Raw genomic sequence first — 144,179 nt, forward strand, 5'->3', positions numbered from 1 at the left:
TCTGGGAATACAAAAGATTCGCTGACGAGGAGAAACAACTGATAATGAAAAAGGATAAGAATGAATATTGGAATTTCTCTTCGTGTTACATTTTGCAGTCTGAGTTGCTGCACAAACAGATTCTTCAAGGTCCACATGATTTATGATGTCACTGGCACCATCCTGTAGTCACTACGCTGGGTCATCATTTTTTTTGGCTTGAAGCAGAGTGGCAGAGGGTTTTGGGAGAGCGTTACAAAGTATGGTGTCTGGATATAATTTGAAGCCAACTGTGACATAAGGGCTCAAAGAGAGCAATGTTGTAAGAAACGCAGCCAAAAACATTTTCATGGGGGATTTTTAATTATGCTTAATTGGGTGAAACTGAGTGTGGCAGAATTTTCAGCAGACATTTCACAATACAGCAACTCTGGACTCTGGTCTGGACATATATATATTTTTATATATTTTATATATATTTTATTCTCATAGTTATAATACTTATACTTACAACAAGATCAGTATCAGAAAAGAAAATCTTGTGATATTGTTAAATTGTTTATGGACGGTAAATGTTTCTTTTACACAGACTACAACTCATTAATTAACTAGTTAATTAGTTAGTTAAATTAAAAAATAATTATGACTGAGTTGCAAATCCAACAACTTCTTAAAAGAGATTGATGTGATTCATTTGTTGAAACTGATTTCTATATTTTATGTATGTAATTAGTAAAACAATTAAACATGTATGCTTCCACAACAATCAACTACTATGTGTTTTACTTGATATAGGAATAGATTGTCCTTTAAAGCTATAGTGCGTAGTTTCTGTCTCCTCCATGAGGAATTCTTTTATTTTTTTTTTTTTGGAGCATTTTAGGCCTTTAATTGACAGGACAGCTGAAGAAATGAAAGGGGAGAGAGAGCCGAACCTGGGCCCGCTGCGTCGAGGAGCAAACCCCTGCACATGGGCACCTGCTCCACCAAATGAGCCACCCGGGCGCCCATCCATGAGGAATTCTAAGTAATGACTGCAATTGTCGTTGTCGTACCGAGTCGACCGTTCTCTGGGACATGTTTTCATGCTAATCGAATGTGTGAAAAACCGCTGATTAGCTTATAAAGCTATTCATCGGGGCACGGGTAGAGTAAAAAGAAATCGTTATTTCTATACCACTAACAAGGCTCAAAATAGCACCACACTTCAACGGTAGCATAATGAGGATCCCTACATGTTAACCGAAGCATTGAGAACTTTGTAAGTGTACAGACAGTTTATTAAAAAGATAGATTATAAAGACAGCGTTCACGTATACAAGCGGGCGTCATGACCAGTCGAACGACGAAAAAAAAAACATCCCAGAGAACGGTTGACTCGGCACAGATGTGTTATTAACCCCTAGGTTCATGTTGCGCCGGAATTGTCCTTTAAGACAAATATAAGTAGCCTATTTTATTTTGTCCTCGTTGCTTTGGGCTCAACTTTTGTGATCCAGGCTTAGGTCCCTGATGTGAAAGCCCCCTTACTGCTTTATATTCCATTATATTTTTGATATATTTTAAATGTCATCTGTGATTTCCTTCTCATAGGATAAATAAAGGTATTCCCACCATAAATTGGTGCAGGATATTAGTCTTTGATACTCAAAATAACCCTGGGGGAGGACACCCAGACCCCACACTTTGATTGACATTTTTATAAAAGAAGCAATAACACAAGGGTGTAACAAAAGACCCCCCCCCCCCAAACCATGTTAACAAAAAGGAGTAAGCCTGCATTGCTCAGGAAAGGAAATAAAGACAGAGTAGTAATTGCTGTTATAACTCAACACCCAACACCCAAACAAATGGTAATAATTATAAGTGGTGACAGTATTATTACTAGTAACATGTATAACAATGAAAAACAAAACAAAACAAAAAAACAGTGTTCAGTCAAGAGTTCCAGTCAAGCTCAGCAAAGTCAGTCAGTTAAGGCACCGGTAGTGGCAGGGTGAAGTGAATTACTTCCGTGCCTATTGTTAACACCAATGGAAGAGGTTGCCCAGCAGGCTGAAGCGTATTTTTAAGGTACCGCCTAAAGTCCTTCCAGCAATTTACAAATAGATGAGATTTTTTTTTGAGATTGAACATAATTTTTTCTGAGGCCATATATGAGGTAACCTCCTTCAACCATAAGGAGACAGGAGGGGGAAGTTCACTTTTCCACAGGATAGCAATGCACTTGTTTCCAGCGATCAAGGCTAGTTTGATAAAGCGTGTATTTTTCCTCCTATCAGCTGCCAGAGCCCCCTAACAAAGTCTTGGCAAATGAGGGATTTCGACTCCTATGACCTTTTCAAGCCCCAATAGTGTGTTAATTTTGTACAGCTCCAAAACATATGCATCAGGTTACCTGTGTCTGTCTTGCATCTAGGGCAGGTTTCTGAGATAGCACTGTTCATTCTATGAAGTCTTTCTGGTGTGTAATAAATTCGATGGATAAGATTAAGCTGTAAGAGTTTGTGGCAGCTGTTGTAGGAGAAGTTTTGGGCTTCTGCGCATATTGCCTCCCAGTCACTATCCCTGAAGGTGTGATCCAAACATTGGTATTTATGACAGGACCATTGTATCAGACTGGATTACACTGCACAAATGTGAACACAAATTGTGTTCACTCCCTATAGGTGTCACAGCGACAACTCCATCATATAATAACCAGCCCTGTCATTTCCCGCCTGAACAATAATCGTCGGTTGATTCCCACCACTCCCTAGTCATCAGGTCATCACCTGCCAGCAGCACACCTGTCCCTCATTCCCTATAATCAGGCACTTAAGTATATGCCCACAAAGACTAGCCCCAGTGTAGCATTAAGCCATTGTGTTTCAGCCATCTATTCCATGTTCTGCTTGTTTGTAAGTTTAGATGGCTGCCTTTTTTTTAATCTTTTATCTGCTCCTGTGTGGACTTGTTTGCCCTTGCTGACAGTCAACTTCTGTTCTGAAGTAAACTTTTCGCCTTCTGCTTTTTGACACACAACACCTACTGTACCAGAACAGTAACAATAAGTGGATCCATTAATAATCATGTTATCATAAATATATGAACAACAAGGTTTCCAATAACGTAACACAGTTCAGTGAAGAAGTCAATCTCAGCTGGTCCCAAAAATGCAAAATAAACCCTTTTCTGCAATCACAGGAAACTCTTTGAGCCAGATTTCTGAATCACTTTGAGTCAAGCTCAGTTTAGGAAGTAGAGGTTTGCCAAACTGGGATCTAATCCCAGCTTGCCCAATTAAGCTCAAAGTTGGAGGCACTTTATCACAAATTAGTTGTTAAATGTTGCTATGTATTGTTAAATTCCAATTTCATCCAATATCCAGACTGAGGAGAACAAAACAGATGCTTCAGCAGCTCACACTGCAGAGAACTGGTCGAGAAAAAACAATAACTGGATTGTGTTTTTGCGTTTTAGCTTTAATGCAAAAAAAGAGGGAGGTCACCAACAACTCCCTTTTTTATGACAATGTCCTATGTGAGTAGGTAGAGTTCTTCTCCTCTTCAAAATGATTTTATGTAAATGTTAGCATGCCACAAAAGACTTCAAATCAAAGCAAGAGGGACACACCCTAAACCCATAACATGACTTCATTTTCCATTTTCCTTTTCGTCTGACACATTGAAATTCCTGCTGCAGAATAATGTCACAGGGGAGCCACTGTTATGCTTCTCCAGGCTACCACTCTGGTCTCTGACAGCATACTGTATGCCCTGTTTTTAGTGGGGCTGGCACTGCAGGTTTCTAATAAAGGCGGAGTTGCAAACATGCTAACACATCGTATTACTGCTGAAGCAGCGGATAAAATGTGTAATTTTAAAATCTTCAGAAACGTGGGAGCAACAGTGACACTGTGACAAGGACTTAGTGACAGACAATGTCAAATTATGTTTTTTCAATTATTATTATTGAGGTTAGATACAGGCATGATGAATAGTTCTCCACATCATAAATCAGACGGATGCACATGACCCTGGTTTATGTAACTTATGTAACACAGTCATTCACTCTGTTTTTGTATTATAATACGATATTTTATCAGAATCAGAAAGTTTCATTATTTAGGTTTGCTCACACAAGAAATTCATTTTTAACAATGAGTTTAGCACTTAAAACTCGTTCGGCTCTGCTCAAGCTTTAATTTATGCAGGTCACAACACTGAGTGATCACTCGTGCAGTGGAAAAATGAGAGACTCCTCAGAGGTAGGTGATGGTGTAATGTCTGCTGTTTCCACTGGAAAGATTAGGCACACATTGAGCAGAGGTGGCGCCAGGGAGGGGCTAATGGCGCTTTTCCATTACATGGTACCTGCTCGACTCGCCTCGACTCTACTCGCCTTTTTTGGTTTTCCATTACGAAAAAAAGTACCTGGTACCTGCTAACAGGTACTTTTTTTAGTACCTCCAGTCGAGGTTCCAAGCGAGCTGAGGCGAGCCGAAAAGGTGACGTGAAAGCGACAGACGGGAGTGTCCTGAACAAACCCGCTATTTTTAAACAGTTTAGCCAGCTGTTTTTTTTTGCTGCCTCCAGCTTAATTTGAAACAAAATGTGTCTTCTGGCAACACACATCTTCGACGTTCTGTGTGTGTGTCGCGTTAGGTCACAGTAGTTTACTGCGGCGCCGCTTGTTTACAGTTCTGCGGAGGCTCCGGCAGAGCTTTCGCCGTAGCCTAACTACACACACACATGGCCGGCTCACGCACACACCAGCGCACAAGTATAAACATCAGGCCACTTTTACATAGGCTACACAGGCTACGGCGAAAGCTCTGCATGGAGCCTCCACAGAACTGTAAAACAAACTCAAGCGGCCTGATGTTTATACTTGTGCGCTGGTGTGTGCATCGATACGGCATAACGACCAGCCACGCTGAGGCGGTACTAAAATCTGCAATGGAAAACGGACGCACAGTGTGTCGAGTCGAGTCGAGGCGAGTCGAGGCGAGTCGAGCAGGTACCATGTAATGAAAAAACGCCATAAGGGGTGCTGTAGCTACCCCTAGGATTGCCATAGCACCCCCTTAGCACCCCCAAGAAATTGCTGTGGTTGATTTATAAAGAAATAAAAAATCGTTAATGTGTAAATAGTATAATTTATATTTGAAAAATGAATAAATACATTAATAAAACAAACCGATTATTTTTAGGCTAAAACACACAGGTGATCGTATTCGGCCAAAGGGTGCAGCACACATTGAACTTTTGACCTTATTTCCGCAGTAACGTATTCACAAAGAAGAAGAAGAGCTCAATATTTGGAGCCGTTAGGATTAGAGAAGTGAGTCTAACGCTAGCAATGGATAGTTTTTTACTACCTAAACGTCAAGGTGTGGAGACTTTATCAAAATCTGTAAATGAGACTGAGAGATATGAGTAGTATTATACTGCACTTAACATGGCGGCGGTGGGCGTGGCCGGAAATCGGAAGCGTAAACCAAAATTTGCGTCGGCAAAACCAAAATTCCCTGCCCTCCCTACTATGATGTAATCCACAGGGTGTTGGGGTTAAACCAGTCTAGTGGGGTGGTATCTTGATTTGAATGGTATAAAAACTAGTTAAACTAGGTGTTTTCAAGACAGTGGGTGGGTCACCCCTCAGACAAAAGCTTGGGAGAATGTCCCCGACCTATCTAAATTATGTTATGCGGGCCACAGACATGTAATACTTGCTCCAATATAGTCTGATAATAGTTTGATGTAACTTTAGACCAAATACATAAAAAAGGTCTGTCCACACACTCAACAATTGTGCTATTATAGCCTAATAATCATGTTGTTTGATGTAACTTTAGACCAAATACATAAAAAAGGTCTGTCCTCAGACATTTTTTAGTTTCTGACTCTGGGAAAAATGGGGTGAAACAGTACTGTAGGAGTCAAAAAGTAGTTTTTGTTTATATTTTAAGAACAATAGTTATTATTTTAAGACTTACTTTAAGACTTTGTTTTTAGTTCTGATCCACTGATTTTGATTGACAGCTAGGCCACTGATTGACAAATAGGCTGCACCATAGTAATTATGAATGTGGTATAATTAATGTAATAAAGGGAAGTTGGAAACATGAGTGCATAGTTTTGGGGGTCCTAGCTTTAGTTGAGACCAAACAGTTTTTGTTTTTTTTAACCATCTAGTCATCCTGTTCATCTTATCTGATTTTTACCAAAAAATACTGTAATCTCCGATCTATCTGTTCATACATTTTAGGCTATTCAATAAGATCTTTTTCACTTCCATTCACTGGGCCTCCCCTGAAACAGTTTCAGTTTCCCTGGGGAGCCCCGCCTGTGTCTTGATTTGAAGAGTGTAAAAAACTAAACGTGTTAAACCATCCTACAGGGGGTGTCTTGATTTGAAGGGAATAAGGGTCCGTGTTCTAAGGACAGTCTTTGTGACTGCTTTGTTTCAAGGGACAACTTTTATTTCTTTTCTTCATTTCTTTTTTGTTTTAACTTTTTAAAGTACATAAGTACTACATGTATACAATATGTAGCAATGAGGTAGAAATGATTATAAAGAATACCAGATATAAAACTACATAAGGATGGAATCAAAATCTTAAGCAGTTCTCAACTAAATGTAATTACAGAAACAGTGACAGTCTTTGATTAAAAGTGATTCAAGTGGCTAAGTTGGCATCCCTGTGAGACTCGATGTGCTTATCATAGGTTCAGCTCATGGGTTGGTTGTGACTGTGACCTTTCATCACATCTCTCAATAACGAATAACTTTTTTAATTATAACATCTAAAGCATGTGAAATATACACCCTATCTGAATATCTGTCATTTATTTTCCTTATATCAGGTCTGTCTGTATGGCGTTTTACTCTCTAGCTGTAATGCAAATTAAAAAAGACACAAATATAACTTCTTATCCAAATATAACTTCTTATCCATATGCCAGTTACACTGTGCTCTATTGCATCTTTAGGGAGACAAAAAAATAAATAAATAAATAAATAAAAAAAGAAGCAAATACATGACAAGATCTGTTGTTGTCGGAGTTATTACAAATACTATTTAATTTGAGTGGAACATTTCCCCTTTTTAACATACATTTCTCATGAATAATTCGTAATAACGTTATTTGTGTCAAGGGAAACTCAAAATTTCAGAGCACCCTCACTGAAACGTCCAGCAACCCCAAAGCACAAGCAAAAGAACATCTCTGGCGCCGCCACTGACATTGAGTGGAATTGTGGGTTTATCTAATTAGATCGCTCTTAACATGTTAGTTCTTGAGATATGAGATTACATTTATTCTTCCCCTGGGGCTTTGCTTTTGTGACTCTAGCGGCTTTAAGCACACTGGAAAAGTACTACACATCTTAAAATGTGTCTTCTGGCAAATTTCACAGCTTTGCTGTCACAAGTACAGTTATACCCAGTGTAGTGAAATATCTAGACAAAGTAATAGGGCTAAACTGAAACAAAGCTTTTGCTCAACAGGTGACCATCACATGCACTTCTATTTCCTTTCAACTAAACTAGACTTGTAATTTGATGCCAGCAGGCGACTAAAGAGCAGGTGGTCACTAACAGAAGCTCAGCAAACATGTTTTTAGGCCTCCTGGATTCAACTTGGAGTCTATGTGCTGCCAACTACACAGGCCAGACATATGCTTTACAACATTATTTCTTGTGTTAGATAATTACACTTAGTTATATTGTTGAGTACATAATGATCAATTGCAGATTTAAAAAAGCCTTATTAAATTGAATTGTTTTATTCTTGGATATGTTTCAACTGTTGTGGAGAGTGAAGAATATTTATTTACAGTATATCAGTAAATAATAATATAATATAGTAAATAACTGATGTAGCCTACTTTTATAGTAGGCTATATTATAGGCAGTGGAGTGAGAAGTAAAAATGGCAATACCATAATGTAAAAACACTCAGAAATGAGTATATTGAATTATTGAATATTGAAAAAAAAGTGATAATAAAAAAATCCCATTCACGGCAGCTATGCACTATTTTTCGAGCCATTTGATAAGAGAATGCCTACAAATCTGTACATGATTTGGGAAAAACAGACAGTTACCAAGGAAAAAAGCATTCTGTAGAACCTACATGCTATTTTGTATCTAATTGTTCTCCAACTGTCTTAATCATTCTGAAACCAGAACACAACAAATGTTAAGGGTGACTCATTTTTACTCCTACGGAACCCCTGAAGGGTCATGGCGAAAATTTTTGAGGGGACTACTTTCAATATGTTTCGCGTTCTCTCGCAATTGTATATTGCGTTTCCTCGCAATAACTTTTGCATTCCCTCGCAATATATATTAATAATAATTTCTTCTTCCATTCCTTCTGAGCCATGTGTCTGTGTTCCATTCAGCTGCCCAGCGCAACGCCACATTATGGATCAGCTTGTTGAATTTTACTTTGAAATGGGAATGCTAATATACTGCTTAATGGGCACATTCATATCTGTTCTATAATCAATATTTCTTGAATGTATGAAAAGATCATTTCCGATGTCAGAGGTGTCGCATGTGGCGATGAACCAGCACTGAATTATCAGAGAATCTGCAGATCTCCTCTGCCGTATATATATATATATATACACAAGATATACTATATATATATATATATATATATATATATATATATATATATATATATATATTATAGAGAGGTAACGCAAAACAGGGAACGCAATATATTGCGAGAGAACGCAAAACAGATTGCTGTGACCCTTCTGGGGCTCCGTACACTCCTGCCACCTAAAGAGAGGCAAAAAATAAAGTATGCATAACACAGGTAGGTTAGGAATTTGATGTAAACAGCATTATTAATCTTGAAACCTATTTTTGTTACACTATGCCGGAGTAGAGTTCACAGAATGAATGTTTAGCTGACAAATCTGTTACATTTGAATCCATCCCAACATAATCTGGGCTGCTTTAACTGCAATACACTTAGGAAAGCCATACATCCTCTGAATGCCCTAGGTTTCTAGTTTGTGGTCGTGAAGTTTCATGAGGCTGTGATTATCCTAGAGGTCACAACAGGTCATTTTAAACTGTGTCGTCAAGTTGAAAAAAAAAATGGTCTCATTACAATGAAATGGCTACTATGGGGAGTAACGTCATCACACATGAATACAATTGGGCTCATTGAATCCACAAGAGTCTCTGCTTTCCAGTGAGACTCAATTTATGCAATTCCAAAACTGTTTAGGGGCCCCAGTATGCACAAATATTCAAATACACCATTTTAGAATAGGTGAATATATCAAATCTATACTGTATGGTTTTACCCAAAACTGCACAGGATTAGCATAAAGTGGGCATGTCTGTAAAGGGGAGACTCGTTGGTACCCATATAATACATTTTCAGGATTAAAATGGACCGCTAAAGCCTCTGAAAGAGAGTAAAGTCGGCCCAAAAGATTTGGGGGTTTTCAGAAAACATTTGTGCTGTAGCCCCAGAAGCCATCCCGCCCCAGACAGTGCATCATATTTTGTGATCTTATGTTTTGTATGTAAAAAGTACTACTACAGTAAGTGACAGTATAAAGTGAAAGAAAATGTAAATAGTGAAGTATAAGTAGGCTACAGTAGACTACATTATATTAAGAATCGTTTCTAGTATTTTGTCTTTTCTGTTTTTGCAAACATTCTGTCTTTGTAACAGTGTAAAAAGACAACACAACACAAAAACACTATACATAATATTGACCACTGTTTCTGATATTTTGTCCACCACATCTCAGCAAAACTAAAATCCTGCATAATTCAACAATGAATGTAAAAATGATTGTCAAAAGTCTAAAGAATTAGCCTACTACATAAGTTAAATCTACATTTCTGCCACATGTCATCTGGTAGCCTATTTAAAATTATACGTTTTACTGGTCTTTAATTACAGGACTGTTGTGTTGGATTACGTTTCAACTTTTATAAATGTGGTCATTTTTCAATACTCCCTTAACTTTTCTAACCATCTACGCCAACTTGTCACAGTTATGTGAATTAACACTGGTTTCTGTGGGGCTTTAACAGCTTGGCTGCTGCTCCAGACTGAATGCAGCCTTTTAAAGTGACGGAGAGGCTGTAATTTGAGAGTAGCAGAGAGGTATTATTAGCCAAAAACCGAAGCGCGGCACTTGAGACATCCAGATGTTGCGTTTGAGGCACCAAGTGAAGTCGGGAGTACAACTGTTTCCACGCTGAAACAAACTTTAACACATTGCTTTTCCTGTTCACCAGCAGTAATGGAAACTGACAGGCTCGATTAAAAGGAAGAGAAGTGAGGCTGTTATAACATTTCCACGCCATTTTTACCTGTTTGGACAAAAGGACAACAACAAAGCCTGAATTTAACTGCGCAGCTTGGACGTTTAAACCTGATTGAAATGTTTGTGTTTCTACGCCGGGTTGGAGTTAAATAGTCCACCAAGCTGACACTGTCGCTAAAATAACGTTTCAAACTTTAACATTTAATATCTGTCAGCGTGTTTGGGACAAGTGGGCATCATGGTTTTTCTTCACTTGCTCCTGTGTGCCGGGGTGTTATCACTGCCTATGTGTGGAGCCTTTTTCACCGGACCGTTACAACCGGAGATGTCTAACGGCACTTTTCATCATTATTTCGTGCCGGACGGAGACTACGAGGACAACGACGACCCGGAGAAATGTCAGATGCTTTTCAAAATGACCGACGAGCGAAAGTGCGGTCTCGACGAGGACCAGGACGCCGTCATACGGGATGATTTCACTATCATCAAGAGGCAGATTGAGGACTCGGCCAGGGTGCTGGAGGGGATCGGCAAAAGCATCACGTACGACCTGGACGGAGAGGACAGCTACGGGAAATACCTGCGGAGGGAGACGGCTCAGATAAGCGAGGCGTTTACAAACTCGGAGAAATCTCTGCTGGAGCTGGAGGTGAAATTCAAGCAGAGCCAGGAGAGTGAGCTAAAGGAGGAGCACCGGCTCAACGAAGACTTTCTGAACATGATTGTGCACACACGGGACGTCCTGAAGGACACGGTGGACATTTCTCTGGGACTGAAGGACAAGCACGAGCTCCTGTCTCTGATCATCCGCAGCCACGGCACGAGGCTGAGCAGACTGAAGAACGAATACATGAAGTTCTGAGAGAAAGTAGTTCCTACACGTCTCATTATAGTACTATTTTTTATTTTCGTTATGGTGGAGTGTGTGACCATGAGGCAGAGGCAGGAATTAAGCAATTTGAGCAGTCATATCAGGGATACAAACTAAACTTAACGGGCCAGTTCAACTAAATAAAAAATAAAAAAAATACATTTTCTTGTTTAACTCTAGAGCAGTGTTTCCCAACTTGGGTTTTCTTCCAAAGGGTCAAAACGAAACCGTATGTCTGAGGTCACAAGATGGTTAATGGGATAGGTAATTATTATTTGAAATTTATTTCTGACTTTTCTCTCATCTTTGCCGTTTCTTTTTGTAAAATACTCAACAGTTCCCCTTTTGATTGATGCTCAAAAGTATTCAAACTAAATGATCTCATCAGTTTTGTAAGGGAAGTTGTTCACTGCTCACAGCTCATCAGTCATACGTGATCCGTGATGAGGTTGCAGGTAGCCTACACTTTGTTTCACTTTAAAGGGTCAGAATCAGTTTAAGACCGTAATTATTTTTAGCTCATGTGGTCCATATTCCTAAATTTAAATTGTGCTCCAAAAAATTAAAATGTAATATTGTGAGAGAAACAAACAGTGGTCCATTCATTGCAGAAATCTCCGTGAGGGATGACATAAAAACCACGGCATATAAAACCAAAACTATCTCCGTTGCTAGGAACTGCTGCTGGTAAAGTAAGAAAACGTGTTGTTTTGAACTTTAAAAAAAAAAAAAGAGTCTGTTGGACTGTATCTGACAACAACAATTTTAATATTTATAAGGCAATGAGGAGTGGGTAATGTGGATAATATCCTCTTTCACAGTAAATGCAATTTTATATGACGATATTGTCAAGCCAATTAAGACATTGTTAAGGAATAAAATAACGTGTTGTGTAATGTTTAATGTTTTTGGCAGACCCAGCAAACTAAATACCAAACAAATCAAAGTACTTTATCATATTGATGCAAATAAAAATCCAATATTGCCATACAGTGGTCCTGCTCAGTGATTTGCGATGCACCCAGAGATATTAAAGATTTACCGAGCTATAAACAGTATGGCATAATCTTTACACAAATATCACCTGACTGTGTGAATTGTCATATTGACCACTCCTAGAGACCCATGGTAATGGTCATTGCACACCATACAAACACACAATAGTACAATTACTTCATTCTAAAATGTCTGAATACAAATTACAGTTATATTTTCCAATAAATGATGTATGGCAATAATGTTACTTAACATTATTGGTCCGCCAATCAATGTGCCTCTTATGGCCATTTTTGGTAAGTGCATTGAATTTGACTGTACACAGTCACAGGTTTGTGTGTGTGTTAGTGTGGGTGTGCGTATGTGTAAAAACAACGGCTTCAAACATGAGTCAGCCAATTGAAAAAGTGAGAACAGGAACTATCAGTTTTCAAAACACTAGTACTGTAGTCAGTTTAAGGGTTTTCCAAAAACCGATTCTGTCCTCTGTGACCAAAACAAACGGAGTGAGTATTGGAGAGAAAGAATTAAGTAGAATTTTGGACACATTGGACAGCTTATGTTTTAGTATCCATATTCACTATAGTGAATGCTATGTGTTTGGTTTGATTTTTGACCCAAAAGTTGGATAAATGAGTTTTGGATAACTCTTCACATAGGGTTAGGGTTGGGGGTGGACCTTGTGTTGTAGCCGGGTTAAGAGCTCCTAACACGAGCAGCCATTATTGTTGCTCTTCTCTCACTCCAGATGAATGTTTCTAAGAATATCAAAAAAATGTTTACATGACACCTATGTTGTAATTTTTGCTTTATGGGCTTTGCACACTTCTTTACTGTTCTGGTGCTAAACGTTGTACCATGGTTTAAAAAGCAAGGCCTTTACTGTGCTGTTATGCACAGGCAGTATAATCTTGGAAAATGTACAGTGTATTGTAGAAGTAAGTAAATACTGTGAGTGCCAATATCTTTATTACAAAACACCTTAATATGTATTCATTGTTTATATAAAGTTTTGAACTAGAGCTGCATATATCTATTCTTGTTTACCTTTTTAAGATATGTGGTGAGATGTAATACATTGACAGATAAGACTGCAGGCAGCACTCATGGACTTCAGTGTCAAAGACTAATCTGTGTGACAATATTCTTAACAGATTGTGTTGTGTCTTAAATAAAGCGTTTGTGTTTAAAGTAAAATGTTGCAAGAGATTGTTTTTTATGGCAGGAATTATCCATTTTTATGAGACGTTCCTTAGAAAAAAACGCTATGATTTGGTCTTGGGTCGAAACATATTTACTTTCCACTATTATTGGTCTGTTGTAGTAGCTAATGACGTAAAAGCATGCATAAAAGTGAGATTAGACCATTCCTTTTTTTGCTAAAAATTCCTATGGAGGTCCCCATTTTTTGTATTTAGTAGACCCAACAATGTGGCAGTAGCACGATGACCACTGGGACTGCATACTGTATTGCCACGTGCTTCATAATTACAAAGTTCCCCTCCATGTTTGCTTTACAAGCTTTTAAGGTCTGCTGTAAATTATACACACAGCCCTCCTATGAGTGCTTTGAAGGAACAGGAAGAAGCTGGTTGTTGGTATTTATGAGGAACAGAGATGTAAGGAAGTTGTGTTGATGGTGTTGTTTTGAGTGGTGCGGTGGGCCTTACAAACAACGTGTTTTCCTGTATTCGTCACCAGTTTGCTGAAAACAACATTTTTTCTTGTCATACTTCAGCTTTTTTAAAGTCAGGAATAAGATTAAGTAAACAGTTTGAGGCTTTGAGTCAAAGGAATTAAAATGTTATGAGTATGCACAACTCCATGCTGTATTGAAAAGTGCCAACTGAATAGTATGCCATTTTCACTTGTGGTTACACACAGTCAATGGATACTTTAAGCTCACTGATTACGCTTATGATGAGGCAACATAAAGGACACATAAAATACAGCTACAAAAACCTTTAGCCTACATGTTTCCAGTAGAGGGGAAAGCCCCCTGGTTTTCTCATTTAGATAAACTGATTATTGGCGTCATCTAGAGGGGCAAAACATTTATGTAATATAGATTTCAAACAGTCGAGCTATCATGAGACTTGTGCTTAAACTATCAGCCTAAACTATCAAACACATGGTTCTATGTTGTATCCTGCATGTTATTGTATGGTATCAATTCCAGTGTTGAATAATGTTAGCGTCCTTCACCTAGGCTAACCTTTGGTGAAGGTTTACAAGGTGCAGTCAGTTTCCCAGATGTCATACATGAATCTTACAAAATTCTGCTGTTTCTTTGTCAATATCAGTGTTTAAATTATTGTTGGTAATTAACACATGTGCACTGGCGTCAGTTGCAAAGGTGACTGAGTTGTAATCATTGCTTACCCTTTGTAACTCAGGTCTGCCATGTCATCAATTGGTTGAACTTGTGTGATTTTAGCAGGCGTCACTTGGATTGAAGACCGTACTGCACATCCACTGGGTACTGGACTGGTCATCTTGCCTTAAGGTATTTAACTAAAAGAGGTATGACCGAACACGGAACAAACATTTTTATTTCTTACATTATTTTCATTATTGATCAATGTGTTGATTAGTTTCTCAAATTCATTAATGTTGATGATGATGATGATTTTCTGACACTTAAATTTTGTTCTCGTCAACATCCTAGTCATAACGACTGTGGAAGTCTGACTTTTCTGAAAGCTCAGAGATATCTGACTTAGCGCATAACCAACAAACCTGGACACTTCATGTCAGCCAGTCTTTTGTTTAATGATAATTCTACCAAATTTAATGGATATATTGTCATATTGTTAATGCTAATTATTTTTAACCCTCACACAACCAACTCTGTAATCATACAGCCGATAAAGGCACTGTTGCAAGTCCTTAAGATGGGAATTTTTAGCTGGGAATGCTGCATTTATTACATATATTCAAGGTCACTAGAAGATAAATGATTTCCTTTGGTGATCATTTTTCATTTAGAGCCACAAGCAGGTCAGTTTTTACCTATTCAGTGCTATTTAGCGAATGCTAGAATTAACATGATAAATATGAAATGCTGAACATCTGCATGTCAGTGTGTTAGCATGATGCTGACGTTTGTATTTAGCTCAAACCACCACGTGCTGTCTCAGAGTTTTGGCATGTGGACTCTCTACTCTTACTGTTGTTAAATATATAGATATATATTGTGTCTGTTAGAGGGCCCCAAGATCCAATAAACCTGCCGCACCCCACCCCCTCAGAAACAATTGCACATGGTTGAGATTCTGACTCACAAATAGCAATTGCAAGGAGACATGCTCTCTCCTATATTTGCCATTTTGTATGTAGGGTGACACTTGTACTTTATCTATATTGTTTATTAAACACATCCGTGTTGGCTCAGGATTCCATTATTCGTTGGGACTGAAAAGTAGAGCAACGTTCATGCACTTACTCTACAGTGATTATGTCATCCCGTACAGCCTCCCAGTCAACCTTTCACCCACTTTCTCTCTCACACACTGACAACAGCACCCGCATTTGTGTTGACGGCGCTCGTGGGGAAGAGGAACCCTAGACAAAATATTAAAGGTAACGTAACGTTAACGTCTGTTACTGGAAAACATTTTAGCTAGTTATTACTGCACTTTAATACATACACTTGAAAGCAAACCAGTAAAGAAACCCAGCAGTGGAAGAAGGTTAGCCTCTCTGTTAGCTTTAAAACTGAACGTGTGAAATGGATTAAAGGTTATATAGAAAGAGCCCGGGTGTTTGCGTTAACGTTAACGAGCTATCCATCTAGCTAACAACTAGCTTAGGCACTTCTTCAAAGCGAAATATCTTCTCCTGCTCTTCTTCCTCTCCTCTTGTTTTTATGGCTTTCAGACAGACAAACGAAAGATACACATGTACTTATCAGTTAAGCTGTTGTCACCTGTTTGTATAGCTAAGTGAACTAGCTATACGACGGGTAGCTATGGTCATCAAACTCTTCTTTGGTTTGTTTAATCGATAACGTTAACGTTAACCTTTATGTCGGTCACGTGGTAATCAAACTCAAATCCACCCGAAATCTGAACCAAGCACGTTTTTTTTAGTTAGTTAAGTTAGTGGAGGCTGCTATATTTACTCTAAACATATGCAAACAAGTTACAGTAAGCAAGCAGAAGGACCCACACTTAAATAAAGAGGAAAATAGATCATGAATTGGATTGAAAAGGCTAAGTTACACAAAAGCTTTGTCCTAAGAAGAGCAATACAAACAGATGGTCACAACTGACTGAATCAAATGAACAACATAACGAATCAACTGCTATTGCTGGAATTCATGAAAACTGCAATGATTCATATACTTGCTTAATTGGCAACTTCTTAAATGGGACAATTAGCTGCTTTCCTTGTCTTAATATTATAGTAAATTAAATATTTTTGGGGTTTTGACTTTTGTCAGAAAAAACAAGACATTTGATGATCAATTTGGGCTTGAGGAAATTTTTAAGTTTCCTGATTTTGTTATTTTTTGATAGACCAAACGATCAAGAACATTATCAGCTGATTAATCAACTATAAACATAATTGTCAGTTGCAGCCCTAGTTTTAGTTTACATCATTTTGAGGCTACTAATGTGTCTGTCATAGGGTAGTATCACATTGCCAGACCCTCCTCAACAGCGCTGCAGAGGAGGGTCTGGCTAGTGCACACAAAATTCCGGGATGGGATAAAAAAACGTGATCTGGTGTATTGGCATTTCTTTAAACCAATCACAATCGTCTTGGGTGGTGCTAAGCGCCAGGCGCAATAACGGTGCCTCTGCAAAATAGCCTCAGGAAGGAAACTTGTTTTGGTGGAACGTGTACGTTCAAAGGTTGTTTTAGTCGTGCAACAGAAAACTCCGATTGGACAGATAAGTCTAGCTAGCTGTCTGGATTTACCCTGCAGAGATCTGAGGAGCAGTTAACCATAGTCCTCAGAAATTGACCGGAGTTTTGAATGCCAACACAAAGAAAGCAGAAACTGACATCCGCTGAAAATGAGGGACATCCGGCACATCTTCCGGCGGCACCGGAGCAATCCCGTAAATTAATCGTCGTTGATATAGAGACAGGGAAACAACTGACATGAACCAGAAGAGAGAGTTTCTCAGAAATGACAGAATGTGGGCAATGAGACTATACATGCACCTTTTGACCAGTGCTTCTTTAGTTATTTTCTCTGCAGAGATAAGCTCAGGACTTTGTGTACACAGTATTATTTTGTGTGCAAGAAAGTACTTTTAATTGAAGAGCCCCTTCTCTGGGTGATCATTCCCATTAATTTAAGTCACAACAACATTGTTGTTGATGCTTTTTATTGCATCAGTGCATTATTTTTACCTTTCTCACATTGGCTCGTGATCGCAATTTATTCACCTAATGTTGGTAATTTGATAAATTTGGTTTGTTATACAGCCATTTGTTTCATTGTATTGATTCCCTTTCTCATATAAACTTACAAACATAGAGTTGGTGGCCCTTTCTGATCTGGAAACATAGCCTAGTTGCCTGGAGGGGACCATTCAGAAATGTGGATGAGTACAATTGCACGTCTCGCCCTGCCTGCCCTGCAGAGAAGTACCTCTTCTATGGCCTGCCAGGCATTGAGGGCTTGTCGTAGACCGGGGCGGGCTGCAGATCCACTACCCTCTCGTCTGACTTCAATGCAGCTTCGTGGGCAGCAGACACTAGGGTCTGCCTCCCTCCCTCTGGCTTGCCACTCAGTGAGGCATGTCCGGGCTCTGGATGAAGAGAGGATGATGGAGGTGGAGTGGGAGGATGGAGGCCAAAGTCTGTACCCATTCACCTGGCTGAGAGACAACTGCCAGTGTCCACTGTGTACCCTGGAGTCTGCTCAGGCCCGGAAACTGTTGATGTCTGATCTTGATATCCACACAGGAGTCGACGTTGTGGAGGTCACCAATGATTACAAGGTAGGCTGCTGCCATTATCTTTACACACTCGGTATTATAGTCTATATTAAGAGCAAAATATGAATGTTTAAATGACCCAAACTGGCTGTGTAATAGCCTCCACACAGTTTTACAGTTCCACTGGATGGTACAAATTGACATTTTGGTTGCATTAGCTTTCGTTATTCCCTCATATTGATGTACAAGTTTGATAATACGGTTAATCTTTTAATAATTAAAACCGGTTTGGCCCTCTGACTTTATGTTTTGGGGTTGACATCCCGTTCTTGTGAATATGATATCTCAGGACCCCCCTGGAGGGAATTTTTTTGAAATTTGACACAAATGTCCACTTGGACTCAAGCATGAACTCATTCGATTTTGGGTTCAAAGGTACACACATTTTTGGCCTAACTGATTTAATTTCATGTCTAATAGGACAAAGTGATGACATTTTATATCCAAAAGGTCAAAGGTCAACTTCACTGTGACATCTCAATCTCAGAACAATCAGTTGACGGCCTAAGAAAATAAAACATTAAGAGGTGAAAACACGAAGAAGAAAAAAAGAAGAGCTAAAACATTTTGGCCAATTGCGATCAATACGTTTTCTGTCTCTCCACAGGTGTCCATTGTGTGGCCCGACCAGCACACCAGTGTGTTTGACGCAGAGTGGCTGAAGAAACGTTGCTTCTCTGCTGCTGCCAGACAAGCAGTGCAAGAAGAGCTTTTCCTTAACGGTGAGTCTAGCTTTCATAGTTTTCATTTCAATTTTACAGTAAAAGTCTGTATTTTAGAATGTCATCTAATTGGGATTGGGTTGGTTTTGAGGACCACCAACTTTATGCATGTACAGCTGCTGTAAGTGCTCTACAGGGATTTGTCCTACAGAAATACACTCAGTCGCCACTTTATTAGGTACACCAAGCTTAAACTAACGCAGTCTAATACAACAGTTCGGCAATAAATCCTACTGTCGTGGAAGTTATAATGTTCCGTTTTTGTTGAAGCTGTTTAAGAGAGGTGTTGATTCAAATGTATGGTCATTTTGAAGGATGTAGTCAGTGGTGCTGTTGTATTGTGTTATACTGACAAGTGGTTCTATTATTTTATCCACCTCATTTATATTAATGAGGGTGGCCCAAATAACAAACATATCTATAATGCAATGCAGTTCAGTTTAGCTAGATAAACTTAATAAATTGGTTACTGAGTGCATGTGTATCAGGGGCCTTTTATGTAGAACTTTCATTCAATTTGTGATGTACTTGAAAACTACAATGTGCTTATCTCTCCCCAAATTAATTTACCATGTGTATGGGCACATGAAGTTGGTAGTGTTGTACTTAAGATTAAAAAAAAAAAAAAATACACATAATACACTTAAACTGCTGACAAAGAAGGTCTGTACTGATTGGATTGCACCGGTCTGAAACTAATGATTACTTTCTAATTGATTACCCTGTTGTTGATCAAAGAGATGATTTTTTTTTTAATATGAGGCCATAAATCACAATGCAGCTGTCTTAGAATTAACAGGATGAACAAACGCTGTCATGAATTCCTGCATTTTCAAAGCGGTATCTGAGAACAGCCATTTGTCTGCTTGGCAGGCAGCGAGTGTTACCTGCTTGTATGAATAGTAAACAAGCTGGCCCGATGAGGCTCGTCACGAACGACACCTTCCATACTGTGACCACCAGTGCCATTATGAACGTCGTAGTTCGAAGAGGTCCAAACAAATCCGTGTTAAATCCAAGCAGCCCATTTATATTCTCAATGACCTGACAGATTTAATGCTTTATTTTTCAATACAGAAATGTGATTAAATAGTCAGTGTCATCAATGTTGACTCCTTAACACAAACATCAATACAGTAACACATTCACTGTAATTTATTGCAAAATACAAGCAGAGCTCATTTTCACATTTTCCTTCCAGTGTCACCACATTGCAAAGTTGTTTGTGAAATTGAGTATTTTCCTCCATTTAGGGCCCGCAGCGCGTATGGCGTATTGCTATCTTGAGGCAGCGGGAAGTGATCGCGCCAGTGACCAACAGAAATCTGGTCTAAAGTCAATAGCGCAGCATTTCATTGTTATTTTAACAGCAAATTAGTCAAATGCGCCTAGGCTTTTGCACAGCGCGCGCACACTATGCTTGTTACACACACACAGGGAAGCGCAGCAGCACACAAACCTGCAAAAGATTACAAATAAAAATATGAAAAAAGATGGCAAATCCGCCATCATAATAGCAATGCACCAAGGTACAGACGCGCCTGGCTTTTAAAGGGAATGGGAGATGACACTCTCAATGGTTTATTGCATGTTACGCCCAAAACACACCTATGAATTAATGAAGACACTAAGTAGAGGTGCAACGATGAATCGATTAATCGATTAGTTGTCAACTATTAAATTAATTGCCAACTATTTTGATAACCGATTAATCGTTTGAGTCATTTTTTTATTAAAAAAAGTAAGATTTCTCTGATTCCAGCTTGTTAAATGTGAATATCTTCTAGTTTCTTCTCTCTTTTGTGACGGTAAACTGAATATCTTTGAGTTTTGGACAAAACAAGACATTTGAGGACGTCCTCTTAGGCTTTGGGAAACACTGATCCACATTTTTCACCATGTTTTGATATTTTTATAGATCAAACAACTAATCGATTAATCGAGAAAAAAATCGACAGATTAAAGTGCCCATATTATGAAAAAAATCACTTTTTCTGGGATTTGGGGTGTTATTTTGTGTCTCTGGTGCTTCCACACACATACAAACTTTGAAAAAAATCCATCCATGCTGTTTAGAGTGAGATACGGTTTCTGAATGTGTCCTGCCTTCAGTCTCTGGGTGAGCTGTTCAAAATCGGCACGGCTTGTGACGTCACAAGCCGAAACAAGCAGGCTAACCGCAACCATTAGCTCATAGCGTTAGCATGCTAACGCTAGCATGCTACCTCGTTCTCAATAGCAAAGCACTGCTACAACACACACAAGTTCACCATAATCTACAAAAGAACTACTTACATGTGCGCCCTCATTTAGAAGTCTCCCAGCTAATCCTGCCTTGTAACTGACCGAAGTTGTAGAAACAGCCTTTCTTTTACTGTCTATGGAGCTAGCTAGCTGACATGATCTACATCTGAGCTACTGGGCATGTGCAGTGCAATCAAAGATAGTACAGAAGAAGAAGAAGAAAAGAGGTCTCACTCTGTAGCTAAAACAGAGACCAGGTGAAAAGAGGATCTGCAGCAGTGAGAGAGAGCGGTGCAGTACAACAAAAATATGGTGTTTTTTGAAAATTAAACCATGTAAACCTATTCTGGTACAACCTTAAAATACAATTATGAACCTGAAAATGAGCATAATATGGCTGCTTTAATCGACTATGAAAATAATCGTTAGTTGCAGCCCTAACACTAAGTACAACCCTGCATGTGCCCGGCGCACGGACCCTTTTTTCCGCCGTCAAACTAGCAAAAGTGGATTTGGACACGCTCTAAACGCACCTGCGCCATGCGCTTCACGCTGTGCGCTTAGATCGTTAAAATAGGGCCCTGTATGTCTATTTTTAAAGTCAGTATAAAAATAGAAGTGCAAGAGTTTCGGCTTTAGCAGTAAACACAGTAATTGCAGTATTCCATTGTATCACCTTTTATGTTTTGATGTCTAATTCTTTGCTGTTCAATCCTTATTGTTGTATTATAAAATGGTATGTGAAGGGTAGTCAACTGAAAATAATTTCAGCCTAACATTAGTGTAAAATGACAAAAAAGTGTAGTCTGTGAGTTTGTTCTGGTTTAGTTTGACAAATGCTGCCATATTCAAGTAGACTTTGCTGACAATATTAAGACTTACTTGTACTGAACCACGTCAAAATTGTCTTAATTTTTTAATAAACGCTTAATTTATAAAAAAAAAAGGGACAACTTAAAGGAGAACTATACTTTGAATTTAGATGTAATGGTAAACACTTGGCATGTAGCAACAGTAGAAATTGAGTGGTTTTGAATAAAATGCTTGTTAACATCTATTATGTAATTAAGCAGCAGCTCTCTGTGTGTGTGTGTGTGTGTGTGTGTGTGTGTGTGTGTGTGTGTGTGTGTGTGTGTGTGTGTGTAGCTGTTTTAATGAAAATGAGTGGACTTTCTCTCTAACCTTTTCCTGGGAAAAAAAGATGCCTCTCATTTAAACTCTTCTTTCACCGTTTTTTCTTCTTCTCAGTAACATAACAGGGTTGTTAAGGAAGGAGTTTATTTTAAGACTGGAAATAGAACCAATTTTACAGTACATTTACAATGGCCCAATATGTTTTATAGTCTGCCAGACAGCAGAGGAGAAAGTTCAGCTGTGGAACAAGGTAGCAGCATTTCAGTGGAGCGGGGGATGGACTGTAGTCGGGTTTGTGTACACACACGTGGTCCTGAAGGACCCACAGGGCTGAGTGGCTCCTGCTCTGTTCCAGGCTGATTAGATGAGACTGTGTGTGTGTGAGTGGGTGTTGTAGAACTCCTCCATTCATGTTGAAGTGTAAACAGATCCCCCCCATAACAATTTACAGACAGATAGTCATTATGTAGAGTAGATTTTTTTTTCTCAGCTCAGAGCCAGGAGCGCTCCTGCACCAAAACACAATACAAGATGAAGTGCGCACACACACACACACACACACACACACACACACATTCTCTCTCTCTCTCTCTCTCTCTCTCTCTCTCTCTCTCTCTCTCTCTCTCTCTCTCTCTCTCTCTTTTTCTTTCTCTGGGTTTAATTATTTCCTCCTGAGTGTCAGCATGAAATTCCTTGCACCGAAAAGGTCTACATTCTCACAAGATGGATGATGAACAGCGTTAACCTCCGAGGATTTTGGCTCCTATTCCCTCTCCTTACTTCTCCATGACGTTAACTCACTGAAGCGTAGTCCACAGTTTGAATTTCTGTTTCCTTTTTCATGCAGTGCACCTAGATTTTACAGGCCCAAGTATGCCTGTTAAAGTGTTCTCAACAGTGAAAGTTAAGCACACACGGGACACTGTGAGGTCAATATGAAAATTGGAGCTCTGGGGATATTATTCAGCCTTTACTATACCTCCCGCTTTTATGTCTGAAGTAATGTTTTTTTCTTCTGCTTTTACCGTTTCTATGGAGTTGTGCAACTCAAACCGCAATGTGTGGTTCAGCAGCAGTTATTATTGGAGTGAAACGTGGAACTAGTACTATTGCTAGTACTAAAAGGCAGATATTACATTATAACGAAAACGTTTTAATCTTGTATTATACAGTCCTAAATATAGAGATCAACAAGAATGTTGAATTTGGGCTTCTCATCGCTAAATTGCAATCATTCTCAGACAGATTTTACTCAGAAATGACTTAGTTCTTCAGGTAGGCCTTGATTTTAAAATGTCTACTGTAGCGTATTGGATGCACATGTGATTTGTCAGCATCTCTAGTTTATTGTCCTTGCACATCTACTCTACAGTAGTCATAACTGAACTGAGGAACAGTATGTTTGCATGTGAAACAGTGTAAAGCAGTGGACCTTCTGAAAGGCTGACGTCTGTATAAATGAGTCTCATTCAGACCCCCTTTCTGCCTCTGCCATATGGAAAACTGATTTAGAGTGAGGGTCAAATACAGATCTACATGTTCTTACCAAACACAAGCTCACTGTTGTCAGTATTTCCTTCCTTGGGAACGAACAAATCCCTGAGCCTGTAGGTATGTCTAACCAGGAATTTAACCTCAAACTGGCTGCTGTCCGAGACTAAGGAGTTCCTACAGATATTTCCTCACTCAATGTATAATATCCCAATATACAGTTGTTACTGTTTGGGCACTATTTTTTATTTTTTTTTAATGTTTTTATTCCAGTGCCTGGATTTTGGTTGTCAAGGTAGTGGCGTGGCTCAAGGGCTGGCAATGTCTTTCGGTCAGAAATGTCCAGCTACTACTACCATTAAATTTGTCTCGTTTATTTATTTCTATTTCATTGGACAAACTTCTTCATGGGCCACTCAGCAGGTGGCGTCTTTAGTCAAATATTGAATTGGCTATTATACTGCTATGTGACAACCGTGCTGTCATATGTATTTGTTTTTAAAAAAAACGCCTTCATTTCTGTAATCGTCAACAAAAGTATTGCATCTCATCTCATTCATTCGACCTTTGGAAATCACACATGCTGTTTTCTGGCTGGCATGTGCACTTTGAACCGTTCATGTCATTGTGATGATTGTCAATGAGTGATGATGATGAATGGCTCTCGGGAACACAAAAAGCGTACGTCACTCACAACCTTATCTGCAATGACTCTTCCTTTTACCAATACATCTGTCAGTGATTTACTCTTAACACCTGCCAGATGCTTTTAATATTTGATCCATGTCATCGTCTCGGGCCTCCCATTTTGCGCCTGTCATGTTTATTTAGTTGGGGAGGGAATCATGACTAATTTCATGTCACTGTTATTTAAAAGAGGGATGTGAAACAGGTTAAATGGATTTTTCGAAAAAGTAAAAAATATGCCCAGACACATAGCTCACAGCCTTTTCTCACACACTTATCCACCAGCATACATCGGTAGTTTGTAAAAGGAGTTTGTGTTCTTGGCTTTACAACATTTCTCTTATTGAGAAAACTGTTTGAATTGTTCGCCCTCAAGAAGGCATAATGGCATGTCATTTCTAGGGGTGGGAATCTCTTGGCACCTCACGATTGATTTTTAAAAATATACATATAAATCTGAGTTTGCTACTCAGAGTTTGCTAATCACTTCCTAGACAAAGCAGCTAGACAAAGCTTAGATTTTGACATATACAGTATTTGTCACACACAAGTTTTAATGAAATGTTTTGTCTACTGAGGTTTTTTATTTTGTAGTCATTCCATGCTTAAAGGACAATTCCGGCGCAAAACGAACCTAGGGGTTAATAACAGTATGTGTTACATGTGTCTGTCGTTCTCTGGGACATGTTTTCATGCTAATTGAATGTGTTTGTAGCTTGAAAGAAGCTAGCGCCGGACCGCTGAGGAAAAAAATAGATTATAAAGACAGTCGCGTTCTCGTATACAGGCGGCCGCCGTCTTGGGAGCTACTGTCTTTCTAAACTGTCTGTACACTTACAAAGTTTTCAATGCTTCGGTTAACATTTAGGGACCCTCATTATGCTACCGTTGAAGTGTGGTGATATTTTGAGCCTTTTTAGTGGTATAAATAGCGATTAGGTTTTACTTTCCCTGTGCCCCGAATACTAGCGTTGTAAGCTAGTCAGCGGTCTGCGCTAGCTTCTTTCAAGCTACAAACACATTCGATTAGCATGAAATCATGTCCCAGAGAACGACAGAGTGGGTACACATCTGTTAACCCCTAGGTTCGTTTTGCGCCGGAATTGTCCTTTAAGCCTTAAACATGCTTGTGAAAGTCACCTTCTCTCACAGTAATCTTCCATGTCAGAGACTCAGTCATTTAATGTTTAAAGTTGGATAATTGGCTTCTTAGAACATGAAACATGAGGTGGTCAGATGTAATGTGATAAAGTAGATGAACAGCCTAAATGTGTTTTGCCTAATTATTTTATGTATGTCTTATTAGATCATGTGTATATATACAAAATGTAATTTCTTTTTCCTTTTGGCCATTTTTTCTTTTTTCTGCACTCTTGCCTAAACTCTAAGTTGTTGTCCATTATCCCATCCTCTTTCAGTCACTCTGTTTTCTGATTTGTACTTGTCTGGAGACAGTAACTTTTAAATAAAAATCAACACATTAAAAAAAACAATTATCGATAATTAACTTAACAGAATCGAGAATTGAATCGTTCTAGAGAGAATCGCGATGCATCTAAGAATCGATTATTTTTCCCACCCCTAGTCATTTCTGTGACACATTGAGTCATTTGCTGTCATCACTCAGAGTAACTGCATCAAGTTGTACTAATGGAAGTAAGTACCACTGCCTGGCCTTTCGGGCCTGACATTTCTTTCTGCTCCGCATTTTAAGTTTGGTGAAGTTTTACACAGCAAGCAACAATGGTTGAATGACAAAAGAGCTTAAAGATTTACGCCTGTTTACTATAATCATTTGCAGATTGTTTTTGTTCCTCGTGTTCCTTGCAGTAGATTGCTCATTTCATATTTTAGTAGCAGAACAAAAGCTCCATTTGAGCTCCATGTTTCTGATTAGACTGATGCGTCGGTCTTAATAAAGTTGATTTTATTCTTCTTATTCCGTCTCACACTTAGTTAAAATTGGGATTTTGTTAATTAATTTAGTTTCCTTGTATTTTATGCCTTAACACTTGTATTGATCAATACTGCTGCTATTATATAAAGCCCTCTGTAAAAAGTTAACAATACAATATTAACAGATTCAATAATAATAGATTTTCTTTTATTCTAGAAAGTTCATTCTTGACCATGGACCATGGTATCTTACAGTGTAGTTTAGTCCAATGCTTTCAAAATATGATGCAAGTATGTAAAAGCCTAGGGAAAGGAGTATGCTGGACAGATTTTGTAAAAAATTTATGGTACATTTCTCAAGAGTGAGATTGACTAAAAACAATGAGTCACTAAAGGTGCGATGAGATTTCTCTCACTGTAACAGCTGTCTTCCTCTGACCTGCCAAAAAAACATTCCTAGTTACTAGTCGCAGCCAAATGTTGGCCTTACTCTAGCGGCTTGTTTTTGTACAGATTTCACAAAAAAAATTACAAACAATAGTACTTTTGAGTGCAGGATGAAAACATTTTGTGCAGCAGCTTTTAGCTCTTTTGCTCAAAAGCCTTAAAATGAAGTTATAATTTCCATATCCACATAACTTTGAAGGTCATGTGTAAATTTCATCTGCCCATGTACATGAGGATTTTTGCTTTACTCTTTGTGGGTGTCTATGTGCAGACGAAAATGTATGACCACAAGCAGTTTGCACATGTCGACACATCGGCCTATGCAGACACCCAATGTCGTGTAAACTGAACAGTTTGCACGCCCTCTTTCAGTGTTTGCATTATTTTGAAGTATATTCAGCTATTTAGAGGAGTCTGCCCAAGAACCAAAGGGGAGCTGAAAATAGTGGTATCTTTAAATATACATGGGACCCATTTTACGCCTGGTTTTTAGTCAGTTTAAAGACTTTTTTTTAGTTTTTAGTTTTTACTATTTTTAATACATTATTCTTTTTTTAACTTTTGAAGGGGATATACTCAAATACTGAAAAAAGGTGTGCTGGTATTGTCTCCACACGGCTCTCACAAATTCTCCAATTAATGAGAGCCGTGTGAAACAAAATCAAGTTTGACCAATTTTCTTTGTAGTTTGCAGTCTCGCTTGTGACAATATTGATTTTTTTTTTTTATTGCTCTTATTTCCTGTTTTAAATACCTTCAATATACGTCAATTATTGTATGCCATTTAGATTGGACAGTTACGGTAAACTTCTGGACTAAACAGACTCAGTTGAGTTTGGACTTTTCTCTATTAATTCTACTGACTGATTCTATAACTCAGCCAAGTAGCAGCTGATTTGTCAACTCCCTGTCTGGCTGGTGGTTCCCCTTTGCCATCTGGTCTGAATTTAGCCTTCTATGTCATCACTCGTCAGTTGATAGAGAAGGCTCCTGGAAACATAGCTGCGGAGGTCCTTCCATGGAAAAACAGTTTTCCCCGAACCGGACAGTCACTTCACACACCATTTACCGCTTCAGCAGAACAGTCTGCTACGTGCTTACATACACGTATACATATGGTGCGTTATCAACCAGCAAGGAATTTGAGGAATCTAAACTGTAAACTATGAGTGTTTTTCATTTGTCAAAATTAGCTTTTATCATTGTGTGCTATTATGGACTATTGACGATAGTCATAAATAATGAGGGTTAGCCAGAGCTTCCACATATCGGATGTCTTTTTCAAGAGAAATTAGGCCTCATTTCAACAAATTTCACTATTTTTCACCCACACAGTTTATTTTTCAAAGCGTATTCCTGTAATTCCTTTACGGATCAACTATATTTCGGTTAAATCCGTTCCCTTTGTCATCTCTTTTGAAATTTCAACACCTTTACATCAGACTGCACGTAAAGCTTGGTAAATATAATGATTGGATTTTTAATTTCTCTGGCAAATCAGACCTCCTGCTTGGCGCTTTAAACAATACTGAAAGCATTGAGAATACGTTGACATCATTTGACAAACTACTGCAAGGCTCTGTAGAATTTTGGGAAGCTAAACTTGCTGATGGAGAAAGAGTTGTGTTTGGATTAGTGTGTGTGTGTGTGTGTGTGTGTGTGTGTGTGTGTGTGTGTGTGTGTGTGTGTGGAGGGCCTGCAGCTCTCCAGTGAGAAAACACTGCTCACTCTGTCTCCTCCAACCTGGGAGTGCAGCGGTTGGCTGCTCTGTCATCCAGGTATGTTTCACAGATAAAGGTGTGTTTGTCGAATTAGTGGAGGGTGGAATGAGTTTCTTGCAGCACCGTTGACATATACGTCACACACAAACGCACATTACGCACACTGTGAAAACACAAACACACATGCTAATTGTTGACTGGAATATAACTAAGAACACAGTTTATTTTTTATTTTTCAAATGTCTGGTGAAAATAGGATTATGTTAAAACGTTATGCCTGCTTTTCACAAGTAAACAGTTTACCAAATATATTGCTAAACCCTCTTTAAAACAAGTAATTTAGTTGCTCTTAAGTTTGGCAGGCTAATTTAGTTTAGCAAATTGCATAAAATGAACACTAATGAATGCGCAACATGTTGCCACTATGGTAATGTAATGGGTGCTATGTCTTCTCAAGAACACTAATCATTACTCATTAAGCAGATTTAGTTCTTGCAGCTGTGAACAAGCTGTGTTGGGGGTGAAGAAGCCTGCTTATATAATCTGTATTCACCTACACATGTACACAACAGTGTTAATGATTTATTACTTGCTGTCATTAATAGGGAAGTCAAAAGTTGCTTTATTCAGTGGTGAGGGGAAGTATTTAAAACTCTTTAGTAAAAGTAACAACACTTAAAATATAAGAATATGTTTCAGGTAAGATTCATGTGTTGAAAATGTCACTTAAGTAAAAGTACATGTGTATTATGAGTAAAATGTGTTTTAAAGTACCAAAAGTAAAAATATTTATAATGCAGAACAATGGCTCTAAGTGGGTGTTATACTATTGGATATTATATTATTGGATTATTATTAATGATGCATTAATGTGTAAGTGGCATTTTACTGTCATAGTTGGCCAAGGCACTCATTTATATATGTATGCCTTATGTAGCTACTTTTAGGTAGTTTAATTTGTAAAAATGCATCATATTTTATAAGATCATAGTATGTTTTGTGTATGAAATCTTAATTTGTTAAGTAACTAGTGACGGCAGCTGTCAAATAAATACATAGAACAAAAAGTATAATATTTCTAACTTAATTGTAATGAAGTACAAGCATAAAATGGCATGAGATGGAAACACTTGGGTAAAGAACAAATACCTCACTCTGTAATAAAGTAAAGTACTTACATTCCACCACTTTATTGATACTAAAACATCACTAAAATCAAGTAAGTATCCAAGAATGGCATATTTAGAGATCAGATTGCAGCTGAAATAAGGCAATCTTATTCTATTTTATTTCCGTATAATCTCTAAAATGTGCTTCTAGTATATACAGCAGCTTGAATCTAATTTATAAAGCCCATTCTTTCTTAAAAAAAGGTTGTTTCTGCCCATCTGGCTTTGAGCCTTCCATTGTGCATTCCACACACGGCCCATTGAAGGGAGCTGATCCGAGCTCTGTGATAAAACGTAACCAAGTCAAAACAAATGCTCTCTGGATAACTGCAGTGACTGAAACAGAGCTTTGAAGGCTCTCACAGCTGCAGAGGAGAGCGACGCAGCCCTCTGAGCTTAAACAGAGCACAGTGAGGACAGAGCCAAACTGCCATGAGCTGCCTGACAGCCACAGGAGCCACGGCTTCAGGTTTCCTCATCTGGAAAAGCCACTGTAGCAGACCACGGCCAAGGGGGAAACAGGAGAGGGGATTATGCCCATATACTATCTTGTCAGACTGTCAGCGGGGTTCCTTCAAGCACACACCAGTACAGCCCTTCCTGTGAAAACCACAGTGTTATTTACACAGATGAGCAAATTTACTTAAACCTGCTTTAACAAGCTGTGAACACAACATTGACATACAGTTTGAGAATTTAGCAACATTATCATTCATTAGGAGCTGTGTTTTTGGCCACTTGGTGAATAATAATAACTAATAACTTAATGAATTGGTCTCCACCATCTCCTGAAGGAAGTGTCCGGCTCTTTAGCTGCCGAATGCTCCACTATGTTCACCAGCCAGTCTCTAACTGTGTCCGTCTGTCGCGCTGAGCGGGTAGTGTACAGTGTTTTTTTTTTTTTAATTTTTTTTTTTAAAGAGCTTGTTTGTTTAAAAAAACTGCTGTTTGCTGCGGCTGAAAAACAACGCTATGAGAGCTGTGATTCTAAATCTGTTATAAACACGGAAATATCAGTCCTATGATTTATCCTTTTATTAGTTATTGCAATATTGCCTGGGCTAGCACGCACCAAACTAAGCTGCAACCGATTTTTCGTTTACAAAAGCAAGCGGGCCAGAATCATCGGCTCCTTCGCTCCAAAGAGTCACACATCAACCTCTGTTTCACAAATTTGGCATTCTTAACATTTATCAAATCAACGATCTTCAAGTCGCCCAATTTGTTCATGGATCATTAAACAAAACACTACCTTTGAGTTTTTTGCCATCATTTTTACCCCTAATGATCAATTTCATAATTATCCCACTCAAAAAGCAGCCCAGTTTCGCCTCAAACCCTTGAGGATTTTCTGGGTCATTTTTTTACTTATTTTGTTTTTCTACATGTGCTAAATGAATCAAATCAAAACAAAATCAGTAAAATGTCAAAAAGTAAAAGTTAATATCAGAATGGCCCCTTTCAGAGTGTGTATTAATATACATTACATCCCTGGATTATTACTACTAATGCATTAATATAGAAGTATTATAATATATGTAAGACATACAAAAAACAGACAAAACAACATCAAATCCCATGTAAGATGATGTGGCATAAATGAAAGGAAACATACTAGAAACCATGACCGAATAGACACATACAAGTACAACAGAACCTTGCAACAACCAACAAGACTTACAAGCCAAACACCAAGGATTCATTACATATGTTTGCAGTAAATGGATCATACGTTTTAAATTCAAATTTGAATGTGAAAAGTAAACAGTAACTGTAGCTGTCGCATAATTGCAGTGGAGAAGAGTATTCCCTTCTGACATATGTTGGAGTCAAAAGTACAGGAAATAAGTTGTAAGTACATTACGCTCGATGGTGTTTTAAGCCCCCACCGTCGACTTCTAGGCACCTAACCCTAACCCTTGCCTAACCCTAGTGCCTTCCATGCAGCGATAAGATTTGCGATTAGCCTTCCCAGTTAAAAAAAGTACATGTGAGGAGCTGTTTATATGATTAGAAGGCAGATATTCATGCAAAGTTCTCATCTTTTTTTGTTTGACCCGGCCGCCACAGTGTGAACTCACTTGACAGCAACGAGCGTGTTCCAAATGAGATGTGTGCTAAACTGCAGCCAGGACTGCACAGCTGATGTAAATGCACACAGCGTCCAGCGCTGTAGCCTCTTTGTCACGGGTGACACCCTGAAATGCGGAGTCCAAACACCGCCGCGCCTGTACAAGATATCCAGGTCCAGTTTCACAAGAGCAATTGTAACATCCCGGCTTGACCTTTGCCCCACTTTTTCGGATTCTCAGCCTTTGTTTCCCTCCGTCCTCTTGACAAGTTTTAACAAGCGGGGGAGTTCCTGACCCTTTGAACTGTGCAGCCAGAAGCTGATCATTTGTGACAACGGCTTGGAGGGCAGTCTGCGAGTCATGATGACCACTGTGTTTCTGACTCATTTTCATCAGTTTCTCAGTCTCATCTCGCGTGCTTTGTGCCTCCCTGTAACGAGGCACTAGAATTCCTAAAACAGTAAATCTTTTTGGCCTTCAGAGCAAAACAGTCCCATTGTCTTCTAACGTTTTTTTTAGACACTTGAGGATGATAAATTATGCATAAAGGTTCAGTGAGCTCGCCTTGCTGTGTGTCCGTCTCCTGCTGACTCTAGCCTTGTAATGTGTTTGTGATGCAGCAATTTGGAAAGCTGTTTTGAAGGTTGGCGGGTACTGAAAAGCGACACGAGGACGAGACACAAACATCAGACAAACAGGTACACAATCTCCTCAGCTAAACCCCCGTCCTCCTGCAAATGTACTTAGCAGCTGTTTCTGTGCAAGTCACTGGAGAGAGGCTGCATGGAAAAAGGAGTCGAGCCAGCTGGGTGGAGAGCAGTGGGAGGATTTTTTCCACTTCTGTCTGTCTGTCTGATGGAGACGGGCAGATTTTTCTCAGCGTGCTATTCATCTTGGAAGTGCGTTGACTATTGCATGCAGTGGCAAGCTGCAATGTTTTTTTTTTTAAATGAAAGACACAGGAGACCAAAAATAAAGTTACACACACTGTCACACTGCTAGCCACTTCTAATGTTTTCTTCTTCAGTATTTAGTTCCATTTTTAAGCCTGGCAAAAAAAAAATGCAACTACACATTGATAATTAGTTTCGTTCAATATACTTGACTTGATTTCCTTTGCCTGTAGCACACCAGACAGCGCTTCAGGCACATTATTCAACTTTCTTTCCGCCATCTCGGTAAAAGAACGTGTCCTAAACGTAGCGATAAATGTTGACGGAATGTATAAGGGAATGGGCATGCTGTATACTGTAGCTCATTCCTGCTGCACACCAGGATGGTTCTGGTCTTCTTTTTCTTTTTTTGTTGAACCAAACAACGGGATAAAGTTGAGGCAGGTGTCTTAAGTGAAAACATTAAGTATCTCCGTGCATTCAAACTTGTTGTATCTGTGAATTCTGAATGTGGCTATAATTCATGTCCATGCAAAAACCTAACCTAAGAAGAAGAAAAAAGAATGTGATATCTGATAAAGTTGCTATGATACAGATCAGTTCTGTTTTTGTTGTGCAGTGTTTGTTTAACAGAGCAGCTACAGGCCAGGTCAAAGACAGACTGTTCGGTGGAAAAGCTTCATGTCGGTGCATTGCAGACACACGGCTTATTTCTTGTCAGACAAACAAAAAAACCTGACTGTATTTATGTAAATCCCCACTATGATGAAGTGACATTTCTTCCATATCCTCTTTCTCAATTCAGAGCGTTATTATTGGGACTCCAAACTGCGTATTCCCACGGCCGACTACCAGGAAGTCCTTCGTGACGATAAGGCGGCGCTGGCCTGGCTCTTGGCCCTGCGACGTGTTGGCATCGTCTACCTGAAGGGGGCTCCGGGAGAGCAAGGCCAAGTGGCCAGACTAGCTGAGCGGATTGGTTATCTCAGGCTAACATTCTATGGGTAAGACTCTGTGACGTTCAACCATTTTTTTCTCTTGTCATCCCCAGCCAAGCCACTGTTTAATAATCTGACTCCCCACTAAATCCCGAACTGCAGAAATTTCCACTGATCATATTTTAAGCTGGAGCAGAGCCCAGGAAGTGTCATTAGTCAAAGTTAAACACAACTTGTATTTACATCCCTTTTCCAGGGAATCGGGGGGGGAAAACAGCTAGATATTGTTTGATGAAAGAAGTTCTTAGATTCTCACTTTACAACATTAATGTTTAGGAAAACGTGTCCACCAGTCAATTATCTGTAGCTGTTGCTGTTGAGGACAGAGACGGCGGGGAAAACAACCTAAGAGCATTCCAGCTTTTTTAAGCTAGAGGAATTACCTGGTGCACTCAGTCAGAACAGAGGTTTGGAGCGTAAAGCTTTTCCACTGCCAGCGGATGAGCTCATACTGCTGGAAGTGAAGACACTGCAGACTAAATCTGAAGGCCCGCCATCAGAGAAACTAGAGAAACCAGAGCGTCTTATGAGTCGGGCGTCCAAACGAGGCATGCAAACAGAACATAGAAGATAACTTTACCTCATTAGCGCTCGACTCCTACTGCATCTCAATGAAGCGTCTACTTCAGAGACTACAGTCTTATGCATTCCTGTGAAGCTGCCCACTTTCCCCTCAGGGATCCCTGCAAAGTTCATGTCATCCCATCCTTTTCTCCACACACCCAAATCATCGCTGCTTATCTTCAAAGTGAAATAATTAACAGGGAGGTTATTAATAAATGTTATCTTTGTCTTTAGGCACACGTGGCAGGTCCAGGACAAATACAATGCAAACAATGTAGCCTACACTTCAGGAAGGCTCAGTCTCCATTCCGACTACCCCGCATTGCACTTCGCACCTGGAGTGAGTAAAATTGGACTCATATGGTATATTTAGAGGATTAAACTGCACTAAACATGTATGGTATCACTTATGCATTCATGCGCTGCTTTTATATGTTTGTTTCGGTCTGCTGGCATTCGTCTTTTATTTCGTTAAGAGTTGTAAAAACGAGCATTTGCGCGGCATGTGTGTGTTGTTGCTGTTGTAGGTGCAGTTTCTGCACTGCATCACCCAGGCCGAGGAAGGAGGGGAGAGCGAGGTGGTGGACGGCTTCCACATGGCCGAGCAGCTGCAGCGAGAAGACCCAGAGGCCTTCAGGACGCTCAGCTCGCTCCTCGTGGACTACACCGACACGGGGACGGACTACTGCGACTTCATGCTGCAGTCCAAGAAACGCATCATCGAGTAAGTGGCGATGGGCTTTCAGATCACTGGATGGTTTTTTTTTGTTTTTTTTTATTCCCCCACTCATTTGCTATCTCTATATGAAGCAGAAACAAACCTCACACATTTCTTTGAAGACTTTGTGTGTGGCATTTGAAATGGGACACTGCCATCTGCTGTTCAGAGGTATTTATGTCCACATATACTTGAAATGGCCTCCAAAACCATGTGGAGCAGAAGATTGGTCAAGTCACATGTAAGCACAATAAATAAAGCACTTTTAAAGAGAGCAGTGCGTTATAGCAGCACAATAATATCGATTGTCGTAACAACCACATTTGGGTCTGATGTTCATGTGATTTCTGAGGACTATGGTTAACTGCTCCTCAGATCTCTGCAGGGTAAATCCAGACAGCTAGCTAGACTATCTGTCCAATCGGAGTTTTCTGTTGCACAACTAAAACAATCTTTGAACGTACACACGTCCCTTCCCGAGGCTATTTAGCAGCGGCACCGTGTCTCAGTCCGGCGCTTAGTGAACCCATGACGATTGTGATTGGTTTAAAGAAATGCCAATAAACCAGAGCCCGTCTTTTTCCCATTCCGGAACGCTGTGTGGACTAGCCAGACCCTCCTCCGCAGCGCTGCGGAGGAGGGTCTGGCAATGCGAGACTACCGTTTTGTTGATTAATCGACCAATAGTTTCACCTCTAAAAGTCAAGAGTCGTCTTTGTTTGTCATCGAACTTTTCTCTCCTTCTCTGTCTCCTCCGAGCAGCGTCACTGCCGACGGCCGAGTCGAGAGGATAAACTTCAACAACGCCACCAGAGATTCGGTGCTGGACCTCCCCGTGCATCAGGTGCAGCCCTTCTACAGAGCGCTGAAGGCCTACGTGGATATCATGAACCGACCGGAGAACGTAGTCACCTACAGAATGATGCCAGGTCAGTGTGCACCTCTGTAAACTCTACCGATAGAACAGTAACTAGCACAGGGAAATGTATCTGTAAAGCTTAAAATCACAGTCAGTCTCGTCAAATAAGAAAGGACATGAAAAAACGTCAGTGAGGCTCTGAGAGAGAAGGATCCACTCTGCAGGATACTCAGGCTTGTAGTAAACAGGACACGGCACAGTGGCCTACAACGTCTTTGTCATCATCGCGGTCACTACAACATCAGTCAGTTTCGTCTCGGTCACTGTAGACCAAATCAAATTACCTCGAGGGTGGGGGCAACCCTCTCTAAATAATCACTGCTCAGCAAAGTCTGCAGCATCAAGTGACAGAAGTAGTAAGGGCTCCTGCACACTGCCTGCGTGGCGTGTCCGTTTTTATTTCGGCTCCCACGTTGACAGGTCAGAGCTTTCACACTGCCTGCGTGACACGCTCGAGCCGCGCCGAAAACACGTGCATGCTAGATATAGGGCCGACGCCTATTTTTCACGCGACACGCAAGCGTGTTGGAAGAGTTTCCAGGCAAAATAGAATAGGAAAAGATGTTTATATGTCATTTTGACACAAATACATTTCATAAATGACATTTTGTTGTTTGAAAGTCTCTAGGTTTTGACATAAATGCAGATATAAATGTAATAACAAAAAAAAAAGTATCGATTTTCAAATATTGAACCTGTCAACACAGAATGAAATATTCTGTAGCCTATTTTGCCGTCAATACTGCCAATTATCAACTCCCATTTATCAATGGGAAACATACATGTGTACAGACAAGGCTAGCAGCAGCAGCGCCGCGTCAGACACATTTCTGGTGTGCAAAGACATAGAAAACGCCACGCAGCCGCCACGCAACTGAAGCGCCACACTCACGCCACGCAGGCAGTGTGCAGGAGCCCTAATGACATTGTACCAGACATTAAGGACATCAAAGCGTAGCAGCATGGTGCAATAAGTAGGGAGACAGTGTTTCTGTGTTTGGACAGCAGCAGCCAGGGCTCACGCCTCCATCCTGATGACGCGTCCTTTGAGGTTGCTTAAAGGGTTCAGCGTGCTTCAAACACGCCTTTTTGTAGGTGTCGTCTAACCACGTCAAAGTGTTGAACTCGTTTTCCAAATAGCCCCGCTCAAGGGTGGAGTGAAAAGCCCGCCGTCTTGGAGAGGAGCGAGACGCGATCAAACGGCCATTCTCTAAACCCCTAGTCTCGCATTGCCAGACCTTCCTCCACAGCGCTGCGGAGGAGGGTCTGGCTAGTCCACGCAACATTCTGGCACGGGAGAAAAACGTGCTCCGGTTTATTGGCATTTCATTAAACCAACCACAGTCGTCTCGGGCCGCGCTAAGCGCCGGACGCAGGTACGGTGCCTCTGCAAAATAGCCCCGGGAAGGAAACTTGTTTTGGTGGAATACATGCACGTAGGGAGGCGAGCGTTGGAATTTAAACGGCTGTCGAGTGTTTGATGAGAATTTTACTCAAAAAAAAGAAGAAGATTAATATAATTTGATTGTTGGTTCTAGCTCGGATGATGTTTTCCAAATTGACCGGAGTTTAGAATGCCGACACAAAGAAAGCGGAAGGTGAGGGACATCCGGTCGACGTCGTCGACATAAGACTACTAAACCCATTACCTGGACGGTCCAATCATAAATTAGCAATTGTAACTAGGCACGGCAGGACAGTTTGTCCAAAGTGTGAAGTGGTGCGCTAAAAGGTCGTAAAAACCTTTCAAAAACCCAAAAGCAAAAGTGTAAGAAATTGATTAAACAGCGTGTTTAACATTAGCATGTCTGGTTTAACTACTTTCCTACCTACAGTTGTAACCGATTGTTGCTTCCAAGACCGAGAAGCATTTAGCTCCTTACTGAAATAAGGATCAAATGATAATTACCTCATACCTTCGTAACTGATGTTTGGTGTTGTTGTATTTCAGGCGACATAGTGACCTTTGATAACTGGCGTCTGCTGCACGGGCGAAAGAACTACATCAGCCGGCCCGACAGGTTGCGACACCTTGAGGGCGCCTACCTGGACTGGGATGAGGTCATGTCTCGCCTGCGGATACTCCGCACCTCAGTCCACGGGAACATTTGAGCTCCGATTTAGAGGTAAACGAGTGGCTTTAATCCGCCAGTTAAGCTCAGCGTTGCTCTCAAACGCCGAGGGCAAAGTGCAAAGACATTCAAGTATCTGACAACAAGTCGACAGCTAAATCTCTGAATTCTCTCAAGTCATCAAGCATCCAATCTGAAATGAAATTTGAGGAATTACACAATGATTCGGAGTGAGGATGCTTTCCGAAGTCAGCTACATTTAAATGATAGCAACTTTCTAAACATGTAACATAGTGCAACACTTCAATGCAAAGATTATGAAAAACACCTTGCTTTCAAATGTTTAAGGTGCTTTTGGATTCAGTCATAGGGACTAGTGACTAATAAGTTTGATAAGCTTAAATTTCCCTGAGTACGGCACATGATTATTTTTAAGATAATTCATCACGCCCAGTTCTCTGGTTAAATATTTAGCAACCTGGCTGCCTCAAAATACCTCTCTATTATCTATGTAACACACTCTAATCACAGACTTATGTTTTTCATGACAATAATACATTTCAACGTATTGCTCACCAGTCTATAGTAAACTGTTGGATATATTACTGTATATAGGGAGTAGTGAACGTGGGAGTGAGTTCAGACAGAGCCTTTATGTAAAGTTTTTTTTTCTTACCGCCTGCAACACTATCTTGCTACCTCTCCTGTTCAATCCTGTGCCTAAACATTCATTCTGTAGAGTTGCAGTCTGAAGTAAAATTGCCTTAAGTACAGTAGCTGCAATGCACTGCAGTGTGAAGTTTCTGCAGTTCAACCAAAATTACAAAGACATGTGTACTGTCTACTTAACCCTAGTGGCATCTGGCCAAACAGAAAAGTTTGGGTTCCATTTTCCCTCGCCACTGTTGCACTAAATGCTTGCTCTTGGGGGAATTGTTGGGTCTTTGTAAATTATAGTGTGGTCTAGACCTACTCTATCTGTAAAGTGTCTGGAGCTTGTTATGATTTGATACTATAAATAAAATTGAATTGAATTGAATCGGCTGAGGTTTTGAGATACAGTGTGCCGTGTATGTCCAGTGATGCATTTCTAGATTTAGGATTGATCAATATCGCCACAAAGCTGAATACCAGCCTGTTAATTTTTGCTAAAAAAAATTTCAGAGGACAGAAAAGATACTTTTGAAACTCCTGCTAATGCCTTAATGTGCCTCTATACAGGATGATTGAAAAATCACGTTGCAAAAACTTGACAGCAAGTTATCTTTCCAGAAATGATGCCCTGATTATCTGTATAATCCACAGATGTCACCGTGGAACTCTTTATCAAAGGGAAACTATTAACTGGGAGTTCTGTGCATTATCCAGACGTTTAGAAAGTTAAACTGAATGTTTTAAGTGGCACACATTACCTTTTTTTGACCCCCAGGAGTTTCAGACAAAGCTATCCTGAGCATCCAAAATCCATAACTATCCACATGGCTACCATGGTTAAGTGATAAAATAATTTTTTTTGTAATACAAGTAAACTGATCCTTCAAATAACCATAAACTGTTTTGATGATGTTCTTAAACGGCACAATGTGCTCATGTTTCAATACGGTCAGTTGGGGATGGATGTATTCTGTATTCTTGCTCACTCACTGCTGTTACTGAAAGAAAATATTTCGTCTTCATCTTCTTCGCTAGAAAACCCTACCACTTTATTTCATTTGTATGTAACCTAAAAAAAGACAATGTGGATGTAATTTTCCAAAGCCAAAGTCAGTGTGATCAGGCGTGCACAGACATACTTTACCAGTGATGAGTATGATTGATGGTTTATCCTCTGTGGATGCTTAAAAAACTTAACTTTAATCAACAACTGCATTTCGCACACTCAATACTAAAGACAAACCTCCGGTCTTAATACTTTTAATGGTTGTGCTAGTGTTCAGTATGGACTCAAACTATTAAACAAACTTGCATTTTGTAGAATAAGTTTGTCATTATTCTTTCATAAAAGGACGATGAACTAGGCTGAGCGTTATTTGCGATAACTTTTATTATATTGCCAAAGCTGTACATATTCTATAAATACTTTTTTTTTCAAATGCTGGAATACTTACTCCTGGCATCTCTTTTCATTTATTCCCTCCCATTACAGCAGCCAGCTAGTACAATGACAGAGATGAGTTGTAATACTCACAGTTTAAAAAAACAATGTCCTTTTTAACTTAGGCATAAAGAGCTGTGCCCCAGTCCCAAACCAATGTTAGAGATCCTTCAGATCGAGTTCAGTCTCATTTATATATTATTTATATATAATATATTCATTAATGAAACAGCATCTTCTGAATATCCTACCGATTATTTTTCGTTGCACAGTTAAATCACTAAAAATACAAGCATGTCAGAATCAAAAAAAAAAAAAAAAAAAAAACATTTTCCAGTGATATAGCTATACCCATATATTGCTGATCTGGAGAAACTATTCACCACATGGACGCACAAGCACACACAAACCCCCCCCCCCCCCCCCACACACACACACACACACACACACAGTGAAAGTAAACGGGCCAGCATTAGGACCAGATTCAACTGTTCTTTACTAATACGGAACAGAAACAACATTAAGACTTAATCTCCTCTGGAAGCAGGTGACCACAGCTGTTAGGCTTTAAAACGTCTAAAGGATCAATCACAGGACGGAAAACTGCTGCTGGTCGGTTTGGAGATTTTTGTACTTTCGGCACAAAACCCAGTCTGTGATGTGAAAACAGGCGTTTGTTTTTTTTCCTTGGCTGCTTATGAGGTTCAGGGCCAAACCTGACCAAACAGTGCCGGTGGTACACCATATTCTGTGACCAAAAGCTAATCCTTTGAAGTCTTTTTCGAGTGAAAGTACACGGTTTCCTATGATAGTTAATTAAATAACTTTGGATTTTGTACTGTTGGTTAGACACAAGTTTTAATAGGTCAACTTACATTTTGGGAAATGAGCATTTTGTCTATTTTATGACATTTTTTTGACCAAACGATTTATTAATAATTAAAATAATGACTAGTTGCGGCCCCAGTGTGACCGCAGGTGGCATGGTTGGATGGAAGTCGTCATCATTTCTACAAGTATTTTCTTTTAATATTTTTCAGTTTCTGATTTTCTCATGATCAGTGTCAGAAATTGTGACTTTCCATTCTTCTGCTTCTCTTGACCCTTCTGGTGTCATTCAGTCTTTATAACTGGTAAGAGAAAGGCCAATGAGATGACAATATTCAGTTCCAGACAGGTCACTATTTCTAACAACAAGGGCCATCAGAAAAAGTGACCGTGTACCTGAAAATTGGGGGCTGAATAACAAACCTAACATATTGCGTATGCTGCGTTCACGCAATGTCGCCTGAATGGGAAGAAAAGGGAAAACCTCAAGACAAGTCACTACTGTTTCAATGTAAAATGTGATCGTTTAACATGGACATTTTAAAAGATTGCTCACCTGTTTTAAAAACTGAATTACAGTAATAACAACCACTTGTATGGTATGAAAACATCCATGCAACAGCGCCCCCTGCAGTGACACATTACACACTGGTGTAACACCGGTTTGATAGCCTGGTTGACACCAGACCCTTCTCAGTTGTAACTGAGAGTGGGTCTGGGGAAGGTTCATTCACAGCTCATTTCCAAAGGGGCGTCACCAACAGACGCCGCTCAAATGCCTCTGGGCGCAATTGGATAGTCCTTCAACCAATCAGAGCAACGATCCGGGTGACGTAGCAGCGACTAGCGGCATCAACGGGTTTCTGCACTTCGGTGGCCGTCGTGTTGAATGTAAACAAAAAGCTGCTCGCTGCGCTATCGTCATCGTATAAAGCCCGCCTCAACGGTTGTGATTGGTGCCTCGATTTGGAAAAATTGGAAATGGGCTTGAATGGGCTCTTGGCCAGACTGACTTGCAGAGCAAATCTCAAATTTGCCAGAAGTTCATCATGGTTTTCCCAGGCTACCGGTTTGAGCCAGGTGGGTTTGGTTTCCTCTTCATTTCAATTCGGCGCACAGAAACGGCACATATTATTTATTAAAAAAACAACCCGTTCCCACAGCATCGCAAACGGTTTAGACAAATCAAAGACGCATATCACATCATCGCTTTGTAGGCTGAATTCAAATGCAAGGTACTACACCATCTCTGATGTTTACTACAGCATCTCCACCGCCTGTTGCTTTTTAAAAACACCTGCTGTGACATCACTAATTGGGGGGGTGTGGCCTGAGTGCAAAACACTCCAAAGTTTGCACCATACAGAGCAACACAGCGGCCATTTTATTTATTTTTTTTTACCGTATGTGATTCGGAGTTGATTTTACCTTTAAAAGACAAACTTTAAACAGTCAAACTGAAGTCATCAGATTCACTCCAATCAATATGTACTATAGAAAAACAAAAAAAAGTTCTTTCTTACATTCTTCACCCTGTGAAAGCCAGTTAACTCAAGAAAACATGGCTCTGGCAATGGCTAACTACTTATTAAGTATTGCACATCTAGCAAACCAACAATTTGTAACATTTTTTTTTCCAGAGAAATGTACAGTCAATATATGTATATATTAAATAAATACTATATATAGAAATATATATATATAATATTTATTTTTCATCCTCATAGTAACATGCAATTAATAACAGCAGACCACAGACGAGACATTTTACAGTAGAACTAGAACAGTAATTCAGCCTGGCGGACTGATCTAGGGCAAGAGCACACATCTGAGAACACTCACATTATTTTGGGCTTCAAACACTTTTAAGAAGCGTTTACATGCGGTACGGTAGCATTTTCAGTATGGGACGTCCTGCACTATAAGAGGGTCTCTGGATGTTTCACCAGTTTAAACTTGGACAGACTGGAAGTTTACAGTAACCACGTATCACGGAATAACTCACACAGTCAAATCGAGATGGGTGTTGGGGGGGGGGGGGAGAGAGAGCTACTCTGTAGTGAATGTCAAGGCTGTGCACGGGACCTGCGTGCACTCTGCGCCTCGGGGTGATCGCTCACATCTCCTATCGGCAAAAACAGTTAGGAAGAACAGGAGACTTTCACACTGAGGAGGTTAGCTCGAGGGGAGTCGCTTCTGCCGAGTTAAGGAGCAGGCAAACATTTAGCTAGTTGGTATGATCTATCAGGACGACAGCGGTGAGGGGTTGGAAGTATTTACACGACATCACAGACTAAATACGTCTACACAACAGAGTCGAGAAAGGGTCTTAGGCTTGTATATACAAGAGGGAGAAGGAATTATGTGCTTAGAATAAAGTTGGGGGGATTGTCAGAAGTCTGTGGTTTTAGAGCGTAGATGCCATTTCAAGTAGAGAGGCACTGCAAGTACGGGGCAGGCACGGGGCGTAGACTAGCTAGGAAGGGGTCTCGGTGACAGAATCTTGGGTTTTCCTTCCGCCTCCTTCCCCTTCACTGCCGCCATGTAGGAGAAAAGGCAGAGGACCGAGTAACAGATCTGATGTGCCTGCAGAAGGAAAAAATAACCATGAGGAGGATAATGGCCCAGATGTGAGGTTACATTTGTGTATAGTTAAAAATAACACAAGGAACAAAGATAGACAAGAGGCTCCCTTCAGTCTAAATACTGTAGGAATATTGACTGTTGCATGCTTTAGGGTTAGGGTTAGTATTTAAAAACTCCGCAGGGCCCCTTTTCCTTCATGCCGTGTTGTTAGGGGTGCCAAAATCCTAATTTGCCTGAACTCAACTGATGAATACTACTGGTTCACCAGTGCATTGTAGTTTCTTTGTGATGTAACCAGTTGGTGCCCACGACAGGATATTGTCTTTATCACACACAAAAATCCATCTCGTCAGGCTTCAAGTAATCCGTTTGTGTCCGAAAACAGCAGCGGACCGAACCAATCAGCGTCTGGTGAGGAGCTTCTGGCAGTTACGGGCGTGGTTTAGGCATGTGTGGCGCATGGATGTATACTGTTCCCGTTCGCTCAAAACAACAATGGTGTACATAATAGCATACCTGCAAACTCAGAAGGGCTGAAAAAGGTGACACATCTCTTCTCTTTTCACTGAAAAGCAACTAGTTTGCAGGTATGTAATAGACAGACGGTTCATCCAATCACCTGCCAGGTATGTTTTTTGAAAGAGTTTCCAATGACGGCTTCTTGGATGTTTCTGTGTTAACAAACCATCTGGCATGCCAGATTAACTTTCGGTGTGAACATGCCCAAACATACTGTAAAATACACTGCTCAGCTCATGCTAAAGTTGACTAAAAAGAGAAATAAAAAAATCATATTTTGGAAATTGATCTTAATGCCTTAATTAAAAAAAAAATAATAATCAGGAAAAATCCAATCTTTAAGGACACCAATTTTCTTTGTGAATGAATAATGTATCGTAAATAAATAAATGTTCTTCCTTAAAATACAGGGGGCATAAGTAAGTACACCCCTATGTTAAATTCCCATAGAGGCAGGCAGATTTTTATTTTTAAAGGCCAGTTATTTCATAGATCCAGGATACTATGCATCCTGATAAAGTTCCCTTGGCCTTTGGAATTAAAATACCCCCACATCGTCACATAACCTTCACCATACCTAGAGATCGGCATGGTTTTATTTCAGTTAACCTAATAGCTGGTTTGATTTGCATTGAGAGATGATTTCATGGAAAGTACCCCATGTCAGGTTGGATTTTTCCTAATGTTTTTAATCAAGGCATTAAGATCAATTTCCAAAAGATGATTTTTTTTATTCCTCTTTTTAGTCAATTTTAGCATGGGTGTAATCTGTGCTGAGCACTGTAAAGTGGAGACATAACTTTGGTGCCACCCGCTGGTTACACCGAGTAAGGTGACTACAGGGCCAAACTCTCAAACGGTGCTGTAATCCTTTAATGACCAGAGGGGGTCAAATTGCTGCACTCTTAGTGATTAAGTTCACACGTTATAAAGTATGTGTTAAATGCTTCCACTGAGATTATAGCTCCAGTTTTCAGACTTAGGTTCATGTTAGTTCTCCCGGGGGAACGGAATCAGAGTGTACCTCTACAGCAGTCATGTTTACAGATACAAATGTCAAATTTTGCGAGGCACATTTCTACTGGGCACACCTTGCGACGGGTACTCTACATGCACTGGTAAAGAGCATCGACTCGGACAGAAGACCTGAGGACTCACCATGGGGGTCTTGTACTTGTGGATCACCACTTCTTTAGTTTCAGGAACTATGCCGGTGCAAAAGACAAAACAAAGAATTCAAAGGCAGCAGGAACCTTAATGAGTTCATGCTTGAGAGCTTTTGAGAGGGGGGGGGGGGGGGGGCACAGGGTTGGACATTCAACAAGGTGTAAAATGGGATGTGGGCCAAAAAAGAGTCTGCCACAACAGTCAGGAGTACATCGAACTTAAGACAGAGAGGGTGACGAGGGTAAGAGTGGCTCGTCTAGTTTTGATAAATACTGGTCATGTTGAAATATATTGATATTCTGACTAATTCAATGATCAGATCTGGTCTTTCAACTGATTTTGGATCCATCAAAGGCCTTTGTCTTTAAACTGTTTATATGGGAAGGCATGGGATTCAATTCAAACTTGTGACTGTTGGTGAGACGTTCATGGCCCACAAAATGGACAAATAAAAAACACATATGTCTTATAACAGACTGCAAAAAAGTGTAAAGGTTAAAATGTGGAAAAAAAACAAGAAAAAGGACAACCTTCCTTCCCTTCCTTCCCCCCCCCCCCAGTGAACTGAAAGTTAAAAGACAACACAGAAAAGCAGCTCCAAGAGGCCAAAATCCTTTGACCCCGGACCATGTCACTGCCCACAGGACAGATTGACTTTTCATTAGTAACTGTGAACCCATAGCAGAGATGAGGAGGCTGAGATCGGGACAGATTGAAAAAAGAAAAAAGGGGCTGGGAAATGTTAAATCCTAAACAAACAGTCCCACCAAAGATCTCCACTTGCTGAGATTCAGAGGCAGACTGCCAGAGGACATGAGAGATGGAGTTTGGGGTGATCTCCGAAAATGAAAAGCAAGTGATGAAGGAAGCAGAGGGAAACTCATAATATGGAAAAAGAAGAAAAAAATACAAATCCATGAAAAGGATTGAGTGAGGAAATATTCAGCACAGAGTTTAGTGTGAGTAAGAAAGGAGAAAGGTGACGACACTTTACCTGCTGGAGAATGAAGGTTTTCATAGTGGCAAAGATGAGGGCAACATTACAAAAGCAGCACAGAGACACGACAGTAACCCAGCCTGGCACTCAACTTCAACCCCTGACGATCCTAGTACTGCACTGTCATACTGGAAGTCCTCTTTTTTTTTGACTTGTACCTAGAAATGTAAATAATGAGCTAACGATTTAAACTCCTGCTCACTACAGTCCAAAACATAAAAGCAGTCTGAACTACAAAACTAATCCTCAAAGGACTAAGATCGATTTGTTTATATATGTTCATGGGATTGTAGACGACATATAAAATTCAGAATATCAGCAAACTAAACCTTTAACGTTTAGCTTTCTCTTTTAGCTGCCATGACATTTGCTTCCATTAGAAGCTCTTTGTTTTCTCTAAAATGGGAACTTGGTAGACGATGAAATCCTTTTTACGCAATTTCACAGGGTTGCTGTAAATGACTTTCATTCATTTATGTATATGTATATATATATATATATATATATATATATATATATATATATATATATATATATATATACACACGTTGAGTTATGCATCCGTCCATCTCCAAGAACGGACATCACTTCTTACGATAGAACATTTTAGTTTTAGCTTCTACTTGTGCCCGTTTGTTGTCAGGTAGAACAATATTGGGGAAAAGGCAGCTAGACTTTCTGGGTATACGTGCAGTTTAGTGTCCCAAATTATTTTCCAAAAACTGAGTGTCCTAAATGATGAGGGTCTTATTTGAGACAGGTTGCCCTAATCATAACCATAACCATAACCCAAACACCTGTTAAACAGGTGGTTTAGCAGGTTCATAATTAAGGACATTGTATAGGGAATTTGGGACACTAAACTGCACGTAAAACCTTCCATAGGCAATTTGGGACACTGAATTGCACGTATACCGACTTTCTGTCCTCACACTTCTTTTTAACGCTGCATTCGTTTCTCTCAACAACTCCATCCCTCTCCCACCTTATCAACTAAATGATACGTTTCTAGCTCTAAACTTTAGCGCTACCCATGTGATTGAAAGAAAACCCACGTCCTCTGAAGAATCCCTCACTCACTTAATCACCCCCAGATACCGGTGTCTCTCTGTTTTCCTCGAGGTGAGCGAGTATCCAATTTAGCGAAACCCTCATTAGCTCTCGCCAAATACGTTTGCCGTGGAGCTGAGTTACTGCCGTGCCGAGTACAGGCCTAGAATCAATAGATGGTGTAATTACCAAATTCCTCCAGGACAAAGACTCCCTTCACTGTATTGCACTTTTTAATGTGACTCAGCTCTATGAAAACCTAAAAACAAACAAAACAAACAAACAAAACAAGACAGAACATTATTAACTCAACAACACTGGATGAAAAGTAAACACTTCATATTTAAAAAAAAAAATAATTAGCCATGTTAAACTTGTTTTATTCGGTATGAAAGGTCAAAAATAAAACAACTACACATGGAGTGCAAGCTTTTAACAGCTAACGAAAGAAAAGAAAAGCACACTATGAGAAGTTTCCATGATCTAACGCATACATGGGCGACGGTTAAATGAGGAGAAATGCATTTAGGTCTGCTCAAAGCTCTGAACTAATTCAACGTTACTTGTTTCATCAATGAAGTGTATCAGAACTGGAAGATTTAGAGTTAGATATATATATTTGGATGTAAAACAGCAAAGGTAGTCAAAAATAACAAAGACATTTCTTATAATGCTCAAAGATGCAGTATGGCCCATATGATGCATACATGGAAGTTTCATATAAAAATGTAGACAAGGACACAAAATTAGATTTGCCATACAGCTACAACAGTACAAAAAAGAAGGAAAAGATAGAAGAAAAACAAAAAAGGAACCCAATAAGATGTAACTGCTAATAAGCAAACACAGCAGAGGTTGTGTACCTTCCGCTCCTTGCAGGGGGAGAGAGCATGGGAGAGAAATGGTTTGGATTATTATCGGACAGAAGAGCACAAACACTCGACGGCACTCCGAGAGGGCGCTAACCACGGGAGCCTCGTACGGATTCAAATCAATTCAAGAATCTAGCAAAAAAAAATAAGTTACCAGAGCCAATATGAAAGAAAAAAAAGAAAAAAAAGAAAAATAACCTGTCACAAGAGGAATCAGCCCCCAAAAACTAGGAAATAGAAGAGAAAATAAGAGGACTAGAGGTGTGACTAGGGTATTGAGAGCTGGATTCACCTTTCTTTTCCTGGACTTTATAACATCTCAGTCCCCCAGAGCCCTCCATGCCTCCTCCTCCAGCAACAAGGGCCGGCACCAACACCACGTGCTCACACAGCAGCGCAGATATACTGCATGATGGACAGTAAATCCCTCTACCATGTAGGACGTCACCTCTGACACCATCCCACTGCAGAGCTACTCGGGACTAGACCCAGTGCTATACCCACTATAATGCTCAATTTAGTCATTTCAATTAACCCTCCTGTTGTCCTCGGGTCAAATGTGACCCATATTCAAAACCAACCAAATGGTCAAAAAAAATAACGTGGATGGTTCCATACAACCATTACTCTTCACGAGCAACATAAAAGATCAGTTCAGTACTTTCATTGAATGTGGGTGTTTTATTCAATTTTATAGCATTTGAGAGAAAAAAAATGATAAAGAATGATGAAAAGCGTAACAAAAATGTCGGAAATAGCTTCAAAAACGTGGGGGGAAAACAACAACAAAACGTCAAAAAAAGCGCAACATCGGTAAGAAGTGAAAAAAAAAACCCGTTATAAAAAACTTTGGGGGAAAGCAACAGAAGTGTCGAAAAAGACGACCACAATGTTGAAAAAAAAAAAAAAAAAAAAAAAGAGTAAATTTTGACCCAGAAAAATAAAACGTTGCACGGTCGACAGGAAGACAACTCAAGGGTTAAAAAAAAAAAAAAGAGAAGGAAAACAAGTCTTCCAAATTGCATCCAGTGCTGAATAAAGCTCCTGCAGAGGATTGGTGAAACTGTTTTACTCAAAAACCATGAAAACTATCTATGAGGACTCGCAATCTCACAACTCTAGGCCTCGTCGCTGATGAAAATCATTTCTTCTAGAAATGAGGTGCTCTACATTGAGCACCTTTGAGAAACTCATGTCTTAGGTTTATTGTATGAGCTTGTGTGATAATGAAAAAATCGTTTCCAAGCGTGGCACTCTACCCCTTGCAATATGAAGAGCAAAAAATCTACTTGAGCCAAAAAAACGAGAAAAAAAAAATACCTGAGGTAGAAAAAGCAGAAGCAGCGGGGAAAAAGCAGGCAGTAATCACAACAGAGTGTAGCAACATCCAAGCTAAAGGGTTGGTTCACCCAAAGTATAGAAATACATTGTGTCTGGCCATGCAATACGTTTAGGTTTTACAATAGAGATTATGGGATTTTATTTGTGATGCTCACAGCAATTAAAAAGTATATTAAAACCTGCATTGACTGACTTTTTTTGGGGGGAGGAGCAGAATCAAGCTACAGTATAAACGCAACACTGACATAATCATTCAACATTATCATTCATTTGGAGTCATGTTTCTGGCCACCAGGTGGATGTAAGTTAGAGGATGGATACCCAAACGGAGCCCGTCGGGACCCGTAGGGTACCGCCGGGGCCCGGGTTCGGACAGATATTTAAAAATGATGTTTGGGTTCGGGTCGGGCTCGGTCACATCAACGTTATAAAGGCATTGAACATTTTAAATTAAAAAAAGCTTATTATGTAGGTGCGCGCCTGTGTTAACGTGCGCTTGTTGCCCCGTGTGCGCTGATGCGCTCATCTGTTGACATTTCCGAATGCCTTCCTACAAAAGTACATGTGTCATTAGTATGAGAAAAAAAATGAGATTTTAACTGTATCGAGCTCGGGTCGGGCTCGGACATAAATATCTTAATGCCTGTCAGGCTCGGGCCGGGCTCGGTTACTGCTCTATTTTTTAGCTGTGAGCACAACAAATGAAATTCCATTCACCTCTATTGTATTCGGTTGGAGGCTTAAATTCAACCAAAACTGATAGATACCACTAGAACTGACACTTAAAATGACTTTTGTTGTTGAGAATTCAGTTAAAAAGATGTAGGATCTTGTTTGCTACTTGGCACTACCTCAGTCTTTTGTTTTTGTTGTTTTTAAAGATGCTAAATATGTATGAAGTGTGCGTTGGCTGCAGTGGGTCCCTGATCTTTCAACACGGTCTGTTCTTCAGACTATTCAACAAGAGTACATCACTCAATCACAGCTACACTCTAACAAACCGGAAGAAATATACCAACCCCGACTACCTGCGCAGGCATGAAGACAACACATGACGATGTTCGAGGGTCCAAACTTAAATGTGAAAGTTGCTATTAAATAGCCAATTATTAATGAAAAGTCTTTGCTCAGGGTCATCCGTCTTACTGCTGATGCACAACACACACACATTACCCTTCATCTCCTCCCACACGGTCAACGAACAATGAGGTTGGAGCACCACGGATGTCAAAAAAGAAACTCGTGTGGAAGGATGTGTTAATATTGTTTTGGGAAGCGCATGCATACAAACATGCACGCACAAACAAACAAATTGAAAAAAAGCAAATCCAAAAAAGCAAAAGCACAAACAGGAATTCTTCCTCTAAGGAAAAACATCAGGTACAAGCAAATGCCAATGCCAAAATGTTGTTGATCATCGCTAACATTTTGACTAGGATTTGTTTTTAATGACAATAGAGGAAGATGTCACGAGATGAAAGGAAATGAGGCAAACAGGAGTAGAAGAGCAGAAAGGTGGACAGAAGGACGGGATGAACTTTTAACCATCAGGAGTGATCATGTTATTGTCATGCCTTTGTGTGAGATGAGAAGCCGTTTCTCTTACCTGGCTGTGCATGAATTTAAGGTTGATCCCTTCCAGTGTGACCTGCAGCAGTCCACCTTCACCAGTTTTCATGTCCTGGACGGGAAACTCTCCGCCCAGCTCCGGACCTGAGGGAAACAACACCAGAGTTTAGAGCAGATAAGTACAGATAATACATTCCCCAAAGAAACCTCAAATCCCAGCAGGCTGACAGGAAGAAGAAAAGAAAAGCTTGCCCTAAGCCTTATTCGCAGACTAGTATTACCTGGGGACCTCTAGTAATTTAAACATTAGTGCTGCACAATTAATCGCAATTTTATCGAAATCGCAATATGAACTAGTGCAATATCCAAATCGCAGGGGGGCGCAATATTTGTTAAAGGCAAAATATGTCAAACCATTCTGAAATAAAGTATTGAGGTGCTGCAGAGATGTCCCGGCCTACAAATTGTATCCTACAGAGTAAAGAAAAAAATCTTTGTTTGGTACAGATCCTCACAAAAAAAATAAAATAAATCACACTGAAAATGAGAATAATGATACAAAAATGATCATTCCCTCCAATATCATGAATCATATCGCAACCGCAATATCAGTCAAAATAATCGCAATTAGATATTTTCCTAATATCGTGCAGCCCTATTAAAAATAATTGCGGAGGTCGGCTGTGATCTTAATCTTGTGTGAATCTGCCACGTCCGCAAATTTGTCAGGTAGAAATTCCACCGCAAATGACCTCCCATATTTTGCCAAACACAGAGGTCGTAATAAAATTGATAATTGTGATAAAAATGTCTCGTGGGAATCGGCATCTCTGTGATTTGGGGTTGTAGTTTCTTTTTTGCAACGTTTTTTTGTTTTCTTTGCAGCTTTTTTCTGCCTTTTCCCCAGTTGAGAATTAAGTTAAATTTAGTTGGCAATTATAAATCAAAATTTTCACAGCAATTTTGGGTGCAAATTCAGGAGGCTCATCTCGCTACACAGCATAGAGACCGATTTGCAGAAAGAGCAAGTCTCCAAAACATCAGAAGAGCGAAAATCTCAAAAGGTGATGAAATGGATGACATGCATGGCAGCATGCGGTAAAGAACATTGTTCTGTCTTTCAACAGGCTACACAGATAACGTCAGCAAATTCAAGTCAAATACTGACTATGCTTATCCCGGGAAAATGCGCAAAACAATTTTCAAAAGGACATCACAACTCTGCAGCCACACAGGTGTGATGGTGCTTGTCTTCTTCCCAAACCGTTTATTACACCACGTTCCGGTCGGTATGCAACTTTTTGGGGTTTGTTAAATCCTGTGAATTACATTTACATTATATTTAAGAATATGTGGGTTAGTCTTTTGTAATAACGTTGCATTACTGACCTATTGATTATTTCATGTTTCTATTTTGTTTTTAAATAAATGACAATATTTTCTGCCTTTTTACCTGCTGCTCAAAAATATATTTAACTGTGACCATGAAAACAAGACATGTGTAGCCTTACACCCCTACTCAATAAACAGTAAATAAATGATGCCCAGTTATCCCTGAGAAAAGACTAGTAACTGATGACGGCTGTTTTTGAGATAGACCGAAAGAAGAAAAAAAAGGTCACTCCATACCTGGTTTAATGCTTTGCTGTCTTGCTGCAGCTCTTTCCATACTGTCTTTAACACAGTAGTAGAGTTCACGACACTAGAATGCAAAGAGGAAAGTTGTTTTAATTTCTAACCGTTGAAGTGAAGAAAAGTACAGGATGCAGAGAGAGCGAGAGAGATGCAGTTTTGGACCTTTTTTGTAAAGAACTTGTTGAGCTGTGTCTCTTGGCCGTTGCGTCTCCAGAGGCACAGCACCTTGGTCTTGGGGCAGTAAGTCATGTTGATGAGCTTCTCGTACCACCAGCGCTCGTAAACTGTGCCGATGTTGCTGCGCAGGACTATACAGTCATCGCAAACCTGAAACAATGACGGGGCAAGTTTAATATTAGTAAAACATGCTATAACATGCTCTATACGCAGTATTAGGGAACGCTACAGATAGTTTGAAATAACTTGGTATTTTTTTTAGATTCAACTTTATTGTCATTGTGCAGTGTACAAGTACAAAGACAGCGAAATGCAGTTTGCGTCCAACCAGAAGTGCAAAAAAAAGCAGAAAGTGCAATGTGATATTCAAGTATAGACAGGTGGTGCATAGGCAGGACAAGAAATGTACTGCAGTGTTATAAGAGCAGAATAAATATGGCTATGTAATATGAACAAATGTATGAACATGTACAGATATGTGCAATGTAGTAGCAGTGACATTATACTAGTAGTAAGGATAATATAGATAAAGATATATGCATTGTATTACCAGAATAGTTTGAAATAACTTGGTATTTCACAAAAACTAATAAAAAATAAAAAAAAGCCAGTTGTAATATTAGGAATTACAGACTTGTCCTACCTCCATGAAAAAGATGTCTCCTGTGGTATCAGTGCCAGCATGTACAACAAATGTTTGCTTCTTGATGTGACGGCTTCCACTGGGCCTGATGGCCAGCTCACGGCCGTTCTAAAAAAAATAAGATATAGATTAATACAAATAATTACAAAGGGCGAATAGAAGTTGAAGTCAACTAAATAAAACAAAAAGGACAGATAGTCACCATGTTGGCGAGTTTGTCCAGTATCTCATTGATCTCTTGGCTGTATGTGAGGCCAATGTGGGACTTTCCCATCAAACGCCTCACTTTCTTCTTGATGTCATTTTTGTTCAACTAAACAAACGAGAGCATCAAAAAGTTGAGATATCTGGAGGAAAAAAAAAAAAAAAAAAAAGGAAACTTGGCACGGATCGACACGATTAAAATAACAAACTAGGCCTCCGTACTTTCAGCATTAGCATGAACGCAATCATGTTGTGCAGCAGGGTGGCCAGGAGTCGGTCTTCATCATCCTCCAGACGCTTGCGGTCATGATCCCCTAGTGACAAGTATCTGTGTTGACACACAAAACACAAAAAAAGCCAAGTATTACTAGTCCAGGTGTCCAGGTTTCATACATTATAAGTACAAAGTTACCTAGTTAACCGTGAATAAAGTATGTAGACGGATCGTATAAAACGTCAGCCATGTTGAACCTTTCGATCATCTCCTGAGGTCCCTGGTCCATACCCATGCCCTCACGCTCCAACATCACAGCATCTAAGTAGGCGTCCTCCCAGAACTGCATCTGGTCCCACAGAGTGGAGCGCTCCTTACCTGGACACATCAACACAGTACACATGTAGCTGCGAAAATGTGCACAGCTTGACAAATTCATCAACAAATGTACAGCTGATCTATTCAAACAGCACACATGCAGCCACAAGACCACAATATCAGCAAATTTCAATTTAAATGCATTTCCATTTAAAAAAATAAATAAATAAATACAAGTTCATGGCCCTGATCTCTCTGATACACACATTATGACCAAAATGACTTCTGTGAGTTATTTTTAAAATATTCATTGCTATACAAATTAGATTTCTACTATTATACTGTTTGCATTTTTCATGTTGCTTTCTACAGCTTGTTTGTAAGTTACTACAAGCTTTCAGTAAGTAACAAAGTACAGCTTTTGTAAAAATGTTCCTGTAGCTCTCCATTTCGCCAAAATCTACTTTCAGAAAATTAACAAGCATTTCGTAGGTCTTTGTCATGCATGAAAACAACAGTAAGACCAATTAGACTAATTCAATTACACATGTTGTAGTATAACTCTGTACAGCAGGAACTAACATAACAGGTCTAATAAAACCTTTGCTTGAATGGGTTTGATAGCAGCAATTCAAAATTGCATGTACAGAGGTGTTGAGCTGATGCCTTTAAGTGCTGCTCTTTGTAATGTTTCTGATATCACAAGTTAATATGGACTGCGGAAATGACATTTTTTATTTTGCAGTCTGTTTTAAAGATGTGGTAGGCACTTTATTTTTGGCGTCATTGGGCAAAACGTCCATAATAACCTTTCAGCATATTGTAATTCAAGTGGTCTGAGAGGAAACTATAGACTTCTGCACCTCCTCCTGGCTCTGTTTTCAGGCTTTAGTAAATCTAGCCCGTGACGGATCAGATCTACGTACACGTCACTTTGGTGAAAGTTCAGGGCTGACAGAGCTGCAGGAGGAGGTCTCACTCTACTTCTAATAAAATCCTACCCCAGCTTTAATTCAGAAATAAAGTTGAAAATAGCCACAAAATTATTGAAAACCTAAAAACAAAAATGTTGACGATTTTAAGGATAAAATAAATAACACCAATCATTGAAATAAAATATTTCACTTATAATATGTTGCTCAGCCAGTTTCATTTCACCTAGTTTTCCCGGTAACACACTGGAAAACTTGACATTTCCCAATCCTAATTTACCAGCTGGTAGCTCCTTTGATGTGCTCAACTCATAATTACATTTCTGAGAGCACTTGAAGGCAACGTGCCCTTAAATAAGCAACCAAGCAAGTCATTTTTTTTCAAGTCAACATGAAAGTTAGTCTGAAATCTGGATGAAAATATAGGTAAGCAGAAATTAAAATGTTAAAAATGAGCGTAAAAGCGTATGGAAGTCTGTCTTTGATCTCCCTCTGAGGGGAAATTGCGACCAAATTCTGCCAGAATGCTTATATTTTCCACTTCTATCTCATGCTAAGAAACACACAGATGCAGCTCACCAAAGGACAGGAAAAACCCCACATCACATCACAGATCAAACACAGCGCTAGTCCGGGTGAACAATGGATTCACTCACTCACCCCACCCCCCACGCACATATATATATACACACACACACACACACACACGTAGAAAAAAAGGGCAAAGGAGAGAGATTAGCCCTACTTAGAGAAAAGGTTTCCATGGCAGCATCCTCTAGTTGATCCCAAACGGAGCTCTTATCGCGGCCTGGAAGAATTTCCCAGGAGGAGCAGCAGGAGGGAAGAGAAGCAGCGAGAGCAGGAAGGGGGTTAGGCGAAGAGGTGAGTCGGTTTAATGGCAAAAACAAGAGCAGAGCGAGCAGAGAACCACATCCGAGAAACTAAGACATACCACGCTCATTTACTCACTAATGTAGTTTATAGCTTAACGCAGGACGTCGATGAGCAATAATTTTGTTACAGTGTGGTGATGAGGCTGACGGTAAGTCATTATTGTATTTACATATTTAAAAAAAAAAAAAAAAAACTGTAACAAGTTTAACTTGGGTCAAATTAATTTAATTTGGTTTTGCTAAAAATACTTATTTGCAGCAGATGCAGTCATGACTTACCATAATGCTTTTTCCATTTCATTTTCAGTCACTTTAATTGAGTTTCACACACACATGCAATTTCATTACATATTTTGAAATCAAGTTTGCCAAACATCTGAGACAGCGATGAATACCACTTCCCTCTTCACTTTGTAAAACTGAACCCTCGCATTACTTAACATCAGGGTATAACCTTTCACCTTTATTGATGTTCAGTCACTGTTTCATAATAAAAAATTGAACATTACACCACTTCCATCTAATCACATGTATGATTTCTGCTTTTTTCTCTCAGTCATGGGTTAGTGAAAGTTCAGTGGTTGCATTAATAGGCAAACCAATGCGAGAGCTTGCACCAGTCATAGTGAGGGAAAGATTAACAACATCTAGCAACACTTCTGTTACATTAGTGGAGGTAGCATTGAATATTCAAGGTTGTTTGGTTCAAAAGATTTTCTTTGACGAAGAAATATGATGTTTGTAAAGCAATGCAGTGCTCTAAAGAACACAGGAAGGACACGTTTTCTTGAAACGTCAGAAACAAATGTCAGCTGCTTGACCTAACTATAAGACGAGTGTCTAAACTCGAGAGCAGAACATACCCAGCAGGCCTTCGCAAAGGTAAATCCTCATACTGACGTCCTCCATGGGCTGCGCAGGTGGCCCCTTTGCCATAGTAGGTACTTGATCTTTTGCAGTTTGTTTCAGGGTGTGGGTCTTTCCCTGTGGAAACAGGACAATTGAAAACAAAATGAAAGGTTCACGTTTGTAAGCCAACATCTGCAGTACGTAGTTTGAGTATTGATGCATCTGTTTTTGCACTATTTTGATCATAGCACCACTGTTATCCCAATCTGTCTGAGAAGTAGTACCAGACGGTTGTCCACATAGAAGGACTGTTTAAGTGGTGTTAAGACTTCTTCCTGTCCAACTTGATGCTCTTAGGTCATGTAGAGGAAAGTTGGAGTGGTACTCTCACCCGTTAACCACCGTTTAAGCTTTAATACACCACAAACCTTCAACTGCTGACAGTTGCAGGATTGCTTCATTCTTGGCAAAAGAAAAACACAGAAACTCATTTTCCAGGACATTAAACTATTTCTCTCATTTTCAGGTGTTTTGAAGGAGTGGAAAACTAGTCTGCAATCTTCCAGCTTTTCTAGTACGCATGGGGAACCCTGAAATTCCAACAATTACAGGCACCTTCTGTGCAGCTTTTATAAGTTCAAATGGAGTACATTCACAATTGAATTGTCTATCATCTAATACAAGAACTGTATCATCTACTCATAGTGAGTTTTATACTTACAAACACAGTGCTGGTGGCTGGATTGGTTTCAATCTCACTGTCAGAAAGAGTTCCTCTGGACTGAGCTAAATGAGCAGCAGTTCTGCCACCGAAGCTGTCTGCTGTGCTGCTCAGGTCACTGTCAGCTCCCAGAGTCTCTCCAGAGCTGTTGCTTATCTAAATAATAAAGATCCAGGTGTAAGAACAATACATAAGCAATGTTTTAGGTGCAGAAGGTTTGGTATAAAAGCAGCTAAAGTGGCATTCATAGTTAATCACGTAACATTTATATTTATATTTATATTTATATATATATATATATATATATATATATAGATCTTGCCTTTCATTGAAGTTGTAGGATTTTTACAATACTTTCTAACACAAAACTCCATGTTTCAATGGTTGTACTATTCCATCATGTCTTGTGCATCACTTTATTACCAAGTCTGTTTGTCTAAATGAACTTTACCTGATGAAGGTCTGAAAACATCATCAAAAAAACGAGCGCAAGTGATGGACAGTGTGTGGGATTCTTTGTTTTCTTACACAATTCCTCAAAATAATAAATTAAAATTAAAATAAAATGATATGGTTTAAACAATGTTTGGCTGCACACATCTGAGTTTGTAATGACTGCCACTGTCTGGTCAGTAAACTTAAGGGGTTAAAGGATTACATAATGCTAATATGTGCAATAATCCATAACCTACTAGCAATCAACTGATTCTCAGTTTTTGAAGGGAAATGACACAAGAAAAGAAAAAAAAGGTTTAAACCAAAAATATCATCCTGAAATCTACAGTTCATATTTGCGGTGATGTGTAGCTGGAATAGATGGGAATAAAATGCATAATATGTGAGTTGGTCGTGCCCTACCACTGTGCTGGCCTCAGAGTCCTGGCTGGTGCTTCTTGTCAGGATCGGTGGCTCTGAACTCCTTCCAGACTCTGTGTCGCTCTTCTGTAAACCCAAGGGGGGGGGGGGAATTCATTGGTACACTTAATTAGTAGACGTTAAAAATGTACTTCACACCATTAGCAGTTCAAAAAACAACACCACAGACTGAAAGATCCCTGTTGGAAGGCTGAAAGGCAAAGTAAAAGTGTAGCCATGTAAACCAAACACTGACACTGAAGATCAGTCTCAAACATGTCTTTTTCTGTGTGCAGCCTGCAGCCAGGGGTCAAAATAAGCAATATCCAGCAGCCAAATGCTGGTAAAATATGCAAGTGGCAAGTTGCTTCACTCACATGACCATGAGTCTAATAATAAAGGCTATCTATCTATCTATCTATCTATCTATCGAGTGGCTGGTCCAATTTTGAACCCTGCTTGCAGCCCTGAGAGTATTTGACTGTAATATTATGTTTATGTTTGTTTAGCATCTCAAAAAATAGTTATAAATTAATCTAATTCTCTACTTGACAACACAGCAATACTGCATGAACACACCTGAGATCCAGATGTGACACTGAGGCCACTATCAGCACTGATCTGGGATTTCTTCTCCTCTGCATCCGTCACTTGGGGGCGCTGCTGCTTTGCTCCATCAGACCCTGAAGGACAGACCACGATTATCAGCATGTTTTCACGATTAGGTCTGCATTATCTTCTTGCCTTACTCTCGCCTCGCTCAAAGCCACCACAGCACAGAAACACTGACGCTACGCCCATCTTAAGTGCCAAAGCCTTCATTTAAACACTGCATTACACTCGTGACAGAGCAAAGCAAACAGTGTAACACTACCTTATTCATGTTTGTGAAATTATTTTGAGAGCAAATACTTTAAGCTGCCTCTAGCTAAAAATACAGGGTGACTATAATACATCAAATCTAAAAGAGGTAAGAAACCTTTCATTAAAATGTTTTCACAACTTTCTGTACACAATACTGGTGCTTAACTGAGCAGTAACAGATGACGTTTTTTAAAGAGCAGACAGAGGAGTTACAAGCAGAGAGTGCCATAAAGCTGGGAAAAAAAGTTACAACTGAAATCAAAACTGCAAGAGTGCGACATTAATTTCTCAAGTCTATGCTGCAAATGTGCTCCAAGTTACAACAAAAACAACCAACAGACACAGGCAGTTAGGCATGCAGACATACTGGTGGACGGTAAAGGAGACATTTTCTGTTTCAAGTGCGATTTAGTACTTTATTATTTGTCACCTCGGTAGATGCAGACAGTGACAAGTAGATCCTGCCGCTTCCTTGTTTTTCAGTTGTTGTTTTTTTGTGACACTAAACTTTTTGCAAACCATTTAATAAAGCCTTAAAATGTGGAATATTGGCTGCTAATACACAATTTACAGCAAGTCACTTGAAACTGGAAAAAAATAATACAGTTCAAAAAGTGTAGGAAAGGGCAGCAGGTATTCATTTCTTCTCATCTTGAAGCATGGCGTCAAGGGGGAAAAAAAACACACTGGAAAACAAAATGACATTATGTTTGAGCTTAAGCCAGTGATTATAACATAGAATCTCCATATTTCTTTATGTCAAGGACCCCAAAAAATAAAATATTTTATTTTAAATGTTGTATAGAATTAAATAATTTACCTTCCTAAACTGTAGACAGGTAAAAGGGAAAAATATACTTTTATCCAGTACGCACGTGTTGGCTTTTACAGTATGTTCTGCATCCCACCTTGTGAGCTACAGCTATGATGTTAACAAAGCTGAGGTCATACTGTATTATAGTAAAAGTAGCACATCTTGTACTAACGACTGCTGGAAGATTTGTCATGTGCAAGGGAGAAAACTTACCAAGACTGGCTGCCATCTTAAGTCTTGATTAAACAAAACGTAAAATATATATTTTGGAACTAAAACAAGGGTGTAATTTCTCACAGCGCTATATCTGTGAGGAATTCCGTGACCCTTGTTTTTATATAGCAAATTTAACTCCACTAGGATACCAACTATGCTGCATATAAGAAATCCAGTGGCATGCGAGTAGTAGAACTCGAACATCAGAGTATCTCCACTCCATCTCCAAAAATAATTCTAATTCTCAGCTGAAATTACCGATCCACATCGGATTTGTAGTACCTAATAAATCCAATCTTGATCTTATAATTTCACATCGAGACTCTTGTGCCTATGTTGTTTCCGTTATCCGTTCAGACAGTCTTATTAGGAGCACTCCTTCCCCTTTTATTTATTCATGTATAAAGACACTGGTGAGTTTGGAAAGGTGGAAACAAGGGGGTGGGAAAAGGTCAACGGGTGAACACCCCAATCTTTTTTCTTTTATTTTTTTGGTGTGTGAAAAGTCTCTTACTCTGTGGTTTTTCCATAGCTTTTTGCTTATCCTGGTGCTTGCTCCACAATTCTACCCAAGATGCATTGCAAGCAAGGAGAGAAAGACAGAGAGAGAGTCAGAGAGCTGGTTGAAAAGGCATGTATGGTGGATGAGCATTAAAATCAAAAACAAAACAAAAAACAAAATAAGCATTTGAGAATCTGTCATTGTTGAATGGAGGTGTTTTGTAATGTTTGCATGTAGCTGTGCTTTAATCCGGACAAAATGAAAAAGGAGTTATTTCGTTGTCAAGTTGGAACCACCGTGTGAAACAGCTACTAAGGTAACATTACAACACACCCAGAGCTCCCGGCCCAAAGTCCTGGAGAGCCACACAGTGACGTCAGAATGAGCTTTGGCTCTGATCACAGGCCACAGATTTCATCGACTGCATTTGTCTGGCTCTCCAGAGCAAAGGTGAGAAAGCGAGGGATGATTGATTTCGGAAGAGAGCATGGGATGAGGGTTGAGAGGCCGACTAGCCAGCAGGTGAAATGGAGCTGTTGCAGAAGCCGGGATGCAAGTCTCACAGCATACTGTAGAATTGAAGGTGCAACTTCTAACAGGAAGAGAAGGGGTGCGGGCAGGAGAGGCGTCAGGGTGGTTGACTGAAAGTGTCCCCCGTATACAGACCCAGAGTAATTCTCGGAAATTTAAGTGCTTAAGAAATTATCGAGTCTTCTAAGTCAGTTGGTTCTTTGGCGACCAATAGATAATTTGCATCTTTTCTGGGACTGTTTACAGGGGAGTGTTGCTTCCACCCTCCATGCTGAGAGCAAAGGGAGCTGCCATTTTCTACAGCACGCCTCGCAGAAACCTGCAGTAAAGGCACAGACGAGCACCGATTTTGACTATCGATGCGCATACCTCTGGTTTCCCTCGTCCACTACTGCAGATTTAGGTATTGGAAGACCAAAACAAAGACATGCATTCAAGGTGCTAAAAGGCTGACCACAGGAGTCCAGAGGGGAGGCAAACAGGGGCACAGATGTTTCAGGAAGGGGAGACAAACACACGCAGTCCAGGCTGGCACACAGGGGAATATTCCAGACACTTGTCTTCGTATAATTTAACCAGGGCCAAATTCTGAATTTAGATTTCCATTTTAAATATTTTTTTTATTTTGTAAAATCATTGCAAGAGACAGGAGTTGTTGTTGTTTTTTTTTTTTTTTTTTTTTTTTTTACAGTGCCTGTTTCAGTGATTATCACCAGTGTTTCAGGTCAAAGTGTATGGAATATTTAACACCTGTAAGAATCTGTCAGGGACAAGTGAAGGGATCTTTCTTTTAAAGGGTTGGAGGAGGGGGTGGGAGACTGATATTCAGGTTGATGAGCTTGTAGGAGACAGGGGTAGGGGATCTCACAATGCACATGCAACCGGGGCTGGGGTGGTGTACACACCAATCGAGGCAATAAAGTTTTCCTCGTTCAGACTTCGGGTATCAAAATGGCGGGCTCCTTTGCCCGTTGTGTGGTGCGGCAGCTGCAGGTGAGGAACGTTCAGGAGGCCCTGAGGTCTGGCAGTCTCCATACGACCAGAAGGACTCTCTTTACTCCCGGGGCTGCCAGCACTGTCTGTGGGGCTTCGCTTGCGTTTTTCTGGGTCTACCAAGTTACCAAAATGAAGGGGCCAAAGACAGAGTTCATCAACATTACAGAAAAAGAAAATATGGGGAGGTTTAAACTGGGAGAGGATTCATTCCTTATTAGACAAAGAAGAAAATACATTGATGAGATCTAAACTACCGTTAATGTTTTAATGAATCAACGTCTAGCGTGCAGCTTAAAGCTTAATATAAACACAAGGCAAAGTGTTAGTAGCACAGGCCAGCTGCTGTTACACATTCCTCAGCACAACAGGTTTTCAGAAGTTTAAAAAAAAAAAAAAAAAAAAATCTAATATCACACAATCCAGCATTAAATTGATGCATTGTGCTAACCTGCGTATGGAACGTACCTTTGGTTTGATAATGTGTGCGTGCTATTTCCAATAAGCTGAAGACACTGGCCATTCCTCCGAGGCCTGCGTTAGTGTAAGAATGCTCCAGACTGGAAACTGTGCACTTCAAGATGTCCAGCATGCCTTTGTATACCTTTCTGCTCACCTCCTGGAAACCAAACACAGCAACAAGGTATATAATGATTTGAACAACATTTGTGATGTTGGGCCATATGAGGGAAAAAAAAAAAAAAAAAAAAAAAAAAAAAGTTGGCATGACATTTTCTTGAATTAAAGGACAATTCCAGCGCAAAACAAACCTAGGGGTTATTAACAGATGTGTACCCACTCTGTCGCTCTCTGGGACATGTTTTCATGCTAATCGAATGTGTTTGTAGCTTGAAACAAGCTAGCGCGGACCGCTGTTGGCTTACAACGCTAGTATTCGCGGCACAGGGAAAGTAAAAACAAATCGCTATTTTATACCACTAAAAAGGCTCAAAATATCACCAAACTTCAACAGTAGCATAATGAGGGTCCCTAAATGTTAACCGAAGCATTGAGAACATTGTAAGTGTACAGACAGTTTATTAAAAAGATAGTTTAGAAAGACAGTAGCTCCCAAGACGGCGACCGCCTGTATACGAGAACGCGTCTTTATAATCTCCCCTCATTATGCTACGGTTAAAGTGTGGTGATATTTTGAGCTATTATACGTTATATACGGTATAACGCTATTATATATATATATTCCACACTGCCGATATGTTTGCTAATATTATATATTTTGAAGATGTCTGTTATATAGGTTTGTGGTTCTTATAATCCCATATGGGATGGACAAAGTGTTTGGCATGAGGCAAAAATAAAATAAAACTAACTAACGAACTACAGCCCTAATATGATTAATTCAAATTTGCTGAAAGGGGAGAAAAACTAATATCTGCAAATAAGCACTGTTTTACTAAAGAAATAAAAATGCCTAAAATAATTACAGCAGACTTCAGAGGTCCAAATGTATTATTCTGGCTTTTATTCCTCTGGCTTTGTTGTTAATATCATGCATTGTGCCAACAGCGGGAAGGGCAAAAACAAGAGTCTCACCACATCGCGTATGATCTCCTGTCTGGCGTCTTCCTCCGACTGGATGGCTCGGTTCAGCTTACTCAGCACAAACACGCGAAGCTGCTCGTTCTCCAACAGGCGGCGCACTTTTTTCATGTTGAGCCAGCCGACTCCCTGACCATCCAGAACACTCTGCACCACTTCCTTCAAGAACTGCTGGTTCTCGCTGAATCAAAACACAGTTTCAGTCATATTCAACAGATTTAGCATAATAAAATGTATGTGTTATGACAATATGCTTTTATCTTTCATGTTGCAAGGCAGAAGTTGTGCATTTGAAAGAATGAATTACCTCGTGTTGTTGACTCGGCCCTGAGGAGAGGGCGATTCTCTCTTCACTGTTGGACTGTGCTTGATTACTGAAGACTTCTGGTCCACCAGTGCTCGAGGTGCGCGAGCGCCTGGAATAAGTACCGACAACAATGAGGTTTCTGAACACCACAGAGCAAGATAACCAAAATAACAAAACAAAAACTGCAAACTACTAGGTCACCAGACAGAAAAGCACTCAGTAGAAGTAGGCTGGACACACACAAAGGCACTTGCTCACGAGGAACTGTGAGCCAGGACAGGAAACGACTTTCAAACTATATATTTTTTTTTTAGGCTACCACATCAAATAGAAAAGAAAGTCGTTTACATCACTGTGTGGGGAGGACAACCACACCTGGAATCTACTGAAGGTTATCTACTGCTGATGAGACAAATTACTAGAGCTGCTAGAGTCTATTATTACAACAAGAGAGGTGAAGGACAAATCAAACACACACACACACACACACACACACACACAGTTAAATGATTGTCTTGGTGGTGGCATCACACATTAGCAGCATAAAGATGTGAGGTCAGATGGAGGATCGTGTGTAAAACAACTACATCACGATGATCATGCATGAAAGAAAATAAAGAGAAGAGTGGATGGCAAGGAAAATGAGCTACACTACAACGGCACAAGGTGACTCATTTTAATACACTGCTGCAACGCTGTGGGATGCTCGGCATCTGCGTGTGCCCCATTTGTCGGGGTTGGGTCAATCATTTTAGCATTATATGATAGTATATTCATTGAAGAGGCTCAAAACATTTAGGCAAGTCTATCTCATTCAATTGACTAATACAAATGCATCTGAGACTTCAGACCCAGACTTGAGTCCAAACCACTGCAGCATTTAATGAAGCTGCTCATTAATGAGCGTTACATCTTGTTGTAGAGGTCTCTGTTTTGGTTTTTTTATACCTTAGAGACAGATGTAAAATGTTCACACTGCTATTAATAACCTCAAAGATGTTGCACATTGCGGCATCTCACGACAAAATTAATTTCCTTGATGACAATTGTTTTCATTCTATTTAAAGCTGGGCAGACAATGTGCGTTTGTATTAATCATGCAGAGGTTATGTTAACTCACACGACACATTTTAATTAGGGATGCACCGAAATGACATAATGAATATAATGAAAAAGGCCAAATAACCAAACACGTTTCTTTTGCCACGTTTTTCACTATTGCATACATTAAATAGTCAAAATGTGCTTTTTACTATTTTTTCTTGCTTTTCAAAGAAAAAAACAACTACAATTTCAAAATATTTATTTAACACTGAATATTTTTTTTAACATTCCAGCAGACATACCAACAAAGCACAATATTAAATACAATAAAAATATTTTTATTTGGCCGCCTTTGAGCCCCTCGTCTTGAACAGCCTATATTAGGTCTATAACTGACTGCCAAAAGAATGTCTCTCGCTGTCGGTGCTTATGCATGGAGCAGACAAGTGCCTAGGATCGGAATCGGTAAATATTGCCGTTTATTTTACAGTTTTGACAGTGCTTCCACACTGCCGATATGTTTGCTGCATTTATAAAGCGGGTGCGCTTCTCACTCTACGCTGGTTGCTATTTGAAAGTGCTTTTTTTTTTTGCTATTTTCGGCTGAATAATTTCGGTTGCCGAACATTCAGCGCATCCATAGTTTTAATCAGCCTTTCTGCACAGCCAGCACCTAAAGTTTATTCAAACAAGACAACCACGTCTTCAACAATGTTGACAAAAAAAGGGAGAAAGGCAGCATTACTTTGTGCAAGTCTACTATGAACGGATAGTTAGAAGAAAAAAGAGACATGTAGCCGCAGGTAGCTGGAAGATGCAGACAATATAGTGAATGTTCTGCAGTGACATTATTATATTGCAGATAGATCACACATCACGTGAGAAATACTACACCAGTAATATTAAAAACAAGCTCACTACAGTTTGTAACAGTTTGGCAGCCACGTGGGACCGTGGAACTGCTCAAACTGCAAGGCAGCCAACCAAAATCTCTTGACATGCTAGGAATCCAACCTATCGTCTGACAGCCAGATTGTTGATGTTTAAAACAATAAATCAGGCCTTGTGAGCCACTTCAGACTGAACGTCAATGGACAAGCAATCTGGCAGAAATGTATCCGTACAGTGTCTGCCCTACCCTTTGCACTTGTTGACACAGCGCATTGGTTCACATGTTCACGACCTATGTAGATTTGTATGATAGATATGTACGAGCATTCTACGATAACAATTCTTAGTTTCAGGTGATTATACACTAATAACAAACAAATATATTCCATTTCTGCCAATAGATCCACCTAAATCTTACACACTGCTCCTTTAAGGTTGAGTCGATCCAGGTTATCGGAGTACAGTGATCCACAGCTCTACTGCCCTACACTGTGATGAGTGCATTTAGTGAGTGCGTTCTGAGCTAAACAAAGACCACAAATATAAAGACAAACATAAGAGTAAGATGAGCTCACAATTTCGCCATTTTGTTACTTGCTGATTGTGTTTCTAAAGGCAAGAAAGGATGGGGGAGGAGCAGAGGACAGAAAGCTTTCTGATCTGACATCTGTCATTACACGCTGGTTTATTGTCAGTTTTATGTGACAGCAGGGATCTATTGTTTATTATTGTTGCTGTACTTCGATTGCACAAGCAGACTTTTTCAGCATCTGCGTTTTGTTTGAAAACCAATGAAGCATAGCTGTTTGAGAATAAATCATGAAGTGATTACAATAGCACTTTAAAATCCAAAGGCATTTTAGGAGTAAGATAAACATCACTGTAGGAAGAGGGTTATGGTTTTGTTTGTAACCAACAGTAGTAGCTCCACTGGAGCCTCTGCTGAAGGCTTTCAGCAAAATCTTTTTACGGAGGCTAGAAGAGCCCAGCGGTTTATTAATGGAGGATACTTTGAGGCTGCAGCTTAGGGGTCAAATTGTTTGTTGACCTGAGTAACAATGGAGAGATCGCAATGAAGCCGTCCTGAATTCCAAGTCTGGGCCAGCAAACACTTAAATGCAACCACACAAGTCTGCTTGCAAACAAAGTTATCCCACCAGCATACAAAGCGCCCAAGTGTCTGACTACACATTCACAGTCAGAAATATGATTGATGATAAAATACTTTAAAAAGAAATATCACTTATCATCAATCATCTAGGGGGATTTGGGGAACATTACTGCACATGTAGCAGAATTTTTTGATCCCATCCCCTTCATCTAGTATTGTCTGTGACACCAAATACCTGTTTGGATGGTCCACCCATATTTAAGGTCTCTTCTGGGGTAAAACCTACACATTTCTGTTATTGAGTATCGTCACCTCTGCACACATTCTGTAGAGCATGCTGACACAACTGAAACATTTTTGGTCAACTTGATGGATAGGAAACCATTTACACTGAAACACAAACCTAATTGGCCTGCACGTACAAAGAAAGAAAAACCTGAAAAGCCTTTAGGGAGACAGCCTCAGTAAATGAAGTGTTATAATGTGAGCTACAGGTAGTTTTTCTACCGACGATGGCCTTCTTTATGAATTGATTTTATGATGGGATTGTCAGCATTCATTATAAGACAATGGCATCGCTGCAGATGGCCCGATTTAAAAAAAAAAAATTAACAAACTGGTGTGCTGCCATAACAGACGAGGACTGGAGAACTCAATGTTTAGTTTGTTTGTACAGAAGGGTGTTTGATATGAATAGCCACAGAGTGACTAGTTTAGGATGCCAAGATGCGCCATTGGACGATTTAGCCCACGGCTCTGAAACTTTTGAAAGGTTTTATTACTTCCAACAAGGAGATCCTGTTTTGGGGGGTCAATTGATTGATTGCATTAATATTCTGTTCTTAAATTTAGTGGCTAGGCGAGCTCCTGAGCTACAGTAATGTCATCTTGGAATATGTGACTGTGTTCGGTGCTCTTGAGCAAGGCACCGAACCCCGAGCAGTTGGGGCGCCTGTCCATCAACAGCTGCAGCCCCCTCACTCTGACATCTCTCTATTAGTGCACGTATAGGTATTGAGCATGCGTGTGTATTTCAGGCCTGAAATGTGTGTGTTAATGTGTATTCTAACAACATAGTGAAAACATTTGTAATTTGTAATTAATAAAGTATCAAACAAAAAAAATTTAATTATTAGGGCCCGAGGGCCGACAGCGGCGAAGGCCCTATTGAAACTGAAGGAATCACGGCAAATGAATTGCCTTTTTGAGGGGCTTACCATACTCAAAAACTCACCAAAATAGGCGGTTGCATCAATCCTGGTGAAAATTTACGTATTTTAAGTGTTTCGGGAATAGGCGCACAAAAATGGCTCGCCAGCACCCCCTACAAAGTTAAAAAAATTTAGCCCCTGCAACGAAAATTGGTAGACATATGTAGAATGTCAAGACATACAAAAAAGCTCATTGGAGCCATACCCTAAACCCAACAGGAAGTCGGACATTTTGAATTGAATGTTCGAAATTAGTGCGATTTTGTCCATTTCCACATGTTGTACTTTAACGAACTCCTCCTAGAAATTTCATCCGATTAACTTCAAATTTGGTCTGTGCCATCTTAAGATGTTGAAGATGAAAAGTTGTTAAAAGAAAAACTTTTTGTCATAGGGCATGGCCGTGGCGGGGCGGCCATTTTGTGCGTTTCGCCATCGAAACAGGAAGTGGGTGTAACTCAAGTCTACATTGTCCAATTGGCTCGAAACTTTTCAGGATTCATAAGAGTCCAACCATGACGACATCTACAGGCCGATATTGGCTCAAAGTCATAGCGCAACAGGAAGTAGGCCTTAAAGTTAAGGTGCTAGACAACAAACAAACTCCTCCTAGAGATTTCATCCGATGGACTTCAAATTTGGTCTGTACCATCCTAACACATTAAAGATGAAAAGTTATTAAAAGAAAAACTTTTCGTCAAACGGTGTGGGCGTGGCGTGGCGGCCATTTTCAGTGTTTAACGATGAACGAGAAAGTGGCTGTAACTACAGTGTACATTGTCATATCAGCTTGAAATTTCAAGGACATCTACAGGTCAATATTGACTTTTGGTCATAGCGCCCCCCGCTGGCAACAGGAAATCAGCCTTATTTGTCAAACATCATCCGATTTACATGAAACTTAGAATGTATGACCAACTTATGATACTGAGCTGGCCCCTATTATTTAACCACGCCCATGTATGCAGGCCACACCCATTTATGGATTTTGACCCGTTTAAGGTAGAGTCTTGTGTGAGGTATCGTTGAACTCAGCAGAGAGTTCCTTTTTGATTGGTGATGGTTTGACCTGCCCCCTATGCGTTAGCCTAATGAACTGTATGACGTAGAGTCTTGTGTGAGGTATTGTTGATCTCAGCAGGGAGTTGCCTTTTCATTGGTGACGATTTGCAGTGACTGAGTGCAAATGCACGGTCGCAAGGAGCAGCGTCCGCCAGTGCAGCTTTAATTGTTATTGTTGTTGCATTATGTCTTTCATTGCTGTCTGTGTTGTGAGCCATCTGACTTGTTTCCCCTCTGTGGGTTAATAAAGTAAGCCATCCATCCATCCATCCATCCATCCATCCATCCATCCAACTAACAGTAGTATGTAAAAAATGTACAACTACCTCATGAATATGGCACCACCAGGGACAAAATTTAGTTCCAGGGACAAATCCCACAGTATAAATGAAGGGACATTTCTTTACATTTAAAATGTTTTACTAAACAGAAATAACACTTGAAATTGAAAATATGTAATTTACTTTAATCAAGAACACTGTTCAATCCATTTTTTAAATATTATACCGTTCATTGCTTTTAAAAAAAAGAAGAAATGGTTCCAGTATTGTTGTAATTATACCAACAACTATCTAAAGCCTCTTGAGATCTGATAAACAGTGACAGCCTGTTCCCCCCAACCCCACCTGGAAACTCCTAGGAGATGCACAAAATGCTCTGAAACATTGTGCCTTATCTATGAAGTCTGGAGTGTTCAATCTAAACAACTGTAAAATTGGCACAACCATAACGTATCTATCAGGTTATAGTTTTCATGACAAACATCTAGACAACCAATGTCTTGCCTGAAATAGCCTGAATATAGCTCAAGTGATTTTGAAATAAGATTTTCACCAGTTAGGTTTAACATTTGCATAGTTTTACTGTAGTCACTGTTCATTGTGAAAAGCACAATTACAGCATGATTGGCCCCAACCCCACTTGTACTCTGTGGGAGCGTATAAAGGACAAGAAAAACAACGAGAAACAATGGATGCTGGTAGATTAGCTTCTATTCTATTCTTATACTGTATCTGCAGCAGCCTGATCTCTGCTTCATTTGCTTCCCTGTGGTTATTTGTTGCATAATGTATTGTTTAACGTTTCCCTGTGATTTCTGATGTTAGATCTAGGTATATTTAAGTAAGTCCTTTGAAACTTTCTTGTGATAAGGCTAGTTCAATAAATAAAGTTAAACATAGTGTGGAGTGAAACAACAGTTAGTCTGAGGAAGGGGAACAGTCACTATGGATGGCGGCGTGAAAAAACAACAGACTCAATGCTCCACTGGATCTTTGATGACACACACGGTGACTGAAATGAGCATAGACAGAGGGATGCCGGGAGATGTGGTTGACTGGCTTGGAGAAGCATGCAGCTCACTTGATTAAAGGGCATAACCCACCTTCTCCGCTCCCCGGGCCGGCCTCTGTAATTATCTCCATTAGAGAATTTAGCCCAAATACTGCACACAAAACCCAGAATTAGTGCCGCGAAAAAAATTGGACAGAGAGAGGGACACCGGCCCAGACACAACCAGTCTGAACATCAACCCATAACACAACAGACATGCACACTCAACGTGGCGCCAAAACAAAGAAAATAAAAAACGTAAAAGAGAAAAGGGCAGACAGAACAGAGAAAAAGACTATGCACTGATGATGGTGTCAACCCAAGTGTTCGATAAGATGATAAGTAGCCAAGTAGGAGCTGTGTACAGTATAGCTCATACTTTGTTGTATATACACATCAGTGGCCTGAACCATGTGAATAATAATGAACAGTCCAGTTCAACAATGAAAATGTAAATCTAGAGCAATGGACGGAGTCGTTTCTTTAGAATGTGATCATGATTTAAGGCGGGAATCTTCTTTTGAGCACAAAAACACAAAGACAATCATGATACACAGTAAAATATTTCATAAGAAAACCTGAGATCGTCAAAGCTTCATCAATGTTTGTTTTTAAATAGTGAGTGACCTCAAAAAGGGAAGGAAAGATTCAACAATGGGAGCCACCACACAAGCAAGCAAGGATTAAACATATGAGAGTCGGGAGGCAGGGTGGGACATAAACTCCATTCACTGGGGACAGATCTTTCTGTGAACGTCATTCAAAGACACTGAAACATTAATAAGGTAAATGCAGTGTAAAAAGGACTGAACATCCTTCATGTAGTAGTACGGATGCGCAGATGCCACTAACAGCTTGCAGTGACAGAAGAAATCGTTTGACTAGAGCCGCAAAGATTAATCGATTAGTTGTCAACTATTAAATTAATCGGCAACTATTTTGATAATCGATTAATCCGTTTGAGTCATTTTTTATGAAAAAAAGAAAGTAAAATTCTCTAATTCCAGCTTCTTAATTGTAAATATTTTCTAGTTTCTTCATTCTTCTATGGCAGTAAACTGAATCTTTGAGTTGTGGACAAAACAGGACATTTGAGAACGTCATCTTGGACTTTGGAAAACACTGATCGACATGTTTCACCATTTTCTGACATTTTTTAGACCAAACAACTAATCGATTAATCAAGAAAATAATCATCCGACTAATCGACAATGAAAATAATCAGTAGTTGCAGCCCTACTTTTGACTATTAATGTGTGCATCACAGCGCATCAAAAGGACTCCCACCAGTCACACAGCAGAATGGCAAAGGAACAGAGGGAAAGGCATAGATATACATGGACATTAAAGGTGTATCTTCTATCTTAGTCCAATGCTGAGAAGCGGGTGTAAGATAGGTATATGTCACTTCAAGAATAGAGAAATGCCTAGTCAGGGGGCTAATACAAACTATCACACCAGACATAACATACCCGGGCTGTCGGGGTCATCTGAACGACAAAGACAAAACACATTATAATCAAAAAGGAACAGAACATTTTCTATGGCAGCTATTCCACATGGAGTGGAGCTATTGAGTTAGATTCCCATGCTTCTACCATGCTGTTTTTTTCTCTCAGTCAAAGTGAAAATCCAGCCTGAACAGAATTTATATTAGCCTCTTACACTAAAAAATACTATATATATATATATTTTAGCCAGTTTAATAACTCTATTTCAAAGGGCAATTTTAGTCCCTGAAACAGTTAAGACTTTCATTAATAGCTGAATTTGAGCATCAGCTGGGACAGCGATTGGATTCATTTTGTTATGTTTAGGTTTTCATTAATGCGTTAACTGCAGTCAATCTGACATCTGTACAGTTGTTTTGGATTGCTTCCTCTTTCTCTGTTTGCGTGGAAAAAACACTGAGACCTGCCTTGCCATGTGTATCTACTTCCAAATGCTACTACTCGAAAAAATGCTTAATCTGAACACATTCTACACTATCAGATAACGGTATAGTAGAAAAGGTTTAAAATAATTAAAAAAATTTAAATAAAAAAGGCTAATCAATGAGAAAAAACACCCACAAGAAAACAAGAACAAACTGTCCAAGAACATGGCAACAACAAGTCTGTTTTTGAGTGGATTTTCCTGTTAAGAGAGAAAAACTTTCTTTGATACATCCTCAATATTCTCCTATAAAATAGTGCCATATCCGTTGGGAAGAAAGTCAGGCTATAAAAACAGATCTGCAAACCTGCTTGCTCCATTTCGTCCTCAATATCAAAATTGAAATATTCTTTTACCCAAAAAAGTAATTTAGAAACAAAAATGGAAACAAAAAAGACAGAGGACAGACAATATATTAATTAAATAAGAATACTAAAATAAAAAAAAATACTTATCAAATGCTTTTCTGTGTGTACATTAGTTATGGTTTACTTTTTTAGTAGGTAAGCAATGCTGGCCATGTATGTATCTAGGATTTGTTTATTATTTGAATTGTATAGAAGTATATTAAATGAGAGGATTCAAATCATAGTATTTGAGTGCAATCTAAATTAGTCTGATAAAATAGCAATAAGAAATATCTTAATACACAGGTACCTGACTGCTAACATAAAGCCAGTGATGAAAAAAAATATTAAACGAGTGGGTCAGAAAAACACATACAGTATGTTGACGATAATGACAATAAATCCTTTGTTATTGACTTTTATCCTTTAACTTTGTCAACTCTCCCTAGTGTACCTGTATGCCCTGGACAAAACATTTTATCATATCATGTTTTTTTATTAGCCTTGAGACCACACTGAATAACTAGAACAGACAATATGATGACATAAACATCAATTTCATGAGAACTTTGAAGTGGTCAAGTTCGCTGTGTTTCCCTACCTTTTAGACTGGGGAAAGGCGTTTTCTCCCTCGCTGCCTTGTTGGGAAGAGCAAGATTTGACAGACTAAAACTGGTGCCGTGGTTCTTGTAAAGATTGCCTGTAACCACAAAACAGGAATAGAATTTAAATGATCTTGCAAAACCAAGGGTATTATAATTAACATGATTCACGCTCCACATAAATATTGAAGAAGCAGATGTTTACTCTCAGCTAAACGGTGATTAATCAGCCTTTGTTAACAAGAGCCAACTGACCTAGCTGTAGAAAAATAAATCGTTAAATTAACCAATAGTGAATATGTAAATGGCCACTCGTCGTCATACTAGAAGACTTGATGTAAAACAAAACCTACTAATGTAACCCATCTCTTAAACCTGACACAGCTTATTTTTTTGTTCATTTGGGGGCGGTGGAAACAAGCTCTGAACACTAACATACCACCTTCTAAGAACCACTTTAGCATTCATTTGAATTCATGTTCTGGTCACTTAAAGGAACACACCAACTTGTTGGGACTTTAGCTTATTCACCGTATCCCCCAGAGTTAGATAAGTCCATACATACCCTTCTCATCTCCATGCGTGTCGTAACTCTGTCTGGCGCACCCACCGCTAGACTAGCTTAGCACAGATCCTGGAGGTAACCGACTCCATCTAGCCTACTGCTCCCAATAAGTGACAAAATAACGTAAACATTTTCCTATTTACATGATGTGATTTGTATAGTCACAGCATGTACAAATAACAAGGTCACATGAGACACAGCCATCTTCTAACCGTATACATACTGGGAACTATATTATCAGAAGGCAAAGCACTGCTACTTGGGCGGAGTGATTAGCGCAACACCTGAAAAGCACCGTTGTTACTCTCTGATCCTCACCACGGGGCTTCTTATGTGCTGCGAGCAAATCACTCCGCCCAAGTAGCAGAAGTTGCAGTGCTTTGCCTTCTGAGAATATAGTTCCCAGTATGTATACGGTTAGAAGATGGCTGTGTCTCATGTGACCTTGTTATTTGTATTTGTTGACTATACAAATCACAACACGTAAATAGGAAAATGTTGGCGTTATTTTGTCACTTATTGGGAGCAGTAGGCTAGATGGAGCCGGTTACCTCCAGGATCTGTGCTAAGCTAGTCTAGCGGTGGGGGCGTCAGACAGAGTTACGACACGCACGGAAATGAGAAGGGTATGTATGGACTTATCTAACTCTGGGGGATACGGTGAACAAGCTAAAGTCCCAATAAGTCGGCGTGTTCCTTTAATGAACTTAAGTGCAGCTCTTTTTGGGGCCTCCACCAACCCGAGGGAAATATCTGGCTCTTTAGCTGCTAAATGCTCCAGTATGTTCACTAGCTAGATGCTAACTTTGTTTTCAGCCGTTTGGTGCTGAGCATGTAGCATACACTGGTTATTTTTTAGAGCTTTTTTTTGGTGAAAAAACAGCAGCCAGCAACGGCCGTAAACAGGTCATAAACAAAGCTATAAGAGCGGGGAGCGTGTTGTCAGAAGCAGAGAGAAAATTGCATGACAAGGCAACATCATGTTCACTTTCATGTAGGCAACTACACCCACTGTGCACTCTGGATTTGAATGCATTTGTGAATTTGTGAGGGGGCGTGTTCAAGCTTAAGCTGGGTGTTAAGTCGTCAAGAATGGGTGAACTGGGTTTGACAAGTGCTACTGGTTTTGGTGCTTCAATTCATCATCGCCAACAGAAATCAGCCCACGTTCCATGTTTTACAAGCTTGACTTACTGTAGCTGAAAGGAAACCAAATGAAATTCAAATGTTCTTACTGGCAAAGGACATGAGTCCTCCAAATCCATCATTGCTGCTGTTGGAAATGGTGGAGTTTGGCGAGCTGTTGCGGGAGTCTCCCTCCCCATCAGACTCTCCTGGGAGCCTCAGGCTACTGGGACGTAAAGGACGCTGTGCCCTAAATAAAATGACCAAAAGATATTACAGTGCGTCATAGACACAGAGACATATACATACAATATGGGAAACTCTCGAACATTCACACCATATCACAACATCACACCACCACAGATTCAAGACCACCATGAATGGAGAGAGTAATTTGACATGCTGGGTTTTGATAGAGAACATTGCATGGTTGGTCAGAGAGCCCATTTGAATGATGATAATGCATTCATTCAAGTGATGAACAAGTTGAACACACTTGTTGCCATTGAGGTTCTGGTTGAATCGAGGGGTGTATGACTCCACGTGCTCTTCTGCATCAGGGTCATCCTCTGAGGGAAAGCCATACTGAGGCTCAAAGTATGGGTTGTCATACTCTTGCTTTTTGTTGGCTTGGTCGGCCAGGCCAGCATCAGCTGGAGGTCTGAGGAATGGCTGACTGCCCAACGCGGAGACAGGGTTCTGTAAAGCGGCCCCTGCCGATGCACTGAGGTCAGGTGCTTCCCCCTGCTCCTGGAAAAATGAGCAGACAGATTAATGAATTATGGACTATTAAATATCCTTTATTTTAATACAGATAAGATGAATTCTGCATTACACTAGTTTGGCCATATTCACTCTTGAAAAATGTACAGCTCATGTTGAAAGCTGTATCTACAAAAACTAAAAACTAATAATAACTAAATAAATAAAGTCCTATCCAAACTAGTCATGAAAACCAACACCTACAGTTTGACTCGGTGAGATTCGGTGGTGAATTTGCAACATTGTTGCATTTTTCATTTAGTTTGGTTAGCTTTCACACTGCAGTTTTTCAGAAGCACCAATCACTGTAAACAAATGTCATACAGACAAAACGGCCATTTGTCTAATGGACAGAATGTCCGAGTGAAACTCGCCGACACTTCTGGTCTCAGAAATAATGGAGCAACACCAAATGTATAACTGTATAAATGTTCTGTTTTAGTGTTTTTAATATTTCAGAAGAAGGCGAACAACATGAGCAGCTGACTGACAGCGAGTGAAGGAGAGGGCAGCCCTGATGAGAGGGAGATTATGATGTGTTGTCACACAGACGACGAGCGAGGTAAAGCCATATTAGGTTATGGATTTGAAGGTTTTCATCCCTTAAATATAAGTCCGTAAATTGTGTGCCAGGTTGAATTGCAGTCTAGTAAATGCACTGTTTGTGGTGCACTTCCTGTATTTGGGACGGATCACGTTCTCACCTAAACTAACTGAACTCTGGTGCACTTGAAAGCGAACCGATAACCCACGTTTTCAAGCGGACCAGAGTTTGGTGGTTTGGGCCGCACCAGAGTTCGAATGAGCTTTTATAACACCCCCCAAACGAACCGGACTATCTGACAAAACGCTCCGGGGTTCGGTTAAAACAGACCAAACGGCTCAGGTGTGAAAGCAACCTTAGTCTCTACAAAAGGAAAGAAGAGGAAAAATACAGTTTCCTAAAGTGAATTTAAGCTTTGCACTAATTGGACAGATCACACACTTGGTTGACTCCCTGGATGACTGTGCTGGGACTTGAGCTTGCAGTTGTGCTGGAGCTTGAGCGAAGCGGTTGTCCATCAGCGGGTTCGGCAGGTCCGTCCCCATTCGGTGGACCCTGGGAGCCACGACTTTCCCTGAAGTCATGGAACTCTTGAAACTCAACCTCACTAGCGTCTCCCAGCGCAGCATGGGTAGGCGGGTCCAAGCCTAAGAAAACCAGATCAAATATTAAAACGGAGGAAATGGTATGAATATGGTCAGTGCGTAACTTTGTATGTATGTATCAAACAAAAACGTACTTGGTGTGTCTCCCTGGATGTCACCTTGGATCATCTCACTCACAAGATCTCCAAGCGAAGAATAGGACGAGCTGGAGTCATCGTACGCCTCGCTGTCACTGCCACTGCAACAGATAAAACGCATTGCTATGAGCTGCCTGAAACTAGCTATGAAGTGGTAAAATAAACTCAACTAAACAGATTTAATTGTTATGCTGAAAAGGATCTTGCGCTTTTACCTGTCTGTGGGGTCAGACTCATTGCCCTCATCCTCCAAGGGACCAGCCATAGCTTCTACCAGCTGGGAGCTTCCATCATACACTCGGTAGACCACTGGCTGTAGCTGGTGAGCATACCACTTGGGCTTGTCTCCGATTAAGGAGGGGTCAAACACATCTGAAACAGAGGTGTGCAGTGTAAACCGTTTATAAAACTCACTTGAATGCATATTGAACAAGATACAGACTACCGTCATCTCAAATGAGCCTTACTGTTATGTATCCTCTGAAAGGCGAGGTTGGTAGGATTGAGAGCCCATTCTCCATAGAACTCCACTGCCTGGGTGTGAGAAAGTTTATCTGCAAAGCAAGAGCGTCGTGGCCGAGATGCCAGAAAAGAAGTACACTGAAAAGCCACCACAGGCCGGGGGAAGAGGCGCAAGGTGCGAGTGTGCATCTGGAACCCCTGGAGAACATTTGGGGAGTTGAAGAACCGTACCATGGCGACCCTGTAAAAGAAAAGTTAGTTTAGCTTAATATTTCAGTCCGAGCTATTTATAAAACACCTGTTGAAAAGCTTGAACATAGCCTCGCAGAACATAAACTTGCAGAAATGCAGCGTCTTCTCCCGCAATGCAAGTTCATGCACCAGACCGGTGTGTTTTACACAGCCATACAGAGAGTTTGTTATGCTAATAGCAAGTTGTTATGAACAATCTAAACACCAACGCTAATTGTATGCAACAGTATAGCCTAATTAGTTATGCATCTTAAAATGTGTTGAATTCTTGTAGATGTTGAGGCTGAGACCAATTAAACTTAGCACAAAAAGTAAGGAAATTTGTGTTTGGTAGATCATTTCTCTGTGGTAACAATGTTTTTTGGCAATAAATCTTATACCGTTGGAAAGCCTGTTTAGTTCCCTTTCAAATGGTGTCCCATTTGTAAGAACATGCATTTGTGGGATGAACAGCAGCGCTGAGTATGTGGGTTGCGCCCATGAAAAATTTGCCAAATCTTCTCAGCCAATGCCAAATAGCTTATTCTGCCATTGACTCGTTTGGTGTTTGGTGGATTGGATGATTGAAGTTTGAAGAAACAAGACATATTGGCAATTTAACAATGTATTCATTTCACAAACAGGAGCCTCAGTGGCACGTGGAAGAACCATACACAGCCACAACAGCCTGGCACCTCCTCCTCATGCTGGTCACCAGCCTGGTCACACACTGCTGTGGGATGGCATCCCATTCTTCAACCAACAGTCCTGACCTCAACCCCATTGAACACTTGTGGGATCAGCTTGGGCGTGCTGCTTGTGCCAGAGTGACCAACACAACCACGTTGGCTGACTTGCGACAAATGCTGGTTGAAGAATGGGATACCATCCCACAGCAGTGTGTGACCAGGCTGGTGACCAGCATGAGGAGGAGGTGCCAGGCTGTTGTGGCTGTGTATGGTTCTTCCACACGCTACTGAGGCTCCTGTTTGTGAAATGAATAAATTGTTCAATTGCCAATATGTCTTGTTTCTTCAAACTTCATCCAATCCACCAAACGAGTCAATGGCAGAATAAGCTGTTTGGCATTGGCAGAGAAGATTTGGCAAATTTTTCATGGGCGCAACCCACATACTCAGCACTGCTGCTCATCCCACAAATGCATGTTCCTTACAAATGGGGCACCATTTGAAAGGGAACTAAACAGGCTTTAGATTTAATGCCAAAAAGCATTGTTACCACAGAAAAAAAATCTACCAAACACAAATGTCCATACTTTTTGTGCTAAGTTTAGCTTCTCCTCTCCTCCAGCAGCACCTGTCCAGCATTGTGTCTCTTCACATCAGCAGCAGAGGGAGCAGCAGAAGATGAATGACACCACAGGACTGTTAGCCAGCTTATTGTAAAAGGCTTGCTGCTTTTCTAAACAGTGAAGTCCAAGGTCTTAAACATTAATTTGTTCTAGAGTTTGCAGTTATTCTAATGGTTTTTGTAGCCTATACATGCTTGACAATAGACCTTTTTCACAGCAGACATGTTGACATGTCATAGTAGGAAAAGCACAGGTGTATTCAAAACCATTAATGATGGCTGCATTCCACTTAGGAGAGGCCCTGGTATTGGGCATGCTGACTCACTGAAGCCCTGTTTACACAATGGGAAGACGCAGATATTTTCCTGCGGTTTAGCCTCTCATTTACACGAAAACCCCGTTTTTAATCACAGAAAACGATTATTTCTAAAAACTCCGGCCAAAGTGGAGATTTTGGAAAACTTCGTTTGCATGTAAACTGAGACAAAGGGAGGTTTAGGCAGCCGAGAGAGAGAAAGAGGAAGTGAGTCGTTGCTGTTGTTGCTATTTTCGGGATTCTGATTGGCTAACGTGGGCTTGAGCTTCTTGTTACACTGCCACCTACAGGTGTGGCATGCTCTTGACAGCATTGACAGCATACACGGGTACATGTAAACAAACACTTTTCTGAAAACATAGAGGTTCTAAATGTCCGTTGTAGCCGGCCACGTGTAATCGTAGTCTGAAATAACTTACTGGGACACTTGATGGAATTGAGCCATCGTTAAGGTTATCAATTTCAGCTGTGCTTTTCCTACTATGACAAGATCAAAATGTCTGCTGTGAAAAAGGTCCATAAGGGGCGAGGTCTGGCGGTAATTAGTCTACAAATTAAAAAAATGATCTATAGTGTTACAAACAAGTATACAATACCTTCATGTATTTTTTTTTTCTAAAGATGGTGAAGGGCCTCTAAATATTGGCCTTTTTCGAAAAAATAAACTTGTCATTTTTAAAAATACATATTTATTATGCTCTTTGCATTAATGGTTATCAGCCCTGAAATTCCATATAATTGTATCTCTAAATATAATTCTTCAGTCATTTTTTTTTCCCTTTTCAGAGTTCCTCACACCTCAAATAGACAGAGAGAAACATGGCAAATAGACCATGGAAAGAGACATTCATATGGCTTGCCTGGTGGCTACATCCACAGAATCAACGTCATTGCCGTAAATTAGAGGGTTGAACTCTGTGGAGGACGGCGAGGCTTTATCTCGTCCAGGAGGGAGCAGGGGCATCTCGTGACCTTCCTGGAACTTCTCCAGGTTCAGGATGGGTTGGGTGTTCAAACTCATGCTGGCCAAGGCCTAGAACAGGTGACAGTGACACAAGTTAGAAACAAGGCAGTGGATCTGAAGACAAAAAAACAGCGCTGTGATGGACCACTCCCAGGACTGGCATCAACATTTAGTTAATAAAATAACTTTTTTTCTACTCAATGGGACATTTTTGCCCTCTCTATGGATGGAAAACAATTAGGGTAAAGGGGCTGACTGCTAGAATGGGGACTTAAACATGGGAAATAAAATGACCCAATAGAATTAATTGAAATAGTAATCCCTCTTACTACCAAGCATTTCTGCTGCCCAGCAGAGTGCTTAAGTGAGGTAAGAGATGATCAACTATAGGGCCACAACCCCTGTTTTCCCCATTTTTACTGCTGTCACAATTTGGCTTTACTCTTATTATATACAGCAGCTGAGGGATCAGTTTTGTGAATGTTGATGCCTGTGGTGGGCGTGTCATTTTGGAGAGGAAGGGCACGAGGGAAGTAAGTCACTATGCATGGTTTGCTTTAAGGGAACTGCTGCAGACTCAAGTGTCAATGTTTAGCTTAGCATAATGGAACATTTAGTTGCTGGGTCTGGATGAATGTTAACTTTGTGATTAGCTTCATCATATCTTGTTTTGGTTACGAGAACACTCACTGATGCCAAGATAGATGCACGCACATTCAGTCATGCTCAAGCCAGAGCTAAGCAGTGTATCAAAAAACTGGTCCACAACATTCTGTGACACTGTTATGCATTTTATTCAAGTCTTGGAAGAGTAGGAGACAAGTAGTAGTGACAAGCAAAATAATGTGAGAGAGAGAAGATATCCGTGCAGGGGCATTACACATTCCACAGGAGGAGAAATGAGTAACCTTATTTTCAGAGGAGAAGATCTGCTTTTGGGTGATCACGGTCAACCTAACCAGACACTAGGAAGGGGATAAGAGAGATGCGAGGAGAATCACATGAAGGCCTGGGATGATCACTTAGTGACTGACACTGGAACAGCACATGACGGAAGGGTCACAACCATGGCCCTTTCCCTTTTATTTTTTTCTTTGTCTCCTTTCAACAGTACTTCCCTCTTTATCTGCTTTTTGCTGACAGCGATTAAGTATATTTTGGTGCCAACCAAATGAGTCAAATAAATCTAGCTTAATGAAAAAAAATGCTAATGTTATTTTTGATTTGTCTGTGCAAAGAAAGAGATGTCTTGCTGCTTTATCATTTCCAAGTTTACAATTTACTATAGAAAGGAGAAAAGAAAAAGACACATTTGTGTTTGTTTGGAGAAAGTGATGGACGGCCAGTAGAGCAAGAGAGTGAGTGAGAGTGAAGAGAGAGACATTTTGAGAAAGAGGAATATGAGGAAAGAATAGATGTTGTTTTATGCTCAACATGAAAGACCGTGAGAGACACAGACAAGCACAAACGTGACCAGACTTCTTCTATAGAATCCAGCCACTAAAAGACACATGAAGGCCATCCATGGTGACCAACTGGGACAAACCAGTGGTTACGATGGAGTGGTGATGACAGATACAAAAACAGCAGATCTTTTCAGGAGCATAGATAAAAACACTTGCACAATAAAGCACCTGTAGCAAAATAAAAGCCTCAATAGTAACGTCTAACTGCTCAGATAAAAAATGTCGGGTGAGCTGAAATAATACAGCCACCATTTTTGTAAAAGAAAAAAAAATGTGTCGCTAGTTAGGACCAATTTATTTTTGTTATCCAGTGTTAAGTGCAAGTATTTTCAGTGACTCTCACATTAACAGCATTCTGCTTTGGCATCACATTCTTCAGATAATCAGTTAAACTAGCTTCAGTGACATTTTCTCCATTCACAGATATCAATACTGCTTGTTTCCAAATATACAACTGCTAAACTAAGGCTTTGCACACTCTTAACACCAGCCTCTCAGTCACACATCCGCACACATGGGAGAGAGCTGCTAACAACACACAGCTAACGAACCGGCTCTGATTCAAGGCATACAAAACAAAAGAGGTGTATGCAAGGATTTTAACCAAAACACAGTTTGAACATTATATATGAGTAATATATGAGGAAACTTCTTTGATGGTTTTATTCACTGAAGCTAGAAAATGAAAAGTTATTATACTGCATAAAACAGCTTCAGAGTATGGATTGACTTTGTAGCTTTTTTTATTAAAGGTCCCATGGCATGAACATTTTTAACATTAATATGAGTTCCCCCAGCCTGCCTATGGTCCCCCAGTGGCTAGAAATGGTGATAGGTGTAAACCGAGCTCTGGGTATCCTGCTCTGCCTTTGAGAAAATGAAAGCTCAGATGGGCCGATCTGGAATCTCCTCTTTATGACATCATAAGGAGGAAGGTTACCTCTCCTTTCTCTGCTTTGCCCGCCCAGAGAATTTGGCCCGCCCATGAGAAAGAGAGAGAGAGAGACATCATGGCTTGAAAACAAGCAAAGCACGACAGTTGGTCAAGGCCACCCCCCCACCCTCCACCTTGCCCCCCCTCTCTCCTCCTCAACAGCATTTAAAGCTACAGACACAGAAATGGTACATCCTAAGGAAAGCTCATTGTGGGACTGGCTCTAGTGGCTGTAATTCTGCACCAAGGCTGAATTTCGGGAAAGAGACTTCAGATACAGTATTAGGTGACCATTGAGGCCTATATAAAAGCATCCAAAAAGCAGCATGTCATAGGACCTTTAAGAGTGTTGGACTAGTCCATGTGTCGGTTAAATGTATGAATAAAAACTAAATGTTTGACGATTTTAGTATGTTGGTCTCGTTCATAGAAAAATGGGGAAAATCATCAAGGATTTCATACATTGTTGCCATTTGTGAGCGTTACTATGGTGGAAACATTTGTCCCTTTAGTCGCTCAAATAAAGATAACTGGAAAACTTAACATGACGGCAATTAACTCCTTACCCATTTTGCAGAAGACTTCACTGTGGAAAAACAACGATGCATGGCAATGTGATCAACAGCCAATGATGGCTAAAATCTTACACATGGCTAACTTCTCTTGGCCAATAAGCACACTGAGTGATCATATCAGTAGTTTCCATATTTGCTAAGAAGGGACTTTGTGTGATTGATGTTGCACATAGCGTGGACGTAAGAAAAGTGAGGTGTTCCCCTGAATCAGAACCAGGTTCTGATGTTATGTTAGATAATCGGGTTAGAGGGGCAAGTTAGTTACTACCAGCATTACTAAAGGTTTTGCTTGGGAAGCAGGGTCCTAGAATCAGATTTTACCTCCAAGAGCTAGAGCATGCAAAGAAAACAGGGAAAAAAAAAGAAAAAAACATTTGTTGATATTAGTGCATTACAAAACCCATTTCAAATGCTCTCACACTCATCGACAATACATACAACCATGTTGACGAAGGAAGCCCCCTACTCTTCACACTGCTGAAAGAGAAGTTTTACATTTATACAAGAGTGCAATCAGCTAATGGGAGCAAACATGAATGGTCGGCTCCAGACCAGCACCGGGGTTGATATGGTTCCATATATGTGCCAGTAGTAGACGCACTGGTTTTGGGCTAAGCCCTGGCTGCCACAGTGCATCAGATTTAGAAAATATTGCACAAATAAAATGTAAGGGAAATCACCCAAAATCCCATGCAGTACCTGTTTTAGATGTTTCTTAAGCTCGCATGCTTCAGGCTCTGGAAGCGGTGGTAGAATCTCTGCATTGGTGGGTGCTATAACCTGTAGACACAAAAACAATCTAAATTTAGATAAGAAAATAAAGTTGTTAAACTGATAGATGAATTAGACTTCATCTGTCAGCTTAAAGTGCTCATATTATGCTTTTTGGCTTTTTCCCCCCTTTCCTTTACTGTGTTATATATCTTTTTTGTGCATGTTATATGTTTACAAAGTGAAAAAGCCCAAAGTCCAAAGGGACTTACCATCTCCAACAGAAAACACTGTTCACAAACTGCTCTGTTGTAGTCCAGCCTTTACTTCCGTGACAAACGTGCATCACTTTGTAACACGTTATAATGCTCGCCTAGCTGCTAGCGTGGCACGCCCTAGGTACCTAGGTACTGCGAATGTACGACTCCCAACAAAGATGGAACAGAAGTGAGATGCCTCACTCTGTAGCTAAAACAGAGAGCTCAACACACAGGGTGAAAAGAGGAGCTGCAGCAAACAAAACTAAAATATGGTGTTTTTTGAAAATGAAACCATGCAAACCTATTCTGATATAACCTCTAAATACAACTATGAACCTGAAAATGAGCATAATATGAGCACTTTAATGCGGACATCATCATGAAAACAGACAAAACTAGATCCGAGGGAGGAGCAGAACACCATGTCGATGATGTACTGACCTTGCTGCTGTCAAGGTCCACAAGCCAAAGATCGTCTGGCATTTTGAAACCAGCTTTGTAGAGGAAGAAGCTGGCTGGTACACCTATAATGTAGGGAGTGGGGGCAAGAAGGAGCTGTGGGGAGAAAACATACCAATTTGATGTTACCACAACGGCCAGCATTTGCAATTGAGAACTGCATGAAATCACCCACTTACTTAAAAATATGTTCAGAACAAATCGTACAAGGTTTTACCTGTTCAGCAGAGGCCATGCATGTTGGCAGTAAGGGGATGACAGGGAACATGTACTCCAGAGGGTAGATCATGGCCACAAAGGCCATGACGCTCATAGACAAAGCATTGTAATCTCTGGACTGAAGAATGACCTGAGAAAAAAAAACAAAAATCAAGAAACTGTTGGTGGTTGTTCACTGCCCTGTTATGTTCATACTGTCATATAAATATATATAATATATATAAATAGACACACAGTCACCTAGTTGGCTTATTTCTCTGGTGCTCTATCACACAATTATAAGTCTCATATAGCCATATTTCATTATTATTCATTACATATTTTTTTTTGTCTGTAAAGCTGTAAACACCCTGATATTGCCTTGGATTCGTAACAGCAATATTACAAACTGAGCTTTTACGAAAAATTCATTTGGCAGCACAAATTGCTCGAAAAGAGGTCACTCTGAAAGCTTCCAGCCAGCACTTAGTTCAGCCAGACTGAATTTAATGATGTATTGAATTCATCTTCAAAAAAGGAAAATGGATAAATACAAGATGGCAGCCTTTCACACAGGCAGAGAAAATGTATTCGCGGTGGATCGACCCCATTTAGGAAGAGTTTTCGTTCAATCTGTATTTTAAGCTGAATTTCTAAACAAACAAAAATAAAAATAAGAACTTTTGGGTGAGAAAACATCTAATTAGATCTGATAAATTCTATAAGTGAGAGACACTGAGAAAGCAGTATGGTCTTCCAGCAGTGGGATTGAAGCTGTAAAGCTTGGGTTTGATTGCAAATGAGCCCGTGTATCAATGTCGCAGTAAACCAATAGCAACAAGAGAACACTACACCAGCACCAGCCAAACAGGGATTGCTCTTTAATCCCTACTAATGCTGCTAGCGTTAAAGATAGCAGAGACAGAGAAAAAGGGGCTTTCATTTCAGTCATACGGTTTTCTTTTTGCCCATCATGCTTTCTCCACTCCAGCGAAATGACTTCAGTGAGCCTACATCTAACAGAACATGTCTGATGAAGGTCACTCAGGGCATTTATTAGGTCTTTGAAAAACATTTATCCAAGCGGGGACATGCAGCTGCACTCCAGAAGAAACCACTGACCAATCATAACACACTAAATATAGCTTTGCTTGTCCTTTCTCCTCAAAACAATCAGTTCGGTCCTTAATAAATTCCCACTGGTGATTTGGTTGCAGCCGAAGACAACCACACATCTGCTCCTGGGGCCTCATGTATAAAAGACTGCGTAGCTTTCATACCGAAGACTGTGTAAAGTGCGTACCGACGGAAATATTCAGATTTATAAAACTGGGCGTACGCCAGGTCCTGCGCACATTTCCTTTCAACGTGAAACTGAGCACAAGTGAACAAGCCACCGACCCCGCCTTGCCTCCTCCCATAAATAACTACGCAACGGACTATAAATGCGCCCCTGACGTCATCTACGTCCAATCACAAGGCTAATCTCGCTGCAAAAAAACAGAAAAAAAATAAAATAAAATTACCAACTGTGAGACTGAGTTACTCATGGAGGTGGAGGCAAGGAAAAAAATCAGTTTGGAGGTTTGTCATCTCGTATAAGCAATGAAAGAAAATCGGCAGAGTGTGGAAAGGAAAGCAAGAGAAGAGTGGCGGTGCCACACAAAAATGCCGCGCATGTCAGTCCAAATGACGCACAATAAGCAGTTTGAACCCACTGATGTGATGCCATTTATTTTCTGAGTGTAATGTGGAACCTGAGTCCAGCGCGACAGAGACCCAAACTAACCCGACTCAGGAGGAGGGGGGGGGGAAACATGTGAGGCCAGCGTCTCCACGGCAGGTGACAGTGCACACCCTGGATCTGCTGCGCCACGTAACTCCGCATGAATGAAATAAATATGATAACAGAAATATGTGCCAAATTATTTTAGAAAATGTAACAATGTTCTAAATAACATAAGCGAATCATTAAAAGAACTGGTTAAAACGTATATCTGTTTATGACATCCAAAGGGCGCTGTAAAGCTGCTGCATTCAGCCCAGTGTTTGCTGGCCCGGGTAGGGTTCATTTCCTACACCTTGTTTACTTAAGGCGTTTTTCCATCACATGGTACCTACTCGACTCGCCTCGACACTACTCTACTCGCCATTTTTGCTTTTCCATTATGAAAAAAAGTCCTGGTACCTGCCAACAGGTACTTTTTTTAGTATCACCTCCGTCGAGGTTCCGAGCGAGCTGAGGTGATACCAAAAGGTGAAAACCTGCAGACTACTGATTGGTCGGAGAGAATCGTCACTAATCACTGCGTCATCATTGCTAGCGACAGACGGTGGTGTCCTGAACGCGATATTACGAATCCCACTATGGCCACGCCAAGACCCGCCCTTCAATAGCATTTATTGGCCAGGCGTCCATGCTTTCGCAAGGTAACGTAACCTGATCTGTTCAGGTCCTATCCCCTGACCAATCGGCTATCCTAACCTTAACCACTCGAGGTCAAATGCCTAACCCGCAACCAATCGAGCTACTTCGTTGGGCGGGTCTTGGCGTGGCCATAGTGGGATTCGTAAATTTGCGTCCTGAACAAACAACAAATAGTTTAGCCAGTGGTGTGGACAAACAAAATTTGTCTTCTGGCTGTGGCAACAGCCACATGCCGAGAATCAAAAACAACACACCTTCGACGTTCTGTGTGTGTGTGTGTCGCGTTAGGTCGCGGCAGTTTCCTGCGGCGCCGCTATGACGACCAGCAACGCTCGCCTCACGCATGAGGTGGTACTAAATCTGCAATGGAAAAAGATGGACGGGGCACCGCGGCCGAGTCGAGTCGACCTCAGCCAAGTAGAGCTGGTACTAGCAGTGGGTAAGCGCCATTACTTACACATCATCCACGGGATCAATTACGCATCGCACGACTTTGCCCACCCGACACCGCGTTTCTTCCTGGGGAGATGGATCCGTGCGGGGATTGATCCCAGAGTTTGCGTGACGGCCCGCACATTCTCACTCATGATTTTTATAAATCACACCGTGTGTGTGACAACCAGCGTACGTAACCTTTTCGTGCCTACGCAACGTTTATACATGAGGCCCCTTGTCTTTAAAAAGTACAAAAGAAAAACAAAGAGACAGGCCCCAGGCGATAACTGATAAGAGACGGTTTGCATCTTGAACTGACTGCTGGGCGTGTCCTTACCTTGTGCTCTAGCAGGACACAGCTGAGCACCTGAAGACAGGCATCCACGCCCAGCAGCTCTAAGGGCAGGTGCAGGGGGAAGTCGACCATGGAGAAGCGAGAGTTGTCAGGCAGGGCAAAGGTGAGTGGCCGTTTGAGTTCATGCGGTAAGACTTCCACATCCACACGCCTCTGACCAGCCACTGGTACTGGTGAACGAAGCAAACGGTACACCCAGGATTCAATCTCCCGCAGGTCGGCCAGCAGCTGGCTGCCTTTCTCCTCCACCGACAGCGCCCCAGTGAATACCCGCCACATGGTGTCCCTAGGAAGGACATAAACAGAGTGTATATTCACAGTGATTCCTTTACAATCTTTTGTTATTTTCATTATAGATTCTTTTTATTAATTCTTGATCTATAAAATGTCAAAAGAAATTGTGAAAAATGCCCGTTTGAAGTTTCCTAACTCCAATGATGATGTTTTCAAATTCCCTGGGGTTTTTTCTGACCACAAAACAAATTATATTGCATTTATAATGATATAAAAACAGAGAGATAGTCAAATCTGAGAAGCTGAAATCAGTGAATATCTGGCATTTTTGTTTGATAAACTTAAAAGACTAATCGGTTTAGCACTAGCTGAAGATGGCTAAAAGATGTAACACAGAATGAATAACATCATTTGGCCTTTTTATTCTGCCCGCCTCCCCTCTCCCCAAAAAAAAACTAAAAAAAACTGAAACAGGAATAGTACACAGTGTGATATAAATTGTAATACAAAAGCCACTCTTAAAAGGCAACACCTTACTGGAACTAATTGTGTCTCAAGTGTTAAGTTGAAAAAAAATCACTGCCAGTGTGAACAGGGATGAGAAAACTGTACGAAGAAAAACCCACTGCACATTGTATAACCGCATGAATACACACAAACATACATATACAGTGACTCTTGGCATTGTTATAATCATAAATGTTGAACCGACAATATGCAAAATATGTTAAGCTTAACAAATAATAAGTTTGTCAGTCCACAGTCATTTTAGGATTAAAATAGATTAAACTAAATCATTGGCTCATTTTATAACTGCAAACAGCAACCATGAGAACTCGGTCAGTGAAATCATTATTATTAAAATTAGATTGAAAACACAGGAGAGGCTCTTAAGCAATTGCCGATATATTGATGTGCAAACCCCTTCACTCTACACACACAAGGTGTCATTAAACCCTCTCTAGAGTGTATACTCAGAGTGTGTGTGTGTGTGTGTGTGTGTGTGTGTGTGTGTGTGTGTGTGTGTGTGTGTGTGTGTGTGTGTGTGTGTGTGTGTGTGTGTGTGTGTGTGTGTGTGTGTCAAGGAGGGAGATAAATCATTAGTCCTTTGGAGCCCTCCCACCAACTGCAGCTGCTACCCGAAGGCAGCCAGAGACCTCAATCTGTCAGGGCCGCCATAACACAAAGCGCTCGCAGCCATTATGCAATGGCTCTCCTCCTTCTCTGTCATTGCCACACCACTGTTCAACCAACCATGTCGGGAGAAAAAAAAAATTCTCAGATATGTGTAGCCTTTGGCTTGAATGGCCTTTTCGAGGCCGTCAAGTAAACCACAGATCTATACTGACACCGATTTTTATGTGACAAATGCATTTGACTGATTGATGATATGTGGTTCCGCTGCATGTTACCAGAAGATGGAAAAAAAAAAGTCAAGGTATGACATTTACTGACATTCCTACTAGCCCTTGTAGTGAGTGATAAGTAGGGTTGGGCGGTAATACGGTATAGCGCGGGGTCTTAAAAATAGCAACGGTATCAGTTTCAATACCGTCATTAAAAAAAATGCAATGCACTTATACAGGAGACAAGGATTAAATATTAAATATAATTTATGTAATTATGTGTGGTTGTCATCACGTGACAGCGTGGAGGAGAAAGTAGTTTTTTTTGTAAGTTGTTATTTTATTATTGTTTCAGTATTAGTGTTTGGTATTCAGTTTCTGAACGGTGCACAAGCCAACAGTTTGGTGATGCCGTCTGAGCCTTACGTCATCATTTTTAATAAGTCACAGTAATACCGTATACCACGGTAAAATAGGGAGGAGGTTTGACAGTATCAAAATTTGGATACCGCCCAACCCTAGTGATAAGGGGAAAAGCTGTGCTGGTTCTACAGCTAGGCTATAAATGGAGGACTGTGGAGAAAACATAAATGCACCTTGGGTGACCAACAATCATAGATTCATACTGGGTCTAAGCCAGTGTGAAGGGACAGCCTAATTAGCACTTTGCCACTCCAAAATTGGCATCTATTGTGTCACCCATGGCAACAGAGTAGCCAAAAGCAAACTGCAAATACTTCCACATCACAACGCCACAAGAAAATATAGTCTATTCAGCTTAAACAGATTATTCTGAATCAATCAGATAAAAACACTTTGCTCTGAGTGACTCGAAGCAAAGTGTTGATCATACTGTATGTGTATTTTTATTTTATATTTTTATTCTCGAATCGAGTCTAATAAGCAAAGTACTTTGCTAAATGCCATTTCTTCTGACTGTTATGTATACAGTGGGTATACCATGCAGCTCCTCCACTTTGTCCGTTTTTATTTTCTGGTTTAGGGTTTTTACTTGTACCCTTTTTATAAATTAGAAAGGGTGCATAACTAAAAAGCGGCTCAGGTATAAACACATATTTGGCCTATCCAACTGACCTAAATTAAAAGAAACTACTTCACATAGACAATTATATAACATGTACTGTATCATTCCTAAAACATGTCTCCGTGCATTAACGTTAACCTATAGCACTGGATGAAATAATGTTTGCTGTGATGCGAAATGCACTGTGGATATTTTGGTTGCCGTTATTTATCATCGAGGTGGAGTGTGATCATAGCATAAAGCGTACTGTGAAAACATGACACAACAAACAAGCTGCAGATGGCCTGCAAAGCTGCATGGAGCCACAGACAAAACCTCTTGTATTAATTCTGCAACGCAAAACGTACACGCAACAATTGGACAATGAGAGAAGCAGATGGTCAAGAAAGAAAGCAGTAGGAATTGCAACAACAAAAAAACATCATCAGGAACACTGTAAAACAACAAATCTGCTATTTATTGTAAACCTTTCTAGCCTTGAAAATGTTAAACTGAAGCAAAAAAGGATTTTAAGCAACTGCATTAATGCTGTGTTTGTGTGGTCAATAATTTGCATTAGAATTAGAATTGATAAGTGTGCATGTACAGATTTAGGGGCCATTTTCCCCCCGGCCCCCTAGAGGCTGTCAAGTTAATTACAGTTGACAACACAAAACGTATACGTCGCCCTGACCAAGTCAAGGACTAAAAATCTATGATGTGAAAGTAAATACCTTGGTTTCATTAAAATCAAAAGATGTTATGCACTTTGTAATACGAATGTACTCATGGCAATCTGCCTGATAATGAGATTTTGTGGTCAAAGTTGACATTTGGCCAAAGGCTGGCACTACAACAAAGCCCATGGGAGTGTCAAAAGCAATAAGCGTTCTGGCAAGCATGAACGTAGTCAGTATTTTCATAGCAATCAACCAGATTTAAGTATTTCTAGCGTACAAAGTTTGTTTTGACAGTAAGGTTTTGGGTACCGAAACCCGGTTCCACTATGGAACCGGTTCCTACGCAACCGGTAGGAATCGGACCGGATTAGAATGCAAATTTCGGTTCCACTTAAGGTGTCGACTGAAATATTTTCCCTCTGTCGCTCTGAAATGGACGTAAAAATATCACACTTTCTCTGTAGTCTACCATAAATGTAGGCTACTTTTAAAATGCCATATTTTCCCTCTGGGAAAGTACTTTAAAACGTGAATATATTGTTAAATTCAAATAATTTTCAATAAAAAAATAAATAAATAAAAACTTAAAGAGCCTTTATTTTATGTCATTTTTCAGTATTTCATGAATCGGTTTAGGAATCGGAATCGTTTTAAAAGTACCGGTTCGGCATTGGAATCGTAAAAATCCAAACGATACCCAACCCTATTGACAGTGGCCCAAAGAATTTTGATAGATCCACCTTTCAACCAAAATAGCCCTAATATTTAGGCTTCTAAAATAGTACCTATGTGTTTTAATGTGCACCAGGGTGAAATGGTACACATATATAAAAAATAAAAATAAAAATCACAAGTAAGCAACAAAGAAGAGCTGTATGTATCTACATCTGAAGATGCAATCTTAAGCCTCACCTCTGGGTGGTGCGAGGGAGCCCAGCTCGTTGAGTTAGCCTCTGACTGCAGCAGTCCACCAGCCTCTTGAGAATATATAAGCATTCCCTAAAGGTGGAGAAGAAGGGGTAGTGGCTCAGTATGCACAACGAGGTCAGCGTGCTGTTGCGGTTCCTGGCTGCCATCTTAGCAGCGCTTCGTCTCTGCTGTGGGGACTTGCCGGCGTTGAGCTCGGCACCCGGTTGTCCGCCCTCTTCTCCAGAGGCAGGCGGAGGCGCTGACTCAGCATTGTTAGGGGGCGATAACACAGAGGGTGGGCCTCCGCTGCTGCCATCGGACCCATCGCTGGCGGTCTCGGCCGCCTGTGCCGCTGTCTCCGTGTGGCCGCTCTTGTCCCCGCGAGCGCGATGATGTCCTCGCTGAAAAGAACGGTAGAAATTGACGCAGATTCCGTAGCGGGTGATTCCGGAGTCCTTGTCTGTCAGCGTGAACACAAACGAGGAGTCGTCGCGGAGGCTAACCCTACGCTGGCGTATACTCAGGCAGCCCTCTGGTTGGCAGAAAAACACCACGTCTGGTGGGAGCGGGAAGTCGTGGTGGTCCTCCAGTGGGTAGCGGCGGAGGAGCTGAGGTGTCTGGGCCACATTGTCACTACTCGGTTGCCTGGAGGGGAGATGGACAAACATTTATTTTTGTCTTTAAAGCAGTTGTAGTGCTGTGCCCATCATTAGTTCTATGTGGTTTCAAAAAACTCTGTTTTCTGTGCATCATATAACTTATATCTGATGTATCTGCAAATCCATTTCCCTTAAATAAACACAGCTTTGAATTTAATTTAAAATGGTCACTATGTGATGAGAGAAGCATTTCATAAGAGAAGAATCAAAGCCTTTGATCACTTGATAGCAGAGCACCATGGCTAACAAAGCCCTGACAGTAGTCCGGTGGTTACAGAAGCAAATTTGTAACTATATTTAGCTGTTAAAATCCAAGAACAAGTAACACCCATCCCACAACAACTCGGAAATTCCCCTTAAGCATAACACTTAAAATCGCTGAATGTTCCAGTAGAGACACTCAGTGGCTAACTCTAAAAACAGTGGCAGAGAGGACAGTTCTCTCATTTCAATTTGTGTTCATGTGAATCATCCTTTTCCCCTGTGGCTACTGTGCAACAAAGATATGGGAGTAACTGCTGCATCAACTCCAAAACAAACTTGGAAGTGCTAATGAAGTTAACTTACCTTGCTCCGACTACCACCAAGTAGTCAAGAAGACGAGGGCACATTTTCTTTTTCTCCATCTTGGACTGACCACGTCCCGTGCGTCACGGCATCCAGGATTTATGTTCTCTCTTGAGTCAGTGTTGCCTTTCCATCACAACTGGGAAAGTTCAGGCGTGAAGTTGAAACACAGCTCCTTGATTATCATTGTGATGGTTCAAAAAATGACAGAGTCAAACCTGTAACACAAGAAAAAGATGGTGTGTGGGGGTGTGTGTGTGTGTGTGTGTGTGTGTGTGTGTGTGTGTGTGTGTGTGTGTGTGTGTGTGTGGGGAAGAGTTCTGTTAGGTGTCTTTACATGGCCACAATTTAAATAAACACTGTTAAAAGTGTAAACCAGTGAGAGAAACAATGTGAATGCCGTATGAAGAAATCGGGTGCACTACACTGCATGACACCAACCAGCCACGTGATTTTTCAGAGTTGCAAAATTGGGCTTAAAAGGACAATTCCTGTCGATTTCAACACGTAGCTCTGTTGTTTGGAAATTTGGAGTGCTGTCAGTAGCAAGAAAAACGAAAACAATCGGTGCTGCCTACACCGTGTTATCCTCCTGCTAGAGCTGCAGTTCAAGAGTTCAAGAGCTATGCATGGGTAACTAAGCAACAGTGAGCTCTTGAACTTTTGACCTGCTGCAGCCCCTTTATATGATCTATATCTATAGTCTTTTTTATGTTAAAAGGTTCTGTAAGGTAGGATTGTGAAGATCCAGGACTTAGCCAAAAAATGTGAACATCGACAACTTCTCAGTCCCTCCCCCCTTTCCGCTAAAGCCCAAAACTGTCTCCTAAGCCCCCCCCCCCCCCGAGGCCCTGACTGGTGTATCTGAACAGGGAGCTGTGGATTTTTGCAAATCGTACTACAGGCTGTAGGTGGTGCCAGAGGAGCCAGATTTTTTTTTTTAAATGACCTGCTTCATGTAGTTCTACTCAAACATAGGGTCAGTTTCAGCAAATATGACAGAAAGCTAGAGATAGGACTTTTTATCAGTTTAGAAAAACATAAGAGCAGACAGAAAACAATGTAGTGCTGTCCCTGGTTGTTCAAACACAAATAACTCATCAGGGAGGCGGTTTTATTTCACGAACTACCAATGACAGATCAGCAAAGATGCTAAATGTAATTGCATTCTGGTTGAGGCTACTACTTTAGTGAAGAAACTAAACTAAAACTAATTTCCTTTTTGTTCGACTGTTAAAATCTGACTCTGGGATAAGAAGCCCCTGAACATAGACAGAGATAGTTAATCTTGTAAGATGATTTCGTTCTATCAAACATCATTGCACCTCTGCTAGAAATTTCACCGCAATGTCACGACGACAGTTTACTTTGCAAGAAATGAAAGACGTTAATGATGTCATGATGACGTTTTTACAGATTGATCATCTCTGTCAGACAGGGTACATGGCAGAAGAGACACAGCTAGCAGAGCACAAAATATGTCCGACATGAAAAGCCATGGTCAATTCTTGTAAAGCGTCGATAGTGTTTTAGGAATGATTTGTTATGACCATCATGTCAGCTGCTTGTTTTTGTCGAAGGATAAAGACTTCAGTAGAGGGATAGTAAGCTGTTTAGGGGACTTGGTGGAATAAGCACCCTTCATAGCTGGTACTATGACCCTGTGACTGTCTGGCAACTGTAGCAAGCTCAACCAGCACCTCTACAGATTCCTATTCCCCAATCCTTGGAGCCACTTTCAGCTCCAGTCTAGCATCATCTCATAGATGCCACAACATACTGTAATCTTTAAATTATTAGAACAGCAGGGTGGAAAATGTGTAGCTATTCACTGAAAACATTCCAACATCAAAACATTTTTTTACTGCTAAATCTATTCCCAGAAACTCCATTTATTTTTACATTCCCACATATATTCCATGTCATGCTATTAGCTGTAAAAATGTTATACTTTACTGATATGCATAAGGAACTTGCAACACCCTAACACAGGGCAGTGAGTTCAGAATCCAACTCAACCTGCTTCATTTTAACATCTAAGTCTGTTTGGTAACTACTGCTAATACCATTGTGTTACCTACAGATATATTTAGAGCCACGAAAGAGCATAACAATGGGCATTTTCATTACAAAGAACAACTTGTGTCTGCAGTACAAGTCTGGCTTATTGAGACTAGTCAAGAGAACTTGGTATCGCTGTCTCTCCTACAACAGATTTCTCCCAGCATGATTGTTAAACGTTATAAAATGGCGGCTCTACAAAGAAGCCCTTGCTCTTTCGTTTTGAGGGACGCGCACCAAAACCTGAACGCTAACTGCTGATGCTTTAGACTGCTGCAAAACAAACACATATCAATTATTATACTTCATATGTTACTTTTCATCACAGTGAAACGGGGAGAAGCCCACATTTGCAACTGTAGTACATGTCTGATGAAAAAGAAAATGTACAGTGACAGGACCTACTTTTACCAGAGCATGTCATGCCACGGTCAACAGCCTTTAACCTAACACCAACAAACGCCTCATTCAGAAACTCCACCCTGAAACATAAACACTATACCCAGAGCAGTATTCCACTATCTCTTCAAGGCTGTTATCCCTGCACTGATAAGCTAATGGATGTATAATTTAGCCAGTAGTTCATACTGTACAATGGATTCCTATTAAAAGAGTCACCTAGGGGAGAAAGGACTAGAATATTTTCTACTAAAAAATGTGCCAAGTTTAAAATGAGCAGACCTCTATCACTTGCAAGCCAGATCCAGGCTGAGAAAAAAATAAATAATATGAACTCTTAATATTTTAGATAACCAAACAAAACTCTGCACTTCAAGCTTAATTTCATGTACTTATTTGAGAATTCATTCAATTCAAAAGGCCCATTAAAAAAAGCAAGATTTATATGTCATAAAACATACAAACAAGTGTAATAACATTCTCCTCTTTCAGTGCCGTTATAAGAGTAGTTTTTAAACCGGGGGGGGGGGGGGTCCTATCAAACAGTTGCGTCGTTGTCCAGCGGATGTGTCACATTTCACAAAGGTGTCAAAGTGCACTGGATACATTTCGGAGGCAGTACACCTGTTTGTTAACGCAGCCTGACCAATTTTGTGTTGCTGTTAGTTGTCCATGTTTTTGGGGAATTACATGCGTTATTGATTTGCCAACATGTTTCTCTCTCAAAAACTTCAGAGCTAATTTACCACTTAAACAGAAAGCCTGTCGTTCCAAAAAGAAATGCTCATGAACAACCACTTGTTTGTCTTTATGTTAAAATTGATATCAGCAGAAATAAAGAGAATGCAACTCTATCTATACTGTTGGGAAAAAAAATAATTTGGCTGTATAGCCTAGATATTAATACAATAACATCACAACCTAATGTGATTAACACGTGGTGAAATGCATGATTAAATATAAATGAATGTCAATTCCAAGTAAATATTGACATTTCATGATACACTACACTAAGACAACAGGGCAGACAAAAGGACTGCATGTAGCCTGTGTCACACATCCTATCACAGGGTGTCATTAACCCCAGCAGCCATGGCAGCTGTGTCCAGTGGACATTAGGGGTGGATTTATCACAGAGGGCTTCAGATGCAATATGTGTCTAATTATGTCTAATAGCTCTACTTGTCAGTAGAGGAGCCATTCACAGGGGGACATAATACAAGACTGAACTAGACTCATCTTAATGGAGCATGATGGTAAAAGGTCAAGAATTTTACTAAATTATGGAATAGAGCCAAAACAGAGAATGCTGTCGCCATTTTATGTGACACATTAGTGTAAAACATACACTCACCTAAAGGATTATTAGGAACACCTGTTACATTTCTCGTTAATGCAATTATCTAATCAACCAATCACATGGCAGCTGCTTCAATGCATTTAGGGATGTGGTCCTGGACAAGACAATCTTCTGAACTCCAAACTGAATGTCAGAAAGGCAAAGAAAGGTGATATAAGCAACTTTGAGCGTGGCATGGTTGTTGGTGCCAGAGTATTTCACAATCTGCTCAGTTACTGGGATTTTGACAGACAAACATTTTTAGGGTTTACAAAGAATGGTCTGAAAAAGGAAAAACATCCAGTATGCAGCTGTCCTGTGGGCGTGAAAGCCTCGTTGATGCTAGAGGTCAGAGGAGAATGAGCCGAGTGATTCTAGCTGATAGAAGATCAACTTTGACTCAAATAACCACTCGTTACAACCGAGGTATGCAGCAAAGCATTTGTGAAGCCACAACGCGCACAACCTTGAGGTGGATGGGCTACACCAGCAGAAGACCCCACCGGGAACCATTCATCTCCACTAAAAATAGGAAAAAGGGGCTACAATTTGCACGAGCTCACCAAAATTAGACAGTTGAAGACTGGAAAAATGTTGCCTGGTCTGATGAGTCTCGATTTCTGTTGAAACATTCAGATGGTAGAGTCAGAATTTGGCGTAAACAGAATGAGAACATGGATCCATCATGCCTTGTTACCACTGTGCAGGCTGGTGGTGGTGGTGGTGTAATGGTGTGGGGGATGCTATCCTATCAATATGGGCCAACATTTCTAAAGAATGCTTCCAGCACCTTGTTGAATCAATGCCACAAAGAATTAAGGCAGTTCTGAAGGCGAAAGGGGGTCAAACACGGTATTAGTATGGTGTTCCTAATAATCCTTTAGGTGAGTGTAGTTTAGCCACGTTATGGAATACTTGTGATTTTCATGTTTGGGAAAAAATAAGGTGGTCCATACTTTAAAGGGTTAACATAAGGAATGAGTAAGTTGGCTAACACTGTGCAATATTTGATGTGTGCGGTGCAATAAGAAGACACCGTTCAAATAACACTCCATAGTGGGCTGAACCATCTCTTGTTGAGTCAGCTTAATGTCAGCACTCATCACATCTAGTAAAATTATTCAAATACACTGCAAGCATGACTGTCTGTGCATGTCAATGAACATAAATAAGTGTATATACTCTGAGACAGGTAATAATACATATACCCTCATGTTCAAACACTCCATTTCTAAAGCTAGTTCTTCACACTATTCTAGCTATTTCTACAGACATGGCCTAGCTCTGAGCATGTTGCAGAGTGGTGAAAACTTGAACCTTCTTCGCAGCAATAGCTAAATATAGAGAGCAAATAATTCCAACCACATTATATATTCTAACAGTGAAAGCTGGGCCTATGCAGAACACAGATCTCAACCCTCTTTATCTTGCAAAACCATCAGGACAGTGAATCAACATGCAGGTCTGGCAACATAAATGCTTCCTGGTGCAAGGCCAAAATGGCTATTTTATGAAGCAGCAGAGCTGGTGCCACCCAGCACAAAGATACAGGAACACAGCATTATTTTTAGATGAGGGCTGAAGGACTACGCCACTTCACTGATTGTACTGTATTTAATGAACGAGCTTGGTATTGAACCTTTGTTTCTCTCTCTCTCTCTCTAAAAAAAAAAAAAAAAAAAAAAGAATCATCACAAAAATGTGTAATCTTCAAAGGCAAGATAATGATGTAGGTTAACACAACAGATGAATGTGGTCAGAGTTGTCTGCAGGCAGCACTCTTTGCTTATGTAAGCACAGAGAGGAGATAGATATGATTCACAGGCCTCCATCATGGACAGCGTTTCTTGCCAGTCACTGTGAACAGCAGTAAGCAGCGATGGAGAAGACTCTGTTGGAGTAGTTGTAATTCAGAAGGATGAAGTGTGGATTAAGAAAAGTATTGACCGTTGTGTTCTCACTTTTAGATTGCAATCTTTTCTTTATTGAACCAATCATACGTTGTAACACAGCTAAACAGATATAAGAACTATTTTTGGTCCCAAAATTCACAAAACCAAAGCACTTGCAGTGTTCAGTTGTGTTGACATTTGAAATCAATCCTACGGTTTTCACTTTGTAACATATATGGCTGATCAGTAGTAGTCAGTATTTGGCACTCTAATAAAATATTAGATAATAATGTATTAAGAGTCTAATACATTCTTATCTAATATTTGTATCAGAATACATATTAAAATATTTAGCACCAGGATGGAATAGGTTCATTCATTCTATACTACTCTGACCTCCTTCTTGCTGACATTGATAACTACCTCAGCCTTATGGCCATTCAATCCATTAACGATTAAATCAACTACATTATTTCATCAGTCGTGTTTGTGTCGGAAGCTGGTTGGACATTGTGTAAAATATTACCACTGCAGAACGAGGCTGTGACTGCGATGAGTTTACAATGAAACACGCATGTTACGGTTAGATACAGTTACAGCTAACGTTAGTTACGAATTGTAGAGGGTCATTTACTATCGAACAAGCCAACTGTGAAGATTAGAGACATACGCTGAGAGGACAGCATTCGCAGTAACAAACTTGATAAGGCGATGCCAATGCCTCCTGATAGCTCCAGGGGAGCTGGTCATGTAACTTGTTGTTTGTTATTTGTTTGTATTGTATAAGCTGTCAGAACTTTGCTAATTCTCGATGTTAACCCCTAAAGATACGTCCTCTCACCTCCATGTTCAACCATAAAGATGCATCCTCTCACCTACATGCTCCCCCGTGAAAATGTATCATCTTCTACGTTACATTGTTCACCTCTTTAGATCCACCCATCCTCTCACCTACATGTTCACCCCTAAATATGCATCCATCCTCTCACCTAGCTAGATGTTAACCCCTAACCTCTTACCCACATGTTCACCCCTAAAGATGCGTCCTCTCACCTACATGTTCGCCCCTAAATATGCGTCCTCTCACCTAACTGTTAACCCCCAAAGGCGCACCCTCTTACCTCCATGTACACCCCTAAAGATGCACCCTCTCACCTCCACTCTGCTGGCTTTATGGTGTCCTACGCCACGGATGGATTAGCTAGGTAGCTAGCTAGCTAGCTGTCTACTTTGCTAACAGTAGCTTGAGCGATTTACCTCATAAATAAAAGCCTGTCAAATGTAAAACAACACTTGGGACATCAGAAAACGGTTCGGACCCAACAGCCACAAATGCGGTGGATGTATTTAGCTAAATACCACACACGTTGAGTAACGTTAAGAACATCCTTAATGTTACCTGCTTACATTAGCCGGTTAGCCGCTAACGTTCGCTGCGAGACCAGCTGCTGATGACGGCCTGGGTGGTGGGTGTCCTCCACGGTCAAGGAGGGGGAGAGGCAGCGGTGTATGTCTGAATTCAATCTTCTTTCTTTTAGATTACGGTAACGTTATATCATTGGAAACGACGGCTGAAAAGGGGTAGCTGTTCCCTGTGACTGGTTCGCAGCATAAATAGATGATGCGAAAATGTGTGTCCACCTCTCAGCTCGATGGACGGGTGGCTCAGTCAGTTACAACCTGCCTTCATAACATCCTCTTCATCATCATCAGTCTGCAGGGAGTTCCGCATACTGAGACCTAACGGAAGCGACACACAAGCCTGGCGAAAAACACTTATGCTCTCCCCCGGGTAACGTTACTTGGTGTGGCTGTGATGGTAGATCAGTCTGAACAGTTTGCAGTATTTTACGGTGTTATATCGCCTGGCAGGGCCGGCCAAAGCCTTTTGGGGGCCCACAAAGTCTGATCTGATATAGCCCCCCCTCCCCCCAAACTGTTCAATTATTATGAATACAATCATACAATTTATAACAATTAATATTACTGAAAGGAAAACAAGCTCTGGCTAGATTTAATATCAATACTACCTTTAACACTAATATTAGCTTTAAGAAGGGTGACTTGAGACATGTATGTAAGCCTACTGTTTAAATCCAGCACCCAGCATAATCACATCTACCCCTTAATATATATGTATACATATAATATATATTATCACCATCACCATTTTATCAGTCTGGAGCTGGAAGTCCCAGAGCCACGGTAAAATCGGACAGTTTCCAGCAGCCTCCAGTCTGAACAGGAAAGTCACAGAAACACTCCCATCCTGTTTTGTCCCATTCCGATTCATTAAAACCTTATCAGACCCATATATCAGCTTGTACACAGTCTCCAGTTGTTTTTATTATGACAGAGTAGCTGTCATAATAAAATAAAAATAAAATAAAATGCTCTGCCGGCGATCTGTTGCTGATGTTAATAAACAACAGACTGTAGATGATCCGTAATCTGAACGGATTTAGTCTCTCTGACTTCTAAACATCACCATCAGCCACACGTGTTCTGTACAGAAGAAGCCATTAAATCAGACAAATATCAATTAATATCCCTCCAATTCAAAAACAATAAGAAGGGGGCGACCTCTAGCTCATCCAGTAAGAGCGTGCGCCCCATGTAGGCTGAGGCCTTTGCAGCGGCCCTGGTTTGAATCCAACCTGCGGCCCTTTGCTGCGTGTCATCCCCCATCTCTCTCCTGTCTATCCACTGTCACTCTGAAATAAAGGGGAAAAAGCCCCCACAAAATAATCTTTCACAAAAAAACAATCAAAAGTTTATATATGTTGAGTCGATTCTGTTAGATCAGCTGAGAGCCAGGCGTTTCCCATCATGCCCTGGGTCATGCAGTCGGTGGAAAGCAACTGCGCTGCCTGCCTCTCAAACCTGCGTCCCCCTTGATCTGGTGAGGTTACCGTTGCCCACGTGTGCATGACGTCAGAGCAAGTCGGACACACATCTAACCGGAATCAGTGGCCTGAATTTCCTGTTATTATGCAATTATAGTATTAGCAAAATCCCAATCAAACTGTCCAATTTTCATAAACACATGCTTTTGGCTTGGTCACTCTTATTTAAACATAACTTCTCACCTCATCGATATTACATTTGGCATAATAAGGACATTCTCTTCAAAAACAAATCTTTATTTTTTGAAAACTGGTACAGGAATAATATTTAACTTGTTGGCCAACTCTTTGAATGGCAGACTGTACAGTTTTTTTAGACTGTTTGCGGAAATTTCAAATTCCTGTTTTGGTTCTGGAATCAGAATGCTGCTGGGAGGCATTCATTTCCCATGGCCACTGACTCACAATGTGGATTTATCTGAAACTGCTGTGGGGAGTTTATGCTTTACCGTACTAAAAATAAAACAATGAGGACTTCACACCAAAAATATATTGTTACTATTCCTTATATAATCCCATAGTGGAACAGTTTAATAGAGAATGTCCCTTGAAAAACGTTTGGTCTTTGCCTTTCAAATATGTGCTTACTCATAAAGTGAGAGAAGTTATGTTTGCTGGACTTTGCAGACTCCCTGGGATATGATTTGTTTATGTATTTATTTTGTAGTTGTGTGTATGTGTGCTTGTATGTGTTGTTTGTAACTGCAAATGCTCTCATTAAATTAATTGAAGAAAAAATGAACACACATCTAACCGACTTGCATTGGGCGGCGATCGCCAGTGATCGATTCTGTGCAGGCCTGGCTCATCTTGAACAAGCCTAATCTCTGCGATTGAGTTGCATTGTGGGTAATGTAGGCAGGCATATAATACAAATTGCAGTGCCCTAACCACCCAGCACTCACACCAAATGCTATTTGGGTATATATATATATATATATATATATATATATACAAATACAAATAGCATATATATATATATATATATATATATATATATATATATATATGTGTGTGTACTTTATTATGTTGTTTTGCTTTGGTTGGTGTGTGTGGGGGTGTGTGGTCTGTATAGATCTGTGCATCACTGGTTCTCTGTATAATTGCACAGTTCTTGTGTCGCATTTGATTTGTATGAAATGTGCTATAGAATGAAAGTTTGAGTGATAAAATGTACCCAAGGCCTACTCTTTATATGCCATAGTGATGTATTTTATCTATCATGATTATGACCATTTCATTCTGATTCTCTATACGTTTTGTATACTGTATGGTAGTATAGTTCGTGAACTCTGAAGATATCTTCAAGGGACAACTTAAACTCATCTTTGTAAAAAAAAAAAAATATATATATATATATATATAGATCTTACAGCAAGCTCTCTTTCTAAACCCTCTGCACTTCCATCATTCGTCATTGGAAGTCACAAGTCAGTAATAAATGTTTCACAAATAAACAGGATGGTGTCCCATTTAAATACCAAATACAGTACATCATAGTATATGCACCATGACAAGCCCTAATCTATTTAAATCTGTCTGATTTGAGCATCAACACATCTAAAATCTGAGCAGTAAACAAGTGATTGTGATTCCAAACATATCAGCACTACAGCATAGCTTTAATTTATACTGTACATACAAACAAAAGATCTTCTGGAGTTACAAGTATTAAAATAGGTTTGCATTTCTATACATCAATAATGTTTACAGTGTCATCCTTTGAAGACAGGAATTAAATTAGATCAGAGATGACAGTTACAGTATATACAGTACAATTAACCTTGATACCTACATAATTAACATAACATGTACCCTAAGAGACAAAGATTTAAGAACCAAAGATTGATGCTCATTTGATCAGAGTACAGCACACAATGACAAAATCATTTCAGTTTCAGTAGACCTTGGATTTGATCGGGGCATGGTGGAAAATTCACCCCGATATCAAAGAGGCTACTTTTAAACTTAATGGTTAGTGTTTGGCTAGAGATGCCATGCAAGCAGCAAACCAAAAAACCAAAAGCAAACCTCACATTTCATTTCAAAGGGACACAAAAGAAACAAGAAAAACCACTGGTATGGTTTTAAAATGCCGCACACTCTCACATTAATCTGCTTCTTTTAATATTGATGGAACTGTCAAAAAGAAAACCATTAAATACATTACTAAAGGGTTAGAAGCATGTAAGAAAATCGTTAACAAAAACATTCTTAGAGCATCAATTAAAAAGTAAATCAAATTTTTAGAGGGAAGGCAAACGGCTTGATACAATACATGGTCAGAAAATGCCACGTCACCACTGACTTCTGTCTTTATTTGTTCTTGCTAAATGGAAACGTGTGCCTTTAGGGAATTCTTCTTTTATACTGAGCATAATTAGGTTTACTGATATTAAGCTTGACATTTAATTTAGGCAACGTTTCAACTAGCAACGTAACAATGCAGCTAAAGATGGGAATGAACTTGTATAACTCTGCGGCACTTGCTTCCAGTGGCAAGAAAAACAGCCTATTGTCAGGTGTTTTTCCAAGCAACTGTTGAGGAAAAGGAAGACAAACACTCTGGTTACTATTGTTTCTGATTCTGCAGGCTCAATAACATACCAATATTAATAATAAAGAATGTGGAAGGACAACATCCATTTGATTTTGTTTCATTCAACCAACCAACCAACCAACCAACCAATAGGTGGAGCTCACTGTATTTTGCCCGTTTACTATCAGAGTCAACCAGTGATACACCAGGCAGAGGCAGTCAATTATACTGTTCCAATTAGCCATTCAATCTTTTAAATCAAAAATGTACTTTATATATATCATAGATTAATTGAATGGCAAACACAACCTAAGCAGTTAGAGTTGCATAGCAAGTACTATAGTATTTAATCTGTTAAGACAAGTCAAAATGTCTGCTGTAAAAAAGCCCTATTTAAAAAAACTAAACAAAAAACTGGTTTGATCATCTGGGAGAGCCACAACTGGTCGTTAAACAAAAACATTATATATATTCACAGACATGTTGGTAGATGAAAATAAAAGACAACCCAAATCTAACATTGAAATTCAAATGATCAAAAAACATAAGATCCATCAACAAGTGCTTTTGCCTACTGGTTATTGTAATTAAAAACGAAGTCACTCGGTTTTTTTTTGTGAGTCATTCATTTGTATTTCAATTATTGTTCCAATTTTAGCTGCAACAGGTTAGCTGTCAAATGCAATTTTATGAAAAGCCAAAATAAATTGCAACTGAAAATGGCGTATAAAAAAAGAATACATTACAGTAAAATGGCTGATTTTAACTGGCACCTTTGTAAGAGCTGAAATAGTTGGAAAGCCTTGTGTTAGGACTGAGAAAACGGCATTTTACATCTATGGTTATGCAAGTTTAATGGTGATGTCTGGACATGGCTACACAGACACCTAATGAAAACACTGTCACTTCAAAAACAGGCTGCAGTGCCATCATATTGTCCAGTTTTTTTAGCCATCTTAAAGTAACAGGAGCATGAAGAGAAAATAAACTTCACAATTATAATTTTGCATTGACATTTCTTTATCATCCGTTATGCATTTCAAGTTTACACTGCACAGGAGAATGCATGGAAAAAAACGAGTATATGAGTATAAACATCAATCTCCGTATATTTTTATATATATGTTAATGTTTCTACTCATTTCCTGTTGTTCTCTGCTCCCTGTCAACAAAGAGTTTGGTATATTTTGTTTTCTTAGCGAGGCTTTCCAAAATCTGACCAGTTAAAGCTGTTGGTGTAGAGTACCTGTTCAAGGAAGATACTCAGACCATGGTAGACCTTTAGATCAAGATAGTTCTCCAACTGATATTCAGCTATACTGTACACGTTTTCCTCAGTGTCATTCATACAGTATTATCAAAAATAAAAGTCAAACTCTGTATGTTCAAACTATATGTATGTTACTTATACATTTCTCACAACTTTAAATGATAGTGATAAAACAAATCAAAATATGAAAATAACCGAACTGCTTTGTAATGAAATGAATAAAAGTACATCTCACAAACATGACGAAAAAGGTGTTAATAGAGCCAACTGTTTTTCTATTTTGATTCAGAATACAACTGTGTCAGGATGGATTTTTATTCATTTTGTAAGGAGGGTCACAGAGATGGTAGCTTGACATACTTTCTTTTTTACACTTAACCTTTACATGCAATCTGAAGACACATTAGTATCGCCCATTTCAAGGTACCAGTGCTCTGTGTAAAAAAGACTGAGGGCACAGTCTGCAGAGTTTTACTTACTTGTGCATTAGTATGTGATTGTACAATCTATGTGTGCACTCTATACATTTTTCTTGTGAAAATAAATATACAAATTACATGAAAGTTAATGGATCTGACCGTTAATGGATAAATCTATAAATGACCAAAAGGGTCCCTTATGCACTTGGAAGAAAACTAAAGTATTTGAATGGAAATTAAAGAAGCCTCCAATTCCCAGAGGTCTACTTCCGTAACTTTACCTGAGTGACTACACAAACCTTTTGATTTCTGCACTTACTCCAAACGCAACACACTATTTGTTGTCATACCACAATGCACAACACCAACCAGATGGCCTACCATTTTACCCTAACATCAATAAAGTGAACAGCAGATGTGCGTCTGCTCATGCTTAACTCTGCATCTATTTCCGCCTATTGCACGACTGCAAAGATCGCTATTTCAACCGAATGTGCAGCTGTAATCCTGACGTTTGAAGCAGCCACAGCCAAGACCTGCTCAGATTATAATCATTTAGAGGATGAGTATAGAACTGCACTAGAAATTGACATAACTTCTAAAGGGGTGCTATGCAGTTTTGGCAATTTCCTCGCCGTTTTCTCGCAGGTTTCTCTATAGAGCTCCCCCTACTGCTTCGGAATAGATATTTGGCAACACTGTGGAAAAACTTGCTCGGCCAGTCTGCTGTTTCCTCTTTCTCTGTTCCTCCGACAATGCTTTCTGCTTCTTTTTTTTGCCTGCTCAGCCATGACGATAGTGTGAAAAACCCCATCGCTACCTTGTTCTTATAGCTAGCCGGTTCCAGTATGTGTGCAGTGCAAATTAAGCTTAAAAAAAAAAACTAAAAAAAAAAACTGCATAGTTCCCCTTTAACAAATACTAAAGCTAAGAAGACTGGCTAAAGAGCCTGATGCTGGTATTTAATATCGCCACGATCATGTCAGCATCTACACAAAAGAAAGAACAACAAAAGGCTCAACGACAATTAGGTGTTGATGTGTCTCCTTATGAACACAAACCCATTTAGCAGTCTGTTTGAGAGCATTGGCCAATGATGCTCTCCTCCCACAAGAGAAAAAAAAAAAAAAAAAAAAAATCTCAACGCTATAACCAATCCCTGACCAGATGGGCAGAAAGGAGTCAGTGGTCCTGCTGGATGCCATGTCTCTCTCTCAGGCTTCAGAAAGAGTGTGATATCGGGTTCGCAGTCACTCATTGACGTCCCAGATTTCAGAGAGCAGCGGGGGAAGCTTCTTGTCCTGGAGGCGAAGGGCAAAAACCTGCTCCGAGTGGACGCTGCTTAGTGTGCGAAGGCTCACCAACTTCATCAGCATACGGGGAAACATCAAATGATCCTGAGGAAACCATTGAAACTAATTTAATTTAAATAAAAAAAAAAAATTAAAAAAAAAGAAATACTACTAGGAGAGTGTCACTTACAATTAGCAGCAGCATTACAGTAAAAAATCTAGCAAACAACTGCTCTTGCAACAATTCAAGCCCCGTCCAGTCTGAACAAAAAAAAAAATGTCACCTCAGCCCTGACCCAATGTGCTTGTGATGACAACACCCAGGTTATGCTGACTAACTGTTGGTCACGAGAGAAGAGGTTGCGTAAAGCCCAGGCACTTACATTTGATCTCTTTATCATGATGTAAGAGCGCAATGCGTCCACGTAGGGTTGCTGCAGCCTCTCCACCAGCTCATGGTCCTGCACGTTTGGCCGATCTGAACAGAGTTTACCCAACAAAACAAACAGACACGTTTTATTTACTTTTATAGAAGATTAGATTTCTTTTTTGGTAAGAGGTGATTCATTGCTTTCTGAAAATGCAACTGTAAAAGGCCAATTTGTCCCTTAAAGAATTGACAGGGACATCATTAGCTCTAAATTAGGGCTGCACGATATGAGGAAAATATCTAATTGCGATTATTTTGACTGATATTGCGATTGCGATATGATTCACGATATTGAAGGGAATGATCGTGTTTGTATCATGATTCTCATTTTCATTGACTAATATTAAATCTTAAAAAAAATTAAAATGATTATAGTGTGATTTTTGTCGAGGATCTGTACCAAACAAAGATGTTTTCTGTAGTCTGTAGGATGGGATTTGTAGGCCGGGACGTCTCTGCAGCGCCACAATACTTCATTCAGAACGGTTTGACACAAGTTTTGCCTTTAACAAATATTGCGCCCCTCTGCGATTAGGATATTGCACTAGTCCGTATCGCGATTTCGATAAAATTGTGATTAGATGCGCAGCCCTACTCTAAATACACTTTCACTTTGAAGATTTACTGCATGTGTCGTTTATCAATTCTAACCTGCAGAAAAGATGTTGATGGCGATGAGCAGGGCATATTCGGCTTCGTCCAGGTGTAGGTCATTCATTCCTTTTGAAAACTCAAAGATGGGGTTAATGAACTCAAACTGAAGCCCTGCGGAGGAGAGAGGGGGACACGCAAAAGAAAAGTCACCTTAAAGAAGGAAATCAGAAGTAAGAGCAACAAATGTTTCCTTTTCTATATAAATTACATATCAAATATTGTCAAAACTCTACCCAGTATTTATGAGTTCCATATTGTGTATTTCATTTCTGATTGTAACTGTCTAGGTGTCGAAATAGTTTAGGCATGCTTGGGTAGGGGAAAAAAAGGCTATTTGCATAGAGTAAGTATGGACAACTTGGTTAAGGCTGCTCATACTTTCGTTTTTTTTAAACAGCATGCGAGACAGATCGGATACAGGCAATCAGCTTAAGTGATATCTAATATTTATATATTCCATGAACATCTGACAGGCAGAAATGAGTAAATGCACCTGCTTTGGCGAAATCCTCCTTATTATAGCTGAAATCCTTCAGAAACGTAATGCTGTCAATAGCAGGGTTGTACCGCCGAGATGTCTCTAGCAGCATAATCTGAGGAAGACAAACATATCTTGGTGAGTGGAATATTAATATACAGCCAAACTAAGACAAACAGATATGCAGAGATACCCAAATAAGTTGTCAAAATAATGCAGTAAGCAACTACCTTTTTGAAACAGCAGTAGAATGTCTATCATTGACATGAAATTAATAAATGCATTACTAAATTATGTTGCATATTGCTAAAACTGCAAATTAAGACCGTACTACCACATTTTGAAATGAGCCCGTTGTTCAAGCTCTTGCATTTGGTTCACTTGTAGCATATTCAAGAACGTGCTGATTTGAAGTCAGTGAAGTGCAGTTACAATACCTTGTACTCACAGAGAAACCAACATTTCAAACTGTAAGCTAAATCCACAAGAAACACGCCGCGCGATACATAATGACAAACCTCAATGGTTGACGTCTTCAATAGAGCAATCTGGTCCTCCCTCGTGAGCTCCAAGAAACCAGGAAGCTGTTTAGCAAAATCCACAATCTCCTGGACTGACATGATCGCAAGCTCAGTGAAGTGGGCGAAACGCTGCTGACGCACTTCTCGGTTCTGCATGTCCTGACTCTGTGGCCACGGCTGTTGGATGCACACACCAAAAACATTCATTTACTGGTTAGCATGGAGTAGGGATCCGGATTAACCGATTTTGCCACAACCGCGGTTCCATAACCGGAAGAATTATATATATAGTTTATAAGATGGATAGAGTCTTTATTGTCCCATAGGGATAATCATTTCCACACATCTTCTTTTCATGTTCCATAGCACAACAACACATATAAAAACACATAAAACATGTAACACATACACATAATCACATTAGGACACCCACATAGACACATCAAATGTGAAAACTACAAAGCAACTGAGGTGGTGGTGGCGGTATTACAGTTTGTTCAGCACTGTGTTGTCATTACAATTAATGATAATAAATATTTGACTTCATTTTCTATATTAGAAATATTCTCCATGACTCTCAATCTACCTACACACACCAGCAGATACACAGCAACAACATTTTGTTTCTATAGCAGCCATATTTTCTCCTGAAGCTACCATGTCCTGGCAGAATATTGGCCACCCAAACTGAACACCTATTAGAGCTGGGCGATATGGGAAAAAACCAAATACCTCAATATCGATGTTGCGGTGATATTGTAGGGTAGACAATTGGTGCTTACAAAAAAATATTTACACAATGAGATTTTTGATAAATAATCATCATTAATGTGTATAGAATAACTAAGTGGGTGAAAGCAAATAATAGAAACGCTAAAACAGTCTGGTAAATTCAAAAAATTGCATCACTTTACTGTAATCCAGCCATTAAAACCAGGGACAGATAACACTCGTGTCATATCACGATATCCAAAATCTAAGACGATATCTAGTCTCATATCACGATATATCGCTATAATATCGATATATTGCCCAGCCATAACACCTACCCAAAATGAAGCCCTGTACTTATTCTTAAGGTGAAGATAATTTTATTGTCCTAATTAATCGTTACTAGCGCAAACCACACAACAGTATGAAGGTACTGTTTTATTTATTTGGCCATGTCTTTAAGTAAGTCTACTAAATATAGCAATACGTGGGTGTAATAAAATCACTGGTTTCTATATGGTAAATATTACATGAGAGACTGGTCAAAAACAACCCAAATCTATCCTCAGAGACGTTAACTTACTGTCACTTTCGGTCGGTCAAGGAAAGACCTTTTGTTGCATTGCTTCTGCATGGACACCAGCTTCTCAATCATGTCCTGCTGCTGTGGATCCAGTGCGGCCGTTTCCTGTGGAGGAGTGGGGGTGACCACTGTGGAAGTGCGGGCCGTTTCCTCCTCGTGCTGCTTTTTCATCTTCTTCAGTCTGATTTGTTCCTCAGAAAGCACACCTACAGTTTAAAGAGGATAAACTTGGCTCAATCTCTTGAGTTAATAGGGTGATATCCATTTTATTCTCATGATTTTTACTCTGGCTGCAAACCCACCTGCCAAAATGCAGTGGCATCTAAGGTTTCTCTAGCTCTGATTTATTTGGTATATGCAGACACTTACACTGCTCCAGCATGCCCGCCTCCCGACACTTGCGCAGGCGGCACTGCTGGCACTTGCGCCGCATGTACATGTCCATTTCACAGCGGCCGTTGTTCTTGCAGTTGTACTGGGCACTTTTAATGACGCTGCGTCGAAAGAACCCCTTGCAGCCCTCACAGCTCAACACGTTGTAATGGAAACCAGAGGCCTTGTCACCACATACACTGCACACCTCATTGCCCAGCATTTTTGGCGCAGGCCCCTTCTTTCTCTTCACTGGCTGACCATCTATACACATAAAACACAAAAAGGGGTGATAAACCATATTAAGAACTTTTAATTTCAGTCGCAATTCTTTGATGCAGCCACTTGTATTAGATTACATTAGATGCAACTTTATTGTCATTGTGCAGAGTACAAGTACAAAGGCAACAAAATGCAGTTTGCGTCCAACCAGAAGTGCAAAAAGAGCAGAAAAGTGCAATGTGATATTCAAGTATAGACAGGACAAGAAATATAGTGCAGTGTAGAGAGTAGTGTACAGTTGATTAACAGAAGGTGGTTTAGAGTAATATAAATTAAATTTAAATGTGTGCAATGTATTAGCAGTTACCTTATAAGAGCAGAATAAATATGGCTATGTAATATGAACAATGTATGAACATGCACAGATATGTGCAATGTAGCAGCAGTAACATGATAGTAGTAAAATAATATAGATATATGCAGTGTATTATAAGAAAAACAGAATAAATATAGATATTCAGTATGAACCATATATACAGCTATGTGCAGTGTGGTAACAGTACCATTGTAGTGCAGAAACAGTAACATAAGAGTAGTGAGAATAAGTGTATGTGCAGGATGAATAGTATGAAGAGCAGTAGAATATGGCTATGTATAAGTGTTACAGTATGTACATTTGTAAATAAATAGAACACCATGGGTGGGATAGGGGGGTTGGGGGCTTAGTTGGTTGGTTGTCACCGGGATGCAGAGCAAAAGTCCAGAAGGGTGACAGCCGCAGGAAAAGCTGGTTCGGGTGTGGAAAGACGCCTTCCGGAGGGGAGTGGGGTGAACAGTCTGTGGTTGGGGGGAGAACAGTCTTTGATCACTTGCCCTGGATGGCCTCAATGGAAGGGAGTGAGGAGCCGATGATGCGCTGGGCAGTTTTCACCACCCTCTGCAGTGCTTTACGGTCGTAGGCAGAGCAGTTGCCATACCAAACTGTGACACAGTTGGTGAGGATGCTCTCGATGGTGCAGCGGTAGAAGTTCACCAGGATCTGAGGAGACAGGTGGACCTTCTTCAGTCTCCTCAGAAAGAAGAGACGCTGGTGAGCCTTCCTGATCAGGGTGGCGGTGTAGATGGTCCATGAAACTTGAAGCAGCTGACACGCTCCACCTCAGTCCCGTTGATGAGAATGGGGGTGTTGGTGCTAGCTTTAGACTTCCTGAAGACCACAATGAGCTCTTTGGTCTTCTTGGTGTTAAGAGCCAGGTTGGTGTCAGTGCACCACGATGTTAGGTGCTGGACCTCCTCCATGTAGGCCGTCTCATCGTGGTTGCTGATGAGACCAATCACATAGTGTCATCTGCAAACTTCACAATGGTGTTAGAGCCATGTATAGGTGTGCAGTCATAGGTGAAGAGGGAGTAAAGGAGAGGGCTCAGCACACATCCCTGTGGTGTTCGGGGTGATGGTTGAGGAGGTGTGATTATCTAACCTAACAGACTGAGGTCTGTTGGTGAGGAAGTCCAGAATCCAGTTAGAGGGAGGTATTGATGCCCAGTTCACTGAGTTTGGTGATCAGTTTGGAGGGGATGATGGTGTTGAATGCTGAACTAAAATCAATGAACAGCATTCTCACATAGGTGTTGCTGTTTTCAAGGTGGGACAGGGCAGAGTGAAGTGCCGTAGAGATGGCATCCTCTGTGCTCCTGTTCTGACGGTAGGCGAATTGGAAGGCAGTGTTTCCCACACATAGACTAATGTGTATGTACTATCAACGCCGGCCGCCGCACATTGCGTTTCGTTATTTTTTTAAACGCTATTATTTCCTCCGTCTCTCTGACACACACACACGCCTCCTCCCACCGTGCGGTGTTTTGTGTTTTTAGCAAACACCATCGAGCCCACCGTGCACACAGCGTCTGTCTCCATAAAGGAGAGAAGACGGCTGGCGAAATTCACAAGTTCACGAAAGGCTGGTATCTATCTCGTGAACACCTTTACACAATCACCGACCCGACTCACTCTCAAACAAGTGATTGCGCCTGCTTTAGAAAGTTAACTAGTCGCAAGTTTGCGGTAAAATGCAGTTGGGTTGTGGAGGTCAAAACACTATATATAGCAGCTGTGAATCAAATAAATGTATTATAAATAATGTTATGTCATTTTTTACTCTTACACTGAATGTTTGCTGCTTCAATCCAGATGAGTATTGAAAATATTTGCCGCGACTGAAAAAGGCACGTGTTGAGGATGAGGACCAGCCTGAACCGGACGTATCAGTCTGAAACAGAGCTGAATAGTCCGACCAGTGTAATTAGTTACGTTATCAATTTGTTTACAATATTTTCAGGCTTCAACCAGTGAAAGGAGAGGAGGACAGCATCCAACAGTGTGTCCTCAGTTTTTGATTTTTGATTGTTACGAAAATAAGTACACCCTTTTTGATGCCTCTTTTCAGGTTAGCCCTTGATGAGCTATAGGCTTGAGCATCACCTGATCTGAATGTGATGTCTCGTGACTTCATCCATGGCTTCTGATTAGGGAAAGTAATATCTGTTTGAGGGTGGTGACACTGTTGATGTTTGAGTTGATACAGTCCAAAACGGAGGAGGCATATGAATCAATGTCCGTGTGGGAGTCATGGGTGGCCTGAGTTGCGAACACTCTCCAGTCAGTGTTTTCAAAATGCTGCTGAAGTGCCTATTCAGCCCCCTCTGGCGACACTGACTGTTCGTACTGTTGGTTTCACACGTTCTATGAGTGCTGAAGACTTGGGCAGTAGAAACAATGAGAGGTGATCCGAGTGCCCTAGATGGGGGAGGGGAGCAGCTTTGTATGCATCAGCCATATTTGTGTAGACTTGGTCTAAAGTCTTTTCTCCTCTTGTATACTGAGGGTTATTCAACTTGTGCTGGTAGCTAAACAATGTCTGCTTGTCTTCCTTTTTACTTAATACATTTTTTTTAGTACTTCAAGGCATCCTATCTAAACAGATAGGTTCCATACAGTCCTGTATACAAAACATTTTAGTAGATAATATACCTGCATATATGTACATGAATATGAAAAGCCTATTCTGCAATTAAGATAGAGATTCATACCCACAACTGCTGTATATAAAAATGGTCAAAGTATGGGCAAGACATGTCTGAGATTAAAGCCAGGTTTAGAGCAAAGATTTGCGACGAGATGAAAATAGCAGGGAAAAGTTCCAGTGGTGTGAACTGGCCCGTCTCAAGACTCATCTTGTAAACCTGTTTAAACAGCCAATCAGCTCGTAGCAAAGTCAGCTGGTCATGTCAGTTTCAAACTGTCAGCTGGTCCAAATGGCAGAGTTTTGGACGAAGGAAAGAGAGGATCTAGTCATCAATTTGTTTGAGGAAAAGCAACATCTGTATGACACAAACCTTAAAAAATTTAACTTGGGTAGGAAAATACTAGGCCTAATCTTCCCACCCCTGTTTAATTGGATATATCATACAGAATAGTGTTATAAAGTGTATGTTTTTTTGTCAGTATCTATGGGCTGTAGCTTCCTTGTCACTAAGAAGCCTAGTGTTTATCATCAGCCTTTCCCCTGGTGAAATACTGTCTCGATAGTGTTTTCTCTGCTGATTAGAGGGGACACCAACTCCTCTAAACGACGCAGGGAGAAATTGACAAGAGAGGCTGTTGGATATTCCGTTGAAGCACCCACGGATGGCACCAAATTCTCGTTTTTTTTTGTTGTTTTTGCCACTACTAGAAATGCAGATGTAGCTGTAGCTCCCTATCACCATCCGCATTAATATTTTAAAACGCTACAAAACGAACGAATGTACAGAGAGTCATTGCTATGGAGAATACACCATCTCGCCTGGCCGCATTTGTGTAAACTGGCAGATTTCAGAACAGCATTTCAGTAATAAATGGACGGAAGACCTAGGGGTTGATGTTAAAAAAAAATGGAAAGAAAGCTTGTCACTAACATACAAATTAACTACTAATGAAAATCTGCGTCTAATACAGTTTAAGATAATGACAAGAATATATTACACTAGAGATAAAATAAACAAGTTTGATAACACATTGTCAAATATATGTTTAAAATGTAACCTATATGGTGACTCCCTTATGCATGCCTTTTGGCACTGCAAAGGAATTAAGAAGACTTGGGAGAGTATAGAGATTTGGTTATCTAAGTATACTAACAGAAAAATCATATTCTCTCCAAAAATATGTATTTTCCAAGATATAGAGGGAATAAGATATCCAACTTGTTGGCAGATACCGTTTTCTTCTCTTATCTTTAAAAAATTGATATTGCAAAATTGGAAAAATAAGGAAGCACCTTCAATAGAGAATTGGAAGGCCCTAATGAAGTATTACCTGTGTATTGAAAGATCAATGCCAGAGGATAAAAATAAAAATAAACAATTTGATAGTCAATGGAGCCAAATTTATAATGCCCTCTAGAGCATGTCTTTAGAACCCTTTTTTATTATTATTTTTTTTATTTTACATGTGTGTGTGTGTGTGTGTGTGTGTGTGTGTGTGTGTGTGTGTGTGTGTGAGAGATCTGTGGTGAATGAGGACCAGCAATGTGCGGGTAAATGGGGACAGGGGTAGGAGAGGTGGGTGGATGGTAGGGTGGGTTGGTAAGGGTGGGTTGATATAATCAATAAGTATTGAGGGAAGCATAGTATATAAAAATAGAGACGAAATTTTGACGAAACTATGATTTAGATGAAATTATGAAATCTGTCTTGATTTTATTTATTTTTTTGTTTATTTGTTGTTTCGCCTTTGTTAGATGTGGTTCCTTGAACCAAATTATGATGACCCACAGAAATTAATAAAAATAAATTCTAAAAAAAACCAAAAAAAAACAGAACAGCATTTCAGAACAGATCGCATTGCAACTAATTTAGTTGCAGTTTTCAACGTGTCTTGTTGCGAATCTTTGGTCTGAACTGGGCGTTGGAGACTGGCAGAAAACAAAAAAACTAGTTAGTCTAGTGTCTCTCTCTCACACACACTTTTTTTTCAGAATGGTAATGCATTCCGTAATATCCGGTTTTCCAACAACTATGACTAATGGTAGTGACTAAAGCAGCAACACACAGAAACTCCACATTATCTTTTATCAGATTTGCAACAAGACACTCCCACTAAAAAGGATTGGTGCTATTTAGGTTTTACAGGGGCCGATTGTTTGGCCTGTGGTATTGATTGCAGCTTTCCTGAGAACTATTGTAACCTGAAATAGCTTTCAGGAGGCCCGCAAAGCAACAAATCTGTATACTACTGACTTACTGTGTAACGCTACTTCCGAAGAAAACGTTGTACAACTACATTTTCCTGACAAAGATATGTTACTGGTTATGATGCAGATCCAGACATTAGTCACAAAACATCACAAGAAAAATATGATGCGTTATTATTCATTCAACCATCTAGCATTATATTAGAGTTGAAAGCTCCATCTTGAACAGATGTGAAGTGCATTGTGCTAAAAAAAACAATCATTTTGTCATTTTAGTCATCATTTTCTGACGAAAAACACACTTCGCCTCAACTGACTTTAGCAGTATAGATAACAGACACTCAACTGTCCTGTTATTGCCGACATGTGAACCAAGCACAGACACAACGAAACTGCCAATTAGATTAATTACCTGATTAATCGAAGGTGATGGAGTAGTTCCGGATCGTTTTGGGCCCACTTTAACCTCTAGTTGAATGATTATGAATGCAGCTTACTCCAAGTCAGTTTAATTAATACTTCAGCGGAGATATTAATTTCCAAACATGTCTAAGCTCTCCTATCACATAAAGGCCTAAATTGCCAAAAAAAAAAATTTAAAAAATGTAATGTCACTTCTGGAGAGAAACATTTCAGTTGGGTACCGCGGCTGTTAAAAGTAAGTACTTTCCTCTCACCTATGCTGGCGGCAGATGTGTCACCTGCAGAAGGGTCCAGCTTAATGTCCCCTGGCTCGACCTGCAGAGGGCTACTCATGTCAGTCAGTAAAGGGCCATTATGGGGGGGGGCGGGGAAGTCATCTGGCTGGGAGAGGTCAGCCAGCGACAGCAGGCCGTCATGCTTCATTGTGGCGCTTCCACTGCTCTCCTCAACCAAGCAGTCCAGCTGCAGCTCAGAGGCCCCGTCAAACACTTTACTCTCATCTGATAGACAAAAACACATTCACATTTAAAAAAAAGAAAACACCAGCCAACTTGTACCATCATTCAAGAAACTTGAATGATGGTACTTTGTTTCAGCTTGTCTTTATCCCAGGTGTCCACAATAAATGTTGACGTTCATCAGCCAGAAGCTGGTACGCAACAGAAACACACATTCAATATAATGCAATACTTATGGTATGAATACTACTTTTGTGAAGCTTATAATACTAAACGTCTGCTGAAATCGCTCTTTTGTTTGAGGCTATAGAAATCAAGAGCAGTCATGCAACTTATGGATGCATTTCAGAAAACTCAGATTCAGCAGACATCCATGCATGAACTTGGTTTTATTATATAAATCAAAATAGATGATGGAATAAAAAGGCCAGGCTGAATAGCCCATTCTAGAGCATACAACAAGACAATTGTACAAACTCGCTGGCACAGTAAAACAAAGCTTTACTGAGAGAACGGAACCCTGTCCAGTTTGATCTCATACATTAATACGACTAATAGTGGTTCCTCTTACCATGACCAACATCTGGGATATCAGTCACAGACAACGTGGACATCTTCTGCACAGCAGCTTGTCATTACGAAATCAACTTGTACCTGTGCAATTAAAATAACAATCACACTCAATTAGTATATATAAGTATAGTATGGTATAAGTATAACCAAAAAAAACAGACATGCGTATTAAAGTGTGAAAAAAGGAAAGGGATTTAAGCCTGCTGACACTGTATACATGTACACATTAAAACGAGGGATGTGGTTATATTACATCAATGGCAGGGCAATCATTATAATCACATGCAGTTCTTAGAGAGATCTAAATATGAAATGTCTTTGAGTCAACTAAGATCCTGCCTAAAATGTGTGTACAGGAAAGCCAACTGGCTGTAAAAGCAGAAATGAAAGTTTGTCATGTGCCACATATGGGTGCATTTCAGGAAACTGATTCAGCAGACGCACACGCAGGATTTGGGCTATTCTTAACCAAAAATATAGGCTTTCTGCTAATTTATTGTGACACATTAAAATAACTCATTAAAAATATGTACTTTTTGTGTGATATAATATAATAAAGCACTGTACTTCAAACCCATTTCATGACAAATTCATGACTATTATATCAATTATGGTAGCGATTTTTTTAAAACTTACTCTCAGGCGCTGTGATAAAATATAAGTATCAAAATAAAAGTATTAGAACAAAAAGTCACCAGTGAGATAACTCAAGGGAGTCTAGGGCTGACCCAAATGATTCAAAGCTTCGACCGTTGCCATGGTCATCAAAGTCCAAATCAGTATTTAAATGCTTCATGGTCGTTGTTGTGTTTTTTTGTTTTTTTTTAAGTTATTACATATGCATGTATTGAAATATATTTAAATATTTCTCACTGAAGCTTCAAAGCCCCAAACATGGTGTTTGAGACAGTCCTAAGACAGTCACAACAAAGATTATGAAGTTAGGTCAAGCTCAACACTGAACGGATGAAAGGAAAACGATGGAACAATTGTGATTAAATATGACTGTCGCAAATCACATAACTCGTCAAGTTGCGTTCACTGGAATACAAAAAGGGAAAAACCATAATAGAAAACAGAACACATGAAAAAAGCCACGATAGCGGTGACAACAGTTATTTTCAAAGCCCCGCTGATAAGCTTCTAAATACCATAGTACACTAGTAGTAGGAGGTTATTGTTGCAGCAGGTCAAGATAAAAGCTTTCACACAAGAGGTAATAATAAAGACAACATTTGTAGGACTAAAGATGCCTTGGTGGCTTTGAGCTTTCTTTGATACGACTGTGATCACGTAATGTCGGCTTATATCACACTCAAATAAGGCAAATTATGTTTCTTTTTTTTAAATAATAGCTTATATTTTTCTACTAAAAACAACTTGACCACTACAAAGCAGTTTTGCTATAGATAACATCAGTTGATGCCTAAATAAAAACAAAAAAAGACAACATTTTGTTACATAGCCTCATTTAGCTCAAATTAATTTGCAACAGTGCTGTGACCAGCATAGTGGCGGACTGACCTTACCTCTGAAGTTGATGTCTTATTTATCGTCTGCCCATCCTGGCCATGTGAGTCCACAACCTCATTCTGTCGATATTCCTGCGTTGAGGGAGTATTTGCTTGCGTGATGAGTCTTGAGGATGCCAAACTCCCAGTGACCTATTGGGCGGAAGTTTAATGATTCGATATCTTGAAGACAGTGAGCAGGAAAGAAGACGAGTCCTTTTCTACAATGCCCAATGGGAGACAGGAGGGAAGACAGAGAGAGTGAGAGAGAGAGAGGGAGAGGGAGGGAGGGAGGAAGAGGGAACACGAGGTTACTATTGGTCATTTGCATTGCTCTTAAATCCCCACAGGGCTGTGGTGCCCCAGCCTTTTTCCCTTTTTGAGTATTTAAGCAGCCCGTTTTACTAAAAACAGCCTCATTGCACACAGACACCTAAGGATGACCCCGTCTTTTCCAGTATTGTATAACCAGTATTGTGGCCCTCTGCCTCAGAATCTGTAAAGGTTGTTACCACTCAAAGCCTTTCTCACAAAAATGCCACACACCATATAAAGAGAAAATTCACACAAAAAAACAATATTACATCTAGCTAGACTTCGACCATGTCTAATATTAACATATTGAGAAACCACAAATCAAGAAATGCCAAATGCCATGTCAGCATAGTGGATCATAAGTCTAAGCTTGTTTACTTTCTGTTAAAACAAGATCTGAAATCGGTTTTACAGACAATAGGTCCGGTAATTAAATGGTATCAAGTTTTATTGGGTGAATTCACATTCTTTGGTTGTAAAACATGTCTACTTTGCCTGTAACCTCATGTCATCCCCACACTGATCTCTCTGCACAAGTCCAATGTCCCCTGCATCTTATCAGCCAGTCACCTTTGTCCATGAACATGTTTTCATAGAGTGCTGGAAATGAAATGAATACACCAACAAAATCAATGAAGCACTGAATACCATTGAAAGCTTCTTTTTTTTTTTTCCCAACCTCACACTACTGGCCACACAATCATCACTGATACATTATACCTTAGCATCTAACTTAAAAGACAGGACCAGTTCTTATATTACATACGTCAACTAATCAAAACTCAGTTTGCTCCATGATAAACAAGTTTGTAATTCGATATTCGTGATTCGATTTGTAACGCCAAGAAAGTATCTTGCTGCAAATTAGACTGCTTATTACACAGCAAATGTAAATATAAGTGAGGTGAGATGAAACTAGTGCTGAAACAATGACTCCATCAGCAACAATTTAGACAATCAATTACTCATTTAGTCATTTTCAAGGCAGAAATACTAAAAAAATTTACTGGTTCTAGCTGCTAAAATGAGAATATTTGCTGGTGTCTTTTATGATTGTTTAGCACTCCTGGTTGGACAAAATAAGTAATTCTAATATATGTATTTTTTACAAATATCTGACATGTTATACACCAAACAATGTACCATTACTGTGCTGAGGACATTGACAAAGCCTGGAAAATTTGCAGCAATGTATCAATTGGTCATCGTCAGCAAACCATGTTGGTGGGTTATGGAGTGATTGTGAGAAAGCTGTGCTTATACTGTAAGTGTACAAATACAGTCAGCATGACTGACTGGGAAATGTCCTTTTCTAAAAGTCTCAAGAGTGCCAACGGATGTAACCTTCTCCGGTGAAGCAAAAATGGACTACATTACTCAGCAACAACTTGGAGTGAAAAGCAAAGAGTCAGTGCTTTCAGGAGTCACAGGCTCCAAAACGAATTAAAGTTCCCACGCTGATGGAAGAAGTAGTACATTTAGTGATTCAAGGTCTTGTAGACCCACCCAGATATTTTCACTTCTCCTGAAAAGAGAGCTCTGCTCAGGTTAACACCATAGACAATGAAAGAAAACGCTGGGTGGAGCTGTGCTGGGAATTATGTGAGGTCACCACCAGACTAATAAAAATGATAAAGATGCAGGACATACAGCTAACAGATGTCTTTAAGTTTATAAGTTACACGCCCACACAGACGACTAATCAGACAAAATAAGTGAAACCACCTGTGTAAGTGGACCGGGGATATTTAGGGGCTTTCAGTCAAATCTTTGTTTTTAGACATATGCACACTGCAGCCACTAATATCTAGCAAACAACAAGAAGTAAGACCAAACTGTAAAGCTAAATGAGCTCATTAGCAGTTAACGTTAGCACCAGGGGATAACTTAGCTACGGTAACGTTAGCTAGCTAGTTAAGCCAGCGTCCGTTAATTGTCACGTAATGTAAAAACTTAAAAGAGCATGTGGCAATTTAAAACCAACACATTTGACAAGGTTCGTGTTGACACTGCTTGCAGTTTGAACACAGACTTGCGGCTAACATTAGCCAAGTTGGTTCATATTGTCAGTTAATGTTAACTGGTAGCTAGACAAACAAATGTAGCCAGTTAACGTTAGCTACAGGTCGGCGTGTAAACATTAGCTTGCGTTAACCATATTTTGATGTAACGTTACCATTGGTTAACGTTAGCTAGCTAACTCGCTAGCCTTCAAACATTGTTTGGATTAAACTATAAAACTGGATGTTTACGTGAGATTAGCTTCATAGCTTCAATCCAAACAAGGCCAATCGCGTTAGTTAGCCTAACGCACTCCAAAACAACTCCCTTTTTTTAAACAGGTTCAACTTAACGTTAGCTAGCTTCATATCACGGCTACCACAAAGAAGAAGACATGAATTACCATCACACATGGCAAAATGTGTTGACTTGACGAGTGTTCAACTACTTGTTAGTTGGGGTATGCCACTCCGTCCGTTTGTGGCTGTTGACAGCAGCTCTGACAACCGAACTTAGCATGTTAGCTCACTAGCTAGCGTAATCATCATGTGATTCAGCCTCAGCGGCTCGGCTGCTGGGTGGGCTGGCGCAGCAGGAAACACATTGCATCAGGCTCGGAGCCACTACCATTTAGTGCCCAGTGTGCAGTCTTACAGGCAGCTGGCAGTGGTGCAATTTTGAAAGAACAGACCAAGAGAGATGTATTTGAAAAGAAAAACTTGCATTAAACATGTGCATATTCTAAGATTTATAAATGTGTTACATTAGAAAGTAATCTAGCGATGGGCGAATGATGCTTCATAAAGATTTTGGGCTTTCTTTCTATTTGTGCCAAAAAAGATTCGAAGCTTTGGTATGGGGCTTCAAACACAGCAAACACAGTGACATCTGGTGGCTTGCAAAACGTATAGCAGCCATAAATGTTTGCCCTTTGATACGGCACTACAACGTCTCTCTGGTTTGAATAGTTTGTCTCATATGTGCAATAAAAGTTCAACTGGCAAGCCTGCGTGTTATTACATCTGTAATACTTTTGATCAGAAGTGCTGCATTAAATATAGATGGCAATGTTACAGTAGTTGTTTTAATGCATTAGGCCTATCCAAAAAGCCTACACATTTTTACTGACACAAAACCTTAATGGTCAGTGTCATTGTGGCGATGGGATTGAATGATATTCATTAAATTAGCTTGTTCATTGTATTGCATTTTCACTTGGTGCAGATGGAAATGTTCTCATACTTAGCATGATGTCTTTAGTGTACATCACGAGATTTCTCAGTTCTATTTAGTATTAACATAGTTTAGCAGCAAAACTTACAAAACAGTCAAACTGATTGATGATATACTGTACACTGATTGGTGACATATGCATACCAGCAGTGGTAGCACAATCACTCCAATCCCTCACTTAAGGAAATGTAGCAGTAGGCTACCTCATTGTGCAAATATTTAATTACAAGTAGTAATAATAATAATAATAATAATAATAATAATAATAATAATAATACATTTATTTTATACTGTTAAGTAGGCCTAAAAGGGTAAAGAGTAGCTTATTGTCAGCAAAATGCACTCAATAAAGTAATAGTACAAAAAATGATGCCCCCTGTCAGTATTATTGTATTACTGGATTATTATTTTCATATATTGGGTAGTTTAATCTACAACAATGTATCAATCATATACATTATTTTAATGTTCTGTATGTAGAGTAGGCTATTAGTGTGTACGGTATAGCTGTTAAACATGATAATACACAAAGTACAATTAAGTGCATGAAAAGTGTACTTTAGAACAGCACTGAGTGAATATACTTGCCTGCATGCTAGCAGCCCCCTTCTATTTTGCCATTGCTGTGTACCACTTGGCATGGTTCCATTACCTTTGGAACATTGGTCCCAATTAACAGCTCCACATCAGCATCAATTACAGGAATTTCCACAGAGCTTAAGTGTGGCCAAGCACTTAACTATTCCTGTTGTGGAATGTTGTCACGAATCACTGGCATCTTGCACTGGGTGTACACCAGCTATTCAAAGTAGGTGTTACCATTAAGTGCAGCTATCTCCAGTCCTGAGATAACATGACTGTCGACAAGCTTTTCTTGATTCTTGCTCTTTGGGTAATTACTGGAATTGTTGGGTCTTTGTAAATTATAGAGTGTGGTCTAGACCTACTCTATATATAAAGTGTCTTGAGATACCTCTTGTTATGATTTGATACTATGAATAAAATTGAACTGAATTAATTCATAGTCCTTAGCAGGATTTTGGCATTCCTTCCTCTGACATTTAGCTCCCTCATGAGTTGCTCAGAGCAGAAAGTGGCTGTGCTGCCAGGATCTAAAAATGCGTATGTAGTTAGCATTTTGCTGCCTTTTTTAGCCTTAATCTGTACAGGCACAATTGCCAAGACACCGTCCTGTGCTCCAGCACCTATATGGCCACATGTCTTGGGAGAAACTGCATGATTGTTTCCTGATATTTCCTGCTGTGTGTCCTCTGAATTGTTCTTCTTCCCTTTTGAATGGATGTGAAGGATGGTAGGATGTTTCAGATTACACAATTTGCAAGACAGACGCCTATGACAGTCCTTGCTCATGTGTCCAACTGATAAACACCCAAAACAAACACATTTCTCCTTCAAGAAGTTAATCTTTTCACTGTGTAACTTCTCCATTATGGGACACAACTCCAATTTGTGACCCTCTTTACACAGCAGACAAGACACCCTTGTTGGTTTATCAGGTAAGTTTCTCTCATTTTGCATTTGAGTCACAGGTTGAGAATTGACAGCTGCCACAGAAGTAGCGAAACTGCTTCCTTTTCCTTTAAAGCGGACTCGTGAGACTTTGTTTCCTTCTTTATACTTAGGTGTTGAGGTAGATGTGTCCTGAATGTTTCCAAAGAGTGGATTGGAAGCAATAGACACTTGCCTTTCAATGAAGTTGACAATATCACTGAAACCTGCTTGGCGACTGTGGTTCTCCTGCAGCTCATAAGCAGTGTTTCTCCATTTTCCCCTCAATTTATATGGTAGCTTCAAGACAATAGCACGCATGTTGGATGGCATATTCATCTCTGACATGTAGCTGATGTCCTCCATAGCATTACAGCAGGCACATAAAAACAAAGCAAAAGCTTGCAAAGCTTCAATGTCTTCTGATTTTACTGATGGCCATCCAGAGCTTTCTCCATGTATACAGTGGCTATTTATTTGCTTATTTCCAAAGCATTCTTGTAAGATGATCCTTGCTCTTTGGTATACTGCTCCAAAAAGTATAAACCATCTATGCTGCTAGCAGCCTTTCCTTCCACTCCGTGCTCAAATGCTCTGATAAATGTGCTGTATCTCCATCAAAGGTTGGTATATCCCTTGGAGGTAATGATAACGAAGAATGTCGTTGCACTAATAGAGCTGTTATTTCATTTTGTCGTTTCATGTTGGAAAGAAGATTGCCTTGGTCCACCTTAGTTTGCATCAGGTCAACACGTTGAATGGGTTCCTTTGTGTGATGTGTAGCATGATATGTTTCCTGAAATCTTTGAGTCATGCTTGGTTGAGGATTCAGAGCATGAGCTTTTGGTCCAACATGCTGTGAAAATGTTTCCTTGTGTCGTGCTCCCATTGATTTGGCAGTTTTGTCACTGGTGGAAGATTAAACTGATGATTGGAGTATTTAGGCTGTGCCTCCATTAGCACTGCAGCATTGCTGCCTCCTGTTGGTGGATGATTGACCTGATTGTTTGAATATAAAAAAAAAAAATATTTAACCTTTATTTAACAAGGTAGACCGTTGAGAACAGGTTCTCATTTGCAATGGCGACCTGACAAAGAAAAACATAAGCGTGCAAGACAACATACAGTTTTACATTCAATACAATACAAGAATACAGAATACAATATCCTACATAAAGTGCAGATTAAGTAGGCATTACAAAGTGAGGATATGCGAAAGTGATATGGTAATAACACAATATACATGAATAGACAGTCTATATCACTGCTGAGATGTAGTAAAGAGTCAAAATACAGTACTGTGCAACTATGCAATGGGGCATGACAGAGATAATGGAATAATGGTGTGCAAAACAGTGCATGAATGATGGAGAACAGTTAGCACGTACAGTGATCGGACAGGAGCTCAGACAGACGTACTTTAAAGGCAGTTAGTGGGATAAGGGTTTTGAGTACCAGTTTTTGTAGTTCATTCCAGTCATTTCCAGCTGAAAACTGGAAGGAGTGGTGGCCAAAAGAGGTGTGGGCTTTTGGGGTTACCAAGGAGATGTAACTGCTTGAGTGAATGTGGGTAAACATTTAGGCTGTGCCTCCATTGGCATTGCAATGTCTGTGCCTCCTGTTGGTGGATGATTGAATTGATGAAATTCCATAGCAGAGAGTCTGAGCGAAGATTTGCGTTTAGAACTTCGCAGATAAGAATTCATTCCATCTGAATGAGCTCTGGAGCTCTGCACATCAGAACCTCTGTACACAATAACCTTTGCAGTTTGAACAGCAATTTGACTTTGCAATTCCTTTTTCTGTCGGATTTGCTCCTCCTGAGCGCCCAGCTCATGTTTTTCTTTAAGGGCAGCTGCCTTAGCAAGAAGAGCAGTCCTTTCCACCTCTGCTTTTAGGCATGCAGAGGAAATTAAAGATCTTGAAGACCTATGACTGTAACGGCCAGTTGATGAGCCTGTTTTACCACCAACATTAGAAACACTGTCACCTGGACCAATATCATCAGTGACCACAGTTGTGGCTGGTGCAGTTTTGAGCACAGTTTTGTTTAGTGCAGCATCATCATCGTCACCATCATCATTGTCATCATCATCGTCCCTTTTGCCAAGCAACCACTTTTCCATGTTTTGTATTATTGATTTATTGCTGTGCATTTGGGTTTCAAACCATTCATTTTGTTTTGACATTTCATCCTCAGTACGGTGTTCATTTTAGGACATCCTCAGATCTCAGACTCAAACGAAAAGGCATCAGGTCTCGGATGAAAAATCATCAGGTCACAGGCGAATCGCCATCGGAGTAGCCTAAAAGTCACTCAGTCTCAGAAAAACCTCTATCATCTTCAGAGAAAACAGCATTAGGTCTCGGAAAAAACAGCCTTGGACCAAAAGTCTTCAGTCTCAGAAAAATCTCTGTCAAGTCTAAGAAAGTCAAGTGTCAGACCAAAAAGCATCATGTCTCAGAAAAATCTCCCTCAGCTGAAACTGCTTCAAACCAAACGGCCTCAGCATCAGAAAAACCTCTGTCAGCCTCAGACAAAACTTTGTCAGAAACAAAGTTGTCAGAGATAACATTGCCCAGATGAGGGAGCTGATAGCTTTCTGAATTAGCGAAAGTAGACATCAGCTTTTACAGTGAATACCCAGTCTCACAGCAGTTTGTGAAATGTTCACGTAATTTAATCTGTTGATTCGTGTAGCCTACACGACACGTTTATTTAGTTTTCAGTTTAGTTTTTTCTGACGCTGAGGCCGTTTGTCCCTTGTTTATTACCAACAGATAATAAACAAGGGAAAAAAGAAAATATTTCCAGAATGACCATGGAAAATTATTTCAACGATTAAAACCTAAAACCCATAGTTTACAAACAATACAGTACAGTCCAACAGAAAATAAACAAGGGAAAAAAGAAAATAATTATTGAATGACCAATGAAAATCATTTTAACGATTAAAACCTAAACCCAAAGTTTAAGGACAAGAGCCAAAAGCGAATTTAAACAAATGTGTCTGTTTTTTAAAAGCTTCAACAGAGACTGCAGGACGTAGGACAGTAGGAAGGGAGTTCCACAGGTTTGGAGCCACTGCTTCAAAGGAACTGTCACCTTTAGTTTTTAAACGAGTGCGTATGACCACCAGTAATCCTTAGTTAGAAGACCTGAGGGACCTGTTAGTAGTGTACGGATGGAGCAGGTCAGAGATATAAGCAGCTGCCAGACCATGCAAAGCTTTATAGGCCAGAACAAGAACTTTAGCCATCTTGTAGCCATCCTAACCTTTGAAGCCTTTTCTAAGACTACCTTTTCAAAATTAAGAAGGGACTAGTTTTAGGAAGCATTTTCAGGAAATTCAAAGGCTAAGCAGATTGTTGCCGAGGTTTTTGTTCACAGAGTATATAGCTTTGTATGGGTATGTGTACATATACAAAATGTGTTTTGGCATTTTTGGCACACTTCTATTTCAGCCTACTGCACATAGACACAAGTACTTTTGCCTATTCTGCTAAAATAGAGATCTGTGGTGCCATGCCAACAATCTCATTCAACCATTTCACAAGCTGAGGAAAGGGTCGTGACATGGGTCAGAGGGTATCAGAGGTTATAAATGATGAACCAATCAATCGGCTCTACTCCGATATACCTTGGTGTTCATATGGACAACACCTTTGGCTGGTGTGTTATCATTTAGAGCAGACGGTGAATCAGAGGCTTTATGTTATACAAGGCTGCATTACAGAACATTTTAATATGTCAGCATGGCAATATCTAAAAACATGTCATTTAAAGCTTGCTTGTCAGGTGACTGTCTATCCAGGCAAGCACAGAGAATATGGTCTGATCTATCTTTAATCTCCATACCAGATGAGCTCTTATCCTATGGCAGAAGAAATAGGGTACCCCGATGTAAACTAAATATTTCTAAACTATAGGCCTAATTTGGACCTACCTCAATTACAACTTTAAATAATGTTGCTTGAGGCTGCAGGGTTTTTGCAATAGCAATATTCATGATATGATGCATATAGGGTTGTGTATAGGTTTTTCTTGTCACTGTCACATAGATTGTGGCTGTGTGATGTGCTTCAGTCTGGCTACATATCACTTTGTTTATGTTTTTTTTTGTATTGTATGATAAAACAATATGTCAAGTGTTATGTGTTATGTGTTATGTGTGAATTTGAACTCAAGGCAAATATCCCTCTGGGGACAATAAAGTATCTCCTGCAAAGTGGTCTCCATGATATGTAAAAATTAAAACTTTGTCGTAGGACTATAGCAAAGACATCGTTGGAAAGGTCTCAACCTGGAAAGTAACATATGTCAGTCTGAAGAGGATACATTACTCCTGCTTTGATATATTGACCTCTGAACCTTGAACCCAGTACATATTTGAAGGCTTGTCATTTAGCAACAGAAGGTGCTACACACATAAGACCAGCTGCTATAGAAAGCTCTGGACCTCAGCTGTCATGTAGATATGGTCTCCAAAGTTTACCCACAGTAAGCACTGTCAGATATGGTAATAAGCTATTTTCACCTATTTAACAATTCAATTTTTAAAATCTGATGACACCAGTGTGTTCCCCATCCCAAAAAAACCCAGGGGGTATCCGAAATTCTACATTGCCAACTTCTACTTATGAGAAATATACCAATATGTTTAAAAACTACAACTCACTATAGACGCGCCCCAGAACCTGTTACAAAGCTAGTCGGGGCGGGTGGGTGGACATGTTCAACTCCTATGTTTCTGCTGTCTGCCGTGAATGGGTTTCATTCCATTTCAGATTGGCGCTGCCCGCCGGCCGACCGAGCAAACAGTACATGAGACAAATACATGAAAATTATTTTATTATTATTGTTATCTTTATTGTTTAAATCCTCATATACAACGTTAGACAAAAACATCAATATTACGAATATTATGTATTTGTATCTTTCGTATCTGCTGAGCGGTAATTACTCCGTCACTTCCGGAATATTTCGCTGATTTTTGTAAACGTTATTACGGTGCATAACTTACTGGAACAAAACTAAGCAACGTGTTGTTGCTGGTGACAAAACCACTGATTAAATTGTACATTGAAGCGATATTGTCGTTAAAGACCCGCTGATCACTGTCCGATTCTCTGATATGAATGTCCGCATTGCATTGTGGGATATCGGCTTTGAATGCGCCCCTCTCGGCTCATATCGTAACCTACTGTTCTGTCTTACAGCCTACTGTAATATTTCATCGGTAATAAGATCGAAATAATATTATTAAAATAAAGAAATGAATACCATGATAACATCTAAATAAATGTTGATAGATATAGCGTTACAGTTTTAAAAATATCAATAAACAACAAAGCAATCCAGCTTCCCTGGCCGAAATAGACCGAAATAATAACATTAAAAGAAATACATATAAACCATGATAAGATCTGGTGAATAAATGTTGATTTTTGGGCTAAAAATACCAATAATAGCAAAGCTGCATACAGCTTCTCTGCTGCTGCCTGAATGGCAGAAGGAATCGTGCTGTGATCATGAAAGATGCTTCCCATTGAAATACATTAGTTTAAAATACGTGCTGATCCACACGAAAAAAACGAGATAAACGTGTCCGTGTACACGAATCAATAGATTAAATTACGTGACCATATCACGAACTGCCGTGAGACTGGGTTGACATGTAAGTAGTTCTATACAATTTATTTTGTAGATTAGGGTGAACTCGTGTGTGTTGTAGCAGTGTTTTGCCATTGAGAACGAGGTGGCTAACTGCTGGCGCTAGCTTCTAGCTAGTAGTCCTTACCTAGCTACTGCGCATGTGCGACTCTCAACAAAGATGGGATAGAAGTGAGATGCCTCACTCTGTAGCTAAAACAGAGAGCTCAACACACAGGGTGAAAAGACGAGCTGCAGCAATGTGCAGTACAACAAACATATGGTGTTTTTTGAAAATTAAACCATGTAAACCTGATATAATAAATACAATTATGAACTTGAAAATTAGCATAATAAGAGCAGTTTAAGGGATGATTGCACTTTATTAAGTATGTGTAATTATTTTCCACTCCACTGTTTTTACTTGTGTAAACAGTATACATTTGTGAAACAAAATGCTGGTGATATCATATTTGTCCAACTGCATGAGAGAATTTCGAACACATAAATTAAAAGCTATTACCAGCGCATAGAGCAGAAGCATCATGTTCGTGTCCACATCTTGCTCCTCTGAAACCTTTGAGTGAGCATTGCTGAAGAGACATCACATTGTCAAAACATGAATTGCTAGCTTCCACTACTGATCCACTGGTCGGAGAGGTACTGTGGGGCCAGGGCATGGAGGGATTTGTAGGTGAGGAGGATTTTATATTTGATGCAGGACTTAATTGGGAGCCAGTGAAGGTGGTTGAGGGTTGGGGTGATGTGCTGCCACGTCTTGGTGTGGGTGAGGACCCTGGCGGCAGAGTTTTGGACGTACTGGAGCCTGTTTAGGGTTTTGCTGGGGACCCCAGACAGGACTCCATTGCAGTAGTCCAAACGGGAGGTAATGACAGCATGTATGAGGGTTTCTACATAATATAAGAACCTGTGATGTGCTCATAAAACACTAATCAGTAGAAAAGTTACCTGCATCAGTTATATTAATTTATTCAAGCATAGCTTTAATACAGCCTTAATAGGCAGAGTGAGACAATCTATTTTTTCTTTGCTTTCTTTCATATGATGAATTGAGGGATTTAAAAAGTATTCATGAAATTAATGTGGACACTGAATGTCACACTGAGAGCAATGAAAAAACTGTGTTCCGGTTGAAAAGTCATTCTTGATCTTTGACCAGTGGCAGGAGTTACGCCCCCCAGCATTTACAAGTCCCTATTATCACATGACCGAAATTCCACACGTAGGTATGTAATAACGACTAAACCATCTTCATGACAACTGAGCAACTCTACTGTTTCTGCAGAGGAAGACCAGAAGATGTGTTTGAAACACCAAGTAAGTGTGAACTTTTCTGTCAAGCCATGTGGGAATGAGATTGAAAGTGGCAATATATAGAAACAAGTTTTGTAAAAAAAGCCATACATGAAATTGACATAGTTATGTAAGCGATACAACTGAACAACAAACAAGACTGTATTATCTTTAGTCATTTTTGTATGCTTTTTCTTACCTGTGCACACAACACCAGCAACTAAGCTTGTGTTGCAAGTTTTGTCTCTAAATGGTCTTTGTGGGCACTGACTCAGTGTTGACTCTAATCCATTGCATTCAATTTGATCAATCCAGGTCTGTCCCGTGCCATGGCCATACTCATCCACAGTGATTTTATGAGTCCTCCCACAGTCCAGCTGTTTGCACACCACATTTGCATCATTCACATCCCAGGATTCACCACACACATTCCCCCACTGGCCTTTGTCGTAGAACTCCACTCTTCCAGCACATTGACTGGGCCCATCAGACAACTTCACATTACCTGGAAATGACAGTTGTTATATGAATTTACAGTCCAACTTTGGTGATTATTTTTATTTGTGTACTTTTTTGGTCAAAGTTGTAATTACCTAAAAGAAGAAATTGAAGTTTTAATTATTTTTCTGCCGTGATAGCGACCCCTGTCTAAGTGTTCCAACTGAAAGCCCAGATAGGGGGGGGCCACCAACATTGTTAGTTGTTGCTGGGTCCCATCTGTGATTTGAGCACTTTTTGCATTATTCCGTGACTATGTTAGTTACTCCATGATTTAAATGTCGAGGTAACATACGGAGTAATGAGATTGCTGGACTATTACTGGACTCATTGCTTTGACTTTTGACAGTCTGGTCATTTGTCAAATTGTCACCATACCTTGACGCGTAAAAAAGGGGCAGCTAAGGCTAGTTAGGCCCCCCTCCTTTCGGAACCTGCCTCAGCAGGTGTTGAAATAGGCCTAACATGAATGAAAAGTAACACCTAGTGGTAATCAGTGCTAACGTTAGCAAGCTAGGTTAACTAGCCTAACTTGCTAGCTTCCACTTTCCAGGTGAAGTACAAACTGAACAGCATGATGGGTCCTCCTAAATGTTCAACGTAGAGACAAATGGCTTTAAAGTCCTGGTAAAGCAAAAATAAATGTGTGTTCTGAGGCTGTGACAACACATGGGCCATTGCTCATTGGCAGACTCTCATTGCAGCTGTGTTAGTTCGCTAGCACATGAGAGGCATATGAGGGGAATTCAAATTTCAATTCAACTTCAAGTCTTACCTGAACATTCGACAGATGCCTCTTCAAAGCGATCGTGCCCGGTCCTGACATATTCTCTCAGTGTGCACAGTGTGAGAGAGCTCTCTGTACCGCTACAACTGATCATATACCCTCTTGGATGTCTGCCCTGACCATATGATCCTGAGAACTTGACAGGATCTCCACAATTCATCTCTCTGCACACCACTGCAGCTTCATTCATTCCCCAGTTAAGATTATATGCTGCTGACCATTGGCCACCGTGGTGGAACTTCACCCTGTCTGAGCACTGGTCAGTCCCATTGATCAGTCTAATTTTAGCTGGAGAGCAAAAGAATAGAGAATCAGCCATTAGTTAGTTGGGGTTTGGACACGTTTGAAAAGAATAGCTGGTTAACTGAAATTGTATGTGATATTCTGATTGATATTGTAGCAGAAACAACTATGATATTATTATTGACAATAATCAGCAAAATATTCATTTGAAGCATTAGGGGCAGCAGATAAATTTAAGCATAAAAACTAGGGATGCACCAAATCCAGGATTCAGGTTCGGATTCGGCCGAAGATTGGGCTTTTTGACGGGGTTCGGTTTCTGCTGAACCTTAGAATTTTTTTTCCACCGAACCGAATCCTACGCTTGCACTACATTTGCTACACTGGCCGACGTAATGACGCTGCCGTTGATTACGGGAAGGTGTTTGCGTAGGTGGACCGTTCAATGCAGTAGGCTGTGAGAAAGTGAAAATGGAACCTGTGAGCAGAAAAAGTGTTGTTTGGCAGTAGTTTCAGTCAAAAGAAGGTGATTCAAGTCGAGCTACATGTTCAATTTTCAATGCCGATTTGTCTCATGGTGGCAAGGACCCTAAACAATACACAACATCACCGCTGTTAAAACATTTGCGTATGAAACATCTCAAAGAATACGAGTTGTGAATTCAAATGAGTCTCCCTACAGTGGGAGCGGAGCGACCGAACGTCCGGCTGCTGCTCGTTAGCTAACGTTAGCTTTCTAATTTCACCCACCCAACATGCCTTCATCATACACTGGTTAGCGAAGATTTACCAAATGAAATTGTCACTCATCTGGCGATAGCGATGTGCTTTCCTACGATGTGAAAAGAGCGTGTGAATTCAACATTAAGTTGTTACATTTAACTATTTTAGAGGCTGTGGACGTTGTTTACTTCATTAATGTGTTTACTGTGTTAATGGACTGAGGATGGGAGTAGGATTCGGTATTCTGTATTCGGTTTCAAATTCGTCAGAATCTTAACCAGTGGATTCGGTGCATCCCTAATAAAAACACTGTGTAAAATAAAGTAAATAACATGCTAACAATAACCGAGATGATACCTGAGCACACCACACCGGCATCCTCCCCATGACCACAGTTATTTTCTCCGAGGGGGGAATGTTGGCAGTGCATAAGAGACGTCTCATTACCGATACAGCCTAGATATCTCCTTGGCCTTGACCAAAGAAGGAACTGGATTTGGCTGTCTTAGCTGTTCCACAGTCCATGGCTCTGCACACCACCTGAGCATCTTTGATGTCCCACTCGTCATCACACACTGTTCCCCACTGGCTGTCATGCTGAACCTCCACTCTACCAGAACATCTATCAGTGCCATTGACAAGCCTTAGTGTTGGATTACCTGAGAACAGATCCACTCATGTTAAAAGTAATGACAAGCTAAAGTCAAATTATGAAATAGTGGGCTTCATCTGGACTGTCAAATGTACTCAGTTTTGTAGTTATTAAGGTAGTTACTTATTTATCACAATCAGGCCATTTAAGTAAGTAAGAAGAAGATTTAACCACATAGGGTGGTGATGGCGCAGTGGATATGACACATTCCTTTGGTGTGGGAGATCCAAGGTCGATTCCCACTGTGATACATCAACCAATGTGTCCCTGAGCAAGACACTTAACCCCTAGTTGCTCCAGAGGCGTGCATCCTTTGATATATATAGCAATTGAAAGTCGCTTTGGATAAAAGCGTCAGCTAAATGACATGTAATAATAACATAGATAGGCCAGTCTTGTTTTTAATGACCACATGTCCTTTGCTATTCTAGTTGAACTGCGCTACAGTATGGTATATTCCTATCTTTTGCGTCTTACCTCCACATGAAAGAGAAACACCTTCACATCTCCCTGTCAATTCTTGAAGTGTGCATTGGGAGATAGAGGTCACATTGCCAGAGCATCTACTTGTATAGGCTCTCAGTCCACTGTCACCAAAATTTAAGCTTTCTTGAGATGGTTTTGGAGGGCCACAATTGAGTTCCTTACACACCACTGCAGCATCTTTATTGCCCCAGTTATTACAAATTTTCCCAAATTGGCCATTGTGGAAGACCTCCACTCTGCCAGAGCAGCGGTCAGTCCCACTGAACAATCTGACTGAATCTGGAAAGCAGTTAAGAAGGTACTGTATTTATAATGTTCAAGAAAAATGTTAATATTTCAGCAATGGCATAAATATGATTTGTGGCAAGTACAACAGCACTGCCTCTAAATATGTGATATTGCACCAAAGAACAACTATAAAAAGAGGAACAGCAAAAAGATCATTGCGCCAGGCTGCAGGAGGATTTTCTAATTTAGTAATTTTCGAGAAATTTGGAAGTAATGTTTATGAAAAATCCAATTCAGTATATACATGCAGGAGTTTAAAAAAGAAAAAAATAAGTGTGGTATTTTCAGCTCTTGTTTTGGTGAAGTACAAATCACAAAAGTCATAATTTAGTTTGTTTCATGTTTGTTTTTTATATTGCTCTGGCACTCGAAATTGGGGTGTCATCAGGATTTTGAACCTGATTTCATTCATGTAATGTACTTACACATAGTAAAGCATGTGTTACCTGAGCATACAACACTAGCATCTTCATTGTGGCCACAGTTGTGTACTCCAAAACCTCTGTGAGAGCAGTGAGCAAGAGACTTCTCATGACCAGTACACTCAACATCGTTCAACCAAACCTGATCCTGACCTCTGCCAAAAAACGCCTTGTCCTTGACTGAGAGAGCATTCCCACAGTTCATCTCTCGACATACAACATCTGCTTCCTGCATCCCCCATTTGTCATCACAAACCGTTCCCCACTGTCCATTGTGGTAGACTTCCACTCGACCAGAGCACCGACTAGTCCCGTTCATCAGCCGAAGTAGTATATTGTCTGTCAGATGGAAAAGAAAAAGAAGACAATGGCATGTTTGTTCAGAATCCATCCAATAGTAACCACATGACGTTCAACACAAAATGACTGATGTAGTTTGAACACATAGATGACTTACTTGTACAGACAACAGTAGCATCGACACAGCTTTCCTTGAATTCCTGAAGTCTGCACTGTGAGAGAGAACTCTCATTCCCAAAGCACTTGGGTTTGACGCCACCCAGGTCATGTGTCTCTCCAAAATATAGCACTTCAGCCTGATCGACAGGAGTGCCACAGTTAATCTCTCGGCACACCATGTCAGCGTCTGCCTTGGTCCAGTCATTACACACTCGTTTCCAGTTGCCATCATGGTGGACTTCCACTCAACCACTGCATTGATTGCTTCCGTTGACCACTCTCACATATTCTGCAAAATATGTAGATCGAATTTGAACTAAAATCAACAAATACACAAATGATTGTGTGTAAGTAGAATAGACTGCAAAAAATAATGGACGGATTCAAAAGTGAAGCCAAACTGGGAGTGCCAGTTTGCTGGGCTCTGTCCAATGCTCTTTGCACTTTACAGCAGCTGGTCAGGTACTGACTGACCTGTCTGTTGTATTTCTGCTGCAACAGCAACACATAGCAATCATTTTAAAGCAGACAACACATTGTGATCTGACAATCAGGCCATGCGAGCGGAGTGGAGCAGTGAGAATTTCCACTCCTCACTCACAGAGCTGTTCTTTCCCTTCGCTAACCTGCTCAAAGTCGGAGATAAAGCTCCAACATTTTAAAAATCCGCTCTGCGCTCCATCCAAAATCCTTCCGCTTGAGCTCCGCTCACACGCTCTGCTGACAATACAATCGCTAGGTTTTTGATGCAATAATATGATCAGTTGCTAAGATAAATGCTGCGCTAGCTGCTTTTCTCCACAGCTGTATTTCCCAATTTCTCTTGACAGTTCCACATATCTGCTCTTCATATTAATTGAGCAAGGCAGTAATGCAGGGTTTTGTGATTTTTGATTTTATGAGCTTACTCTGTGATTAAAGGTTAGTGCCTAATTAATGTTTAAAGAAAAAGGTTTTTTTTGGATAATATGCTTACTCGCTTACAGACGGAAAGTTAGATGAGAAGATTGATATCACTCATATCCAATGAAAATAAGTCTACAGCCAGCAGCCAATTAGCTTAGCTTAGCAGAAACACTGGAAACAAGGATACGGCTGGACTGGCTGTGATCAAAGGTGAAAAAGCACCAAAGCTCAATAATCTGCATCTGCATCTATTTGTGTAAAAATAACAATTCTTCTTTTTATTTTAGTTTCCCATGTTCGCAGTCTTTATGCTAAACTAAGCTAAGTTGCTGTAGTCTTAATGGACATATATGAGAGTAGTATCAATCTTATCAACTCTGCGAGAAGACCAATTTCCTAAAGGCAAATGTCCAGCTATTGCTTTAATAAAGGAACGTGTAAAGTGTGTAATTTGAGTCGTATCCAACCAGTAATTCAACTTTAAATAAAACACAAGTGGGTGTAAAGCAAACATAACTGAGATAAGAATATACTATAAGAATGAACCCAGTCTTACCTGAACAGACAACCCCCGCATCTTCAGCGTGGCCACAGTTATTTTCCCCCATTGATCTGTGTGAGCACTTGAGGATAGAAGGCTCATGACCAGTACACTGAACATCATCCAACCAGATCCTGTTCTGTCCCTCTCCAAAAAAGGCGCCTTTTTTTGCCTCAAGAACTGTCCCACAGTTTAGCTCTCGACACACCACGGCTCCAGTGATCATCACACACCGTTCCCCAACTGTCACTGTGGTAGACCTCAAGTCTACCAGAGCAACGGGAAGGCCCGACCAGCCTAATTTTGTCACATTCTAGAAATGAAAAATGAAAGCACAATAGCTGTAGGTTGTGTCACCAAACTCAATAACAAAAAGTCCTTTTTTATTAGATTGGGTTGTAGAAATCTAAAAATCTAATCAATGTGCATGTGTTTGTTTTGGCATCAAACATAAATAGAACTTACTAACCTTTAAGCAGTGGTAGACTCAGTAGACCTACAGCAGAAACACATAGTAAAATGTTCAGCCCAGAGATTTGTCATGAATATTTCAAACAATATTGTACAATGAATGCACAGCATTTAGTGCTGTAATTTATCAAATGTTTTACGTATCAGGATAGCCCCTTGAGATGCAGCATGAAGTTACAAAAAAACATACCTCAAAATTGTCCAACATTAACGTTGTCAAATTGATCAAAGAAAGAACATTTAAAAAACAAAACACTTATCAATAATATAGGAATATTCTTTGGATACAAACAATGAGACTTTCACTTCTGTTCAGAATCAGAAAGAGATTTATTGGCAGGTATGTAGCACTTACTAGGAATTTGCCTTGGTTGAAGGTGCATACATAAAAACAATAATATAAAATAAAACTAACAATACACACACACACACACACACACACACACACTGACTATACTATACCATGCTATACTATACTATTTTGCATTAATTGGGTTAGTGAATGCATCTTTCTCGTGGTAGAGCATGCAACCAAACTGACTCTAAATTGTACTTATATGATTTGATTTAAGAAGTCAAAAGGAAGAAGTCGATTTAAAAAAACAGAAACTCACCTATTGACAAATAAAAAACAAAATGTAGTTTTTCAGCAGTAATGAAGATCATATTGTGTCTTCAAAGTAGATCACATGCTGTCAAGGTACAATAAAAACAAAGTATTGTTAAAAAGTTTGTTACTTTACGGTCTCTGTCTTCGGCAAAGTTGATTTTTGGGAGCCATCCAGTTATTTATTTTTTTATTTTTACAAAAAATCTGCAAAGGTGAATAAGTAGCCCTCTTACCTTTTAAATCCACCAGGCTATTTGAACTCACAGTTCAAAATAAAAAGCTGATTACATCTGAAACCAATCCAATCCAAAGGATAGACGCCCCATGTGCAGATCCAGTAATTGTTATGAATAAAAGAGGCTGCCTGGACTTGGACTGCAACCTTGATACATGTTGACATTTTGATCAATCATTAAAGACAGGGGATTTCATTTTGTTTTACACATCTACATTACTATTTGAAAAATAAATGTATATTCAACAGGGAAAGACACCCATGTGTAAAATAATGCTGGTAAGCAGTTGTGCATGAAATCGCTGATTTATGGACAGAACTGCAAAAAATAAAAGGTAAATGAAAATCAAAAGGAGAGTTGTTATGAGCGAATGTCAAGAGGTGACCATCGACTCCCAATGCTAACCCAACCACCACTTTCTTTAAATTCCAATGAAGTGGTAGCCTTAATAAACAGGCCACTTTGCTGTTCATTTGCTGCATCTGCACAACATCGTAACATCTTTAAGAAAGCCTCCACATAACATGACTTGGCGTGAGTACAAATCTATTAAAGAAATATGTTAAATAAAAAATGACACTATATTGTGAAAAGTTCACAATGCTGTTGCAGGAATTTCGTACATTCAAGAGTAGTTGCCGTTTACAATTAATTAAACGGCGGCCCATATAATTTCTCTCGCCCACATTAGCGTCAATAATAATGATCTTACGCCAACTGATAGCCACACTTCTCCAAATCCTTCACACCTATCAGTATAGTAATCGGATGTAGCGAACTTATTCAGATCAGATCTTCAAAAACGTGCATGGTTTGAAATAAAACAAATCTACCTGCATGTTTTTGATTTGATTATTTGTTTGCAAAAGTTAAAATGAAGCAATGCCTTCTGGGAATTTCAAGACAGAATCGAGTAGACCGCATCTGCGTCAGCGTGGTTGTTGAAGTTGAAGATTGTAAGTTGGAAGCTGTAGCCTACTGTTGACAAAAAAAAATGAATCGAGGCATCAAGCGACACAAGGGGGGGGGGATTAAAAGAGAGAGAAATATAGAGAGCACTGTTGGCTGACGGTGAAAAATGCTGAAAACTGACTGATTTGTTTTTAAATCAAGTGCAGCTTCAGCTAGCACTAGCGCTAATACTGCTAGCACTAATGTTAGCGACGCATCTGAGTCAGCACACCAGGGAGAAAGACAGGACAGTGAGGAAGAGGAAGAACAAAACGAGCAAGAGGAGGATGAAGAGATAAGACATGGATAACGAAATGCCAGGACTGTGTCAGGGCCCTAAAGTAACACCTACAAGAAGACTGCCTGTGAAAGATTAACAACTAGCAGACGAGATCTAAAAACATCACTCGCACACAGCTGAGGCTGAAAAACGGTGTGGCTTCCCAGATCCTAATTCCTCCATCCCCATCACCTGTGATTCCCTTTCTAACCTCTGATTAGCATACGTACACACAGGTGCGCAGGTGACATAGCGAACAAACCATTCATACAAACCTACCACACACACACACACACACATGGCTATACACGCACGCAGCAAAATTTGCTACAACAATATTATTTAACTCTGACATTCCGATATATCCTAGGCCACAGTGATAGAGAAACTCTCTCTATGGCTCTGGCCTAGGCTAGCCTACACCTCTTTTCTTGGGACATTCTAAAACGCTTAACGTGAAAAAGCTTAACGTGGTTAAATGTACCTAAACAATGATCAATCATCATCAAATTTCTCTCATGTTGCTTTGATATCAAGCAATATGAGAGAGAAATCCAACGATTATAGAGGTTATCTCACGTTAACGTTTTCTTCTTCATTGGCGCCTATGGCGAGGAAAAAGCTTAACGTGGTTTAATGTACCTAAACAACGATCAATCATCACCAATCATCTCTCTCTCATATTGCTTGATATCAAAGCAACATGAGAGAGAACTTTTGGTGATGATTGAAGTGACCTCATTTACATTGACATGTGTCAAGTCCAAATGAAAAGCCAATGTTAAATGGAAATTCAAAAGCCAAATATTAAATCCAAATGAAAATCCAATGTTAAATTGAAATCGAAAAGCCAACTATTAAATCCAAATTAAAAGCCAATGTTAAATTGAAATTCAAAAGCCAAATATTAAATCCAAATGGAAAAGCCAATGTTAAATTGAAATTCAAAAGCCAAATATTAAATCCAAATGGAAAAGCCAAATGGAAAATTAAAAAAAATTATAATATTTTTAATTTGATCAATGGAACATTTTTAAAAAATAATAATATTTTTAATTTGATCTCGCTTTGTTTTCTCTTTGGACTTTCAATTTCTCTTTGGACTTTCAATTTGAATTATGAATAAATATTTCCTCCATATAAGTGTTCATAACAAGATATGGCCATGAGAAATTTGGTGATGATTGATCGTTGTTTAAGTACATTAAACCACGTTAAGCTTTTTCACGTTAAGCGTTTTAGAATGTCCCCTTTTCTTTAACAGCAAAGAAAATGTAAGTGATTATCTGAGCCGCCGCCAGAGGGCAGACTATCCCGAGACAAAACAGGAAGTTGAAGAGGATATACATTTTTACTTCGCCAAGGAAGAAGCCGAACGAAAACAATCACAAACCGACCCGCCAGTCGGTTCTTTCTCCTGCACGTGTTGGATTCAGTATTATCTCTTCTTTTTGACCAAAAGGACACCATGCCTGTTATTTGTGCGGCAATAGGGTGCAACAATAAGTTTGTCAAAGGGTCGGAAATCAGATTCTACAGGTATGTTTTCACCGGTTGAGCGGAAGCACCATTTCACGTTAGCTTCAACGTTAACTTTGAAACGTTTACGTTACTTTCATTACCGACATATCCTCTTAAAGTAGTTAAAAACCACATTTGCGTATCGATTTAATAACTTTAACTTAAATATCGTATAATTACATCGAAAGGCATATTTTCTGGCAAAGTTAACGTTATTAGTAACGTGTTATTTAGCTTGAAAACTTAGTTAGCTAACACACTGAGCTAGCGTAATCTATTTTTTATAAACCACAAGCATTTGCCTTTTTAAATGCAGTAAAATACAATAATATTAAATATGGCCTGTTGCAGCTCTTTTTACTGCTGTGTTTTAACGTTATTACCACGTATAATTGTCTTAAACTGGCGCGGCAGTTGAACTGTATCCTGTAACGTTAATGCACACGAAATATCAAAGTCAGGCTTATTTTGTTTACATGGTATAACAGTTTGGTCCGACAAAAAAAGAAATCAAAAAGATGTCCGACTGATGGCAGTGTAGTAGAAACTGAAATAAAATAATGCTAGGCAATAATAATCAACACAGAAACATAAATGAGTAATAAAAGATACCCACAACATAGCGCTAACTAGCTAAGACTATTGGCACAGCTTTTGGAAGTACACAAGAGGTTACTAGCTCAGTAACGGATTGGTTGCTGATGACATGATGTCTTGAGAAAATGTTACTGCATCAAAGTTTGTATACCGGTTGATGCTTCAGACAATTGCTATGTCCACTTGCATATTTCCAACATACAGAAAATACTACACAATTTATATATGTGGGCGGTATCTTGGCCAGGTGTTAAGACAACTGAAATGCTTTATATACGGGTCAGTGTAACACTTATCAGTTCAATTTTCGAAGCACAAACGGACATTTGGAAAATCAGAAAAATGGGTTAAAATATCCAATTTTTCATTTTTTTCAGCCTTGACAAATTAAAAAAATTGGATCTTTAAAATGTTTTTCCAGTTTTCTGTTTTTATTCAGAGGATCAGAAATTTAGAAAATTACAAAATTGCGTCTGGGCTCCAATTATTCAATACTGCAATGGTATTCTCTCCCTCGTTCCGCCTAGCTACTTCCCGCCCCCCCACTCAAAACCATCAGTTGCACCTCTGACCCCAAAGTCTATCAGTTTTTTTTTTTTGGTCCATATGCAGTTAATGACCTGCATATTCCGCAAAGTAGAGGGAGAGAATACCATTGCAGTATTGAATAATTGGAGTTCAGACGCAATTTTGTAATTTTCTCAATTTCTGATCCTCTGAATAAAAAAACTGAAAATTGGAAAAACCGGTTAAAGATCCAATTTTTTTAATTTGTCAAGGTGGAAAAAAAAATGAAAAATTTGATATTTGAACCCATTTTTCAGTTTTTTCCAAATGTCCGTTTGTGCTTCGAAAATTGAACTGATAAGCGTTACACTGACCTATCTGATGGAGCATGATTTCCATGACTGTGTCTAGTTGCAAGAAAATGGACAGTGCTTAACACCAGACCCGCCATGCTCCTTAGGGGTTCTATTCTCTCTAAATCCCATGTGCAAGATCGTCTGTATCCTTTTGTTTAGTGCCGATGGGCCAATTATGTGTCATCAGTCTCCACTTAGTCTGAGGCTGTGCCAAAGTTTCCCTCTCTACAGCACATTTCCATCTCTTTAGCGCAGCAAGGACATGATCAATACCCAGCCTAGTGCTGGGCGATCTAGAGAAACTCAAATATCCCAATATTTTTGACCAAATACATCAATGTGGATATTGCGGCAATGTTGTAGGGTTGACAATTGGTGCTTTCACAAAATATTAACACGATAAGAGTTTTGATAAATAATCACCAATAATGTGGA

At 40.0% G+C, this 144,179-nt stretch overlaps 6 protein-coding genes across 47 annotated transcripts in view; 3 read left to right on the forward strand and 3 right to left on the reverse strand.

Moving 5' to 3' along the window:
- The first annotated feature begins 10,085 nt into the window (after positions 1 to 10,085).
- Positions 10,086 to 11,308, forward strand: fibinb (fin bud initiation factor b). Its single transcript, XM_031290116.2, has one exon. The coding sequence runs from the start codon at positions 10,517 to 10,519 to the stop codon at positions 11,138 to 11,140; it is 624 nt and encodes a 207-aa protein (XP_031145976.1). The 5' UTR covers positions 10,086 to 10,516; the 3' UTR covers positions 11,141 to 11,308.
- Positions 11,309 to 15,497: 4,189 nt separating this feature from the next.
- bbox1 (butyrobetaine (gamma), 2-oxoglutarate dioxygenase (gamma-butyrobetaine hydroxylase) 1) lies at positions 15,498 to 47,065 on the forward strand. Of its 3 annotated transcripts, XR_004103472.2 has the most exons (9): positions 15,577 to 15,727; positions 17,640 to 18,105; positions 18,710 to 18,824; positions 33,384 to 33,582; positions 34,375 to 34,480; positions 34,668 to 34,864; positions 35,621 to 35,787; positions 37,729 to 38,657; positions 47,054 to 47,065. XR_004103472.2 is itself a non-coding variant. In XM_035999774.1 (8 exons), the coding sequence occupies exons 2-8, from the start codon at positions 17,701 to 17,703 to the stop codon at positions 37,887 to 37,889; spliced, it is 1,350 nt and encodes a 449-aa protein (XP_035855667.1). In that variant the 5' UTR covers positions 15,498 to 15,723; positions 17,634 to 17,700; the 3' UTR covers positions 37,890 to 39,581. The 3 variants fall into 3 exon arrangements, 2 of the variants coding, with proteins under 2 accessions (XP_035855667.1, XP_031145990.1); XM_035999774.1 differs by lacking the exon at positions 47,054 to 47,065 and having other exon boundaries at positions 15,498 to 15,723; positions 17,634 to 18,105; positions 37,729 to 39,581; XM_031290130.2 differs by lacking the exon at positions 47,054 to 47,065 and having other exon boundaries at positions 37,729 to 39,581.
- On the reverse strand, positions 41,907 to 101,386 carry madd (MAP-kinase activating death domain). Of its 37 annotated transcripts, none has more exons than XM_035999739.1 (39): positions 100,998 to 101,386; positions 93,900 to 94,117; positions 92,677 to 93,318; positions 88,463 to 88,766; positions 85,282 to 85,413; positions 85,047 to 85,160; positions 84,334 to 84,414; positions 81,568 to 81,624; positions 80,556 to 80,728; positions 77,842 to 78,077; positions 77,590 to 77,746; positions 77,372 to 77,475; positions 77,074 to 77,279; positions 75,823 to 76,076; positions 75,437 to 75,576; positions 73,636 to 73,734; positions 72,995 to 73,036; positions 70,805 to 70,864; positions 64,102 to 64,210; positions 63,789 to 63,975; positions 62,703 to 62,853; positions 62,147 to 62,350; positions 60,723 to 60,773; positions 58,894 to 58,997; positions 58,318 to 58,401; positions 57,460 to 57,615; positions 56,753 to 56,873; positions 55,742 to 55,804; positions 54,004 to 54,124; positions 53,755 to 53,860; positions 53,531 to 53,641; positions 53,329 to 53,436; positions 52,671 to 52,835; positions 52,503 to 52,575; positions 50,911 to 51,017; positions 47,955 to 47,963; positions 47,281 to 47,350; positions 45,036 to 45,082; positions 41,907 to 43,358 (listed from the first exon to the last, which is right to left on the reverse strand). In XM_035999739.1, exons 2-39 carry the CDS (start codon positions 93,956 to 93,958, stop codon positions 43,245 to 43,247), a joined length of 5,121 nt encoding a protein of 1,706 aa, XP_035855632.1. In that variant the 5' UTR covers positions 93,959 to 94,117; positions 100,998 to 101,386; the 3' UTR covers positions 41,907 to 43,244. The 37 variants fall into 37 exon arrangements, with proteins under 37 accessions (XP_035855632.1, XP_035855646.1, XP_035855634.1 ...); XM_035999753.1 differs by having other exon boundaries at positions 75,940 to 76,076; positions 100,990 to 101,386; XM_035999741.1 differs by having other exon boundaries at positions 58,321 to 58,401; positions 100,990 to 101,386.
- Positions 101,387 to 107,635: 6,249 nt separating this feature from the next.
- On the reverse strand, positions 107,636 to 123,082 carry nr1h3 (nuclear receptor subfamily 1, group H, member 3). Of its 3 annotated transcripts, none has more exons than XM_031289994.2 (11): positions 122,905 to 123,082; positions 120,204 to 120,406; positions 118,673 to 118,755; positions 117,898 to 118,143; positions 111,763 to 112,029; positions 111,394 to 111,599; positions 110,097 to 110,276; positions 109,594 to 109,693; positions 109,098 to 109,211; positions 108,400 to 108,494; positions 107,636 to 108,121 (listed from the first exon to the last, which is right to left on the reverse strand). In XM_031289994.2, exons 3-11 carry the CDS (start codon positions 118,713 to 118,715, stop codon positions 107,975 to 107,977), a joined length of 1,398 nt encoding a protein of 465 aa, XP_031145854.1. In that variant the 5' UTR covers positions 118,716 to 118,755; positions 120,204 to 120,406; positions 122,905 to 123,082; the 3' UTR covers positions 107,636 to 107,974. The 3 variants fall into 3 exon arrangements, with proteins under 3 accessions (XP_031145854.1, XP_031145856.1, XP_031145855.1); XM_031289996.2 differs by having other exon boundaries at positions 120,199 to 120,406; XM_031289995.2 differs by lacking the exon at positions 122,905 to 123,082 and adding an exon at positions 121,003 to 121,020.
- Positions 123,083 to 131,259: 8,177 nt separating this feature from the next.
- On the reverse strand, positions 131,260 to 139,817 carry LOC116043453 (deleted in malignant brain tumors 1 protein-like). Its single transcript, XM_031290134.2, has 10 exons — positions 139,530 to 139,817; positions 139,301 to 139,378; positions 138,685 to 138,711; positions 138,231 to 138,528; positions 136,767 to 137,057; positions 136,334 to 136,648; positions 135,591 to 135,878; positions 134,819 to 135,120; positions 133,484 to 133,783; positions 131,260 to 132,715 (listed from the first exon to the last, which is right to left on the reverse strand). Exons 5-8 carry the CDS (start codon positions 136,945 to 136,947, stop codon positions 134,918 to 134,920), a joined length of 987 nt encoding a protein of 328 aa, XP_031145994.1. The 5' UTR covers positions 136,948 to 137,057; positions 138,231 to 138,528; positions 138,685 to 138,711; positions 139,301 to 139,378; positions 139,530 to 139,817; the 3' UTR covers positions 131,260 to 132,715; positions 133,484 to 133,783; positions 134,819 to 134,917.
- Positions 139,818 to 142,018: 2,201 nt separating this feature from the next.
- LOC116043437 (ADP-ribosylation factor-like 14 effector protein) overlaps positions 142,019 to 144,179 on the forward strand; it is a 14,293-nt gene continuing 12,132 nt past the window's right edge. The window contains exon 1 of one of the 2 annotated variants that reach the window (XM_031290098.2): positions 142,019 to 142,302. In XM_031290098.2, the coding sequence (XP_031145958.1) occupies positions 142,232 to 142,302 (71 nt within the window). In that variant the 5' untranslated portion in view covers positions 142,019 to 142,231. The remainder of the gene's footprint in view (positions 142,303 to 144,179) is intronic. The other variant, XM_031290099.2, reaches the window with a different exon arrangement.

This window comes from Sander lucioperca, chromosome 3 (genome assembly GCF_008315115.2).
Source record: "Sander lucioperca isolate FBNREF2018 chromosome 3, SLUC_FBN_1.2, whole genome shotgun sequence".
NCBI lineage: Eukaryota > Metazoa > Chordata > Actinopteri > Perciformes > Percidae > Sander > Sander lucioperca.

Bases quoted from the DNA above. Each gene is read 5' to 3' on its own strand.
- fibinb (XM_031290116.2), top strand. From the start codon at position 10,517: ATGGTTTTTCTTCACTTGCTCCTGTGTGCCGGGGTGTTATCACTGCCT.
- bbox1 (XM_035999774.1), top strand. From the start codon at position 17,701: ATGTGGATGAGTACAATTGCACGTCTCGCCCTGCCTGCCCTGCAGAGA. The intron at 18,825-33,383 runs GTGAGTCTAGCT...TTCTCAATTCAG, and splicing joins AGAAGAGCTTTTCCTTAACG to AGCGTTATTATTGGGACTCC. The intron at 34,865-35,620 runs GTAAGTGGCGAT...TCCTCCGAGCAG, and splicing joins TCCAAGAAACGCATCATCGA to CGTCACTGCCGACGGCCGAG.
- madd (XM_035999739.1), bottom strand. From the start codon at position 93,958: ATGGAGAAAAAGAAAATGTGCCCTCGTCTTCTTGACTACTTGGTGGTA. The intron at 73,037-73,635 runs GTAGGGAAACAC...TTTGGGTAAAAG, and splicing joins GCCTTTCCCCAGTCTAAAAG to AATATTTCAATTTTGATATT. The intron at 62,854-63,788 runs GTGAGACTCTTG...TTTGGTTTCCAG, and splicing joins AGGAGATCATACGCGATGTG to GAGGTGAGCAGAAAGGTATA.
- nr1h3 (XM_031289994.2), bottom strand. From the start codon at position 118,715: ATGTCCACGTTGTCTGTGACTGATATCCCAGATGTTGGTCATG. The intron at 118,144-118,672 runs GTAAGAGGAACC...TTTGTCTATCAG, and splicing joins TATCCCAGATGTTGGTCATG to ATGAGAGTAAAGTGTTTGAC. The intron at 109,694-110,096 runs GTTTGTCATTAT...TGTCTTCCTCAG, and splicing joins TGAAGACGTCAACCATTGAG to ATTATGCTGCTAGAGACATC.
- LOC116043453 (XM_031290134.2), bottom strand. From the start codon at position 136,947: ATGGTGTGCCGAGAGATTAACTGTGGCACTCCTGTCGATCAGGCTGAA. The intron at 136,649-136,766 runs GTAAGTCATCTA...TCCATCTGACAG, and splicing joins TGCTACTGTTGTCTGTACAA to ACAATATACTACTTCGGCTG. The intron at 135,121-135,590 runs GTAAGACGCAAA...ATCTGTTCTCAG, and splicing joins TGTTTCTCTTTCATGTGGAG to GTAATCCAACACTAAGGCTT.